At 38.4% G+C, this 121,896-nt stretch overlaps 1 protein-coding gene across 6 annotated transcripts; it reads right to left on the bottom strand.

The window, feature by feature from the left end:
* Positions 1-5,603: 5,603 nt before the first annotated feature.
* On the bottom strand, positions 5,604-64,778 carry MTDH (metadherin). 6 transcript variants are annotated; one of them, XM_014847765.3, is made up of 13 exons: positions 63,412-64,778; positions 52,451-52,552; positions 36,833-36,917; positions 35,946-36,122; positions 34,464-34,529; positions 32,870-33,106; positions 30,046-30,135; positions 27,736-27,834; positions 21,281-21,405; positions 15,556-15,663; positions 13,166-13,306; positions 10,685-10,841; positions 5,604-10,007 (listed from the first exon to the last, which is right to left on the bottom strand). In XM_014847765.3, the coding sequence occupies exons 1-13, from the start codon at positions 63,799-63,801 to the stop codon at positions 9,937-9,939; spliced, it is 1,848 nt and encodes a 615-aa protein (XP_014703251.1). In that variant the 5' UTR covers positions 63,802-64,778; the 3' UTR covers positions 5,604-9,936. The 6 variants fall into 6 exon arrangements, with proteins under 6 accessions (XP_014703251.1, XP_014703253.1, XP_070337478.1 ...); XM_014847767.3 differs by lacking the exon at positions 30,046-30,135; XM_070481377.1 differs by lacking the exon at positions 34,464-34,529.
* Positions 64,779-121,896: the final 57,118 nt, after the last annotated feature.

Below are 121,896 nucleotides of genomic sequence, written 5' to 3'. Positions count from 1 at the left end.
GGATAAGAGCAGCATAAAGTGAAAGAAACCTAGGTAAATTCTCAATAAATTCTAAAAAGAAGGGGCTGGCCCCGTGGCCAAGTGGTTAAGTTCACGCGCTTCACTGCGGCAGCCCAGGGTTTCATTGGTTCGAATCCTGGGCGCGGACATGGCAACGCTCATCTGGCCATGCTGAGGCGGCATCCCACATGGCACAACTAGAAGGACCCACAACTAAGAATATACAACTATGTACTGGGGGCCTTTGGGAAGAAAAAGGGAAAAAATAAACTCTAAAAATGAACTTTCAATTATGTTTCTTATTCTGTAAGCTCAGAATGGGCTCTCTACTTCTGCACATCCAGGCTGAAAATTTTCCCACAGGCCAGTTTCTATGTTTGGACATTAACAATTAGTTTGTCACACTTAAAAAACATCTATCCAACAAATGGCTCTTTGTTCTTACTGTGTGGAAGGCACTGTGGGGGTGCAAAGGGATGACAGGCATCGAGGGCCTCAAAGAATGTACAGAAGCCCACTGAGGAACACACGGCAGCAGGAATCGGAGTGTGATGGACACCTTTGGGTGGAGACAGATGAAGGCCAGGGCTGTGCAGAGGGGGACCAGTCTCTGTGTGTGTGTGTAGAGTTAGGGATGAGGACTGAGGAGATCAGAGAATGATTCCCAGAGATGGTATTTAGACTGATCTTGAAGTGATTGCCTATGTCACTCTTTAAATTTAAATACAACACAATTAAATTATAAATATATTTCCTTAGTTGTACTAGTGCTAGTGCAACTAGCACTAAACAAATATGGCTAGCGGCTTCCACATTTGGCAGCACAGATACAGGACATTTCTATCACTGAGAAAGTTCTGTGGGGCCATACGTGCCTAGAACTTGACTATGCCGAGCTGGGGAAGGGCACTCTGGGTGGAGCAGGCAGCAAGAACAGGCAGGAAGGGGTGTGCACGGGGCAGCAGGAGATGAATGCGAACAGCAAATTGGAATCAGATTGTGAAGGACCCGGCTGGAAGTTCAGGGGTACGAAGAGCAGCATCTTTCCTTTTTTTTCATTTAACAATATATCCTGGGGATCGGGAGGTATTAGTAGAGAGTTTCCATATTCCTTTCTGCAGCTGCATAGAACTCCATCATTGAAGGTAATGTAATTTATTCAGCCAGTCCCTCTTGATGGACACCTGGTCTGCTTCCAGTCTTTCACTATTACAAGCAATGCCTAATGTATGAGATATTTCATATTTTAAGCAAAGTCCTCTTGAACTCAGAACCCAATTCTCTAGCGCTTCCTTGTTTGAAAAATGGCAGTTAGGGGCTGGAGTAGAGGGGAGAGAATGTCCTGTGTTTAAATCGCCATCTTGTGGTGGTTTCAGATTCCTCCTTAAGGTTTTTAAACCCACCCTCTGGCTTTGCAATGGTAGGCACAGAGGCGGGGGGTCAGTAGTGGGCACTCACTTACCAGCAAAATCATTTGCTTGGAGTCAAAGATGCCCTCAGTACAACCTCAGTACCCTTGTCTTCTCCAGCTGTTACTTTGACTGTATTGTCCCACTTACCACTTAGGGTCTCAAAGAGACTTCTCATTGCTCTGGGTTTGCATCAAAGCCCAGCAAAAGGGGCCAGCCCCTTGGCCGAGTGGTTAAGTTCGTGTGCTCCACTTCGGTGGCCAGGGGTTTCGCTGGTTCAGATCCTGGGCGCCAAGCCATGCTGAGGAGGCATCCCACATGCCACAACTAGAAGGATCCACAACTAAAAATACGAAACTATGTACCGGGGGGCTTTGGGAGGAAAAGGAAAAATAAAAGCTTTAAAAAAAAAGAATAAACTATTGACACTTGCAACAACTTGGATGGATCCCAAGGACAATATGCTGAGTGAAAAAAGCCAGTCCCCAGAGGTGTATACTGTATGACTCCATTTATATAACATTCTTAAAATGACAAAACTGTAGAGACAAACAACAGATTAGTGATGGTCAGGGGATAGAGATGAGGGCAGAGTGCGGGTGAAGAGTGTGCGTGTGTAACCATAAATAGGTAGCACGAAGGAGTTCCGTTGTGACCATAGGCATTTGTATCTTGATCATGGTGGTGATCATGTGAATCCACATGCGACATTACTTAGGCTGCACATACACACATATATTAGTGAAACCTGGTGAAATCTGAATAGGATCTGTCAATTGTGCGAATGAGACCTATTACCTGGCTTGGATATTGTACTATAGTTATGTAAGACTACAATCGGGGAAATTGGGTGAAGGGTACAGAGGACCTCTCTGGACTATTTTTGCAACTTCCTGTGAGTCTATAATTATTTTGAAATGAAACATTTTAAAAGTCTAAAAAAAAGGTACTAAGTTAGATGTGGCCAACTTCTCTTTTATGGCTTCTAGGTTTCCAGTATTGGTTAAGAATATCTCCCCAACCTCTTGGTTGTAAATGTAGTTTCCTGGATTGTCTTTTAAGATTTTTAAAAATGTTTCAGCCTAATCTATCTGTAATTTATTTTCATCTAAAGTATGATGGGGCCCAACTTTATTTTCTTCCAGTTAGATAAGTTATGCTAATAACATTTATTAAGAAAATCATCCTTTTACCACTGAAGTAAAACACCACCTAAATTATATACAAAATTCCCATGTATATTGGACTGTATTATTTCTGGATTCCTTACGTTGCTCTCCTGACCTGTTTGACTATGCTTTTGTTAATAATTTATTAGATTACATCGATACAGTAGACATTAATCAGGTTTTGGCTGCTCAATAAATTAACTTTGAATGTCCTTTATGTTTGACTATCCCACATAGTCAAAATTCATTCTCCAGTATTCCTCACTGCTTGATAGACATAGATATGACCTTGCCTCTCCCAAACAAACTAGGAGAGCAGTGAGGTAAGAAGCCTGAGCAGAAACCAGTTGTGGGCACATGGGACAGTGGCCTCCAGCGGCAGAGGCAGCCGTGGTGGAGCTCACACCTTCAGTGCTGAGCGTACTCACAGGAGCTGGCAGATGGATTATTTTTGCTGGAGCAGCCTCTGAACATGGCTAGGTGTTACTCCTGGAAGGTAAGGGCCTGGATCTCCGGGGCTTCCAGACCCCTTTTCAGCTTACACTAGCCAGAGGGGATCCTGGGTTTTACAACTATGAACCCTGACAGATACAAGCTGTTTCACATTTTATTCTGTTATCTCGTAGTCGTAAGGCAGGTTCCCTGCCCCTCTCCCGATGCTGCATACTACTTTCTCTTCTCTTTTTCAAATCGTTCTCATAATCTTTGAGGTACTTTAAAAAATCTGCATTCTTATTGGAACTGAACTCAATTCATATATTAATTTTGGAAATATTGGTATTTTTGTTTTCCAAATAAAGAATAATACAGGTTTTCATGTGTTAGATTGCTTCTGTCCTTCAATAAGACTTCATAGCTTTCATCTGGTCTTGTGTCTTTCTTGAAAATCTTATTTCTAGATATAATAGCTTTAGTTGTGATGTACTCGGAATTTTTTTCCTCCATTTCCTTTTCTAGGTGCTTATTTTAGTACAGAAACTTCTTTTGGCTTTTGTATATCTGCCATTTTAGTGTATTCTCTTCCTAGTGCTCATAGCTTTTTATTAGATTCACTTGGGTTTTCAGGTATACAATCAAGAAAAAAAAGAGATAATTTCTTCTTCTCTGACACTATACAATTTTTTAAAACTTTTTATTAAGATTATGATAGTCTACAACCTTGTGAAATTTCAGTTGTACATTATTGTCAGTCATGTTGTAGGTGCACCACTTCACCCTTTGTGCCCTCCCCCCACCCCCCTTTCCCCTGGTAACCACCAATCAATTCTCTGTCTCTATGTTTAACTTCCACCTATGAGTGGAGTCATACAGGGTTCGTCTTTCTCTGTCTGGCTTATTTCACTTAACATAATACCTTTAAGGCCCATCCATGTTGTTGGGAATGGGATGATTTTATCCTTTTTTATGGCTGAGTAGTATTCCATTATATATATATACACACACCATATCTTCTTTATCCAATCATCAGTTGATGGGCATTTAGGTTGCTTCCACGACTGACATTATACAATTTTAAAATTTTATCTGTTAAGTTCTCCAAGACAATGTTGACCTACCTTGCACTGATTTTAATCGAGATGACTTTAGTATTTCATTTTTTTAAAAATCTAAATTCAGAACGACTATTGGATTTTGTAAAATATTTCAGCAGTGTCATGATCATATACTTCTTCTGCCTTAATTTTATGATGAAATATGTTAGATTTCTTGACGCTGGCCCACACTTGCATCTTTGGTAGGTGTTTTATTCTTTTGATAAACCATTGGTTTTTATTCGCTAATAAACAGAAATGCCACATTTCCTAGTTCCAGTGCTGAGACAGGTTTTCTTCCATCTTTCATTATTGTGGTCATTTCAATTTTGATGAGAAACGGGAATAGCTGCAACTTTTCCAGGTAATCCTATAAAGTTTTTAATTATTAAAGACAGTTTAGTAGGGAAAGAAATCCTTCATAATTCCACTATCTTAAATTACTAACAGCTCTTGCTGTTGTGCTATAAACCCCCTTGTGGTGCTTGTCAGCAAGCCTGCAGCCCCTTGACAACCTCACAAGGAACTCACACCCTAGACAAGGCACCTGCTGCCTTCTGACTCTGGGGGCGGCTCCCGTTTAGAAGAGAGCTTCGCTACTCCTCTTCCTCATGGAAAGGTTGCCATGCAGTGTGCACTGCAGAACTCTGGGGCACCAGTCATTGTGCCTATTTTTTTTTTTTTTGAGGAAGACTAGCCCTGAGCTGACATCTGCCACCAATTTTCCTCCTTTTGCTGAGGAAGATTGGCCCTGAGCTAACATCTGTGCCCATCTTCCTCTACTTTATATGTGGGACGCCTGCCACAGCATGGCTTGACAAGTGGTGCATAGGTCTGCATCCGGGATCCAAACTGGTGAACCCCGGGCCGCCAAAGCAGAATGTGCGAACCTAACTGCTGCGCCACCGGGCCAGCCCCATGTACCTATCTATAGCTATTAATTTCCCAACAGATGTCAGTAGAATGACTTGAGGAAGGAGTACCAGTGAGGCTGCCATGACACCGTTCTGGAACAAGGCTAGATGTTATCTGGGACCCTTAGCCAGTTCTGGCACCGAGAAACACCTGTGCCAAGTGGGGCATCTGAGAGCAGCTATTTTCATCCATGCCTTTCGCCCCTTGATCCCATTACCAAACAACAACAAAAGTCAAGCTCTCCCCACAACAGCCCCTACTGGTAATGTTTTATTTCTTAAGCAGAATGGTGGTTTCAGAGGTGTTCATTTTATTATGTTTCGTAATTTACGTACAGGTTACATATATTCATTTTGAATGCTTTGAGACAAATAAAAAAGCACATATATACAAGTAAGAATGCCATTATCATGGAGATGACCTTGAATTTGTTTACATTTTTCTTCAAATAAACCTCAGTACTCTTAGTATTACTAGCAAGCATCTTGCAATGCACCTCATATACCTGTCGATGCTAGGGTTAGAAATCAATCTTCTGTTAAAGTATTTAGAAAGAATAGTAATGCCTTTTTTTAAAAAAAAAGATTACTTTATACACCAGGTAATTCTACTGTAACTTGTTATAATCTATATTCGCAGTATTGGTGTGATAGCAGGCTACTAAGTTTCTTTCAGCCTGTCCCTAGGATTTGAGCAGTCACTGAGTGGCAGAAATTTCCACAATCTATTACATATAAGTTGGAACATTATTAGCTGCTACTCTGAGCAGCATCCAGATTTCAAAATTTCTGTTCAGTTAGAAAAGCTAAAACCTGATCTTAAAATGATGTTTGGGTGCAGGATATACACAGTGTTATGTCAACCCTGTGATAGAGACTCCCAGCTGTGCTCGACATCCAATTCTCTGCCGCTTCCTCAGTAACGAATCCTGAAATGCTAATTTGGCCCCTGACAGCCCAGAGTAAAGACTATTATTTTCCATCCCTCTTTGTAACTAGTAGGGTCAAGTGATTAAGGTTGGGTTGATTAAGACCATGTGGTGTGAATAACTTGTTAGAAGAGTTCTTAAAAGAAGGGGCAGAAATGTTGATAAATTTCTAGCTGGTGCAGCTGTGTACAATCATGACCTGAAAGCCACATGTTAAGAACAGGGAAGAGCAATATAGAAGGAACCTGGATCCCTGACCCTGCAGTGTCACAGCAGCGCTGGACTGCCTCCCCAGACTTTTACATGCAAGAAAAAGAAACTTCCACCTCATTTAAATCACTATTGTTTGGGGACACAGCCAAACTAATACGTAACACCAAGTTTAGGCCTAATTTCCTTAACCTAAAGGTTGATACAAGTGATAAATTGCACCTGATGGCAGTTCCATCTATTGCTAAGATGATGTAAGATGGAAGCTGTTTCCCACAGAGAACACTGTGTGTCACAGAGATATTTTGAGAGGGGCTTAACTCCAAATATTTGACTTCCAACTAGCCTACAAGTACACCGATGGTTTTAGAAAGAAACATCAAGAACACCAAAGAGTAAATTGCCTTAGACTAGCTTAGCATGCAAAACGACTGAGAAGTCCCTTCTCATAAGAACCATAATGAGCAATTTAAACAAATCAAAAATGGTTTGTTGTATTTACAATACTCAACGCATTTGACAAATAACATATTTGCATTCCCTAAGTCTTTTGGAAAGTAATTCCAGTTTGTGCAATGAGTTTACAGGAAAGCCTTAAGACATCTATTAGACATCTTAAACTCCAGATTTTGAAAGATGTTTCACACTATATTAATAGAGGACTGTTTTTAATTAAGAAAAGCTAAACTCTGTAGTTAAGTATTGCCTTTCAACATCTTTAACCCAAATACAAACCAGAGTAGCTTATGAAATAATATCATTAGATTTGGATGAATTATTTCCACTGCCCCCAACCCCAATCAGACGCATGCGCAGAGTAAACATGGTAAATTACAGTACTGACATTTTCCTTCAGTACTCTTTTTGGACTCTCTCAACTATTGTTCTACTCAATCCAGGGTACAGATAGGTAGGATCCAGTCTGGGGACTTCCTAAACCACTACCCCCTGCTCCCGAATAAGGAAGGATTTCTGTACGTACGTGCAGACAGGTCAGGATTACAGAGATTTTTAAGTAGTTTCTCTAGGATGCCTTGTTTGCTAATCAGAACAAGGTTCCCCTCCAGGCTTGACAAAGCCGAAAGGGAGCAGTTAACTCCCAACTAACCAACTAACCTTTTGGGGACCATCTAATCAAAGCCTCCAAAGGACAACAGGCTCCTCTCTCTTCCCTCCTCCCTGAATCCCTACCATGATTTTAGTGCCTTCCGAGTTAATGATGGAGAATAGTTCCTGGGTTCAGATTCCAGAAATTGCTTTAATAGAACATAAAGATCTTCCGCAACAGGTAGACAGCAATGAATGATACTTTAATCGTGCGAGGGTTTGCACCTCATGCATGTGAAAGAGAATGAACTTACTAATTTTATTTTTTTGAGGAAGATTAGCCCTGAGCTAACTGCTGCCAATCCTCCTCTTTTCGCTGAGAAAGACTGGCCCTGAGCTAACATCCATGCCCATCTTCCTCAACTGTATACGTGGGACGCCTACCACAGCATGGCGTGCCAAGCGGTGCCATGTCTGCACCCGGGATCTGAACCGGTGAACCCCGGGCCACGGAGAAGTGGAATGTGTAAACTTAACCACTGCACAACCAGGCTGGCCCCTGAACTTACTAATTTTATCACTCATAGCTGCCATCTCTTAAAACATAAAATCCTGTCCTAGCTCTTGAGCCAAGGGGAAGGGACAGAGATATCTCCACACTTGATTCACCCCAATTTAGCAATGCACTTCTCCATCTCCACCCTACATCTCTCCTGAAAAGACAGTGTCTCTAACACCTGGTGTAGATGGTTGAATGGGACATACTAATCTGGAGAAATAAAGTCCAACATTTGACACAACCAACAAAATTCCAAGATAAAGAAATGGTGAGGTAGAGTTGAGAGAGTTCAATTAAATTTTTTGGGCATAGATCTTTCGCCACATTCTAAAATTACAGACTCCCTATTGAATTCTCCCTTGTGATACCTTTACAAAGTGCTGGAAACTTAGGAATTCTTGCATCTATTTAGGAAACATCTATGTAAAGCTAATAAAGTCATTTGAAGAAATCCATTCCTGGCACTTTAGCTTATTTACCCAGAGATTGAAGCAAATAATAACAATGCTATCCATTTGCTGAATTTATTTAAACAAATCAATTTAGAAATATCATAAACAAAACTTCAGACATGTAAACATACTGCCATGTTCCTGAAACAGATGTTAAATCTGATAAAAGTTAATAATCATTTGTTAGGAAAGCTGTCCATTAATAAGGCCAGTCTTCAGCAAAACTAAAACCATTTTGTTTCTTTAGCTTTCCTAGTCTGACAATGCAATACTATCAAACCACAAATATAATAAAGACAACATTGGATGGATAGATCAGTACCATTGGTTACAGCTGTTAAACGGTTTCATTCTTGGTGCCACATAAAAACAATTAAGCCAATCACATCCAATAAATCATGGCTTTTTTTCTTTATCACAATTCACTAAGTGATGTTAATTATGGTCCTTGTCAAACACATTTGGTAAAGGCTATTTACAGTGTACATGGCTGAGCATGCACTATTTATAATTACAAAGATACCTGCCAGTTTATTACAATAAAATTACACAGTGCCTGAAAATGGTGAAACATCTCACACATCATTTAAATCAATACAGTTTCAAGCAGGAAACGTTCCTTATTTGATCACAATTGCAATAATTACATGAAAACTCTTATAAAAACATGAATCCCCTTCAAGAAATTGATGCATATTCTACTCACTACAGGTTAAGGCAGTAAAAAAATGTATTCCTGATAACTGGAGGTCTTGACAATGTCAATTAAAGCTGTCTGACTCTAGTTTTTCATTCTCCATCATATACTCACAATTCTGTTTGTACAACTAGTTTGTGAAAGATTTTATTTTTGAAGTCAAAAAGTATCAGTAACGAAGAAGAGTTGACACTGGAAAAAAGTAATTGCTAGGGAAAGGAAAAATGTAAGTTGGATTTTGCCTGAAAGTTCTTAAATCATAAACAAGAGCATTGTTTGTGAGTCTGAATCTTAAAAGTATAAAACAAATACATATAGTTTACCTTTCTTAATTTAAAATATACTGTACTTTGAACAATTCAAGTAATGTAAGACTATCAAAAATAAGTTCATAAGCCATACAAGTGTCTACTGCATTTTCAATGTTTTAATTAAGAACTTTTTAAAAACTGTAAACTAAACCATGACAGTTTAGTTAAACAAACATTAAATGACTTTTTATTTGCACTTGTGATTCCTTTAATACAAATTGCTACCAACAAATATGTAAAGATATGGCAGATTATGCATTTGATCAAAGCACTTTGATTTAAGCATAAAACAAATGGTATAAGTTCTGTGCATAAGATCCAAGAAGCTGCCTAGCAATTTGCAGGCAACCATCTCTCTAATCAGAATCCTTTATTCCTCGGCTGCAGATGAGATAGGGCACAATCTGTTGTAAACAGGGCACTGCTGTAAAACCAGGATAATATTCTTAAGTTAGGATCGTTCTTGTTAAATTGAAAAGACTTTCCCCAAGTGTCTTCCAGCACTGTAGTATATTCTGCTGACCTCTTAATTTCATAAATTAACTTTCCTTTGATTCCATTTTTATGGTGGTTGTGTTCACAGTTTTGTTTTAAAAATTGGTTTAAATTTATATAAAACTCTGTACATGTTCACAAATTATTGCATAAACAGCATAATCTTCAAGACAGTGTTTGCAAACACATGTCCAATTCAGGAAAAAAAATATTCACGTTTCCCGTCTGGCTTTTTTCTTCTTTTTTATTTGTTTGGGAGATTCCCAGCTAGTTTCAGACTTGGCTAATGGGGCGAAAAAAAAGAAAAAAGGGAAGGGAAGAGAAAAAAGTTAGGAAGATAGTGAATACTGTTGTCTCCACAATGTAAAAGCAGTATCAATGAAAACATGTTTGAAATCCACTAATAATGCATTAGCCTTAAATTTTAAGTTTTTAAGTTCTAGTTCCACGTTTTTTAGGTTATTCTGTCTGCCTTCCTCCTTTCAATTCCAGTGTATTATTCGGTTTAACCACATGGATGATATTTCACCAGTTTTGACCTAGAAAAACCATCATTTAATATGGCTTAATTTAAGTAACAAAAGTGAAAATAGGTAAAATGGACATAAAGGTAGTAGAGGGAGAAAAGGAGGGGGGAAAAAGGACACAGATCCATCTGCAGACTTGAGAACATGCGCACAGAGAAAGGGAGGGACCAGGTGGACAAGGGCAGGTACCAAGTCCTCTGTGTAGGTTCTTGGCCAGCCACTCTTGACTGGAGTGATTTTAGCTCCTTGGACCTTACAATGGAGGTCCACAATGTTCCAAGGAGTCGAGCCTTGGCGAGGGAAAGAAAAGGCTGATCTATTAATCCATTAGACTTCTAAGATCAGAAGTCTAAGTATCTTAGATTTCTAAGATATTAACACTTATAAACAGTACAGAGAACACACAAAAGAACCAAAAAGGAGGATTACTTACTCTGTGAAGGAGGCACACTATTTTGCTTAGTATTTGACTTGGATTTATCTGTCTCTTGTAGCATCGGTGGCACTTGGGAAGAGCTCTTGTCAGAATCGTTTTTTGACAAAGTAACAGATGGCTCGGTAGAAATAGCAGGTGGAAGAGTCTTGATAGGCTATTTTGGAATAAAATGATCTTAGATTTTTGTAAAAAATTTCAAAGAAAATTAAATATCATAGTAATACCAAGAGGTTGTAAGTAAATACTAAGCAAATAAATACTAAGATGGTTTCCAGAAGCGCTCCGACTCATGCCTGCCCTCTAGTGACATAACCTAATAGATCTTTACCTACAATAACCACAAATACAGGTTGAGATAAAAATGGATGAATTTACAAGATGTTTACTGAATCTCAAATAGGAGTGAATAATTCCATTTTTATTAACTTCCATATTTTTCTTTTCCATTACAAATCGCATGATTGTACACTTGTTAGCAATTCAGTGGTTCTGTCCACTTCCTACCAACTCTGAATTTCTGAAAATTTTTTCATGTGAAAGACAAAAAGAAAATAGCCAATTTCAGAACTACCACTAGGTGATATCCCCTTTTCTCCTTCTCAAGAGGTAGGGATATCTTAAGCAGCAGCAACAATAGCTTCAGTTTCCTACCCAAGGAAAAAGATGGCCTCATACAAAAGCAGACTAGGGCTACTAGTCCTGCCGATGAAAGCAGCTAGTAAAACTCAGGTCCAAATCTTCAGAGTTTTATCCAGTCTGGTAGTGAGACCCTAATGCTTGGGGCCCAGACTCTTTTTTTAAAGATTTTATTTTTTTCCTTTTTCTCCCCAAATTCCCCCAGTACATAGTTGTATATTCTTAGTTGTGGGTCCTTCTAGTTGTGGCATGCCACCTCAGCAAGGCCTGATGAGTGGTGCCATGTCTACGCCCAGGATCTGAACGAACGAAACCCTGGGCCGCCGCAGTGGAGCGCAGAAACTTAACCAGTCGGCCATGGGGCTGGCCCCAAGGGCCCAGACTCTTGAGCCTTGCTTTTCTCCTCTCCAACCTGAGAGCAGAAAGGGGTTTAAATGATCCAATTTGCCTCTCTGAGGCCTGTTAAGGAATGGTCAGGACCAGGTAATGACAGAGACTCCAACACCTGGAGTACCTTGAGGCTTTAAGAGATGAGTACATCATCTCACCCTTTAGCTTTACTTGTGACCAGTATTTTGAATACAGAAACAAGGGTAAATAATGTTTCTCTTGCCCCTTGTTCTTCCAAGCTCCATCGTTCAACAAAGTACAATAGGACAGGAAACAAGAGGAGAAGCTTTGTACACGCGGGAAATTACTGGGATTCCTTCTTCCTACTTCAGGTATCTGAAGCTGCATTTATGTTGCTCAGTTTAGCTTTCTTAATGTTCCCTGTATTTATTTCATACCCCAAAGTTTTATCACATATTTTAAATCTCCTTTTCCCTTCTATTCTCTCACTTATCTACATTATATCACAGAAGGACTCAAATATTCCTTAGAAGATGGCTTCTAAGAATGACTAAAGTAAAACATCCAAATGTCAAATGACCCTTTGCAGCCCTACTATTAAACCTAACCAGGTATTGAGACTGCCTCCTTTTACCACAAAACACACTTAGGGAATTAAAACATCAAATCCAAATAAGAAGTATGGTTAAGATTTTGTTTTAGTACAAGACTGTTACACATTCTTTCTCTTAGTGGTAACTAAGGTTCTTGTCTAAAGCTGTTTCAGTAAATACACAAAGTATATTTACCTTAAATATAACAAATATATTTCATTAAATACACAAAGTATATTTGTAAGCTCCACAAAGGGAGAGGTTTTTCATCTGCTTTGTTCTCTGATGTATCCCCAGAATCTCAAATAGTGTGTGGCATGTAGTAGATTCTCAAAAATTTTTTTTGAATAAGTAAATAAATGAACCATGCAACTCTAGAATTTCATATATTTCAGCATGATATAATTTATCTAATTAGAAATCACAGTTTAAAGAGGCATAGTCTTTGGGTCACTGGCCTAGACCTTTTGTAAAATGGTGCCTTCTGACACACCAAAAATTTCCACAGAAGGCATATATTTAAGAACCTGTCACCAAATTTTAAACATATCTTACATTTCAAGAGGTTGGACCAGAGTCATATTACGTGAATGCTTTGAGGAAAATGCAAGCAGTCACATTTCCTCTAAGCCATCTATCCCTTGTATGCCTAGAAATTCAATGGGAGAAAATACAGTCTATTGGCTCTGGTTTTGCTACTGATAGTTATGCGACTTTGGACAAGTTATTCAACTTCTCTAACCTCATTTATATAACACGTTCTCCCTTTCTCATGGTGGTGTAAGGACTAAATTATTTAGAGTATTTTAAATGCTTAGCACAGTGCTTCAATAAAAAATTAATTACGATACAATTCTCAAGGCATCAAAATTTTATTCCTTAAATAACAAAAAATTACCTGGCTATTTTTGATGAGTGCTTCAGCTGGATCACTAGTGCTTATGGTCTTCAAAGAAAAAGGTTTTTCTTGTTTTGGACGGACTTTAGAGGTATTCACTGGAAGCTCTTCTCTAATCTCTTTTTCCAATTCTCCTGTGTCCTAGAGACAAAAGTAGTCTATTAGATGATATAAATCACTCACTTTTACTATGTAAAATCTATTTGGTTTGCTGTACTAATGTCTAGAAGATATTCCAAGAGAACAGTTTTACTTCAGAAACTATCTAAATAGCATGAAAGAGCATATGAAACTCATCCTCAAAGATTCATGAAACGTAGGTGCCTCCGAAACATATACTCATCACCCCTCTTTGCGCGGGGGTTTAAATCAGCTGGGAATTAAAGAACGATGCACTCACATCCCCAAATGGGAACCATTCTGATTTACCAAACCAACTCAAACAGAACAAACTAAACTCATATTTTTTCTTTTAAAAAAAAGTAGAGTGAATTAGTTGATACTCAAACTAAGACTTTAGAAATAGCATTTCTCTTAATGACTTCCTCAAGGAATGAAATACTTATACATAAGTACATTTTCTAGACAAATTAAGCTTACACAATAGACAGGACAGAGACAGGAATTTCAATTGTGGCCATCCCACAGTCTAGCTGTATAATCTCAAAGACAAATCATTTAGTTTCCCTAAACCTTAGTTTCCTCAATGGTAAAATAAAATTTGCCTAATTTCTAATGTTCTGTTCAAATGTTAACATGTCCATTCTTAGGCCTTCAGATTTTTAAAAAGTTCCAGCAAAATAATTCTAAAGCACATTATATGCTTAGGTATACGAAATAAGCATGAACGAGAATACATTAAATAGGACCATCATTGTGAATTGTATTGTTCTTTACCAAACACATACATATATATGACTGTTCTTTTTAACAACTGGCTAAGATGATCCTGAAAGTTTCCTTCCAACACTGATATTCGATAAAACTTGTTCACGATGGTAGTGGGGTTAGAGAGTATTTAAAAATTTGTTATGAATTTAAGTTGAGCAAGTATTTTGGAAGTATGTATGTAGGATTTGCAATCTGTAGAAAGTTAATGAGAAGACCTCAGTTAGTTTCATCCTAAGGTGAACTCTAACAGTAAAGAATCCTGCTAACCACATACCAACAAGTAAAAAGAACTCTATTGAAAAAAAGAATAAATTTCAAAATATCCTCTTTTATGGATAGGATACTATGTGCTATGTACTTTACACAGAACTTCATGGATATCTCATTTAATTCTCAAAGCAACCTATGCAGTTAAGTAACTTGTAGGCCATAATTTAAGTCACAGAAGTCTAGGAAAAGTTTGGCTAAATGGATTTCAGATAGTATTATTAACAGAGGATAGCTGTCAATAACATTTCCCATTAGCTAGCTCAGCTAACAAGAAAAGCACATCTATTACGTAGTTTTAGTCTTAGTCTTTTCACCCACTGATCTTAGTCACGTTAACCTTAATGCTCACCAATTACTACTACTGAGAAAAAAACTTATATTGATAAATGGATTGGTATCATTTATGAAGGGTTTTGCTTCCCACAACAAAAAAGAACACATTGTCTTAAAAAGTCATGCAGAAACTTCTACAAAGAGAACAATAAGTAGGAAAATTACTATGTAGGCTATCCTCTAGAAATACTGGCAATCTCCTATATCTAAAAGAATGAAAACAATGAGCCACATGGTTGTAAGTAAGGAATAAGATTTTTATAAGTTGTAAAATAATGGTGATATAGTGTTTTCAAAAATAAATCCATGCTTATTTCTAGTAATCTAGTATGTATGAAATTAAAATATCTTTTTTCTCATCTACACTGTAATCTAAAAATTTCTCCCCAGGTAAGAAATACTAAAGAAAAGGAAAATGTAGGTATGATAGAAGGTTTCTGTTAGAAGAAAAAAACAGGAAAAGATACTAAGTGGAACAGCCAGCCAACACAGTCAAGTGAAAGACCCCATTTATTATACACATGGCTTTTCTCTAATTGTGCTAAAATTCTAAATTCTGGTTATTCCAAAGAAATTTCTGTAAGTGTGACATACTGTACCTCCGTTTCCATTTCACTATAATATAAACCAAAATCCACCAGACTAATTTAGAATTTTATTTACTTACTTTTGGATTCATACCTTTGATATGATTTTTATATAGAGCAATAAACATTTTATTACAGTATAATGTATAAAGTCTTTTAAAACATTCTGTAAGTTTCCAAATGCTTTTCAGGTAAATTTGATATCTCATTTTGTCTTTCATCTCTACATATTCTCAGTGTCTGCATATCATTCTTTTCACATTCAGCAGTAGTGCTCAGTGAACAATGTTTGCTGTTTTGATTTTCTACCTGTGCAGGAGAGTTATCGTCACCTTGCTTCTTCTTTTTCTTTTTTTTCTTTTTAGATTTCCCGGTTGGAAGAGCTCCCTCTCCCTTTTCTTTATCATCATCTGAAACCTGATGTTAAAAGCAAAAGTATTAAAGTGAACCAGCTGGTTTTCATTATTCAGAAAATTATTATGGAATAATTTCATACATTAGGTTCAGTCTTTATCTCTCAAATTCTAAATAAGACAGCAATAAGTAAGAAAACTGATCTAAAATTACATAATTAAAAAATAAAGTACAGGGAATTTCATTCTCCTGTTGTCTAAAGATAGAACACTTCTTACAACTTTCATCACTCAAGTAGAGAGCTGTGCAAACCTTGCTTTTAAAAACTCATTGGAAAGGTAATTCTGTTTTATTTCAGAGTTTAAATGTACAAGTATTTGCATTAAAATTGAATTTGACTCTGTTAAGAGAATGACAAGCTACAGAGTGGGAGAAAATATTTGTAAGTCATATATCCAACAAAGGACTTGTGTCTAGACTATATAAAGATCACTCAAAATCCAACAGTAAAAAAAAAAAAACAATCCAATTAGAAAATGTGCAAAGATATGAACAGACATGTCATGACAGAGGATAGACTGACGGTAAAGAATCACATGGAAATATGTTCACCATCATTAGCCATGAGGAAAAGCAAATTAAAACCACAATGAATCTATCAGAATGGCTAAAATAAAAAATAGTGACAACAGCAAATGCTGACAAGGATGCAGAGAAATCAGATCACTCACACACTGCCAGCGGGAACGTACAGTGATACAGCCACTCTGGAAAATAGTTTGGAGTTTCTTAAAATATTAAATATGCAACTACCATACAACCCAGGGATTGTACTCCTGGGCATTTATGCCAGAGAAATGAAAACTTATGTTCACACAAAAAGCTGTACACAAATGTACAGTAGCTTTATTCATAACAGCCCCAAACAGGAAACAACCAAGATGTACTTCAACCAGAGAATGGTTAAATAAACTGAGGTATATCCAGACCATAGACTAACTCAGAAGAGTAAAAAAGAACCAATTAATGATACACAGCAACAAACTGGATGAATTTCTAGAGAACTATGCTGAATGAAAAAAAAAACAGTACTGAAAGACTACATACTATATAATTCTATTCATATACCATTCTTGAAATGACAAAATTAGAGAGATGAAGAACAGATTACAGGTTTCCAGGAACTATAAAGGAGGTGGGGATGGGAGGGAAGAAAGTGTGGCAATAAAAAAGGGGAACATAGGCCAGTCCTTGTGGCCTAGTGGTTAAGTTCAGTGTGCTCTGCTTTGGTGGCCCAGGTTTGCTTCCTGGGTGTGGACCTACACCACTCTGCTAGTGGCCATGCTGTGCTGGTGGCCCACACACTAAAAAAGAAAAATAGAGGAAGATTGGCAAAGATGTTAGCTCAGGGTGAATCTTCTTCAGCAAAAATTAAATAAATAAATAAATAAATAAGGGCAACATGAGGGATCGTTGCAGTGAAGAAAATGTTTTGTACCTACTGCATCAATGTCAATATCCTGGTTGTGATATTGTATTATAGTTCTTCAAAATGTTACCATTAGGAGGGGCTGGCCCCATGGCCGAGTGGCTAAGTTCGTGCACTCCGCTTTGGCAGCCCAGAGTTTTGCCAGGTCGGATCCTGGGCATGGACATGGCACCACTCATCAGGCCATGCCCAGGCAGCGTCCCACACAGCACAACCAGAGGCATTTACAATCAGAATTTACAACTATGTACTGGGGGGCTTTGCGGGGGGTGGGGGGGAGGAGAGGAGGAGGAGGAGGAGGAGGGAGGAGGAGGAGGAAGAGGGAGGAGGAGGAGGAGGAGGAGGAGGAGGAGGAGGAGGAGGGAGGAGGAGGGAGGAGGAGGGAGGAGGAGGAGAAGGAGGAGGAGGAGAAGGAGGAGGAGGAGAAGGAGGAGGAGGAGGAGGGAGAGGGAGGAGGAGGAGGAGGAGGGAGGAGGAGGGAGGAGGAGGAGGAGAAGAGGAAGAAAGATTGACTACAGATGTCAACTCAGGTGCAAATCTTTAAAAAAAAAAAGTTACCATTGGGGGACACTGGGTAAAGGGTACAGACAGGGGAATCTCAGTATTATTTCTTACAAGTGCGTGTGACTGTAGAACTATCTCAAAATAAAAGCCTTAATTAAAAAAATTGAATTTCAGCAGGAATGTCACTGAAAGTAACATTCCGTATGACAAAAATAGCAAACTAACACTGTTAAATTAGTATACATGATGCTATCTTATCACATATACCATATGGTTGAATTTTCTATGGAAAAGTGTTTTTTGTTCATTCTGCACAGGTGACAGCCGAGAATCCTAGGCTATCCTTATAGGAAGAGCTGATTTTGGAGAACTGCTCTTTCTCTGCTCAGCACCATAGTCATTAGGATGATTTTGGAAGTTTCATGAACCACCAAACAGTTTACAGAAATTACTAGCAGATAGAAAAACAAAATAAAAAAAAATCTTGCACAAACTTAGCTAAGAGATTTTCAGTCCAAGTTGGCTCCCAGTTGTGAAGAAACTTCCGTAGAAGTTTTCACCATAAGCTCATAATGATTAAAGTACCGTGTGAAAAGATGTATCCTACGAAGGATATTCAGGTCACAAGGACTTTGGTCTGCTTCTCAGCCAATTATAATCCAACCATAAGATAAATGTAGTTCCTTGTGGCAAAATACTGTTTTTGTTCATAGGGAAAAGACTGTAATCAGCTCCATACCATCTTTTAACTCACATAAAAGAACTGACATTTTGACAAATTTATTTTAGATTTTTTAAAGTAAGATATTACTAAAAATTTAAAATTCCTTTATATTCCTTCCCAATCTCATTCCCATACTACCTCCCTAGGGGTAACCGTTATCATGAACTTCTTTTGTGTCCATCTAATCAAGTTTTCTATAAATTTATGAGTATCTACACATACAAAATTTACATAAATGGTATCACAGTGTATCTTTCTGTAACTTGCTCTTCATCATTCAGTATATTTTTAGATTCTAATCATATTGATATTAATGTAGCTTTATTTCATTGATTTTTAACATCTTCCTAATATGCCACTGTACAAACACATCACATTTCATTTCTCCATTTCCCAACTGATGGGCATTTAGATAGCATCTCATTTTTGCTTAGAAATGTAAAAGATGATCTTTGAATATACTCAGAAAAAGAACTTCTATGATATGTAGTAGTCTTTACTCCATTCAGTGGTTTTACTGTTTAATTCTGATGATCAGGCACAGGGAAGTTCTAGTTGAAGAAATAGACTTTGGTTGTAGATTCACTAAACATTCAACAAATCCTGGAAACTCTAGGAAGCTTTTGTAGGTCCAATCTAAAACCCACTTTTCCCCCCCAGCTTTCTTATTACCTGTTAATTGTCCCTCTCTACATTTATTTACACCCTTAGTAATGAATCCCATTAGTACCCCTCCTTTTCTCTGGTCTCTAAAGATGAGAGGCACTACATGCTATTAAAGGCCAACACACGGTCCACTTGTGCCTAAAGTTCCCCTATCCCAACTCCCAAGATCATACTCTATTAGGCACATCTCTTCCATTTATGTATAACTTTTACTTTATTCTAGATCCTTTTCCTTTTTGTCTACAGATACTTTAAAGCAGGGGTTGGCAACTACAAATCTGGTCAAATGCCAGTTTTTGTAAATAAAGTTCATTTCCACCTTGGCTATGGCCACTTTTGCACCTCTGTATGGTCCTTTAGTAGAAAGCCCACCAACCCACACACTAAAATCTCTCCTATCATTAAAATACAAACAACCTCCAACAAAACCCTTCCTGATATCACAACTTCGCTGTTATCACGCTACCTCTCCTCCATTCCTATCCAAAGTTATTTTTTTTTAAATCTTATACTTGTTATTACTAGTTTTTAGCCTTCGTTGAGAGTTCCCCAGACTTCTACGTTTGGTCCACTGATCTTTTCAACTTTAAATTTTTCCTAGGTATTTCACCCACCCTCAAAGCTTTAACAAGCATATACTAATAACCTCCAAACACAAATCTTTTCCTTAAGCTTAAACCTGTTACAACCAACTTCTCTTAGGTATATCTACAAAACACCCCACATTTAACACATCCCAAACTGAACCAACCATCTTTCACCCAACTAACTAGTTTTTGCTACTATATTCTCCAGTTGGGAGCACCACTTCCACTCTCCCAGTTATCCAAGCTACAGTCCTGGAAGTCATTTTGATAACTCTCCATTTAATTCTAATCACATGTTCTGTTGATTTTACTGCAATTAATTTTTCAACTCTGTCCCCTACTCCGCATTAACTATCCTTACCACCAACGTCACGGACTACTAAACCACCATTAAATTGGTCTTCCTGCCTTCATTCACATAGGCCTCCACTCCTTTTTCTATATGGGCTGCCACAGTAGCTGAAAAACCACTTTAACTTAAAATTCTTCCCTTATTTATAGGATAAAATCCAAGGCTTTAAGCATGACATTCAAGGACTTCTAGAATCTGGTCCCTGCCTCCCACTCCAGTCTCATTTCTGACCACTCTGATTCACTCTGCTTTTACTTCCAGGATGCCTTTGCTAAAACTCCCAAGTGCTTCCACAATACCCAACACATACTGCAACATTACTCTTACTTGTTGATATGCCTGTCTCCTTCCTCTCCTCCTTAACTAAGCTCCTTGAAGGCAATAATTGTATCTTATTTACCTTTGTTTCTCCACTAGCACAATACCTGACCCATGGTAGATGCTCAATTAATGGTTATTGAATATTGATGGTCCTATTATTTTCAGAGCCTCTTGGACTTTTCACCCTTATTCCTATAACCAACTGGTAGCAAAGTTTGATCAGTAGCTTTATGTCTCTTATAAATACCACTTCCATTTCTTTTTCAAAGCTATCAACTTAGTTCATTATCTTCTACCCTGTTCATGTACTGGCCTCTTTAATGTTTACTCCAAACAGTAAAACAGCCTCCCAAACTGGTTTTCTTGTCTTTCTGCTATAATCCAGCCTAATCCTATTGATGATTAAGTTATTCCTAGTTTAAAAGCTGTCAACCAGTTCTCATTACTTATAGAAATCCATAAAAATGTGGCAAAGTATATATTATTTCTTTCATTTACTAAATGCCAAGCATGTTGCTAGAGCTGTAAAGATAAAAACTTCGTGGCCCCTTTCTTTAAGGAATACAGCCTAGATGGGGAAGACAGATATTTAAATAATTGATCCTATCACCAACTGATTCCACACATGGGTAGTATTTAGCTCTCCACCAAAAGTGTTACCTATTTTCTGCCTTGGTGCCCTTTCTGTTGCTCTGAACCCTTCCTTAAGCTTTCTTTGGGAATTAATCTACTCTTCTCTAAACACACTAAGAGCTAGTAGGCTACTGTAATAATTCTGATAAGAGGACAGAAACTGTGTTGTTTTCTTGTCAGTGTATAAACAGTGCTTTCTACATAGCAGAATCCTCAATAATTTGTGAAAAGAATAAACAGCGATATAGAGAAGGTATACGATGATTGAAGGGAATATGATCAGAATGCCTCTCTGAAGCAATTCCACCATTGGAAAAATTTGTAATACAGAATGTAACCCTTAATAATTCTAACATAGTTGAGTGCACAGAAACATAAACATCCCCGCCAATCCCTTGACTCACTTTTTGATCATCAGGAATTGGTTCCTGGGACTTCAGAAGTGAAGCTCTTTCTTCATCTACCCAATTCCCCCACTCTTCTGCTGGCGCGTTCCAATCAGAGCTGGGATCAGCAGAAGACAGACCATCTAAAATTTAACAGTGTGAATTAGGTATCCATCATTTCTGCCAAAAAACTAAAATGCAAAAACTACAATTCCTTATCTTGAACTAAGCTGTAATTTTTAACTATTGTTCTTCTTTCTCCCAAGCACATTTTAAACTGGAAAAAACCCCATAACATGATGGTAAAAACCTTTACCCAACTTCTGCAGGGCACATCATATCGCTAATTAAGTGGAATTTCTAAAAAACTCCAGAAAACATATGAATTAACCATATAATCCACTGTCCCTACTTACTTTATCAGCAGTCTCCTGAATTTGCTCTTTTCCCTGTTTATGTCTAACTTGGTCTAGGATATGGTCATTTTTTTGCCCCGATTATTACAACACTTTTGTAATTGATTTATTTCCTAGGGTACACATTAGTCCATCTTGTAACAGTGGTGCCAAAATTATGCTTCCCACCTGTCATTTTATCTATACCTCATCCTCTTCTTATAAGCTTTTCAAGATCAGGTTCTTCTTCAAATTCACCAAGTCATGACAGAATATTTAATCTTTTCTTTTTCTCTTGCTCTTTCAATACTTAACCTGTACATTCTTACATTTTTCAGATTATTCAATGCTACATTTTTGCTGAGGAAGATTCACCTGGAGCTAACATCTGTGCCAATCTTCCTCTATTTTGTATGTGGGTCACTACCAAAACATGGCCACCGACGAGTGGTGTAGGTCTGTGACCAGGAACTGAACCTGGGCCACTGAAGCAGAGCACGCCAAATGAACTTAACCACTAGGCCACAGGGCTGGCCCCAACAATGCTACTTTCATCAGGCCAAAATATATGAGTCACTTTTAGGGCTTCTACCGTCCTATTTTCAAGAACATATATATATATATATATATATATATATTTTTTTTTTTTGGTGAGGAAGATTGGCCCTGAGTTAACATCTGTGCCAATCTTCCTCCATTCTGTATGTGGGATGCTGCCACAGCATGGCCTGATGAGAGGTGCGCAGGTCCATGCCCGGGATCCGAACCTGCAAATCCCGGGCTGCTGAAGTGGAGTGGGCAAACACAACCACTACGCCAGCCCCAAGAATAAATTTTTATTCTAGACTTCCAAATTCCTTTCTTTCACTCTAGGAGGAACTGAATTTTACCTCCCTTGGGAAGCTATCACTGGCTTATTCTAAAAGGGAAAAATATTCTTTGGCTTTACCCTAGTTAAATAAGTAGCCCTAAGTTAACCCTTCCTTCCTCTCCCTGGACATCATACACTCTTCCATATATACTTCTGTAATGACTACTGTCACGCTTTGCTTAACGACGGGCATACCTTCTGAAAAATGTGTCGTTAGGTAATTTCATCATTGTGCAAACATCATAGAGTGTACTTACAAAAACAAACCTAGATGGTACAACCTACTACACACCTAGGCTATATGGTACTAATCTTAGAGGACCGCCACTGTATAAGCGGTCCGTTACTGATGGAAATGTCATTATGCAGGGCATGACTACACTCACAGCCAGGTTTCATTCACACTGATTTAAGACGACAGAGGTTAGGCTTTATTTCCAAAAGGTTAACAAGTCATTCTAACACTGCTTTATCAAAAAATCCTACCTTTCCCACTAATGCCAAATACTACTTTTACCAAATACTAAATTCTTTCATATACATTTCAGTCTGTTTGTGGAATTTCTATTCTATTACACTGATCTATTCCTGAGATAGTGCTATACATAATGTAACTAATACGTTTTAGTACCTAGAATGACAAATCTCCCTGCATTACTCTTATTTGCTTTGCTATTCTTCTTTTTCCATGCAAACTCTTTTACTTTTGTTTAAAGGGGAGCTATTATGATACATCCTTATGAAGGCTTTGAAATGTATGTTTTAGAAGAATATATAATGATCTGGGGAAATGGTTAAAAAAAATCATAGATAAAACTGGCTATAGAGTATGATCCCAAATTTATATGAGGAAGAGATAGAAGAAAATAATACATTAATAGATATATCTTAACAGTGGAATTATAGGAATTTCATCTTATTAAGCACTTACGATGTACTAGAACTTGAGCTAGGCAGGTACGAGAGATAAAAAAATGAGGATGATATAATCTCTCCCCATGTGGAGCTCACAGTCTGTCAATTCAGGGATGGAGATAGGTAAGCACAACAGACAATTAAGTACAGTGATAGCTACAGTCACTGGGGGTGGAGAAAGGGAGAAGAGGGGCTAAACCAGTAGATGGGGAGAGACTGAAAACATATGCAAGAATTTATAAAACACAGAACAAGTGATTACAAGTGTGAAATGTGTTACAAATAAGGAAGCCTCGTCCTATATTTTTAAATTTATTACCATGAGCAGGTATTACACGAGCCAGTATTACAGAGTATTAACAAAGAGGTTACGAGCACGGTCTTCAGAGTCAAACAGATCTACATCTGAATACTGCTCTGCCACTTAATAACTATGTGATTTTGGTCAAATTTCTTAATCTCAATAGGCTATATACCAACTTCATAGGGTTTCTGGGAGGATTATGTGAGATACATGTAAAACAGTTCATAGCAATGCAGTAAGTGCTCAATAAATGGTCGCTATTGTTTTTATGTACCACTGATGACATCAACAACAGAAAGCCAGTTTCTAAGCTATCAGGCAATAAGAATTTATTTCTCATAATCTTGATAAATCTCTCAATAAGATATACTTGGTACGTCTTAATGCAGAAATCATTTTTACAAGTATAAAGGGATCTAGTAGATGTCTGGAACCAATCTTACACCAAGCATTCACATCAACCATAGTGTTAGGAGATTAGAATGCCAAAGCTGTCATTGATTTTGCTTAAACCTCACAAATCTAAGAAACTCAGATTTGGAAACCTGTGTCCATAAGCCAGGTCTCTAAAGTCTCTTGCCAGAAAAGAAACTTTATTTTCTTTTATTAAGAAAAAAAGTTTAGGCAAGTGAATGGGCAATATACTAATATATAAACTATTTTCTTAGTAAATATGGTGGGAAGGGGTGTAAGAGATAAAAATCCGGTAAAGCACTTAGTAAAATTATTTTTTAAAAGGCTTAAATGGCCACAGAGTTTGGGCAATAACTGTAGCTTATGGTTTAACTTCTATAAGAACATTAACAGAAGTGTAAATCTCTGTTGGATTTATAAAGCTTTACGGTGATTTTTCCATCTTTATTGATTTCAGACTGGTTTTTTGTTTGCTTGTTTTTAATTAACTGGGATCAAATAAAACTGCTTTAAAACAACGGTTCAATCTCCTAAACCTAAAAACTGTCATCAGGAGATTTCTCAATGCATAATTCTTAAGATTCATGGGGCTAATATGCTAAAAAACTTCTTACAGAAATCATGTAGTATAGTTTCACTCATAGTATAGTTCTATTTTTAAGTAGAGTAATTTCTCATTTCTCAAAATTCTTCCATTAGTTTGCCAGTGTCTTTTCAAAGAGTCATATTAGCTATCTTCTCAGAATGATAAGGAATTGGTCTCTCCATTCAAGTTGATTGTGGAATAATGTTTTAGGTTTGAGCATCTCATAGCCAGTCTCTATTTTATCTCAGTAAGAAAATAGCTGTTGGTGTTTCTTGTCAGAACTTAATTCAGCATTAACTTTAATAAAACAAAACAATTATGTTAGAAAGACATTCTCCAGGGTTTAAACAGACAATACTAATTAATCCCACTGAGTAGGCTAATTTTGCCCTTGGGAGAATATCAACAACAGCACTGCAGCACTTACTGAATAGTTACTATGTATCAGGCAGTGTTCTAAGTGCTCAACATGTATAATATCATCTAATTCTCTCAACAACTCTGTAGGGGAAGAACTACTATTTTTGCAGATGATGAAACTGAGGCATAGGATGATCACGTACCTGCCTAAGGGCAAAGGCAAGGAAGCTAAGATTCAAACCCAGGTAGTCCATCCTCAAAGCTCATGCTCTTAACCCCTTCACTTATGCTGCAGCCAATTCATTCACTCTGGTGTGCCAACAAAAACAAAGTTATGTTCCAAATCTGAATTTTCACAGGGGTTAAGATGATGATGTTCCTTTATGGTCAAAATAATCGATAGATTTAACATCTGCCTTTAAAAATGTTATCTTCTATACTTTGGCATCTTAACCTTATATACAAGTGCTTGGGTAGATTCAATGCCTCTTTGTCAGATAATGATGTCTAGGCCTCAAACCAGAGGGTCAATATATTAATCATATCACACTGTTTAAAACTGTAAGGCTAGTGTGTGTGTGTGTGTGTGTGTGTGTGTATATGTGGATTAGTAATCTCAAATACTAAATCATGCAGTCTATAAATTTAGAAGGAATAATTAAATTCACTCAGTACCAAAATTAGCCACATTAAAGATAACACAAAAAATGAAATTCATAGAGAAAATGAAGTTAAAGAGAAACTTTGGACTTAAAAGACAGCCAATAGAGCAAACAAACTTGAGAAAGATGGTGTTCCTGATACTTATTACTTTAAGTACAGAGTCTTGCGGATACATGTTTTTTCAGTCTTTTATTTTAGCAGCCAGTCATGTTTTTCATATTACAAGAATTCTAAGATAGAAAAAAGTGGAGCTATTCTACCCAAGCAGGGAAGCCTAGCGCCCTGTTTGCTCAGTTTTCCTCAGCCCTCAACCCACAGCTGCCCAAGACACCTTACTGCTATTTTCTTACAATCACTCCTACTATTCCTGTAATCCTCAATTCTATTCTGCACGTAGCTGATCATTCTTCCCAAAGTACAGATAGACTATTTCTTTCCAAGAACAGTGCTTTCACACCCTTGTAATATCTTGGATTTACAAGATACTTTATAATTTACAAGGAGCTTTCATGATCAGTCATTGCCTCATTAAAACCTCACAATAATCTATGGAAGTAGATATGGCAGATTATTTGTTCCATTTCACAGCTCAATTAACCTAGATTCTAAGATAAGTGACAATGTCCAAGCCATACGATGTACTACGTTTTAAAGTCAAGACTAGAACTAGGATCTACCTTCTAAACTAGCACTGCAACCCTCACCTCCCTAATCTTTAGCCAGCAAGTCAAGGCTTTTCACAACAGGGCGCTTCCTCGTCTACTGTTCTAATCTCATCTCCCTTAATCTGTAAGAATTGTGCTTTAAATAATCTATATAGAGACTAATTAGTCTATAGACTAATCTTTATATTGTGTTGCAAGTTTACCTTTGTGATTACAATCATCACCAAGGCTGTATCATGTGGCAGTTAAAAGCATGAACTCTGGAGCCAGACTAGCAAAGTTTGATACCATCTCTTTCCACTTAACTAGCTGTGTGGCTTGGGGAAAGTTAGATAGCTTTTCTTTGCCTCAGTTTCTTCATCTGGAAAGTGTGGAAAAAAATAATACCTATCTTGCAGAATTGTCAAAAGCATTAACTAACTTAATAATTATGCATAAGACTTAGACCAGTGCCTGGCACATAGTCAGGTGTTTGCTTTTATCACTATTACTTCTGAATGCCTGTGTGTAAAGTACTGCATTAGATACTGAGGATATAAAAGAGTAAGCGAGAGTTCCTATCTTCAGAGGTTTTCAACTCTACTTGAAGAAACAAAGTAAATTCTTGAAAATATTTTTTTTTTACAAAGACCAAAATGGTGGAACATTGCACAAGGTAACATTTTTGTACAAGGTAACATATAAGTGCTAAATAAATAGTAGAAAGGATGTGCTGTGAAAATTCTGAGAAAGGAGTAAATTCTAAGGTTTGAGGTTGTGGGGGAAAAAAAATCTCGGATTTTTTTTTTAAATGAAGATGGTATGAGCTTTCTGAACATAAAAACTATATTCTTTTTCCCTTCCTCTTTTTCTGACTCCTGCCTTTAACGTTCCTATGGTTCTACTGGAAATTAGGCTAAGAAAATGGTTTTCTACCAATACAAAAACTTGCACACCTCACACATTCAAAGTCATTCCTATATATTCTATTTGCTCTATTACACTAAACTAGGAAGAGAAACAGAACATTCACTTAAAACAAAAATTTTATAAACTAGAAAAACTATGGAGCAATCATAAGAAAACTTCATTTTTAAATATTGCCTCAACATGAAAAGTGAATTTAGTTTTAATTCTACAGGTATTCAACAATCAATTTTCAAGTAGTACATTTGGTATTAAATTATATTACTATGACCTAAAAGGTGAGAAATTAGAATTAGAATTAAACATAAAGCATGAATTCAGGGTGCTAGAAAGAAAACTCTGAAGAAAAATAAAATCAAAAAACAAAAAAACCATAATTTTTAAAAGGACATACTTAACCCAGACCATTCATCATCGATATAGGGTTGATTACGGCTAACATCCCACTGATAATCAGAAGTGGTAGACTGAGAAACTGGCTCAGCAGTAGACCCTTAAATGAAAACGAATGCAATAAAATTAAAAATGGAATTTTCTAATGATGTTTCATAACAATAGTTCTATATTTTGCACACGGAGACTTAATTATTTTTTATTTCTCCTAAAAGGAAAAATTCAGACATTAGAAAAAGAGTTAAGATGAAGGAAAGGTAGAACTGAGGGTAATTTTAGATTAAGCATGATAATCACTTGATCTAATTCACTGATGAGAAATCTATTTTTTCCCTATACCAATCCATTAGATTTTGTCTTTTATAATATATACTTCAAACAGGTTATTGAACAATTTCAAGAAGTCAAAAAAGTTGTTTTATTTTTCTTCTTAATGGAAAATAATAAAGCACAGAAGAAATCTTGGATGTTTCAGGGTATGTTTATACCCTCAGAACCCTGAAGGAGAGAACAAAAACATGTCTGAGTTTGCTAGAACCTTCTGCCTAAGGAAAAGTTAAAGAAATAGACAGATGATTATCTAGAGAGGTAAGGCAGAGAGAAACCTAAGAGATAAGAGAGTTGTATTGGTGGTTAAGAGACCAAGTTAAGTTCAGGTACATTTAAAGAGAAGAGAATATTATCTTCTAAGTTTTTTCTGTTTTTGTTTTCTTGGGGGGTGGTGGAGAACAGGTAGGGTGAGAGTAGGGGTCACATAGTCCTTTAGGAATCTGATGAAAGCTGTGGTGGACTACTGGCCAGAACTTACACAAATTTTGTACATAGTTTTGAAGGCATATAAAGTTCATGGATGCCAGGTTAAAAACCCTTGCTCTATGGCCATAAATTTTACACTGTAAATCTACCACAGTAGTTCTTCATCAGGGATATATATATACTCCAGACCTTCTGAACCAGAATTTCCATATGTATCAGAGTCCTTAAGTAACTCTGATACTCACTTTGGATTCAGAGCCACTGATATAAAGAAATGGTTAGAAGACTTACATACAATCACTTCCTCTCATCAAAGTCCTTACTAACTTACAAATTTTCACTTGGTTACAATGATCTTACTAGCGTTCCACTAACATAACTGCTTGATATATACTGAAAATAGTTACGTTTTTATATAAACTTTAACAAACAGAGTGACCCCTATAAAATTCATATATTATTAGCACATTAGCTGCTTAGAAGCAGTACAGTAACACAGTTGCTATTTCTTTAGCAGCCCACGCTGCTTTCTCCAAATGTATGAAGAGGATAGCATTTGTGTTGTACAAAGTCACCCCATGAAGGAAGCAATTAACTTCTACCTCTGGAACTGAAATGTAGTCAATGGGACCAGGGGTTGGCAAGCTACAACCTATAAGCCAGATCCAGCCACCCCTATTTTGTATGGCCCATTAGCCAAGAATAGTTTTTACATTTTTAAATGGTTGCAAAAAAAAATCTGAATAATAATATTTCGGAACCAGATACACTCATCTGTCCATGTATGGCTGCTTTCCTGCTACAATGGCAGAATTAAGTATTTGCAACAGAGACAGTATGGCCCACAAAGACTAAAATATTTACTATTGGGCACTTTACAGAAAAAGTCTGCTGACCTCTGTTTTAGACTAGTGACTTCAGACACTGTGGCACTACATAATCAGAACACTAAATCCATGAATTCCATGTGAACCAAGCATTACAAACTAAACATCTCCCACGTTTATGTAATATTTGTTAAGTACATACAGCTTCTATATGATTAATAAAAGGCATATCCATTTAAGTGAAGCTGAACTGATAGTAGTTTTTAAAGTAATCATGTATTTTCTAAATCAACAGATACTCAAAGTAGAGTTAATATGCGAAGGTCCACATAACCCGAAAGGCTTAGCTATAAACTCATGATAAGTAAGAGCAAATAGAAATAAAACGTCAAACTGCAAGTAGAAGTATGGTAGGAGTACACTAGTAATGGAAGAGTGTCATGACCCTGAAAGGAAGGCCTTCAAATGGCATTTGCCTGTGTGCCAACAAACTTTCAGTTACGTTAGGCCACAGAATCTTCCTATCTCCACTACAGAAAGGAACTAAGCCACTTGCAGATAAGAATTTAGGTCTTTCTTTCACCACCTTTTTTAAGGCCTCTGACACTTTATGTTATATAGCTAATATTTATGTTGATAGCAGTACTTGACACTGATTATTTTTTTAAATGGCAAGTGCTAAAATTAAACAAATTTTTTTAACTAAATGAAAGACTGTTTTCACATACCAGAAACAGCAGAGTTAAGTGTGAGAGATGCAAAAGAAGCAGAATTCTGTTCAGAGGTATTCATTCCCCTATCCACACTAGACCAAGCAGCTGTTAAAATAAAGAACGTCACTTGGAACCTTCAATTTGCAATGAAACTTGAAAGATATGTACAGATTTAAAACTACGATAACAATACTTAAAGATAATTTTAGAAATTAGAACCACTTAACACAGCAATAGCTACTATTTATTGAATGTCTAACATGTGCTGGGCTCTTTACAACCAACCACTTCTGATCCTTAGGGCAACCCTACTAGGCTACGTTTCAGAGTAAAGTGACTTGCTGACAGCTAGAAAGCAGCTGAGCCATGACTGGGACTTCAGCTGATTTCCAAAGCCTAAGCTCTTCCCACTGTAGCAGCTACCTTATTATCTACCTTAATCAAGATACTACTTTGGGCCAGGCACTGAACTTGGTACTTGACATTCATTTTAGCCAATCTTCACAACTACTTAAATATGAGGTTCATACAGGTTAAATAGCCTATTTTCCATAAAAGCTAGTATGTGTAAGAATAGGGATTCATACCAAATAGGTCTTTCTGAACTAGTCCATGCTCATTCCACTACATCGTGCCATCTTCTTAACATTTTCAAGAGATTTCTTACTTATATATGAGTATTTTAAGGAACACATACATCTATGAGACCAATCACACCTATCTTTCCTCAGTGACTCTCTGCAAACCTAATTTAATATAGTTTCCTTTCAATCTCAACAAAGGTCCAAATCCAGGTAGGCAGGAACTCTAATCTGCTGCTTAACTTTATCTGTAGCAATATTAAGCAAGTACCACCTAATTTATGTCCTAATTATGAAAATGTTACATAGCTTTTACAAGTAAACTGCAAATATCTCAAAAGGTCATAGTTCTTAACATTACTCAATAAAACTTGACAATCTTTTATTAAATGTGAAAGGATGCTTTATAGCATAGAAATTTATGCTTTCTTCACTGCTGAAAAGGAGGCTGGGAATTTAGGGGTTGTTTCTTCCTCCAAATAAAGTTTGACATTTCCACACAATTTTTGGACACTGCAGGGGGAGGAGGGAGAACAAGCTTAAGAACAATATTAGAATGATCTAGAGTTTTCTTCTTGGGGACATTAGTCAACATGAGTCTTTCTAACCTTAAAAGTGATGTGGAAAGCAAATAACATAGGAAGAAACAGTTTTTCCTACTTAAATACTAAAAACTCTGTAGCATATTGCATCTCTAAACTAAAAAAAATAAACAAAAGATATCTGCAACAAGTACAATAGAAAAAATTACATGTTTAATGCACAAAGAATTACAACTTAATAAAAAAAACCCCAAACAGTAAGAGGCCATTAGACAAATGGGCAAAGAACATGAATAGACAATTGATAAAAGAAACAGAAATGATCAAGAAAGTTGTGAAAAATATTCAACCTCATTAGTGATTTTAAAAAGTTAACCAAACAACTCATGTATTTTTATTCATGCTTATTAAATTAGAAAAGACTTTAAAAAATAAGGATATCTAGCCTTGGTAAGTACATGATAAATAGCACTCATACTGATGCTGACAGTATAAATTAGAATAACTCTCTTAGAAAACACTTTGACAATATGTCATAGAGCATTGTAAATCCATATTCCCTTTAACCCAATAATACCACTCCTGAGAATCTATCCTAAAAGCAATAACCCAGAACCAAATATATTCAACGTAATGTTCAAAACCAAATATAGTTAATGTAATGTTATTTACAGCAGATAAAAAAGGGAAAAATTATTTCTCTGATAATATGGGAATAGTTATTTACGGTATGCTTACATAATATATAATAGGGCCATTAAGTAAAAATACTACAAAAAGTAAAGAAAACGTTTATGTTACAACATTAAGTTGGAGGTGGGAACATAAAAATGCTTGTCTGATTTGGACTATGGGAAAAAAAGACCATAAAGAAATACGAAAAACAGTGGTTGTCACTGGTTGGTGTGATAACAGTGAGGTTTTCCTTCTCCTTTTGCAGTTTTCCACATTAAACATGCCTTTCTTTTCTATAATACACACATACTCGAAATTAAGTTGCTTTTAACTTGATGGTTCTCAACAGAAAAAAGCTTTTCAACTACTGGTCTTTATCATCAAAATCCAGGGGAAAAGTTAACTAGAAACAGGCATTTTGTAGACTGTCAAATAGTATAAAAATGGATGCAATAAGCTATACTTCCATTTACTATTTTTTTTTTTGAGGAAGATTAGCCCTGAGCTAACTACTGCCAATCCTCTTCTTTTCGCTGAGGAAGACTGGCCCTGAGCTAACATCCATGCCCATCGTCCTCTACTTTATACATGGGACGCCTACCACAGTATGGCTTTTGCCAAGCGGTGCCATGTCCCCACCCGGGACCTGAACCAGCGAACCCCGGGCCGCCGAGAAGCAGAATGTGTGAATTTAACCGCTGCGCCACCGGGCCAGCTCCCTACCATTTACTCTTTTTATCTAAACTCAACAGACTACTCAAATTAATCAAAAAGTCTACTCACATATTACACTTATTACATCACTAAAAATACACAATTAAGGATGTGAAAGCACTAAGTAAAGAGTAAACAATAAATGCTATTATTCACTTATTTAGTTCCCAGTGCTCCGTATAAAGGATCTGAGAGAGTTAACTATACTATTATTTCTGTATGGCCTTACTACTTTTTCTACTCATGGATCGTTTTTCGTTCCTGGAAAATTCAAAATGTACCAGACAAGCAACTTTAATGAACTTAAAATTTTCTAACAGCTCTTACCAATGCCAGAAAATATTGAACGGTCACTCCAGCTTCTTCCCCAGTCTTTTCCATTTGCATTAGCATCTCCAGTGTCTTGACCCCAAGCAGACGGCTCGGTTTTCCTCTTGCCTGAAGAAGTGGGTGAAACAGAGGTCCACTTCTCCTCACCTGGACTCATCTGTGAGGAGAGTTTTATAGGCTTTTCATTCCAGCCTCCTCCATTTACAGTGAGGTTTTCATTCAATCCTGAAGAAACTTAAAGAAAAGGAAGGAAAGATTAAAAACTAATACATGACTCCTTGTACAAATTGGGATATTTTCAAACTTCTGATTGCTTGGTTCATATTTATCACTCAGTTTTTTCCCCTACTGTCCTCTAAATAGCTTGAGCTTTAAAGATAAAAAGAAGAATTTAAAAAGCGAATGAACATCATGGATGACTTTTAATTAATTTAAAAACTAAGAGTAGGTTTGAACTTAATAACTATATATATATTAAAGATGTTTTCAACAGCAGAATGACTTGCTCAAAAGAAGTACTACAGAGCAAACAGGAAAACTCCACATGTTCTGGTATACTCAGAATACTCACCCTCTAGGAATAAGAAGACTTCTCCTTACACATTCTTTCCTCAAATATTTATATATATACTATGTATAAGACAGTGATTCTAAAACCCAGCTGCACACTAAAATCAACTGGAAAATTTAATAAAAATAGATACTGCAGCCTCAGCCCAGGCCAATTATAATCTGAATCTCTAGGGGTGGAGCCCAGGCATCAGCATCTATGTGTGTATATATTTGTACGCAGGTATATGTACATATGTGTATGTATGTGTGTGTGTGTATATACACACACAAATACACATGGGGTGTGTGTGTGTATAAGCACACATATCTTTTTTCATACACGTGTGTTTTTCTAAGCTTCCTAGATGATTGTAATGCGTAGCCAGGATTGAGAACCATGTGAATGAAGGAAGCCGACAGTGTTAAGAATAAGCCTGAAACAAGCAGCTGCTTTTTCATTCCTAAATTTATGTTTTACCACAACACTTTAGTTTTTAGGTAAGGTATACCACTCTACTTAATTCAATCTTTATCATAAACAAGTAAATAAAATATATTTTCTATTTGTGAAGCACTGCATAACGATATGTCCATTTACTGTGAAATATTTGTTAAGAAAGCAGTTAAAAATATATATTATAAGTATTAATGCTTTTTTCTTAATAAACAGTGGTAAAGTCTTTTACCCCATATATGCCTATATTAAACCCAAGTCTAAAAAAAACCCCTTCTTTTCTCTGTTGGCTTAAATGATGAAAGCAAGAAGCAAAATTGCACATAAACTATTCCTAAAAGAATATTTTTACATATAGGGGACATGGGCAAGCAACTAGAACACACCAACGACCGTTAGAAGTGGGAGTGATTTTTCTTTTATCTATTTTCCAAAATCTCTGGACTGTGTTTATGTTACTTTAGTAGTTAAAAATCACTTTTAAGTCTTTTTTCCCTTCTGTGTCATTCATGTGAGGAAAGAGACATGTACATAAGTTTCTATTTTGATGGGCCTTCAATTTAAGTTACACGTAATTTCTCTCACCCTGAAGTGTAGAATCTCCTTTTCCAGACTTAAAGTTGCTAACTTGAACATTTAGATGAGAATCACCTGGTTGAAATAGAAATAAAATTTATTTAATACTAAATAGGCCACTATGCACATTAAATTAGGAGTAATATACAAATTAATTTTTACCTACTATTTATAATAATAAATTGCTCCTTCAAGTACTAAATTCTTACACTAGAAAACAGTCAGTCTTACAACATATTTAACATGTCCTTAGGAATTGAGTTCTCTAGTTACCATATTCTTAGTCAACTAAAATGCCAATAAAGGACCTGGAAAATCGCCCAAGTATATGTAGCCTGCTGTTCTGCAATGGTTACCAAGATTCTTTTAAGTAGGAACTGGAAAACTGGGCTCTGTAATTGGATTCAACTTTGCCACCTCTCAACAATACCAGCTGCCTTTTCAATAATCCTGGAAGCAAACACATCAACTTAAGAAGAACTTTGCTAGTATTTGGGACCAGGACTTAGGAAATACGGCAAGAGGTGAGAATATATGTTATAACAAAGATACTATTTCTATGACACTAAAAAAATAACGGTAACAACATATCAAAAAACCAGAATGACAAAGGATTGTGCTAGCAAGGAAGGCATGCACAAGACAGTGAAAAAGGGTCACCAACAGAAACTCATAAAGCATGGCTAATATGTGACAGAGAAAATGGGTAAGTAGAAGTCATTGCTGTACCAAAGCAATAAATTCTACCAAGTCATCAAGCAACAAAGTAAAAAGTAACAAGGCTAAGAAAGTGATCTGGAAAGAAATGGGGGCTGGGAAGCAATTAACAAAAGGGTAAAGGAAGATAAGTCAATGCCTTGAAGCAAGTTGAACAGTATCACTCTGCAGATGGATGTCTCCAGGGTAAAAATGATGGCAATGTAAACAGCTACCTAGAAGCCATCAGTATTGGCCTAGTTTGAACATTTCAAACAGTTGGGAAGAATATTAGCTCAATAACCTGTGAAGTTCTGGTCTAGCTTTATCAAACATCTACGGCATTCTCAAAAAGCTGGGGTGGTAAGAAATCCAGATAGAACCTGCACTACTCAGAATATGACTGTTTCATCTTGGCATGAAAGCACTCAACATGCAGAATGGTGACAAATAATCTTATTTAATTATGTGTATTGTCCACCATAAGAAACAGATATAAGAGAGCTGGAGCAAAGCAATACACATGAGAAAAAACAGGCAACATCATTTTCTCATGTGACCCAAGGCAGAAAGGCAATTTTAATTTAATAAGCCATTCATTAGGCAGTATGTAACAACAGCGCTGGGATCAGCTAAAACAATATGTGGTCCACAATGCTCTCATGAAGAAGGGTATATCAGCACAATGATGTAGGCAGTTCAAAATAGTCAGATTTCGACATAATGATATTTTGTATATCTGATTAAAAGGAGTTGGATTTGATGTATCACTCTTATTATGTTCCACTAATATACCTTTATTCTTCTTGGAACCAACAGGAAATGATGCAGTTGTAAGTTGCTCGGTGGAAACTGTGATGGTATTTTCTATCCCAGGGATAGTTGAATCCAATGAACCAGAATCAGTCTGCACCTTATCACGTTTACGCTGCTGTCGTTTCTCTCTGTGACTAATTTTAGTTTCCCAGGCTCCTGACATAGCCCCAGAAAAAAAAATGTTATTCAGTAAGGGGAAGACAAAAAAGTTGTAGTTTTGAGGGGGAAAATGGGGCGGGGCACACAAAATAACATGATAAATTTAGATATTAAACTAAAAACCAAGGGTGCTGATTATAGTAATTCACCCTAAGAACGTACTCTAATTTCATTACGGTATTTTAGGCAGCTAATTGCCATTATTTATGCTGGTAATTTTTATCAAATCTGCCATCTATGGTTTAGAAAAAATGATAGATATCTTTTTACCTTGCTTGATAGAACTGATAGGAGAGTGTTATATATAATTACTAAAAAATGGGTTTATTAGGTGACAACAACAAATGGCTTATTCAGGAATTTTGTACACAGCCTTCTAGAGATGGTATATATAAGAACAATGGGGAAGAAACCCAAACCATACTTCTAGGAAACAAAAACAAATGGCTTTTCAATGGCTCAAGACATTGAGCTCTTGGGCCCTAAAGTTCAAGGTGGTTCCTTTCAGGAAAAGCACTATTAGATCTTTAAATAATTTAGATAAAAAAGTGTTTCCTAACAATGTCACAGATATGTACATTAAAATCTATAGTTATTAAAAAGAAGAGCAAGATATACGATTAAGCGAAACAAATGCAGCCTTTATATAATGCACCTTGATAAAAAAGGATTAAATTTTTCTATAGTCCTTTCACTTGCTCAAGTACCTTCATCAACTTCCTTTCCATCATGGCGTGAACTGTTTTGCACTGCTTTAGCATCTGACTTTGATTTCTTCTTATTTTTCTTTGACTGAAAGTAAAATAGAATGTTACTTAATATTTCATTATGTTTTTGAAAAGGTAGGAGTCAGTAAAATACATAATGAAATGTATGATGCTGACAATTAAAAAAAATAATGTTTGGTTAAAAAACAACATATTAAATGGCAATAATATGAGGTTACCATTTATTGAGTTGTTTCTATGTGCTAAAGTACTTTATACTCATTTTCTTATTTATTCCTTTAAAAAACTCACTGGAGAAGGTATTATTCCCATTTTAGAGACGAGGAAATGGAGACTTACAGATGTTAAATATTACATGGCTATTCTGGGTCACATTAAGTTAGTAAATTCTAGTCAAATTAGGAACTAGGTCTATCTGGCTCCAAAGTCTGTGCCCTTAGATACGCTATTCTAACTCACATCATAACTAAGGTACTATAATACGGTGTTTCCAGAGCAAGAAAACAAAAACCTATAACTAGTGTTCATAAGGAAAATGATGTACTGATTATTGGTTTTGGACTTCATAAAGCAGATTGCTGACATACCCTATGCATAACAAATTAATGAGTCAATTGTAGAAAGTAGGTAATATTTTGTGAGTTTCAAAGCACTGTGAAAATACCTAGGACTTGTATATGGTAGATGTTTAATAATTTATTAAAGAAAAATACCCACACACATATAAGATATGGACATTTTGGAATGGCCTTCCAACTTCCTTCTGCTAATATTATTTTCTCCTTTCAAAAGCTCGCTAAAAACTTCATAAAGCCATTTCTATATTTAGATAAGTGCTTCCAGAAGAGAATGTTCATAAAATAGTAATTTTATTTATACTTTGTATTCATTCATTTAACTATTTATTGAGATTGGCTATGCAAGTATTATTGTGCACTATCTTAAGGTGAACAATTAAAAAGAGATTGATCCTTACAGTAAGTCCTTCTTATGGGTAAGTAGTAAATGACAGTTTGAATAAGTAAAAAATTACAGCTAATTGCTTTTCCTATCAATAAACTACTTGCAAATATTATCAAATGGAATGACCTCTTAAAGGCAATTAAAATTATCTTTGACAATGGAAACATATTAAAAAACTACCAAAAATTTTTTTTTACGTTTCCCATGGTTGATTTGCATTTGTTTCTTTGCATGTTCTCATTATCATTAACATGTATCATGTTTAATGTACTGCTTTATTACATCTACTAAACCACGCTCATATTCACTTTAAAAAATCAGGATATCACCCATATACCATAATATTTACCCTACGAGTATAATTCAGTGGTTTTGAGTATATTCAAAATTACACAACTATCACCATTATCTAAATCCAGAACATTTCCAGCATCCCCAAAAAGAAACCCAGTACTCATTAGCAGTCACCTCCCACTACCTTTTCCCACTGGCACCCACCACTAATCTACTTTTTGTCTGTCTCTCTCTTGCTTGTATCCACTTTTAAGTAAAGATAAACATCTGTGAATTACAGTCTAAAGTAGGGGTCAGCAAACTTTTCCTATGAAGGACCAAATAGTAAATATTTTAGGCTTTACAGGCCATAAGGTTCTATGTGTAGCAACCACACAACTCTGCCGCTGTAGCATGAAAGTAGGCATACACAGTATATAACTGAATGAGCGTGACTGTTTTCCAATAAAATTTTATTTACAAAAATAGGCATCTGGCTGGATTTGGGAGCCAGAGTTTGCCAATCCCTGGTCTAGAGAAGCACTGGCCGATAGAAACACAATGTAACTCATATATGTAATTTAAAATTTCCTAGCAGACACATGTTAAAAAGTTAAAAGGAATAGGTAACATTAATAATCTATTTACCCCAATACATCCAAAATACTACCACTTCAAAATGTAATCAATTAATCAATATTAAAAACTATTAATAAGATAGTATGAAAAAGACTAGTAAAGAGCCACATGGGACGAGTGGACACCATATAGTACAGTGCAGACCTACAGAAATTAACTGAAGCAGGTACCCCCATTTTACAGATAAGGAAACTGAGGCCATAAAGAGATTATTATATAAATTGCCTACATCATAGGGTTATTAAGTGGTGAAATCAGGATTAAAATCCAGTTCTGACTCCAGAGCCTGCCCTTGCAAATACTCTGATATTCTGTCTCTCTACATTTAAGTCCAAATACAAATTTAATCTTGTATTAGCTATGTGATTTTGGGCTAAATCATACTAAACCCTTACCCCAAATGTCATATGAGACAAAAATGCCTACTAACCTCACATAAGGTTCTTTTAAGGATTAAATAAGATGTGAGAGCAGACTGCTAACTACAAAGCAGTGTACGTAAGATTTTTTAAAGGAAGGAGACTATGAAAAAGGATAGAAATTACATTCACACTGAAATATACTGTGATTTATCACTAAAATCTGTGGAAAAACAAGGAATGTTATCTAGGCTTCTGTCTTGGTTTAATTTTACTATTACCTTTAAAAGAAACTAACCAAAAAATAATGTTCACTCAGATGAGACTTCATAACATAATATACTACAAAAAGCTTTAAAATAAATATGCATACATACTGCTATTCTGAGCTGCTCCACTACAGTTAACACTTTTGAAGGAAAACTGTGAACACAAATCTCTGGGTTCCCTTGTTACTATAGTTCTTTCCCCACCCATTTGTGGTCAAGCTCCACTATGGAGCTGGATGAATTATTAAACTAGCCTCTCTTGAATGGTCTTCATGCAATCAAGATTTAGCAAATATCTACATATGTCAAACATTGTTTTAGGAGCTCAGAATATAGAACTGAATAAAAGTTTCTACTTATGGAAGCTGTGCTATAATCTAATAGGAGAATCAGACATGTAAATGAGACATCAGGAGAAATTCTTATCTTCAGTGGCTTTCCTCCAATGCTCACCTTCCAACAAATCTATACAAGTCCAATTAATATACCTTCCCATTAAAAAAATTCCCAGACACTTCCTACCATCTATAAAGTCTAATAACTTCCTTATATGACATGTAAGGTCTTCCACAAATTAATCTCAATGTTATATCCTTTTATTTATAGATAACCATTGGTTCCAACAAGACTGTCACCTCTAAACACTCCCCATCTTTGTCCAAGCTGCGCTGACTGTGAATTTTTCTCTCAAAATAAAGTGTTTCAGCCAGGGTGCTGAGGGTGATTTTCTTTGAACCATCTGCTCCCCTACTGACGTTCAATGCCTGAAATGACTTGTACTCATTAAACATTTAAAACTGCCATGAATTTGGCCATTTCTTACAAACTTCCTGGTAACATTTCCAATGCTGTTTTACTGTGCAAGTGTTCACAGTTTTTTTTAATGATAACATGAACTTCTTGAAAGCAAGAGAATAAGAGATATTTCATTATATTCCCAATAGAATCTCTATTTCACTTAATATGAATGACTCATGATAGGCACTGATATACAAAGAGGAAGGGGAAAAAAAGAATCTGCTCTTGAGGCCGGCCAGGTGGCTTAACGGTTAAGTTCACGGGCTCCGCTTCAGAGGCCCAGGTTCGCTGGTTTGGATCCCAGGCACATATCTACACACTGCTCATCAAGCCATGCTGTGTCAGGCATCTCACATATAAAGTAGAGGAAGATGGGCATGGATGTTAGCTCAGGGCCAGTCTTCCTCAGCGAAAGAGGAGGACTGGTGGCGGATGTTACCTCAGGGCTAATCTTCCTCAAAAAAAAAAAAAGAAAAGAAATCTGCTCTTGAGGAGGTCTGTCTATCATTACATATTAGCAGGGGCTCAGATGTAGCACGAAGCAAAGTACCCTTAATCAAAAACCTCCAAACATTATTTGAAACAGACATCACTTAAAGCATTAGAAGTGATCCTAAAAATTTGTTCATAAAGTAAATCCTTTCCTATTGGCTTCCATTATAGTTTCACATTTTGTCTTCTATTTCAAATGCACAGAATACAGATACTACAAAAAATTGAAACTATAATAGTCTCATTAGAAGAAATCTGTCAGTCTTATATGTTAAATATATATGTATATATGGATGTACGCACGTGTGTGTCTATAGACAAAATCTTTATACATACACACACACATATAAAAATAAACAACACTCCTAAGAGAGAATGAACAATGAAAACACACACAGTAGATACTTAGTGGCTTGGGACTCAAAATAATATTTGCATCTTGAATAGCAAATGGCTCTACTGTTCTAAATCTAGACAATGAAAAAGCTTTGATAAATAATCATTAGATCTACTATCACTACTTTTGAAAACTGCTAAAGAATATATACAAAATACAATGGATTGATAGTTCCTTAGGAAATTGTGATGCCTAAGAAATAGAGTTTAGAGATTTCTAAAATATCACTAGAAGGAGTTAACCAAATATGCAAATAAGCAGCACCAATACTCCACTGGCAATCCATGGATGGAAGACATGGTAACTCACTTAAACACCTGAGTAAGTACGCCAGGTAGAGAGGTTTGCTATTCACTCTCAAAGCAGTGGGCTAAGTAAGCTTGTTCTTACACTTCTATGAGAAGAAATTGAGCATATACTCCAAAATGCTTATTTATGAAATCTATACATACCCTACTATTGATAGTGTATACATTTGTAGAACATAAATATTTTTAGTGAGAGCAATATGACTGAATATGCTTCACTGTTTTTGATAATCTTCTAAATTCATTCATTTTAATATTTGGTATTAAAACTATCGTATCAGACAAAGGTAAAGTGATCCAAATGGAGGACATACACCATTAGCCATGCTTGCCAAATTATGACATTAATTTTTCAATCTCATCCTCTAAATATTTTTTGTGAAATTTAACTCTATTAAAATTTCATCTTCCGGGGGCCGGCCCAGTGGTGCAGTGGTTAGGGTTTGTACGTTCCACTTTGGCCGCCCGGGGTTCAGCAGTTCAGATCCTGGGTGCAGACATGGCACCTCTCAGAAAGCCATACTGTGGCAGGCGTCCCACATATAAAGTAGAGGAAGATGAGCACGGATGTTAGCTCAGGGCCAGTCTTCCTCAGCGAAAAGAGGAGTATTGGCAGCAGACGTTAGCTCAGGGCTAATCTTCCTCAAAAGAAAAAAAAAGAAAAAAATTAAATCTTCCTCAACATCACTCAGTTGTTCCTGCAATTGAATCTAAAGGTTCTACTTTCTTTTGGGTATTTTTAGCAAGTGGATTCACTAAAAACACTTAGAAAGTTTTCTTTTTTCTTTTGGTGAGGAAGATTGGCCCTGAGCTAACATCTGTGCCTATCTTCCTCTATTTTGTATGTGGGATGCCACCACAGCACGGCTTGATGAGCAGTGCATAGGTTCTCACCCATGATCTGAACCCGCGAATCCTGGCTGCTGAAATGGAGTGTGTGAACTTAACTACTACACCACCAGGCCAGTCCCTAGAAAGTTTTTAAAAACTGGTTTATTGCTATCACTTACACAACTCTTTCTAATTAAATCATTTCAGTCTCAAAATAACTCTATGGGGCATATGCTACTAACTCCACCTTACAGGTGAGAAAAGGGAGGTACACAGTGATTAACCAACCCCAAGATGACATAATTAGTAAGTGTCGGAGCTGGGATTTGATCCCATACCATATCACCATGCTCCAGAATCTGGGCTATGTTACTTTTCTGTTAGAAAACTGCTCTCAAGCTGTTAAGTTGTGCAGATATGAGAATTTTCACAATAGACACATCCTTTTTAACAATAAAAGCACCTAATGATGTAAACTTTTCAGAATACACTCCTCATTGCATAAGTTTCTTTTAAAAACCAGCTACTACTTTCTGATACCTTGTTAAACTTTCCTTAACACCCAAGGGACAAATTAAGTATAAATTTTTTCCAAAAGTACCTGCTAAGTAGACAACCATTTGTCGTTATAAACGAGATCAATATATTTAAACACTTTTTATTTAAAAAAAAGAAATCTGTGGCTTACTTTTTAAGTTGGTTGGCTTTATACAAGTATTTTGCCACAATATAATCAATGGCTCTTCTTTGCAGAATAAAAGATGATGACTACCACTTCACCCTTACTATATAATCTAAAGGTTTGGTTTTTCAATTTGCAGTCTGGCTTTAACCTCTTATGACATCATAGTTTTCTAGAAATAAAGTAGTGAATGAATTTCATGTGTGGTGCTATCTCTATAACCTTATCTCTCTACCCCCCAAATTTTATGTTTTGGGTTTAATTCCAGTCAAAGTACCCCTCCGTTAGTGGTTTTTATTCAGTTTTTCCACAAAAAATTTTTAAATCAAATAAGTGATCTACTGTTGAGAATATATCTTTGTGGGTATCATCTTTAGTTGCTCACAAAAATAGTTCTTTATACATTTCATTATTGAAAAAGAATCTAGCAAGTTCCCTAAGCTGTAATGATAGAAATATCTGTACTTTCTCCCTCCCAGACTGTGCAATTTACTCTGCTACCGATTTACTTAAATTATCAGCAACATTTTTACACTGTGTCCAACAGTACATACTGACGAAGGAATATGTTTTGGTTGACTATCATATTGGTTTTGCTAATTTTACCATGGCAGAAAGAACAAGTGTTTCCCCATGGTATGTCTTTCCCTTTAAACAAGAAACCTCAAGAGAGGCTACTAAGCATTTATATTTAGTAAGATTCTGTCATATTGACTATTGCATAAATAAACATCTCTAAAAAAACTGTAGAGGTTGGTCTTCATATTCTGAATGCTTAGACAGTGTGCTAATTGGGATAATTTCAGAATATCATTAGCTAAAATCTCAAGGCACATTATAAATGGCCAAAGTTTCTTACCAAAAGTAGAAATGCATTCTTATTTAAAAAATCTTCCTTGATGATTTTAATTTTGTGGGGACCAATTTCTTATCAGATCTGGTTAAAAATCATCTTAACCTCATGATGATGTGGAAGATAGAGTTCTTAGTAGGAATAGTAGTGTCCACTCTCTTCTTCTACCTGTTTACTTGCATTATTATCATCTGCAATCTGCAGCTTCTTTGCAGTCTGTTTACTAGAGATTAGTTTAGCTTAAACTGGGTAATACAATCAACCCACGGAATTGAACAAACATAAATAGCAATCTGTAAGAATATGCTATAAGCAAAGAATCAATTAGGTTACTTCTTCGAATGTAGCTTCCCATTCTTCTCAGGATCCTTCCTATATACTGTCTCACTACCCTCTAACATTTCAAATGAGGGTGCCAATGACTAGCCCTATGTAAAATATGAGAAAGGTTAATTGGTTGGGTTTTTTCTTTTTGGTAAAAAACTCAGTATAAAAGAAAGCCTAATATTTTATTCCTTCATCACAACGGATCTTCTTGTGTACGCCACTTGGAGACTGTGGTCTTAAAAGCACATGCTGAAGGAGTTCTAGGACTATGCATAATTTGCTCTCAAATTCATAGAACCTAAAATACGAAAAAATTATGAGTTAGTTATCAAAGAAAACACAACAATGATTTCCATAATTAAACTCATCCTTTACCTTTAACTTCTTAACATGAATGAATAGTCCTAATATTAGACAATACTCCCAAAATAAGCACTATCACTTAGAGTGGCAAAATGTACATGTTGGCAGCAAAAGTAGATCTACTCAAAGGGCTAACTGCTCTCTTGGCAGATTTTGCTATTTTAAAGAACTGTAAAGTAGGTAGAGCAGTGCCCAATTCATGCTGAGAAGATCAACTTAGGGAATATAAACTAATATTTGTATAGCATCAAAACTGTCATAAGAAGGATACTGTACAAATTTTAAATGATATTTTCATTTTAAAATTAGCTATTTACAAACAAGGAAAGTAGCCAGGTTCTGAATGTAATCCTTATTCAATTTATTCTCTATTCTGGAATGTACTGGTCCTTAAAATTCTGGTGAAATGACATCTCTAATATGTCTAGCCCTATAATCATCTAACGTCTCTGCTGGTAATGTCAGGAGTGATAAAGGAAATGGAGCATGAAAAAAAGGAATGCTGAGTATTTCTAAAGGTTAGAAATGGATACTATGATGCTTTGCAGTCTGCAGACTAATGGCTGGTATATAAGGTTTTTCACTAACTCATGGCAAAACTGATCTATTTTCTGAGATTTTTGTTCTTTCTACTTCCGTTGTGTCAAAATTCCTTTCTTTTTTTGTAATGGTAACGGTGGTTTTAAAAATGTACTTAAAATTAAAATTGTTAGTCAGTGAAATTTATTTTGAAACTTTTAGCAACTGCCACTTGAAAAGCCTGAAACCATTGTTTCAATATCAGGTTCATCCAGGTTCTGCCCAAACAAATATGGAAAGTCCCTATTTTATATTGCTCCACACTCTGGCCTTACTTATTTTTCTCATTTGTCTCAAACATACAGATGAGTTGGGCATGGTTAAATGGCAAAGGATGGATGGTTCAAAGGGCATACTAATTACAATTCTCTAACTTTATCCATTCTAGCAGTTCCTAATCTTAGTAACTTGGTGACATAATTTCAGGATGAGATTAATGAAGAAAAGTCTCACAAACCTTTTTAAAAGTAGAAAGGCTTGCAATTGATTTCCCCTGCTTTGGGGGGAGGGGTGTAATTTAAATGAGTCAAGATTATTTCACTCACTACTCTTCTGATACATTCTCCTGAATGGAAGTGACGAGTAGAGTTGCAGGTGTAGGGAAGTGAACACAACTTAACTTCAGCTCTTTCTCTTTACTTAGTTATTTTCTTCCACAGAGTTATCACTTGACATTAGAGAATATATTTGTTTGTTTTTAGTTGCTTTCCCCACTAAACTTCACGAGAATAGTGACTCTTGTATCAACCATTTTACCAACTGTTGTATTCCTAGTACCTAGAATAGTACCTTGCATATAAACGATATTTAATATTTGGTTAATAAATGAAAGAGCCTAAGGCTAGACTGTATTACATATAGCCCTGTCTATCCAACTCTCACTGTCCCCCCAGATCAAACCTCTGAGCTATCATATTTGTACACCTGATCCATCATCCAAGCCATTAAATTATTTAAATATGTTTGGTGTGAGCTCTTAAGTTATGGTACACCACAAAAGCAGCATGGCTATGAAATCACAATCTTAAAAAATTTACGAGAAACTTTTTCTAAGAACTCTTTTTATCTAGTTCTGAACTCCTTCCCAGGTATAGTTCTCACATTTCTAATAGACTAATGAATTAATTCCACTTTAAGATCCCATTCTCAGCTCAATCTTAGCATGTTTAAAACCAAATTCACCATTTCACTGTATTTCAATCTCCTCTAGCCACTTCCTGCCTAATACAATCACTGTATTGTGGAAAAATGATGGGCTAGGGCAGGAGTCTTAGTTCCACTATTTGTTAGGGGTTTAGACAAAAAAAGTCAAGGAGCAGAAATGAGGGTTCTCTGGTAAGGTATTTCCTCTTTTACAAAAAACTACTTTAAGGTAAACTTAAAGAGAACCTTGAAAACTAATTCCTTGGGTGGGAAGCCAAGAAAGCATGAAGCTATAGACTCCAACACAAGGGAGGCTGAAAAGTCGAGTTCGAGACCTAGAGAATCAAACTATATCAAAGCACTCCAGATAATGAAACATTTTAATGAATCCAAAAGACTATATTAGGAGTTTAAAATAGGAGTTCAGCAAAAAAGGATGCAGATAGTAAATAGTTTAGGCTTTGCAGACAATAAGGCCTCTGTCTCAACCACTCAGTTTTGCTGCTGTAGTGCAAAAGCAGCCATAGACAATAAATAAATGAGTAAGTGTGGCTGTGTTCCAATAAAACTTTAAAAAATAGGCAGAGAGCCAGATATGGCCAGTAGGTCTTGGTTTGCCAATCGCAGGTTTTAAACCACAGTTTCTAAGATGTATTATGAAAGTAAAACACAAATGTACATAACCTCTATGACCATGCCAGTGTTCTCTATTTTGCTAAGAGCTCCTATAGCTTAGGTTTGTTTAAAACCTATGCTGCCTCGGAATAATTTTATCTTTAGTCTTCTAAACACTGATCACTCCTAGAGCAGTGGTTCTCAAACTTCTTGGTCACAGGATACTCTTCTATACTCTTAAAACATATTGAGGATGTCAAAGAGCCTTTGTTTATGTGGGTTATATCTATTAATATCTACCATATTATAAATTTAAACTAAGAAATTGTTTAGATGTGTATTAATTTATTTCAAAATAATAAAACTAATTACATATTGTATAATTATACCTATATAAAAAACTATATTTTCAAAAAAAACACATTTTAGTGAAAAAAGTGGCATGTTTTACATTTTGGAAATATCTTTAATGTCTGGCTTCACAAAAGACAGGTGGATTCGCATATTCGCATATCTGCTTTGGTATTCAATTCTCTGTGATATGATTTGATTGAAGTATATGAAGAAAATCTAGCCACATACACATAGACAAGTAATTAGAAAAGGGAGGAGTATTTTAAAAGTCTTTTCAGATAATTGTGATACTCTTTGATATTACACCATCTTGATGAGTAGTTGCCAGGGGCTGGGGCTAAGGACAGGAGAGGAGAGGAGAATAGGGAACAATGGCTAATGGGCACAAGATGTCCTTTTGGGGACGAGGAAAATGTTCTAAAATTAAATTGCGGTGACAGCTGTACATTTCTGTAAGTATACCAAAATCATACACTTAAAAGAAGTGAATTTTATGGTATATCTCAAAATAAACAAAGAAAACCAACGTGGCTGGAGGTTAGAGAGGGTAAGAGGTAGAAGAAGAGACTTGAACCACAGGCACAGCCTTCAGAACATGTTCAAGATTATGGAGTAAGAGCAATGGGAAGTCACGAAAGATTCTAGGTGGAGGAAGGAAAACATATGACACCAAAACTTGTCAAGTGGCAGTTTCTTAAAATTGTTGCAACATGGAATCTGAGACTGCATCAATGAACCTTCTATACTCTATTGCATTAAGATTCATTGGTCTATCTTGCACTTTGAATGAATCTTTTACACTTGCCTGATTTTGTAACATGTAACCATTGGTCATTTGGAAAACACTGGTTCACTGAGTTATATAGATCTTCCAAAATGTTAAAACATTCCATTATATACAATATTAAAAATCAATATGAAACAATATAAAAAAATAACAGGGCCAGCCCCATGGCTTCATGGTTAAGTTTGGTGTGCTGTGCTTTGGCAGCCCAGGTTCACGGATTCTGATCCCAGGCACAGACCTACACCACTCATCAGCCATGCTGTGGCAGCAACCCACATATAAAGTGGAGGAAGACTGGCACAGATGTTCACTCAGGGCTAATCTTCCTCAGCAAAAAAGAAAAAAGAAAAATCACATTTGTTAATATCACGTCTGATCTCACCAGAAGTTCTCTAAACCCTGGCATGTTGTTTAGCTCATGGTGGTGGATGCAGATTTTCCAAATTTCTAATTTTCACTTGGCAACACATCACTTTATCATTTGCAACAAATATCAGTTGTTTCCCTTGAAGTGACAGGATCATCTTGATTATTTTTGAGAAAATGTCTACAAATACCCAAGTCTAAATAGCCATGGCTTGTCTAACAGTTTTCTTTCAACTAAAAATGGAGTAACATAAAATAAGTGGCTAGTCCAGCTTGCAATTCAGTTGTACAAGTGTTTTTCCTCATGACAACCACTGTTCTTCAGTACACAGCATACTTTCCATTTCATCATACAGAATAATTAAAAAGCTTGTATTCAAAGGTTAAGATTTAATAAAATTAATAATTATCATTTTTACTGCTTCATCAAAGACACTCAAATGAAAGTAGCATTTTTTTTTTTTTTTTTACTGTGAGTGGATTACAGTGAAGAATACGACTACGAGTAGTTTGATCTCACTGCCTTGAGTTGTGCTAAGGAGTCAGCAGTTTTATTCACTATTGCTTTCGCACCATTAGTGCAAGTAACAACACAGTGAAAAAGGCAAATAATGTCTTAATTATTATGAAAGTAGTTTTGTCTTCTGGGACCCAAGAAAATAGTCCCTGGGGTCCATGGACCACACTTTGAGAACTGCTGCATCAGAGAAATTGAGGGAGCATTATTTACTAGCTATGTGATGTTGGGCAATTCACTAAATTTTTTCATAATTCTTATAAAAAAAAAAAGGATTAATACCCCCCTTGGAATTGTTTATCAGGATTAAGAGATGTGAAAATATACTGTGTAGCATCACAAAACCCCAAGAGCTTATTAATACTTATACTGAATGACATCAGTATTTCTGTAAGATACCTCTGATTTCATCCTGAATGAGCTGATCATGAGCAAATTCTATACATTTTTGCTTCTGTTGTTTTTCTAACAATCTTCACACTTCTATCTTAATTCAGACCCTTACAATCACAGACGCAAGACTGACCTGTTAATCATAAATGTTGCTGCCAGCTGAACATATCTAAGTTTTTATCACATTCTCACTTCACCATGACCAGTCAAACTTGTCTAGAGTTTTCCCTTGACTATGTCTGAATATTTTCTTTTGTTTCAGCTGAATAATGTCCGACTGTGTTCATTTTTTTCTCTCCCTTGCCAAAACTGGCCTTCCTACTTCTACTTACTGAAATACTATCCCTATCCTTAACAGTCCAATTAAGTCAATCTTTTCTGGCTACCAAAATAGGATAACCTTTCTCCTCTGAATACCTGGCACTCAATGCCTTACGTTACCTGATGCCTTCTTTTGTGCTTGCCTTTCCTTAACTGGACTGTAATCTCTCTGAGGACAAGTATATCTTACATTTCTCTTTATTCCCTTCAGCATCTAGTAGCACAATGCATTCAGCCTGACTAATGGTCCTATGTGTCCTCTACTAGAGACTATCATCAATGAAACATTGACCTTCATATCCAAATAAAGACCTAAAAAATTATCGTAGTTTAACCTGCTTTATAGACCCAAGATCTATAACTCCTGTCATACACAGTTTTTAGACAAAGGTTTATCTATAAGGCTTACTCAATGACAAGGGAAGGTATTCAGTATCACAGCTTATAGTGCAATTACTCTACAGGCAAATTGGATTTCTCAAAGTGCCCAAGTGGCTGTGAGAGGAAAACGAATATACAACAACGTATATTAAGGTGCATAAGTAGATCTAAGATATGTTTGTTTACAAAGAAAGATAGTAAGTCTAAGAAAACATCACATATTTAACCCACACAAAAACACACACAAGGGGCCGGCCCTGTGACCGAGTGGTTAAGTTCGTGCGCTCCACTTCGGTGGCCCAGGGTTTCTCCAGTTCAGATCCTGGGCGTGGACATGGCACTGCTCATCAGGCAACGCTGAGGCGGCATCTCACAGAGCATAACCAGAAGGACCTACAACTAGAATATACAACTATGTACTGGGGGGGCTTTGGGGAGGAGAAGAAGAAGAAGGGAAGGGGGAAAGAAAAAGAAGAAGATTGGCAACTGATGTTAGCTCAGGTGCCAGTCTTTAAAAACACACACACACACACACACACACACACACACACACACACACAGCGCAATAGCATAGAAAATGAACTGAAATAAGTCACTTAAACTGAACCAAGCTAAAAAAGCATAAATTCAAGACGCAAGATGGCAAAAAGAAACACTAGCCATGAGTTGTAGCATTATTTTTATGCAAAAAGTCAAATCAAATAGACAACAGACCAGAGGTACAAGCTTCATACTGAAAAAGCCACAGCAACTGAAAGGAGCCGGTACTGCCAAGCGATTAAAAAGTACACGGGCTTCGGCATCAGAATGAGCTGAGTTCAAATCCTAGTTCAGAAACTGTAGGGGATTAGTGAAATTACAAAATCCCTCTATGCTTCAGAGCCCTTAGCTGTAAAATGGGGCTATTAGTCTCTGCCTGGCAGAGTTCTTAAAAGAATCAGAAATAATATAGAGCAGTAAAAAGCACAGACTTTGCAATCAGATGGGTCTGAATTAGAAGTGACTGTACTTTTAATAGCTTAGGTAACTTAAGCCACGGGTTTATCATTTGTAAGATAGGTATAACACCACCTCCTCAGTGCTCTTTTGAGGATAAAGTAACATATATATATATAAAGACTTAAAAGTACACTTAGTAAGCGCCCAATAAGTAGTCCCTACTAGATATATGTAAAGGTATTCATACTTAAACATGTACCTCACCTTGCAATGCCTGCCATATTTAAATGTCAACTATTATAATTATTTCCTATCATAAAAAAATTCAGAATGATTACAAATTTTAAACTGTGGTTTTACATCCTGATACCCCCAATCTATATATGATTAGTCAATCAGAGGTAGTTTGTTAATTATTCCAACCACAAATTTTTCAGGATAATTCAGGGAGTGGAAACAGGAGTGCCTATAAAATGCTCAGTAGTAGAGAGGAAGCTCAGAAACAAGGAAACACCATATAGGAGACGTATAAATCTGTATTATGCATATAAACTATTCATCATATAAATTCACAATCCCTAAATTATATGCATATCTGTTAATACAAGTCATTTACTATTTATTTTTCTGCCAAAGGCAAGTCAGACAGAAATTTAATTCTTTCCCATAACTATCCTTCATTTGAAGCCATCCTACCTGCAGCTGTCTTGGTCTAGACCAATTTTACTGGGTTATAGGGGGAGAATGAACTCACCAATTCCTCAAAGATATTTTGAAATTGCAAGTATTAAGAAACCGTAGCAACCATTTCACACCACTATTCTATGGGGCTGGAACTGCTGCACCCTGGTTCCTAGAAAACACTTACCTACCTGTGGTTATTTTTTATTTGTTTTTCCTGAAAAGGAGTTATACATGCATAGGGTTAAAAAAGGGTGGAGGTGGGGGAGAATAATGTACCAAAAGGAATGAAATGGAAAGTCTTTCACTCACAACAGGAGAAACTACTGTTAACAGTTTCTTGTTCATTTTGCCTACTTCCAAACTAAATTAAGTCAAGTAAAAAATGGGTCAGTTCTAACACTGGCAACTAGAAAAATGAATAAAATCCCAGGAATGTACCATTTATGGAGGATGACAGATTGTCTTATTTGAAAACTTAAGAATTCATATCCAAACCTTTTAATAATAGTATAAAACATATTCTTTTGTTAAATCAAGTCCAACAGTGTCTAATAAGTAGACAATTATGTCTCCCACAAGAGAAATCTATTTTTTTAATGCCAGAAGTGCACTACTAACAAAGGAACACAATTCTATTTTTAAATAAGTATGTTACATATCTGGAAACTTACTCACGTAAAAGATTTTCAAATCACGTATAAATTGTCTCTGGCATAATGAAGATTTAACAATGCCACAGCAATATTTAAAATACTTGGTGATATATCTTTCCTTCTAAAATAACAAAAAAACCCACCTACTTAAACCTTTATCACCCACACATCTGCTACAATAAATTCAGGTGATCAGTATTCCTTAAATGGGGGTTATATGTACAATTTCGTGAAACAGAAAAGCATCATTTTTTATATGCCACTCTCTTCATTAAGAACCTTGCATATAATTTCATATGCTCCAAACTTACCTTTTCATTTTTCTTGTCTGTCTCTAATGGCTGCTTTGCTGTTACACTTCGAGGAGTTCGGACAACTTCCTCCTCAGCCACTTCAACAGTCCGTCCATTTGGCTGTACAAGCAACAAAAAAGAATCTTGTTATCAAACTGCCTGGCAGATCAAACCAAAGATCTGTACTCAGGAAACAGAATATACTACAATCAAATGCTACCCCCTGACCTGAATTAAAAAGATTTTTGGAGAGCCATGTTATTTAAGACTTGATGGAGTACTGCCCCTAATAACTGTGATTTGTAATATAATAATATAATAAACTCATAAACAAAATTCTGTAGCATAAATGTATTTTCATATCTCACCCAGGTATCAGTCTCTCCAACAAAAAACAATGGAATGGAAGCAGGAAAAAGGAGAAGTAAACTCTCTGCACTCTGACCACCAATTAGCCATGTAATCTCAAATATTTCACTCATCATCTGAGTCTTATTTCTATATCTATAAAATGATAGGTCTGACCTATTTTAAAAGTCAGCAAACTTTTCCATTAAAGGAGAAGATAGAAAATATTTTGGGCTTTGTAGGCCACAGAGTCTCTGTTGCAACTACAAAATTCTGCTATTGCATCATAAAAGCAGCCACAGGTAATACATAAATGAATGAGTGTGGCTGTATTCTAATAAAACTTTATTTACAAACACAGGTGGAGCACCAGATTTGGTCCATGGACCATAGTTTCTCGGCCTCTGTATTAAATAATATCTAATGTCTCCTATAATTCTATAATCTAAGGGCTCTACCATTCTGGGATTAAAAAGCTTTACCAACCTACTGTCACAGCTTAAAAAGGCTACCTTAGCTTTCCTAACCTTCCTACAATAAAATGACAGTACCTAGAGGTGTTCATGAGTAGAATTAAGTCTGTGAATCTCAAATCTGGCTTTCAATCAGAATCACATTTCGGGGGTTTTCAAAAAAACATAAACTTTCTGGATCCTACTACTTCTTTTCACTTGCTTATTCTCCTCATATTCAACAGAGTAAGTTAGTAAATCAATGTACTAGTGTCAATTGCTTTATTTCCAGTTCTGCCAGAATGTGCTTCCACCAAATTGTTTACTAGTTGTAGCAGAGCTATACTCAAGAAAACAATATGAATGTTCAAAGTTTCTATAATATGACTTTACCTGCATTTATTAAAAATGATCAGGGATATGCAGTTGGAAAGAGACCATTAATATTCTAAAACCGAATTTGTAGGCTCCCCAAAGATTGATGGCAGAAAAATTAAAAACGAAAGCTGTCTTTCAGCTGATTAAATTCCTAATTAATCCAAATTTAATCTGCCATGTCTTAAGCAACTTGTTAAAGTCAGACAGCTAACGCCAAAGCCAAGACTCCTCATTCTTGACTTGGTTTTCTTTCTTCTGCGCTGTTCTGCCACTTTAATGTTGCCCCCAATCCCTCTCTGTGTGAATACATATGTGGTGGGAGAGAGGAGGCAGTGCATAAAGAAAAGGTAAGAAACTCCAGAAAGGAATTTGGACTTAGAGCCACAACCACATCAGGAAAGTAAAACTTCGTTTAATTCTACTTTCCAGTATCACCTAATTTCACTTGTCAATTCTTATATGCTATTTCTTGGTTCATATTACTTTTTCTAATTTCCTGAGTTCAGCCTCACCTCTCTATGTAAGTCTTGCACCAAGTGAATCATCTTGCAGCTCCGATCCCACAGTTTGCTATCTCTTCAACTGGCAGCTCACAAGGCTTACATCTGCGAAACTGCATTTAACCAATCCCTTGAGGAAACTCTCCATCATAGTCATGTACACAGCACCTCCATTTTACTCAAGTAAATGACTACATTGAGTCATTTAAATTTATCTAACTGCTAAAAGGTGAGGAATTAAGTGGTTAAAAAACTACGAAAAAGTTCAAGGCAATTCCTTTGAGATCAACTGGAAACACTATTGATACAGCTTTCCAAATGAAAGGTGAAACAATCTTTCCTTTCAAACAAATACAAAGTCTCAAGTCCTTAATCAGTGACCAAAAGCTGTAACACTCAGTTTCCATTTCATAGGCTCTGAAACATCAGCAAGCCAAAGGTGGTCCTACGCTCCAATCTGTGCCAATTTTACATTCTTCTTTGCAAGATCAACTTACATAACAACTATAACTGCAGCTGTTCTCTCTGGTCTATGCAGATTTCCCAATTTTCCAGTAACTCTTGGACTTTATATAGCTCTCATAACTACTGGTATTCCATAAGTCACCAACAACTCCCCATAAATGCCTGATACCATGAAACAACAAGCCTCCTATCCGAAGAGTGAAGTCAACAGAATTCTTGGGTAGCAGGGAAAAAGGATACACTATGGTGGTTGTGCCTCTCCTAGCCATCAGCTGCACTAATCTGTCCCTTTATTCTGCTAGTCAAGAAGGCTTTGTCCTGGAAAATCATTAACTATATTTAAATTAGCAAATCCCTAAATGGGAGCCTATTATGTAGATCTGTTCACATGAAAAGTAACTAATAGCAAACCAACACTTCAAATCCAATGTGACTGCCAATCTGGGTTTTATATGAAAGTATTATTTTCTCAGATCATGGAGCCTTAACATACATGGTATGTTTCTACAGATTAGCAATTACACAGGTCTCTCATTGTACCCCAGTGTAAAATTCTCTGGAGAACTGTGAGGTGTTCCCCTCTAGGGCCAACCAAAGTTAATTTCATGTATAGCAAATCAGACCACCCAAGAATGTCCTTCATATTTGGTGAAAATCAACCAGTAACAGAAATGATATAATCACTTTTAGATGGATAAATTCCTTGTAGGGAAGGCCATGTCTGCTTTATTATTATACATTCCCTGAACTCCCATCCCAGATCCTTTTTTAAAATGCATTCACAAAAGAACATGTTGTGTGTGTGTGTATGCATGTGTATTGGAAGGGGTGGTGATAAACCAGAAAGAAGACACCTAGCTGACAATCAGGAAAATAAAATGGAGGAGGGGCCACATAGCAGGAGAGTAAGGTCTTATTTAGGAACTCCTGATTTCAAGGAAATAAAATTCTTCATGTTAGTCAATCTTCAATTTATTAATTCCGTAAATATTTATTAAGTATTAAGTACCAGGCAATGGGATAGGGATCTCAGGAACAAGGACATACGAAAGGAATTTGCCCTCCAGGAATTTTAAAGTTCAGAATACAAAGATATGCTTAATAGACTTCTACTCCATTTTAGCAGCCCTTACATATTTGCTAAGCTGATTCTAAATTGCAAAGGAATCTATAGCTAAAGTAAGCGTATATAAGGTTTTACATTTGACTTCTAAAATGAAATCATTTAGAAGCCTGTTTCCATTTATTTATGTAAATTTTACTTCTAGCCACAAAATGTAAAAACCAAACTAAAAGTTATTGGAAACCTTTTAAGTTTGGAAACTAGAAGGGCAGACTACCAACTACCAAAAACTGGAATATGACAAGACCACGGGCTTTGGAGTTGGACAAACCTGAGATTAAGGCTCAACTTCTACATTTGCAAAATCTTGCTATATATCCTGAGATATTCCCTTTAGTGGTAAAGATCCTTGTACCTTGTAAACAGCTAGCCAAAAACTCAACTCTTCAGGAATTCTAAACCATCTCCTTGTTGACTGCATCAGGGATGCTCAGGGCTACTTTCATATGATAGAAGGATGACACTCAATACCTGTCACACAGCCAAATTATGCTAAGGATGATTTTTGGAAAACTAAATACAGCGCTGATTTTCAAGATTTTCCATTTGATGGGTATTGAGACTACAGGTGACAGAGAAGACACATATCCATGCACTTCTTTTCTTGGATCCTGATGGATGCCTTCTGGGATACCGGCATTCTGTGGAAGAATTTGAAAACTACTAGCATGGTTGGAAAGAAAACTGAGTAAATTTTAAAACTGGTCAAATAACACCAATTCCTCACTTAGACTTCTTGATTCTGTTTGAATAATAATAATTCAAAAATACTTTCAAGGCTTTCACAACCTTGAGAAGTAGCATATTAATCAACAATGCCAAAGCGCAACAAACAACTATTCAGAGGGTTTATTTCTGCTCTTGGCATAAAAGGTGAGCATGACTACTAAAGGTCTTTTCTGTCAGAACTATTAAAGATCTTCTTCTCTGTGTAGACCTCTGGCAGAATAAAATGATGAGATGAAAAAGTCCTGTCATATAATTAAACAAATGGAACCAAAATTCGGGAGCTTACAAAGGTCATTATAATTTTCAGCAGAAATTTCTGATTCTAAAAATAAATTTCGAAAGCAATAAAGTAAGTCATAACAAAATTGGATTTGTTCTCTGAATGCAATGTAATATTCCGGAACATGCTATCAAAACCAGAGCAATATAATGGAAATAAGTGAGTTCTTAGACTAGAAATTAGGATATTGTTTTGCCTTTGAAACGCCTTTGCTCTATGACCTAGAGTAAGTCACTTAATCTCTCAGTTTCAAGATTCCTTTCCTTTAGGAATAGTTGTTTTACCTATCACTCTGGCTTTAAAAAATTTTTTTTTTAAAGATTTTATTTCTTTTTCCTTTTTCTCCCCAAGGCCCCCCAGTACATAGCTGTATATCAGTTGTGGGTCCTTCTAGTTGCGGCATGTGGGACGCCGCCTCAGCATGGCTGGATGAGCAGTGCCATGTCTGTGCCCAGGACTCGAACTGACGAAACACTGGGCCGTCTGCAGCGGAGCGCGTGAACTTAACCACTCGACCACGGGGCTGGCCCCCTTTTTAAAATTTTTTTTTAAAGATTTTATTTTTTCCTTTTTCTCCCCAAAGCCCCCTGGTACACAGTTGTATATTCTTTGTTGTGGGTCCTCTAGTTGTGGCATGTGGGACGCCGCCTCAGCGTGGTTTGATGAGCAGTGTCATGTCCGCGCCCAGGATTCGAACCAACGAAACACTGGGCCGCCTGCAGCGGAGCGCGCGAACTTAACCGCTCGGCCACGGGGCCAGTCCCACCTTTTTAAAATTTTTAAATATTTTTTTTAGGAAGATTAGCCCTGAGCTAACATCTGCTGCCAATCCTCCTCCTTTTTTGCTGAGAAAGACTGGCCCTGAGCTAACATCCGTGCCCATCTTCCTTTCCTTTATACGTGGGACACCTGCCACAGCATGGCTTGACACGCAGTGCGTAGGTCCACATCCGGTATCAAAACTGGCGAACCCTGGGCCGCTGAAGCGGAATGTGCGAACTTAACCACTGCACTACCAGGCTGGCCCCTCACTCAGGTTTTTTTAATCAAATGATTATTTTTTTAAATTTAAAATTAAATTTTAAAAGTAGAAAGTGACTTAAAGGTAGAAAGAAAAACTCTGCAGGTGTTAAGTAATATAATTCACCGTACTAATATCTGGGATAGTACAGCAAAACTACTACCTAAGATTAAAGACATAATTCTATTGGGAATATCTTAAAAGACAAATTTGTTTAGCCCAGTAACAGATTATCCAATTACAACTGTGAGAAGTCATTTTAGCTAATTCATTTAGCATTTAGTTCAACAAATATTACCAAAGGCTCTTACATGTCAGGCACTGTTTGCCATTATGTATCAAGGCTTACAATCTAGTGGAGGGGAAAAGACTCCAAAAAAGTAAATAAATAATTTATAAACTGTGATAACTACCATAAAGGAAACATACATGAGGTTGAGACAGAAAATAGAAGGAGATGCCTATTTCAAATAGCATGATGCGGAAAGGATTTTCTGGGAAGGTGAGGTCTAAAGGCTATTAGAATAGTGGGGACAAGATTATTCCGGAAATGTTAATAATAGCTCGTGTAAAGGCACTGGGTTGTGAAAGAGTTTGAAGAACTGAAAAAGATCACTATAGTTGGAGAAAGCAAATGAAAGGAAACTAAAATCAGCTTAGAAAGAAAAGCAGGTTTTGGGCTACACAGGACAGTTTAGGTTTTAAATGCAAAAGCTACTAATGTGTTGGTTTTAGACAAGATGGTGATATGTTTTTTAAAAAGACTCCTTACTAGGGTGTTGACAAAGGATTGGAGGCAGTCAACAGAAACTACTGCTGAACAAATGAGCCAAGATGACAGCAGAATGAGAGTAATTAGACTGAATATATATTTTGGAGATAAAATTGATGGTACCTGTTGATGGATTAGATATGAGGTAAAGAAGATACGAGGAGGTGAGGAAAAGGGAAGAACCAAGAATGATTCTTAGATTGCTGGCCTGAATAACTAACTGGATGGCCGAAGTCATTACCACTTACAGAAATGGGAAAGACTGGGAGAGGGTAGGGAATTATGACTTCAGTTTTGGAGATGTTAAAGTTTGACACATATGTCAGATTTCCAATTGGAGCAATCAAGTATATACTTAGACATGAGGTTCTGGAGATAAGAGGAATGGTCCAGTATTAGATACAGACTAATATACAGTTGATCCTCATTATTTGGAGATTCCATATTGGCAAATTCACCTACTCACTAAAGTTTATTTCCAGCCCCAAAATCAATACTTGAGGTAGTTTCCTTATTATTTATGGACATGCACAGAGCTGCAAAAAAAATCTGAGTTGTCCTACAGGCAAGCTCCCAGGCAACGCTCTGCCTTCTTGTTTCAGCTCTCATAAAAAATATAAAATACACATATAAAAAAGAGAGACTAACACTAGCTTGGGAGCTCAGAAAGGCTTTACAGTAGAAGTAGCACCACAGCTGGGCCTTGAAGGATAGGTAGAAACTGGTAAAGATACAGAAAGAAGGGCCTTTTAACAGAAGAAAATAATACGAATAATGAGACACAGAAGTCTAGCTAATGGTAATGTCTTAGGGTTGATGTTAAGAGAGAAAGCTAAGAAGGGGTGAGAGCATGAAGACGCTCAAGTGCCATGTCACAGACTGAATTTTATTCAATAGGTGACGGGGAAACTACTGAAAAGATGTGAACACGAAAGTCACATGATCAGAGTTGGGCTTTAAAGATTTAACTGGCATGAGTGTGTAGGAAGGATTGGCAACAGAGAGACTGGAAGCAGGAAAACCAGTTAGGATGCTTAAGAATAGTCTAAGTAAAATGTAATAAAGTCCCAAACTAGGGCAGTGGCAGTGAAACTGGAACAGAAGTAATGACTACAAAAGACAATGTGTACTATTAGAATGATTTATTGGTTCTAGAAGGATGGATCTTACAAAATTTTAGCTAGATGAGGCAAACACAGCCATTTTCACTGCAAAAATAAAAAGGTGGCTCGTATGGCTGTTTATTAGGCATGAAAAATAGGAATAGCCATATAAATACTATATTATGCATTCAATAATTATTTATTGAGTGCCAAGTACTGTGCAAGATTATACAGTAGCGAACAAGACAAAACACTACTCTTTTATTCACTCAGTTTATAGATACTGACAATTGCATTATAGCAAATCTTTATAAAAATTCCTATACTAACATAAAAATAACTAGTACACTAAGATAAACTTTCTTTGAAGTTGATCCTGGTTATGGGCTTTCAGTTGAAATTCAAAGCAACAATTGTTAAAGATCAGTTATCTGAGATCTCACACCCATCTAAATCATTGCTTAGATTAAGTCAAGTGAAAAATATTTACTGAGTACCAATACTCAGATTGAACTATGTGTCATGGAAAATACAATAAAGATGGCAATGACTTCCAAAAATGCCAAGATCTAAGCCTAGCGAAAAGTGCCACTCTCTTCACTTTTAATAGGGGAACAAACTGCAATTCACGCTCTAAAAGACCTATGGCAAGATATTACTAGGGGATAAAAACCAAAGTGATACAAAAATTTCAAAAAATGCTTATGAATAGTTTTTGAAAAACTAAACATCACCTACTCTACAAATAAAAACAAGCTAATAGAAACAAATCTTGAAAATGTGAGTTGCAAAATTTGGAATAATTTCAGAGAAAACTAAAAATAATGGAATAAAAGGATGAAAACAAAATATTTAAGGAAATATGCAATGTCTTTTCAAAGAAACCATAGTTTACTTAACTGAATCCACTTGAATCAGATTAAGTATATCCTAAAATGTATATCAGAATGATGTAGTAATGAAGAGATGATTTATAAGATTAAACATATTCCACTGAGAAATCCCTCTTACACTATGGATCTTATGGCCCAATTCCAGTGAGTGATTTTCAAACTAACAGGCAAGGATTTACCAAGGTAGCTTATTAAAAATGCAAATTCCTGGAACTCAGTTCCAGAGATTTTGAATTTCTAACACCTGTGGTGGGGCTCAGGAATTTACAAATTTTAACAAGCATTCAAAGTAACTCTATTGTAAGTAGTCAGGGAAAACACTTTGAGAATCCTGCAGTGCTTGAACTCAAATAAGATCTTCAATTTATAAACAAGCTACACAGAGTAAAGTTAAATGTCTTACTCAAGTTTAGAGTTCCTCATTCCTGCCAGGCTGACAAGAGTGAAGTTTTCCTCCCCTGGGCCTTTGCAGTTTCTTCAGCCTCTCCCACTATCCCGCTCCTACCCATTTTCAAAGCCAAAGTCTGTGATAAGGTCTTTCGTGGCCACCTGGGCTCACATTGGGGTTGCACTGTTAATTTTCTGAATATATCTTTTTCCACAACTGCAATAAAAAGCTCCCTGGGGAGAAACTGAGCTTTTACTTTTGTATCCCCTTCAGAGAGAGACATATGAATATTGTATTCCTTTGTACTGCCTTCAATTTGCAAGCAGTATCCTGCTTTCCTCCAAGTAAACACTTAGCACAGCGCAAAGCATAGAATACTAAATAAACGGCAGCTTATACTTCTTAGTTCTATAAAACACTGTTTTTCTAACTGTGGGTCATGCCACACAATCAACTGTGAAGCTAATTTAGTGGGTCACAAAGATCATTAAAGAAAAACAAACAGAACAGTATGATATGTGTGTGGGGGGGTTGTAACGTAAAATGTATCTCTTACGGTAGGTTGTAGTCAAAATAATTTAAAAGTTACAATTTTGTAAATGTTTGTTAAACTTCTCCAACACATCTTTACCATTAGGTATGCAAAGCTATCTTCTCAACCAAATACCGTTCAACCATTCAGTTAGTCTTCCCATTCTCCACTCCCCAAAGCTAATACTAGATATTTATTCATCCCCTGCTTCCTTAACTTAAATGAAGAGTAGAAGAGATAAGCCCTAAATCTGATGAGCATTTTTCACAGTACAAGTTTCACAGTAGTCCATGTTCCCTCTTCAGATGAGTCATCTGAGTGTTATGATGCACTTCGGATGGGCTCTTGGAGCACCTGTCTCTCTACTTGAGTCTATGTGAAATTCGAGATGTCCCAAACAGGGCTTCAAAATTTTCACAACCTGCTTCATCCATAAAGGGCTTAGCGTTATTAATGTATGTGGTTTTTTCAAGATCACCTTTTTCCTTATCTTGAGCCAGATTCTTTATTTCCACCATAACATTACTTTCTGGTAATCCTTGATGCTCTTTACAAATTTAAATATAACTATATATGTTCCAAATCAGTTCTATTTTTCTCCTATCCTAACTTAAGAGAGTATTCATATTGACCAAGTTGTACCCTTTTCTAGGTTTTGTTTGTATCTTGCACCCTCTTAGTCAGCAGGGAAAATGTGAATACTTATCTAAACCTAATAATGTGGTAATTGTGATCTGTCACGTCTCTAATACAGCCTTATTCATTGTAGTGTTACCAACAATACTCTCATTACTTTAATTTGAACTCAAACCCCAGTTTCTCCAATAACTCTCCTAAATCTCTCCATTAGTGTATCATACTAACCTCATTAACACTGCTCACACCTCTAGAGCACCTATCAGTCTATGCAGTATTAGAATTATTTATGAATCTGTCTGCTAACACGGGTCTCCACAATTAACCCTAACTCCTATGTGTATACCTCCCACTGCGCACCAAACACCAGAGTGCACTTCACTTTAGCGCCCTGGTTCATCTGCTTTATGCACTGAAAAGGTGAAGAGCTTAATTCAGTGGATGTAAAAACAGGTTAGGAGCTGTTTCTAATTCTGCACACCCTCCATACTGCTTGCTCAGTTATAAGGTATTTAAAAAAAAATACAACCACGAAAGATACAATGGGAGAACCGTGGAGAAATGGCAATAAAGAATGTAGAAAATATGAAGGCATGATGAAACGGATGTAATGCTCTCTGCATTTCCACACGTGGTCCGGTAAATCGGTGCCTGAATCCCTCAGTCCGCACCATTCTGCTCTGTCATCTCCTTCCCCTCTATTTCGAAACCTCCCACACCACTTCGCTGAACCTGCCTTAGCTCGCTCTTAGGGCCAGGGACCCCAAAGCATATTAGTCAACCGACTCCCTCTCGCCTTGCTCGTGTTAAGGCCTCCATCGGCCACATTTACGGGAATAAGAGTAGGCAACCATTTCCCTTTAACAGTCTCAACTAAAATGGAAGCGCGTCTAGACCCGGCTACCTTTAATCCTCTGTAAGCCCCAGAGTTTTTAGGTCACCGTACTTCCCCCATTGGCCACCGTCTCAACGTGACTTGCTAGACATCTGTCTTCCAGGCGCAGGCTTTCCACAACTTCCCAGCACCACCTTAAGGTCTCATTACCCTCTACACACGCAGCCTAGCCACCCGTAGGCCTCAAGCAAGGTTCTACGTTATTCTGGCGGTCAAGGTTCCCGAAAATAGCTTGACCTCTGGGAGCTTTTATTTAAACATACCCCAGACCGTCTAACTTCCTTCCTCGAAACAGGGCTTCCCACCCGTCCTATACTTCCTGAGTTCCCACCCTTCCCCAAGTAACGCGTCCACCGGTCACCTCCTGCTCCCAGGGGATCGGCACCCGGCTCTCGGCCCCCCGCACGCCCAGGGTCTGGGCGCCCGCCCCTCGCCCCGACTCACCCCCGCGTCCCCCTACTCACTTTGGGCTTCTCGGGCAGTTTCTTCCGGTTCTTCTTCTTCTGCTCCTCGCTCCGGAGATTCTTCAGCTGCGCCAGATCGTCAGGGGCCGGGGCCGGCGCGGCCGCCGCCTCCTCCCGCTTGCGGGGCGGGCTCCTCCGCTTCTTGCGGGCGCCGGCGCAAGCCGCGGCCCAGCCGTAGCCGAGCAGGAGGAGCAGCAGCAGCCCGAGCGCGCCCGTGCCCACCAGGATCACCCAGCCCGGGTACCGCTTCGGCTCCAGCCCCAGGTCGAGGCCCAGCTCGGTGCGGAGAAAGCCTAGGCCGACCGAGAGCATTTCCCGCAGCCGGGCCGAGCCCTCCTCGGCCTGCCGGGCCAGCTCGTCCAGCCAGCTCGGTGAGCTCAATGCAGCCATCTTCCCTCCTGTCACAGGGACTCGCGGGATGACGCCGGGCCGCAGAGACGCCGTGGAACAGTCAAGGGAAGCGAGGAAGGGCCGAGCCGACTGCCTCAGGACGAGCGCATCGCGGCCGCCCCTCGCGCCCGAGCCGGGGATCGGCCGCTGCCGCCGCCAGAAGGAGAGGGGGCTCCCTGTTCCCCCTCGTCAGCCTCACTCCGCCGCCGGCAGGAGGAGGGGGCGGCGGGAGGGAGTGTCTCCAGTGGCGGCCGCTAAGCGGCGTCTCGGCGCCAGGCCCCGCTGTCCTCCCTTGGCGGAACAATGGCGGCCCCGGCCGCGATCCACGCCGCGCGCGCGGACGCCGGGGAGGGCCGCGGGTCACGTGGGCGTTGGCGGGCGGTGCATGGGTGTCACGTGCGGGCCAGTGGGGCGGGGCGGGAGCCGTGCGGGCGCGGGCGTGGCGGTTGCCGTTGGGGGTGACCCGTTGGGGTCTGGTGGAGGTGCCGGTCCTTTGGGCCGGTGACTCTGGACGCGAGCCTAGCAGGGGTTAACTGGAGGAAGTCTCCGCCGGGTGACTGGTGGCCCGCAGCTAGGAGACGTGGCGCTTTGAGTGAGCCAGGGGAGGGGCTCTCGAGGAAGCCCGGGAGATAGGGGGCGGGCGGGGAAGCGTGAAGAGCGGGGAACCGGGTCACGAGTCAAAGTCGCCCTAGTAGGTGCAGGTTTTCTTCATCTCTTTTCTGGAAGTGGTGTTGGGGTCGAAGGGGCTTTCTCTCCCTGGGTCACCGGTCGGCTAGATCCCTCCAGCGTGGGCTCGGTTGAATCTGAAGCCGGGCACTCTTCTTCCAGGGCCTAGGCGTAATTCGCGAATTGGGTATTTCTCTTCAGGGCCCACTGCTAACGCTTATTGCGTGCCAACCATTTGCCAGCCTGGCTAGGGCGCGTTCGCATCGTGTCGCTCATTCACTGTTGCTGTGGCTGTTGTTAGTCCCCAGAATTCAAAATTTGGGAAGCCCGTGGGCGGCGCTATTTTCCTACTAATTTGTAGCTTTAATAAGAAGTAATAAGAGAAGCACACTAGATTGTGTTGACATGTAGAGAGCTTCCTCGTTGCATTTTAAGCTTTTATCCAAGACTACAAAAGGAGTTTCGAGAAATTTTATAGGCTGTGTTGACTATCTCTGGGTAACGTTAGGAGGAAATGAATTTGCATTTTCAGCTTTTAATTACACGATGTTTGGAGGCTCCCCTAGGGTTTTAAAATTCCATTTTACTGTAAGGAAACTCTGTTTATTCTTAAATGAACTAAATCCTGCAGGCTTTCTCAAAAACTAGAAAGGGGCTAATATTAATAAGCACCGAAAGCCAAAAATGTATTAAGTATTTTGACCTATTTTGCAATAGTGTTGTAATGCATCTTGTGATCAATGGGTGGAAGGGAGTTTTGTAAATAATAATAAAAATAAACTACTACTCCTGCTAAGCGTTATACAGACTTAAATTACAAGGCCAAAAACTTAGTGTCATCGGGATCTGCTTTAACTCTAAAAGGTTCCAAATTCCATTTATATTTCTGAAATTAGGTTTATAATCCTACATTTATGTTTCGGTTCTAGAGATGTGAAGGGTGATGACTTTCCTAATAATTTGCACTGCCCATTCTAGGTTAACATCTGTGGATTTATGAATTAAACTAATATACAATAATAGTAGTGGGGTTTGCCTGTTCTTTTGGTGGCCTAGCAAGTATTGATTATGTGAAATCATATGACCTTTCTTCTTTTTTTCCATGACTGTCTTTTAACCTTAAAAAAGGTATGTTTACTGTATTTGGTAATACAGATATAATCATTTTTCATATATAACTTTCTAGTCATCTTTCCAAGTAATTTTAAAAACAAAAATGGCATTATGCAATATTTACTGTTTTGCACTTCATGTGGTCATGAACGTTCATGTCAGTTGATAAAACTCTCTGATAAAGCTCACCAGGAACACACCTGTAGTCCCACAAAGTTAGGTTTATTAACTTGCAGCGGAATGAAGTTTAGGTAAAACTTAAGCAATGCTTTGAAAAACTCAAAGTAAAGCAGGCTGTGTCTAAAAGAGTTAATATCAGGCCTGACCTGTACAATGGAATACCATTCAGAAATACAAAGGAATGAGCTGTGAATACAAGCAGCAGCATAGATGTATCTCAACATAATTCTGCTCAGTGAAAGAAGCCAGGCCAAAAAGAGTACGTACTATATGTTTGCATTTATATGAAGCTAGAAAATGCAAACTAATCTGTACTGACAGCAAATCACTGGCTACTTGGGGAGGGAGGGTAGAAGCAAAGAGAGGTGAGAGGGAGGGGTTCCAAAGGGGATTACCAGGAAACTTTGGGGAGTGATGGACATGTTCATTATCTTCATTGTTGTGATGGTTTTATGGGTATATATGTATGTCAAGACTTACAAAATTGTATACTTTAAATATTGTAGTTTAATTTATGTCAAATGTACCTCAATGAAGGAATTCAAAGTGACTCTCAAGGCTCACATCCTTACAAGAATGGGATGTTCCATTCTCACTGATGGGATTCCTAACAATCTATGATTTTAAAAAACAAGGTTTCCCAACTGTATCCATCAAGCTATATCCTTGATGTTAGTTAACAAAAGCAGTTTTTACAGATGTGCACAATAAATATTCACTTATTTTCTGGCTCTACTGTAGTTTATTTAACATACTTTATTCTTGGATAGTTAGATTATTTACGAATTTTTTGTTTTTGTTTTTTGCCCTTGAATGCAATTCTGTCATGGACATGCTTGTTAACTAGATCTTTGTGAATATCCATAATTACTTCTTGAGGATAAAATGCTGGCACTGTAATTGCCTGAGCCATAGCCCACAATATGTGATTTAACCTTTTTAATTTGAAAGTTTTAAGGGAGCTGCAGAAGTTCTACTTAGAGTCTCCCATTTCATAGACGAGAAAAAGGAAACTTCAAAGGGTTGTCAAACCCTAGAGTCAGAGTGGCTGAGCTCAGGGCAGAACGCAGTCTTCCCACTGCTCTTGACCCCTTGGTTGGTCCTTTTTCAGTATACTGTGTGATCAATTCCTGGGGTTAGCATGTGTATTTGTCTGCTCGGGCTGCCATAACAAAATGCCATAGACTAGGTAGCTAAAACAACAGAAATTTATTTTCTTGCGGTTCTGGAGGCTGGAAGTCTGAAATCACTGTGCCACCATGGTCAGGTTCTGGTGAGGGATTTCTTCCTGGCTTGCAGATGGCCACCTTCTCTCTGTGTCCTCATATGGTGGAGAGCCAGCCAGCAAGCTCTCTGGTGTCTTATAAGGGCTCTATTCTTATGACTTCATTTAACCTTAATTACTTGCTTAAAAGCCCTATCTCCAAATACAGTCACATTGGGGTTAGGGCTTCAGCTTTGGAATTTGGAGGGGAGACGCAAACATTCAGTCCTTAACAGTGCAGGAAGCTTCTGTCGAGTAGCTTATCTTTGAGGACCGATGAAAGAAAAGTGTAGGCTTGGGTTTTTAAAATGTAGACTATTTCCATTATAAACTCCTGGGTCACAGAATTATACACCTAGGAGGAAGATTTTACAGTAAGTCAGGCAACTACAGTTTGCCAAGAATTTGGAGATATGGTCAGGATAGAGTTATCCTCAGAATAAATCTAGTAAGAATTAGTAAATAAGGAAATTATCTGCAGAAGTATCCTAAGGTGAAAGATGGTTTATAAATGTGTTGCTGAAAGTGCAAAGACATTTCCAAGTCTCTTTGAAAGATCAGAAAATATGCTGAGAACCTGTATGGAACTGAAATTAGAGCATGAGGATAGAGGCCAGAGGAAGCAGAGAAAACTGAATGTAACAACAAAAGTGAAAGTTGTGATGTAGTCATTCAGTGGAATGCCTTGCAGCAATAAACATATCAAAGGATATTTACATTCTAATACTATGTATACAAAGTTCGAAAAATAAGTTTACAGATAAAAACGTAAAACCATGCATGGGAATAATGTACACCAAATTGAGGATAGTGGTTATTTCTAGGGAAAGCAAGAGAAATGGGGAGTGCAGTATACAGGGGGCTGCAAATGTATCTATAATGTTTTCTCTCTTAAACTAGGTTATGGGTACAAGACTGCTCCTTGGATGATCTCTACTTTTTGTATGCCCGAAATACTTTGTAATTAAATTTAAGTGACAAAAGTAATAGTTTGCACAGAAGCCTGACAAAATAAGAGGTTCCCTTGACTATACAATTGCTGGGTTGCTATAATCTTACAGTGGAGAAAAGTATATTAGGCCATCTTAGCTCAATAGGTATCCCCTAAGGTCATTTAACCCCCTTTGCTCTGATTTCATGTTCAGCACACCACACCCATGTGAGGCTTCATGTAGACTTTACTACATAAGAGAGAATGGGTTGAAGAGCTGACTTAAGTAATCTGATCCTCTCAGCAGTTATATTAGTATAAATCATGCATTCTCAGTGGAGCAATACTGCTCCCATAGGGGTGAAAATTATTAGTTCTTGGGGCAAAAAAACACACGCCTTTTTAATGTATAATGTATAGACAAAATACACTAGATGCACAGATACACAGTATATCTGTGGCATTAAATTTCATGGGTTGCGATTGGGAAAAAATTTCTAAAAAGGCCCTAAGAGGGGTGATATTGAAAAAATGGTTGAGAAATACTCGTGTAAAGGAAGAAATTGTCACTTGGTTTCATCAGTTAAGCTCCTGTGTTTTTGTTTAATCAGTCTCCTTGGGTCATTTATTCAATCATTTTTTCACTGGACTTTTATTAAATCCCAGCTCTTTGCTTTAAATACGTGCTGTCTATCTTAGAAATCTCAGAACCTAGTGAGGATGATGGGCCCTTTCTTAAATAGTCTTAATACAAGAGATTATTGCTATAGTAAGGGATCATACTGCATGCTGTGATGCACCTCTGAGATCCCCCATCAGTAATGAAGGACTTATTCCCCATCTTTCAGAGTATTACCAGAAGTCGTCTCTTAGGTATCAGATTTTTGGGGAGATTCCTGAGGAAAACTTTTTCAGCCAAGGTCATGTGTTCTTCCAGGGATAGCCCGCATCCAGTGATTCATCAGCCTAGGGGTATGAACTCTGGCTTTCTTGCCCCAACTTGGGACAAATTTAAAGGACCATCCTAGCCCCAGAGCACTCCCTGGGCTTGGCTGAGGACTGTCTGTACTGTATCTCAGCTCAGTTCTCCCTCTGCCCACTCCTACTTCCTTCTCTTCCTTCCACTGGCATTTGTTCCAAGAGCACTTCCTTATATGTTAATCTATCTCAAAGTCTGCTTACCAGAGGACCCAACCTGTAACAAAGATGAGGAGGTATTTACAAAGTTTTGGTATCACCAAAGAGGGAGGGATTATTTCTGCACAGGGGTAGTAGAACACTTTAAATGCAATATGTTTAGATTAAGTCTTGAAGGATGAGTAGAATGTTGCTAAGAAGAGAAGGGAAAGGGTGGGGAGGAATTTCCAAGCATGGGGACCAGCAAAAGTGAAGGCCTGTGGCATGAGAGAACATAGTATGTCTGGGTTATGGTGAACACTGTTTTGTAACCAGTGATAAAATCCTTAAGATTTTGGTGAGAGATTGAAGAGGGAATTGTCAACAATGACTCCTAGGTTTCTTACTTCCAGCTGGACAGATGGTGGTGCCATTCAATAAAGTGAGGAGTATTGGGAAAGAACTAAGTTTGGCAAGATTAGTAACTTGGTTTTATACACAATGATTTTGAGGAGTGAAAAATACCCAGATGAAGATATCAAATAGGCAGGTATCCACCTGATACATGGGTGTGGACTCCAGAGGAGAAATGAGAGTTGGAGGTACCTCTTGGTTTCTTTGTTCCAATCGTACTGTTAATTCCTCAATCCTTTGATGCTTTCTATTCATACAAGTCCCTTGAACTTACTCTTCCCTGGGCATGGAATTGATTTGCTTGCTTTTACTAGTTAATTCCTGCTCATTCTTCATGTCTCAAATGAAACATCATTTTCTACCAGAGGCTGTGCCAACCAGTAAATCAGGTCACTTCCTCGTGTTACCTATTTTCATAGTACCATGAATTTTTGTATAATTGTGAAAATTTTAATTTCATATTTATTCATATGATGTTCTCTCTCCTTCTGACTATGGGAACAGGAACTGTGTCTGGTTTTGCTCATCATTGTACTATATACCTAGTACATGGTAGATGCTCAGAACATATTTAAAAGAATAGTTGATGTTAATGTGAATAAAAAATCACAATAGGTATTTACAAATGGTGCAAAGAAATATTCCAAATTGAAGACATCAGTATATTGTGGAGGAAAGAGTCTAAGATGCCCCCCAGTTATCCTGCCTCCTGGTATTTACATCCTTGTGTAATCCTCTTCCCTTGAGCATGGGAGATATTGCTTCTAACCAATAGAATATGGAAAAGGTCAATGGGATGTCACTTCTGTGATTATGTTACATAAAATTGTAGCTTCCACCTTGCTAATAGACACTATTTTCACTTTCCCTTGCTGGTTTTGATGCAGTAAGCTTCCCTGAGGAGAGGCCCATATGCTAAGAAAATAAGGGTGGCCTCCTACCAGCAGCCAGCAAGAAAGCAACACCCTCAGTCTGACAACCCAGAAAGAACTGAATCCTGCCAACCACCATGTGAGTTTGGAAACATCTTTCTCTGGTTGAGCATCAGATGAGACCCCAGTGCTGGCTGACACCTTCTGAGAGACCCTAATGCAGAGCAGCCAGTTAAGCTGTGTCCATGTTCCTGACCCACAGAAACTGTGAGATAATAAATATGTATTGTTTTAGTCTGATAAATTTGTGGTAATATTGTTATGTACCAATAGACAATTTTGAGGTTTTAGTACCTGGTAGTGGAATGCTGCTATAATAAATACCTAAAAATGGGGGAGTGGCTTTGAAACCAAGCAGTAGTCACAGGCTGTAAGAATTTTGAGGAGGTTGATAGAGAAAGCCTAAATTGCTTTGAACAGACTGTCAGTAGACATATATATGTTAAAGACAATGCCAGTGCGGCTTAAAAGGAAATGAGGAGCATGTTTTTAGAAGGGGCATCTTTGGAGGAAGGGACATCTTTGTTATGTAATGGTAGAAAATTTAGCCAAATGTCTCCTGCAATTATATGGAAAGCAGAACATGTAGATGATGAATTTAGATATATAGTTATGGAAATTTCCAAGCAAAAGTGTTGAAGGTGCTACGAGGTTTCTTCTCAATATTTATAGTAAAATGTTAGAGGAGAGAAATAAATTCAGAGAAAGAAACTGTAAAGCAAAAGGAGCCAGGACCTGATGATTTTGAAAATTTTCAGCCTGTTCAGATGGGAAAAGATCCTAAAACTAAGAATGGCTTCCAAGCACTGACTGGACAAGTGGCATAGAGAAAAAACTGAAGATGTGACTATACGGCCTTTTGTTCAAACCTCAGAAAGATCAAAGGAACGGAATATTCGGTCAAACAAAAGGACCTTGAAAGAAATGAAGGGTGTGCCTCAAGGAACCTCTCAATTAAACCAGAGACCTTCTAGGAAATTTAAGGGCATTGTTCCTCAGTAAAATCAACAGGGCCCAAAGTAGAGAAGGTTTTACCTAGAAGAGATTTTTGGATGGGGTTTTTGTCCAATGCAATGAATCTCAGTGAAATTCATAGACAGCTGACAAAACTTTTGAGAAAATTGTATCACCAAAAACACTGCCACTTTGGACTGAAAGGGACAGAGAGTACAAAATGAAAAGAAGGTATTGGACTTCCAAACTTCTACTGGCAGAAGGCAGGCTGAGAAAACTAAGCTGCAAACTGGTACTACCTTTTGTGAAAAAGAAATGGAGACTCAGAACGTGGAACCAAGAGTCCATAGGGTGGAGCCAAGACCCACGGAGAATTATTCCTAGACTTTTAAACCTAATCAAAGAACTTCCAATATTTGCTGAATTGTATTTCAGAATTGCTGTGGTACACTGATGCCTTCGTACTTCCATTTCCCCCCTTTGGGAATGTCTATTGTTGTTTTCTTTTGCTTGTCACAGCGTTGTATGTTGGGTATCCAGGAGGAAGAAAACTTGTCTCTTCACTTTCACACTTCCCCTAAATTGTGCTCCAGGAGACATACTTAACAAAACTACACCTAAGGAGCCTCATCTTCACATGGACCTAATTTAGATGATGAGATTCTAAACTTTGAGCAGATGCTATAATGGGATGAAACTCTTGAAGACCTTAGGAGGAGATGAATGTATTTGGCATATGAAAGTGATGTGAATCACTGGGGACCAGAGGATGGTCTGTGGTAGGCATTTTCCAAGATGGCCCTTAGTGATCCCTGCCTTCTGACATTTACAGCTTTGTGTAATTCTGTCCCCTTAAGTAACTTACTTCTAAGAACGAATGGACTACCTCAGCAGTGAGGGAAGGTCATTTCCGTGATCAGAAAAAAGATTCTGATCTGGCTAACAGACTTTCTTCATTGATGGCTTTGATGGAGCAAGTTGCCATGTTGGAGAGGCACATGTGGCAAGAACTGAGGGCAGCCTCTGGCCAACAGCCAGCTGAGAACTGTTCAGTCCAAAAACCCGAAAGGAACTGAATCCTGCCAACAACCAAGTAAGTGAGATTGGAAGTGAATCATTCCTCAGTTGAGCCTTCACATGAGACCCCAGCACTGGCTCATGCCTTGATTTCAGCTTTGTGAGAAATCTTAGATAATTAAACTGTACCTGGACTCCTGATTCACAGAAACTGTGAGCTATATACATTTTAATTTGCTAAGTTTGTGGTAACTTGTGACACAGCAATGGGACTAATACACCTATTATATTGCCAGAGTTGGAAAGGATGGGCAAAACTCAGTGTTTGCAAGGCCGTGGGGGAACAGACATTCTCACACAGTGCTGGTGAGAGTAAATTGGTACAGAACTTTCTGAAGGCAATTTGGGAATATGGATTTAAAAGAAATCAAAAGTTCAAAATGTGAATTTTTTTTATCCAGCAAAGTCCATTGCTAAGAAATTGCCCCAAAGAAATAATTGGACAAATACACAAAATTGAAATCACATAGTCTTTACATTGTAGTTTACAATCTCAAAAAGTTGGAAGCAACCTAAAGAGGTGATTGTTTCAATACGTTGTGACATACACGAGGATAGGAATATTATGCAGCCATTAAAGAATATGATATATATCTATGTATACCAATTATATACTGACATGGAAAGCCACACTGATAAGTGAAAAAAATCAGGTTACAAAAATAACATACTTAGTATTGGTTCATTAAAATTTTAGAATATGTATATTGTTAGAGAGACATCTGGGAAGATATTCTCCAAAATCATAACAATAGTTTATAGTAGCCACATATAAAAACTAGGACTTTGGGGTGTTTTTTTACTTTTTTCTATACATTTTTATGAGTTGTTTGAATATTTTATATGAAAATATATTATCCTTTTTTTTTGAGGAAGATTAGCCCTCAGCTAACATCTGCTACCAATCCTCCTCTTTTTGCTGAGGAAGATTGGCCCTGAGCTAACATCTGTGCCCACCTTCCTCTACTTTATATGTGGGATGCCTACCACAGCATGGGATCTGAACCAGCAAACCCCGGGCCGCCGAAGCAGAACGTGCGCACTTAATCGCTGCACCACCAGGCCGGCCCCTATATTATCCTTTTAATCAGAATAAAATAAGGTTGGTTTTTGTCCTTCGTTGAAACTTTACCCATGGGGTGATTATGCAGCACATCATATAAACAACTTCAAATACCACAGAAAAGGAATAGTACGACTGTGCCTATATGCCCAGAGAAGCCATTGAGTCTTGGTGACATTTTAAGTCTGAACGGTGAGTAATGATGCAAGTGAGATATAAACTCTGAATCATACAAAATCACCCATTGTCTGTACCAGGTAAAGCTGAAGCAGTGGCAACTATTTTGCATGGGTTTCACACGTGAGCACGGTCACAGAAGGAATTTGTTCAGAGGCCAACTTCTGTCTTCTGAAATATTTTCTTCCTTCTCTCTAAAGTAAGTTTTTATTCATCTTTGAAAAATAGGAAAGAAGCTTATTATTGACCCATAGAAAAATTTCTCCCAAGAGGATAATCTTTTTTTGATAATTAATCGGTATAACTTAAATTTAAAATGCCTCCCTGGGAAATGCTTCCTAGGAGTTATAATATTTATTTAAGTGTTGTGTTTCATTGAGGCCCATTTTGCTGAATAATGCCACCACTAAATTTTAAGATATGCCAATCCATGTGATTTATTAATATGACCAATGGCTTCTAAGGTTCCAGTTAAATTTTAAGATGTATTTCTAAACTTGTGAAACCTTTATTACTAAAAAGAAAACTTCTTTAGAAGGTGACAAGTGGCCTCTACTGGAAGAGAGAAAAAAAATAAGACCTCAAACCTCATTTGAGACCTAGTGTCTGTAAAAATGAGTAGCTATTTTGGTAGCTGAGCAGAAAGGAAAGAAACAGGTGTCCTTGCTGGGAAAGACCAAAGTGCTCATGTAAATGAGTAACCTGAAATACTCAAAAGTTGACAAAAGAACTGATAGTGTATTCTAAAAAAAATCAACTTTAGTAGTTAGTAAATTTATTACTCCAATTTGGCCTTGCTACATCTCTTATATCCTAAATTTCATGAATTACTTGAACCCAATGGGCTTTTTTTTTGGGTTTTTTTTGCTTAGAATATGATGCAAGTGAATTGCAAGTATCAAGTATGGTTTCTATTTGGAGAAATCTCTTTTGTCTATGCTGGGATCCTTAATCTTGATGAGCCATTTTGTGAATATATGTGAGAGCTTTGATTGCTTCAGTACAAATCTATCCCCTTTACCAAAAAAGGACATTTTTGGTAGATAGAATCTTTTTCAGATAAATATGTTAAGACTTTATTTTCTTGGAAAAATAAAACCAATAAATTATAATATTGAATACTAATTACTTTAAAATAATATTTCATAGTTATATCTAGTTTTGGTCAAGAAAATTATCAGCTTCCTATTCTTCTCCTGTGAGCATCAAATGAAATCTATGTGTGTGAAAGTGCTGGACAGATGCAAATTTAGCAAGCAATTACTTTATGATTCCTGTTGGAAGAGGTTGTTTAGTTCCATGTGTGTGCTCTGTCTGCAAGAAAACCCCCATTAGTGCTTTAGTTGTAGCCTCCTCTTCCAAACAGGCTTCAATCATAGGCAGGAAGATCTGAGAGAGGGAGATTAACAAACTTTGCCTACTGTTATCCTTTAAGAAATAATGGTGTTCTTTATCAAAACAGTCAGATATAGTGATAATGAGGAGTAACATGAGCAAAAGTTTGGAATAGAAAAGAAGCGATGTGTCTTTGGAGACGTTTACTTGACTGCAGCTAAGGGCTGCTGTTAGAGCATTGTGCCTGTCGGGCAGGGACAAGAGCAACAGGATGTCTTAGTTAGCTTGGGCTGCCATTACAGAATACCACAGACTGGTGGTTTAAACAACAAAAGTTTATTTTCTCACAGCTTTGGTGACTGGAAGTCTAAGATCAAGGTACTGACAGGGTTGATTTCTCCTGAGGCCCCTCTCATTGGCTTGTAGATGGCTACTTTCTCACTGTGTCTTCACATGGCCTTTTGTCTGTGTGTTCATGGAGAGAGGGAGATCTGTGGTGGCTCTTCCTCTTCTTGTAAGGATACCAGTCCTATTGGATTAGGGCCCAGCCTTATGACCTCATTTAACCTAAATTACCTCCTTAAAGGCTGTATCTCCAAATGCAGTCACATTGCGGGTTAGGGCTTCAACATACAAATTTTGGAGGGGAAAAAATTCAGTCCATTAACACAGGATAAGATCTGGGATAGATGACTGACGTTCTGTGATTAGTTCATGTGACATGGGGATCACTATTCCATTAGTGAAAATAGCTAAGTTGAGAGAAGTTAATTTACTGCTACAAATCTTCATTTTGAAATGAGATGACTCTTAGGACTTATTCATGGTTTGTGAAACTGAAAGTCCTCATAGCCTCTCCCAGATGCTCCCTAAAGGTTCTCTGAAGGCCGTGTGATTTCTTTTTCTTTCAGCAACATTTAGGGCTTCTGTTTTCTGACTTACCACTCTCGCTCAATCTTGGTAGCCCAAAGAAAGTTAGACAGACTAGAAACACACATTTCTTCTCCTCTTCTAATGCTACTTTTTCACTGTCTTTTATATGTGGTAGCCACAGTAGAAAAGAAATTATGGTCATATTGAACATGACAGTGAAGTAAAACTTCTAGGCACTAGGGCTCTTTATTTAAAATTATTTCTCCTTTCCTGACTGCTTCCTTGTCTTTAGAATTCTAAGAGAAATGACTCAAAACTTGCTTTCTCACTTAGTTCTCTAGCTGACTTATTTATGAGTGGAAATTTGCATCTAATAGCAATCTACTTTCTAAAATTGTTCATAGTTAGAACAATCCAAGTGCATATCAGAAAGTTTTAAATGTGTCCATTATCTCTTCTGAACAAACTATTCTTAGCCAACTTTAAAACTGAGGGTCAAATGTTGTTAAATATAGATTTAGAATAATTCATTTACATCTGCTAAGAGGATTTAGCAACTGGAAATTGTTTGCTTATCATGAATTATTGGAATGCTTCTAGCTTTTGCCCTAGCTGCTCCAAAAAGAACCAAGTTCAATGTTCAGGCGCACTTCCCCTAACAGACTACATTAATGTTCTTTATGAGTAGACGGCATTGTACATAGCCTTGAGAACAGGGTTTGTTCACTGGATTTGGATTTTTATAATTAGCCAATAAAATGATCATTTTGAACTATTGCGTGATGTTAATGGCCATCAATTTTAGCAAATTTATCATTCCTCTTTATACAGAAATGTGTATATTTCTTGGAATGTTTGATTGCTCCTTGACTTACAAACTCTGTAACAACTAATGAAAATGAAATAGCAATTAGTAAGAAAAGCATAAATTCTAAATGCAATACAATTGAACTTAAAATTGTGAGGTGTTTCAATTAGGATACAGATTAAGCTGCTTTAACGAAGACGTACAGGGCTTTAAACAACATAGAATTTTATTTCTCATTTAGCAGTCTGAGTCATTTCTCACATAATTTTGATATGTTGGCTCCTTCCATCCTGTAGTTCCACCGGTGTCCCTAGAATATTAACCTCATCTGCTTGGTTCTACATGGCTTGTCACCAAGTCCAAGTTCCAGGCACCAAGATGGGTGAAGAAGGAGTAGAATAAAAGGCACACTTTCCACTTTAAGGGGCACAACCAGAAATTGCATATGCCACTTCTGCTCACATTCTATTGGCCAGAACTTAGTTATATGGCCACACTTCCCCTGGAAATACGCCCAGCTAAAACTCAGGGTTTTATTACTTGAGGGAATATGAGAAGATGGATATGGCATGCCAAAAGTTGTGACTCTTCAGTCTGAAATGGATACTCATCGGTCTAAGCTGGTTGACTGTGGATTCACTGTGAAGGAAAAAAAAAGCAAAATAATGCATCATTAGCAAAATGTTGAAAATACGTTGTCAAAAACCGAGTCTAAAAGATGAAGTATAATTAACTATTTTATATATGTTATAGGTCTCAGCAATGGAAGCTCTCCTTATAACTTGATTGTTTGAGTTTCAAAGATTTGGCCTTTGAATTTATTTAGAGTAACACTTTGTATGAAAACAACGAACAACCTATCTGTATGGAAATTTCTGGCTTGTCCTTTGTTATGAAAATTGATAGAATCAGTGTTACAGAGAAAGCTAGATGCTTTGAGTGGCCTAGCTTTCAGTTAAGAGTGTAGTGTAGTGCATTTCAGTAGATGGAGCTTCTCTGTTGAACCTTAGAAAGTGCTTTGATTTTGTGCACAGGGAAGAGTCTGTTCTCAGGCATCATCAGGTAAGTGCACCTTAACCAGAGCTGCTCTGGAGGGAAGCAACATTCTCCAGTCTCCTGGCCAGTGCTCTGCTGCAGCTCTATCAGTCTGCCTGGGAAGGGGAAAAAAATGCAGCTTGAGAGCAAGTGATGTGCCAGGAAGCGTGGAATGTCACTGCCCCAGCCTGGGTCTAAGTGGGACTGGAGAAAAAGATGATTGGAGAGTTCAGGGGTCCCAGTTCAGTATGGAGAAGAGTCACCTGATACTTCTCTGCTCTGAGCCATTTTAGAACATTAGAACCTTAACAAGGGGTGAGAGACTGACCAGGGTGGCCATCTCCTTCAACACCAGAACCACTATGGCTTGAGATGTTTAATACCAGGACTAAGTAGCCATGTTCTTGGGCTTCTTTGAGGAGTCCTCTGAGTCTCACCCAGCCATGTTATATTTCGTTTGGTAGTCTGCTATAGCCCTGAGGGACCTCTAAGAAATATGAGATGCCATAGCTTCCTTCTGGCTCCAATGACATGAGTTTTCTACCACTGAAGGCATTCCTTTAGGTTAAGCAATAAAGGTTGTAGCCGCCCCTGACGCAGGAAGGGTTAATAATCACTGGAAAAGGCTTGCCAACAAACTGTGACCCAGAGGTGAGAAGGCCAGTCACGGGTAAGACCTCCAGGGCGGGGCAACCTAACACAGGAGCGGTCACCTGGGGGCACAGATGGAGACACGATATTGATATTGGGAGCAGGAGGGGCCGTTGCCTAGGAGACCTTGCATGCTCTGAGATAAAAATATACCAGCACAGGGGCTGGCCCCATGGCCGAGTGGTTAAGTTCGCGCGCTCCGCTGCAGGCGGCCCAGTGTTTCGTTGGTTCGAATCCTGGGCGCGGACATGGTACTGCTCATCAAACCACGCTGAGGCAGCGTCCCACATGCCACAACTAGAAGGACCCACAACGAAGAATATACAACTATGTACCAGGGGGCTTTGGGGAGAAAGAGGAAAAAAATAAAATCTTTAAGAAAAAAAAAAAATATACCAGCACAGCAATAACATGATAATATCAGAACAGAGGCCGAGGGAGGGCTCCTTGAGAAATCACTAAGAATTCTTGGCATTCGCTAATTACTTCATCCAGAACACCTGAGTATGTTTAACAGATGTAAGCTATGTATATATTGAAACGCTGGTTATAATAAACTCAGAGTGGCCATCAGCCCTCTCCGCATCTATCCTGACGTGTACATTAGATTGCGACACCGACAAAGGTGAAGACCTTGTTTCTGAAAGCCACAGTCTCTTACATTTTCTGGGAGGGCCAGTGAGTGGGATGTTGTAACTCTAGTCTTCCTTAGCTCATAACCATTTCTAACTGGCCTGTTTATCTGATTAACTGGTTGGTTCCTTGTAATTCTAAAAATTCCTATTGCGTGGTCTGCATCATGGAAAGGGGAAGCCACACATAGAACTTAGAAAGTGAGTGGGTTCAGTGCCAGGCACTCTGATAAGCACTTAATGTACATTATTTTATTTAATCCCCACAATTGATGAGGTAGATATTATTATCATCCCCTTTTTACAGATGAAGGAACTGAGACCTTCCAGGCATTAGATAACGTGTTCAGTACCCTACCACTAGTGAGTGGTGGAATTGAGATTTTGAACACAGGTCTGTAGAGTTTTGGGGTTGAAGTCTGTGCCTCTTCACTGTCACACAGCAGCAGTTTTGAGGAGTGTTTAACCAAGAGCAATAAACAGTCTGATCAGTAATTTTTACTTTTTAACAAATTATGTAGCTGCAATATTTCTCTAGATGTTTTCTCTTCATACATTATTGTATTTTTTTAAAGACTTTATTTTTCCTTTTTCTCCCCAAAGCCCCCCGGTACATAGTTGTGTATTTTTAGTTATGGGTCCTTCTAGTTGTAGCATGTGGGATGCCACCTCAGCATGGCCTGATGAGTGGTGCCATGTCCACGCCCAGGATCCGAACCAGTGAAACCCTCGGCCACCCAAGCAGAGCACACGAAGTTAACTACTCGGCTACAGGGCCAGCTCCCTATTCATACATTATTATAAGTTTATAAGATTTGAAAATAGGAAGGGTAAAGAGACCTCTGAATACAAATTGCAAAATAAAGCCAGATTAAGTAATCTTCCTCCAAATCTAATGAAATGAACAGAAGTAGCAGGGAAAAATAGACAACAATTCATGAATAGCATCTGAATAAAGGAGAACAATTTTACATCGTAAACTTCAAAAAGTGACAGAAGTTTTGGTGTAACTCTTTTCTTCACACCCACTCCACAGGAACAGTATCGAGAAATCTGGTGATTTTTAACAGTCTTCCAGTTTGGACAGAAGCAGTCTGAGGGAGTAGGTAGGTAACCCTGGGAAAAGTAAAGGAAAATGCCTCAAGTGTAGCTGACCCTTCTTACCCCTATGGGGCCTTGACAGAGGCCGGAAGGCCTCCATGTCTTCCCATCTTCCAGGTCCCTATGGGGAGTAGGGTGAATGAGAGGAATACAGCCACAACTGGGTGGGGTCAGCACTCCTTGCATGTTGTTTAACTCAACTTTAAAGGAGAAATCAGAGGCTCCTCCCAACCTAGTGTGGGTCTCCCCTCACGTCCCTCCCACCATGCCCTCAGGCTAAAGATAAGTGGATTGAAAGCAACTCCAACGCAGTAAATTAGCTCCAAATGGGTCAGGCAGACTGGTCCTAAATAAAGTAGAAACGTTATATTACAGCAAATAGGAAGTCAGGGCAGAGCTATCTAATGAAAAATGAAAAGAAATGGCATGACAAGTAAGCAAATGCATTAGAACAAGAAGGAGAAGGAGAAGGAAAAGAAAGTACAAAAAAACATATTTTAAGGGGGAAAATGGGTTTTAAAATAACTAAATATACCTTCTTCAAACAAGATTTCCTCAGAGTCCTTTAAGGTATAGAATAACTTTGTGATACTATTATTCTATAAAACTAAGGCCCAAAAATGTGATAATAAAACAACAGAATGAAATGAACAGGGAAATTTCAGAGCTAAGGAAACTAATTAAGACCCCAACAAGCACCATTATAGATCTAATAAATAATTTAGGAAGAGCAAGGAACATGATAGACAATGGTTGGAAATAAAATTAGTGATGTGGAGGAAATGCTTGCAATAATCAGTGAATGCAGAGAAAAGGGACAAAGATTAAAATATGTAAAAGGCAATCAATATGGAAGACAGAGACCATCCAATATAGATAACAAATGGAATAGGCAAATTAGATAGATGATTAAAAAAACTTTCCCTAAAATTAACAAAACTGAATCCTTTGCTATAAGGGCTCATTGCATGCTAGAAAAAGTTGATACAGCACAATAAGCATTGAGACATACTTTGGTTAAGTTATTGACTTTCAAGGATAAGAAAAGAAATGTTTAACTGTTCAGGAAGAAAAAGTAAGTCATCTGTAAGGAGGAAAATTAGGCTTGCCTTAGACTTCTCAGCGGTATTCAAAACCAGAATGCAATGGAGCAATATTTACAAACTTCTGAGAACAAGATATTGTGACCCAACCAAATAATTGCTTGTTTATAAAGTCAGCAAGCAGGCTTTCTGAAACATGAAAAAATACAGGGAAGTAGTATATAGAATCTAGTGTGTAAGAGATATAAAACCTGAGAGCTCTTCTTGAAAAATATCCATTTGACGTTGAAATCCAGCCAAAGAAATGAATGAAGATCAAGAATTTAGGAGTGGTAAAAGAACCGGAAATGAGCACTGGATCCATTTTAAAAAAGAACAAGGACTAAGTTACTAGAAGTATCACAATTACAGAATACAACGTGATGTTTTATAGCCTGGCAAAGTAAATATAATATAAGCAATGAAAAATGGAATGGGGGAAAAGTACATGTAGGAGAAATAACAAGAGTGTATCATCTTTCATAGCAGAGAGTCAATTCATGCTATCTAAAATTAAGCCACATAGTTAAAAAAAAAAAAAAAGTAGCATTTCCAAGCCTTTGATGATTTTTATCATCTTTTTGCTTAACCAGAGAGCCAGCAAGGCAAGCCAGCATATGTATGCCAGATTCGGCTGCAGCTGTGTTTTGGTTTTGTAAGACCAGTTCAGAGTTTTTAAATATGTTTACATCTGAGTGTCTTTAGATGCGGGTGAACTTGTCAGTTAACCCCTATTTTCCACCTTCTAATTTCACACATTTAGGGGCCTGTGTGGCCCCACCTTTGGACAACTCTTTAGGAACTGAAGTCTCCTCTGGTGAAGAATCATTTATCTGAAGTTCAAGAATTCATAGAGTAAGATGAAATAATAATTGATCAATAGACACAGTCCTCTCATTTGTTTTGTAAGACTTTTTTTGGGAGGGGGGGAACATTAGCCCAGAGCTAACATCTGCTGCCAATCCTCTTTTTGCTGAGGAAAACTTGCCCTGAGCTAACATCCGTGCCCATCTTCCTCTCCTTTATATGTGGGATACCTGCCACAGCATGGCTTGATAAACAGTGTGTAGGTCCGCACCTGGGGTCCGAACCAGCGAACCCTGGGCCGATGAAGCGGAACATGTGAACTTAACTGCTGTGACACTGGGCTGACCCCCTGTAAGACATATTTTTTTCTGGCATAACAAATGGTATTTTCCTGTACATTAGGATGACAGAAATCTGTCTCCTGGCCAATGTAGGCACTGCTGCCCCACCTTTTTCTTAACTTGACTGCAACCAGGCCTTTGATTCCAGTGCAATCATGAGTAATACACAGAGAGTGACTTTTATGAAAGATCCCTTTACTGAGTAGGAACACTCCAGGGAAGCTACTCCTTATGCTGTGTCTTTACTCTATTTAAAGCCTTGAGGGCTTAGCTGCTGTCACCTCCTAGCTATTTCTTTGGCTCAGCTCTAACTTTCAGTCCTTTAAATAGAGTACAGATTGGGACTGAACTAGAGCCAGAAGAAACAGCTGATTGGCTGTGAAGGCCCTCTTGGGAGGTTCTGACCCTTGCTTTGGAGGCTGAGCTGGTCATTCTAAGAAAAACTGCAAGGGCAGCCCCAGGGTCTAATCTGATGGCCTTAGGAGGGACATCTGATAGACACTGGAGTAACTAGTGCTCAGCAGGAGACGAGAGATTAGGCACCGAAAAAGAACTGCAGAATTCTCATTAGTATTTCCACACACACATACTGTATTGGTTCTTCAGCAACTGCTGAAGACAAAAGGCATTACCTTAGAAAAGCAAAACTAGCCTTTTATTTAAATTAAATCCTGCAGTAATCAAGAGTGAGATCCTCTCACCCTTAAAGTTGATCTTCTAAACATTTCCATATTTAGAAAGCATTCATGGGAAAGAATAAAGGCTGGACTGTATGATGGCGGCAGTGAGAATGGGGGAGTAGGTATGAGCCCATCCATTCTCACCACCACCGTCATATGTCATTCCATGTGAAAGGAAGGACCAAAGGCTCATACCATGAGGAAGGTTCATACTATGTCAAAGGAAGAACCAAAGTCTGGTTCCTGGTTGGACATGGGAACAGAGAAGGAATCAAGCTTGACCACTTGAATGGCAAGTGATATCATTAACCATGGGCAGGTGAGGGGTTTACACACAAGGTGTTCTCACTCACACACTTTTTGCTTTTATAGGTAATACCATTACAGTCAGAGCATTTCCTCTAGTGAGATGAATTTCCTCTGTCTTAACAGTTCTCACAAGGACACTTCTCTTAGATAATCTCTCTGAAACCACCTCGACAAATTATCCAGTGTAGATGGACTTCTTGTACATAGCATTTTTGTTATGGGAAAAAAGTTCATGAATTTGTGTAAAGCCGATCACAATTAACCTTTGATTAACTTCAAAGTTCAGCACTGAGAAAGGTAAATTGCTTGCTACTAAAATACTTCAGGCATATTTAGACAATGATATATTTTTAACCCATTGGATATAGAGAAGAACTCTCAGTGGAGACTATTTCCCCCATTCTGCATGCTATTCTGTGATGTCCTTTCAGTTTATATCTGAGGGTGGCATCATGTGTGAAAGGTCTGGTCACATTTACTTGTATTTAATTAATTACCAATTGATAATAATTATAAATTGGAAAAATTTGTTTTTCTTAAATCTCTAAGTCCAACTTATTATTAATATTAATAAATCTTGTGAATTTTTGTTAAAATTAAGAAAAATTGCTTTCACTTTCCTTTTAAATCAATGTTCTATTAATTTAAAAATTCAACAGATTAAATTCCCCAAAATAAAACTAGTTTATTGAGTTTTCTTAAACATTTTAAACTACTATTTACAAGTTTAATACCATAGCATCAAATCTAAGATGCCATCAGTTGTAAGATGCACCATTATTTTATGTAGTACCAAGAAAGGAAAACACTACCAATGCTATCTTATCACATCGATTGTAAGACATACTCAGGTTGCAGATTTGTTATAATGAGAAAAAAAATGTGCATCTTGGAATTGATAAACTACTGTATATCTGAAGATCTCAAATAATATAAATGCAGCGCATTTTGCTTGTTAGGTTTGAAAAAAGCAAAATCTTTCTAAGCATTTAAGCAATTCTTGTAAATCTAAATACATTTTATTTATTTATTTAATTTTTTAAAGATTTTATTTTTTTCCTTTTTCTCCCCAAAGTCCCCCGGTACATAGTTGTATATTCTTCGTTGTGGGTCCTTCTAGTTGTGGCATGTGGGACGCTGCCTCAGCGTGGTTTGATGAGCAGTGCCATGTCTGTGCCCAGGATTCGAACCAATGAAACACTGGGCTGCCTGCAGCGGAGCCAGCGAACTTAACCATTCAGCCCCGGGGCCAGCCCCTGAATACATTTAAATTAATATCATTGGACTGAATATTTGTATCCCCCTACAATTCATCCGTTGAAATCCTAACCCCCAAGGTGATGGTATTAGGATGTAGGGCTTTTTGGAGGTGATTAGGTCATGAAGGCAGAGCCCTCATGAATAGAATTAATGCCATTATAAAGGAGGCCCAGGAGTCTCCTTGCCCCTCCCCCTATGTGAGGACACAGCAAAAAGGTGGCCATCTGTGAACCAAGAAGTGGACTCTCACCACACACCAAGTCTGCTGGCACCTTGGTCTTGGACTTCCCAGCCTCCAGGACTGTAAGAACTAGATTTCTGTTTATAAGCTACCCAGTCTGTGGTGTTTTTGTTACAGCAGCCTGAACAGACTAAGACAATACAGATTTCTCAATGTAGTATATCTGAAGTGTTTAAATACTCTTTATAAATGTAATCAAACTCTGTTATGCATTCTAAAATAGGTAGAAAAAGACACGGAAAATTTCAATAAATCATAGGGCTAATATATCAGTTTCTATAATATGGCAGATTCTCTTAAACATTTCAAACACCTTAAATTACAAACATACTGAGATTTTTTTTTTTTTTTTGATTGGCACCTGGGCTAACAATTGTTGCCAATCTTTTTTTTTTTTTTTTCTGCTTTATCTCCACAAACCCCCCCTGTACACAGTTGTATATCTTAGTTGCAGGTCCTTCTAGTTGTGGGATGTGGGATGCCGCCTCAACGTGGCTTGACGAGCGGTGGTGCCATGTCCGCGCCCAGGATCCGAACCCTGGGCCGCCGCAGTGGAGCACGCGAACTTAACCACTCGGCCACAGAGCCAGCCCAGAGATTTTCTTGATGTTTACAAAACTTATTCCTAAACTTAACACAAAAGAATTAGTAATGAGTTTGGTTACTTCACAATCATTATTCTTATTTCAATGCCTTCTTGGTATTATAGAGTCACTTATCCAATGAGCAGATATACCATCTCCATTGGGCTAAAGTTACTGGTTCTCAAAACACCCCCATTGGATCATAAATTAGATCAGCGTTTCTCAAACTTTTTTGTGTCATCACCCTTTTATATCCTTAAAAATTATTGAGAACCCCAAAGGGCTTTTATTTATACGTTATAACTATTGATATTCACTATTAACAGAAATTAAATCTGAGAAATTAAAGAAAATTTTTTGATTCATTTAAAAATAACAATACTAAACCCATTACATGTTAACATAAACAATACATTTTTATGGGACAAGAAACCTATTTTTTCTAAGGCATAAAAAATTCTTAAAAAAATTAGTGAGAAAAGTGGCATTGTTTTACATTTTTGTAAATCTTTTAAATGTCTGCCTTAATTAAAGAGAGTTGGACTCTCATATCTGCTTCTGCATTCACACAGTGGTGATATCACAGGTCGTGTAACCTCTGGAAAACTCCACTGTACACTAGTGAGGGAATGAGAGAGAAAAAGGCCAAAAATTCAATAGTATTATTATAAAAATAGTTTTGACCTCATAAATCCCTCTGAAAGGAACGGTTCAGTCACCCCCAGATCACATTTTGAGAACCACTGAGTTGGATAATAATGAGTTAAATAATCAGGCCATGACCTGGGTGCTACTTACCAGGGTAACTCTACCCGGGGTCACTCTACAAGTGACAGTGCTGAGCCGCCTTTCATAGTTGATTTGTCTGCTGTGGCAGTGGGGGCAAGTCTCCACCTTTTGTCATGTGTCCCCTAGGCATATGTTAGGTTTCATACTTAGTTAATTTTTTTCAACTTTTTATCTTATGGTTTAGGAAGATGGAAATGTTTTTACTGCATGCTTAGAACTCACTGAACTCTGCACTCTCTCATCTAGATTGTAATATTCCCCTTTGCTGTTTATTTAGACTGTATATTGTTTTTACATTTTTCTTTTCTGGCTCTTAACTGTGATTCTGCAGTCAGTTTATTGCTAGGGCCTTAAAGTCCTTCTCTCTTGCATGTAATAGTCAAGCATCCAGACACTGCTACATTGTCTGTATTCAGTAGAAGCTGGATAACCATTTGTTAGAGAAGTTGTAGAAGTGCCTCCTTCGTTAGGCAGGAAATTGGACTAGACCAATGATCTCAAAGGTGTCTTTCCATTCTAAGTTTCTGTGCTGCTTCTCCTTTCTCCTTTCAACCCTGAAAAATGGCAGGCTGCTCTGAGGACTACTGGAGATCAGGCCGTCTGCTTGCCCTTCTGATATTCAGTCAGGGTTGTTAGAAAGTTAGAATGTTACCATGTTCAGGTAAAAAGACATAATTCCCTGGATCCTTTGCAACTAGGGGTGACCTTGTGAGCTAGTTCTGACCAATGAGATGTAAGCAAAAGTCCACAGGGTGGGGGTTCTGGGAAAGTGATTTTTTCCCTTATAAAAAAGGAGCACACTTAGAAGAAATGTGTCTTTTTACTTCTTTCTGTCTGGAATGTACATGTAATACCTGGAGAAAGGTAGCCCTCTTATGACCATGAAGAAGAAAGCCACATGCTAAAGACTGATGGACAGGAAGCTAAAGGAGGCTGAGGCCTTGATGATTCCCTCCAGTAAATGCGTGAGGCTTAGTCTACCTCCTTTTGGACTTCTTGCTGCACGAGAAAAAGAATCCTTCTTTAAGACACTGTAATTGAGTTTCTGTTACGTGCAGATTAAATTTATTCTTAATTGTCTAACACATTTGCTACTAGCTAGTTGTGGCAGTTAGTGCCTTCTCGTGGTGCTTTAGCCTGTCATCTCACCGCTGGAGTATTTTTGAAGAGGTTAATACCATGGTACAGTGCAAAGAGCGGCTTCAGAATTAGCTGGAAGAATCCTGGCTCTGTGTCACTAGCTGTATGACCTCAGGCAAGTTACTTAATCTCTTTGAGCCTAAATCTTCTCATCCATGGAAATGAAACTAAGATTTAATATCTCCTGGTTGTTGTGAGGATTAAATGAGGTAACAAAATCCCAGCACAGTGCCTTAGGTGTCAAAGGAGGTACTCAACAAATGCACATTCCATTTCTCTGTTACAGAAGTTAAGCAGTTCCATTCAAAATATTCCAGACCTATCTCCTACTAGTTTGAAGTTGAATAACAAAAATGCAGCAGGATTTTGGTATGCTAATGCCTAGGGAAATATTTATACAATAAGCCAGACAAGGTGGGGTTGCCTGTGACAACTGGAAGGCTGTGCAGATGGGAAAGGTAGTGTCCTGATGCTCTATGGAAGCACTGATGCTGACCTTTGGAGGATAGGGGATTAATAAGATGATGATGATGATTGTAGTAGCTAATATTTCTTAAGCACTTACTATGTACTAGTCACTGTGGTGAGCACTTTATATTCATTATCTCATTTTTAACACTCAAGACCTATCAAGTAGCTACTGTTATTATCTCCAGTTTGCAGACAAAGAAACGGAAGCTTAGAGAGGTTAGGCAAGTTATCCAAAGTCACTCAGTGGTAGAGTTGGGACTAGTATCCAGCTCTAACACCAAGGTCATACTGGTGACCATAGCCTTTTGATGAGATGTAAATCAGTGATGAGCTGAAGTTGATTGTGAGAGCCTCTTACATATATCTCTTCTCAAATCTGTGTTCAGTGAAGTCACAGTGGTAGCTTGAAATCAGCACTACAGAAACTGGCCAATGGTACAAATCAGATCTCTCCCCCACTTTGCCCTAAAAGCTGGCTGTTTTAGAAAAGCAATGGATCTGGAAACAGTGAACCTGGTGGATAGCAGATACTAAAGTATTGAGTAAGTCAGGGCATGGAGACAGCTTGAACATTTATCCTGAGTCATTAGCCAGGCAAGATTGACTCCTATAAACAGGGGCCTAGAAGAATGATCCTTGGGGCTCCAGAGAAAAGGCAGTGAAGCTGGAGTGAAGGTCTGAGGATCTCAAACAAAAAGGATGTAATGTACATTTTCCCAGTCATTCTAAGATCCTCTTTTCGAGTCCCTTCTCTATGCCGGTACTTCTATGTGTCACATATAGAAACATAAATAGAATAGAATCCCTTCTCTTGGTTAAACAAACAAATACACAAATAATAATAATCTAATGTGGGAAAAAGTAATAAAAAGCTATGCACGTAAATTTTTAGTGAGGTTGGAATTTATCTGTCACAGCTACTGTGAGTAACCCTTTTAGTGCTTCCTGGATCTTCTGAGGAGGAGTCTCCTTTATTATGATGGACTCTGTTAAAAATTAAAAGCTTAGGTTATGCATATGCAGACACTGCTCTTGTGTTGTCTCAAGCCACAATGTAAATGTGCACAGCCGTAGAGACCAATAGTACCCCCGTTAACATCTATTTGTCCAGTAAGTTGGTAAAGACGCCCAACTTTGGCTCTCTGAGGTTGACTTTCTTCCCCCTTTCAGTAGCCATCATGTGTCTTCAGATTGTCAACTAGGAAAGGATCTGATATGTCACTTAATGTTTATTGACCCACTGTGTGCCTGTCTCTACTGTGTACTGTTTCCATCACTGTGTTACTTTGGCGCATTTTTAGTTGTTTAGCTTCAACTTTAGAATAAAAGGATTTTTCTGTTGCTAAAGGGATTTCAGCAAACTGGTAGAGAGATTTTGGAGGTAAGAAAAGGGTAGTCTTTGCAATCTATGCCATATTAAAAAACAACTTAAGTATTTTAGGGAAAATAAAAAGATGATGAGAAGAGGCTGGGAGGGAAGGATTTTGGAAATACTTTGCTGTTCATCTACACAGACAGCCTTTTCTCTATTCTGGAGGAAAAGCAAGGGAGAGGCTCATCCAGTTATTGGCAGTGATGGAGACTAATTCCTGGGAGCTACACTCAGAGTCATTGGGCTTGTGTCCCACTGTCACCAAGTTCTTCCACAATACCAAGCCCTTCTTGTCCAAGGACAGAGAAGAGCAGGATTTCTCCCTTGAGAGCCTCTTCCACCTTCAGTTTGCGCTTTCTGCAATCCTTGTGGAGTTCAGGCAATGGTATGTTCACAAGAGCCAATTGTGAAAATTTCAAGAATTTTGTGAGATGATTGTTAAATTCAGCCATTATTAAAAAATAAATTATGCTGTGGCCAGCCCGGTGGCGCAGTGGTTAAGTGAGCATGTTCTGCTTCTTGGTGGCCTGGGGTTCGCCGGTTTGGATCCTGGGTGGGGACATGGCACCGCTTAGCAAAAGCCATGCTGTGGTAGGCGTCCCACATATAAAGTAGAGGAAGATGGGCACGGATGTTAGCTCAGGGCCAGTCTTCCTCAGCAAAAAGAGGAGGATTGGCAGATGTTAGCTCAGGGCTAACCTTCCTAAAAAAAAAAAACCTAAATTATATTCACTTAAAACTAAATAAATTATATTAAAACAAAGATAATATATATTCAAAGCTCCTCACTCCCTAATTATTTTATTACATTATATTGTTACTTGTGCTCTTGAGGTTATTTATGTCTATTATGTCCATATGGTGGAAAATTATAGTATAATGGTGTGCTACCACTGCACATCTCTTTCTACCTCGGTGTTCTCCCTGTCCTATGATGTCATGTTGGTAGCTTGAAATTGGCCATGGTGCTCCCATGGAAATTTACACTGTGAAATGGTGTAAATCAGGCTACAAGTCAGGGCCTTATTTATTGTTTTGTTGATTAGTTAGACTTAAGAAAGTGACAATAATGCAGGTTAAACTTAAAAATATGTCATGTCCATAATGGTTACATTGTGAATAGCACAAAAAATTAAGGAAATACTTTTCTAGTATTCAAGAACTATTATTCAGCAAAGAATGCATTCACATCATTGATAAGTGAGTCAAATTCTGACATACAACTTCATTGTTTCACTTTCATCTCTTTTAAATGAAAATACCCACCAACACCCATATTGGAACTACAGGCTTTCCTCCATTGCAACCATACCTTGGCTACAGATACAAGAGTTCACCAAAATATCAGCAAAAGCATTCCGTGGGAATCAATTGCCTACATGGTATTTAAAATAAAGAATATTGTATATTTTATTATTATTTGTAAGGTGTGTGCTACGTATCCTTTATGTCAGTAAAATTTATAGCAAACGTATGTACCTATATATACACAAAAAGTTCTGTCTCAGAGTATGGGTTGTTAAGCATTTAGCAGCACATTGCTGTATTCAGGGCCTTGCCTTCCTTAGCACCCACTGCAATCATGGCTCAAGAACAAAATGTGTATTTTTAAAACCAACTGTCTGTCTTCCCTGCTTAGAGTATTAATTCCATGAAGGCAGAGAACACTTCTAACTTATCCATATCTAGCTCATCTCTGTTTTCTCAGGGTCTAGCCCAGTGCCTGGCAGGTGGTGGGTGCTCAATAAATATTTTCTGAATGAATGGATGGGTGCATGAGTGAATCTAAATCCTAGCCTTCATCTTCCTGCTGCCTAGGGTTCCCTTACATTTTCTCTTACATTTCATATTATTTTAATTAACGTAGAATGGCAGTTTTTACAATTTCTTTTTTTGGCATCTTAGAATGAATCCATAATGCTTCTTTTTATTTTTCTCTAATAACAAAGCTTCTGATGAATGATATTAAAACAATGCATCCACTTCATTAATATTCTTATATTGCTTTATCTAAATGACTCTCATTGAACAACTCATTGTGTGGTATAATGCAGCATTTTTCAAACTTTTTGTCTATAACACACAGTAAGAAATGCATTTACGTGGCGACTCCCTAATGCATGTGTACACATGTGTGGGTCTGCATAATGCAATGTACATGTGTGTATGTGTATTTGAAAGAAAAGTTTCCTAAAACAATACTTAATAATGGAATGCACTCTGATATTTTCTACCTGGGGCTAGTCTGTTCCATTTTATTTTTTAAAAATTCCTGGTTGTGCCCCAATAAATTGATTTTGGATTACTGTGTCTCAACCTGTTTTTGAAAAAATGCTGCTCTTTTCAATACAGCTCTCACCCAGAAGGCAAGATATCCTGTTTCATTGTTGACTAATTTCAGGCAACTTACTCTCTGTTCCGTATCTTCATTTCTCCTTTGGTAAAATGGAGAGATGTCATGAGAATGAGCATGATTTCTGCGAGCATATGGTTGAGGAAGATTAGGCCATGTTGTGGTAACAAATGAACCTCTAAACCTCAGTGCCTTAGCACCACAAACTTAATCTCTTGCTCACAGGAAGTTTGGGAAAGTTGGTAATTTTTCCGATTACCTGTCCTCCTTGTTGTGACCTACCAATCCAGGATGCTCCCATCTTGTGAACCTTCATCTCAACACATGGCCTCCATGACCTTCGAGGCAGGGGAGGAAAGACCTGCAACGTAGCATCTTAAATGCTTCCTCTTCCAAGTGACACATTTCTCCTCCCAGCCCATTGCCTAGAACCAATGACATGACCCTGCCTAATGACAGGGTAGGTTGGAAAATTTGGGAGACAGCATAGATATTCTATCAACACTAAATATCTCAGTGAGTTTTTTGGTAAAATAAATATTCAAATTTAGGTCCCACTTTTATATTCTTTCATAGCACCCTACACTTACCCTTCTAAGAGTTATCATAATTGTAATTACATTAGTTCCTAATATCTTATTATGCTCCAGTTGTCTGTTTAGTTATTTGTCTCTCCCAAAGCTTCATGTAGGCGGGGACCATCTGTGCTATTCATAGTTGTCTTCTTAACACCTAGCATAGTGCTTGGCATATAACATGGTAGTTTGTTAAGTTTACTGCTATATTTGTTAAATGAATGAATAAATATATAATCTACATTACGTTGACCTACAGTAGGGAAGAGACTTGTGTAAGTGAGTGATAAGTGTTTTAAAGAATGAAAATGAGATGACAGCACCTACAATATCAGTAACCCGATGGAGTGACTGGTGGACTTGGTTTGCAATTATAGTTATTTTCTTTTAGAAATTCATTATCGATTACTCCTCTGACTGCATACAAAATATTGACACATTGTCTTCAGTGGGAAAAACTGATAAAATAGAAAATCTACTACAAGAATTTTAGATTTCCTAATTTATCTACATTTATATTACTACATATCTTCTCAATTTTCATTGTTCTCTCTTTTTTAATCCATTTGGGTATTATTAGGGAACATTTAGGAGTTTTTTCCCCCTAAGATTTTTATTTTTTTTATTATTTTTTTATTTATTTTTTTAATTTAAATTTTTTTTTCGGATGTACATCATATTTCAAATTCTGGATACATTACGTCATGTTCACCACCCGAACACTAATTATAGTGCATCCCCTCACAAGTGACCCTAATCACCCCTTTTGCCCTCCCCGCTCCCCCCTTCCCCCTTCCCCAATGGTAACCACCAGTCCACTCTCCAATGCTATGTGTTTTTTTTGTCGTTTTTATCTTCTACTTATGAGTGAGATCATATGGTATTTGACTTTCTCCCTCTGACTTATTTCACTCAGCATAATACCCTCAAGGTCCATCCATGTTGTCACAAATGGCTGGATTTCGTCATTTCTTATGGCTGAGTAGTAGTCCATCGTGTATAAATACCACATCTTCTTTATCCATTCGTCCCTTGATGGGCACCTAGGTTGATTGCAAGTCTTGGCTATTGTGTATAATGCTGCAATGAACACAGGGGTGCAAGTATCTTTATGCCTTTGTGTTTTCAAGTTCTTTGGATAAATACGCAGCAGTGGAATAGCTGGATCATATGGTAGATCTATCCTTAATTTTCTGAGGATACTCCAAACTGCTTTCCATAGTGACTGCACCAGTTTGCACTGCCACCAGCAGTGAACAAGGGTTCCCTTCTCTCCACATCCTCTCCAACATTTGTTGTTTCCTGTGTTGTTAATTACAGCCATTCTGACCAGAGTGAGGTGATACCTCATTGTAGTTTTGGTTTGCGTTTCCCTGATAGCTAATGATGTTGAGCATCTTTTCATATGCCTGTTGGCCATCTATATTTCTTCTTTGGAGAAATCTCTGTTCAGATCTTTTGCCCATTTTCTAATTGGATTGTTGGTTCTTTTGTTGTTGAGCTGTATGAGTTCTTTGTATATTTTGGATATTAACCCCTTATCTGATATATGGTTTGCAAACATCTTCTCCCAATTGTTAGGTTGTCTTTTCATTTTGTTAATGGTTTCCTTTGCTGTGCAGAAACTTTTTAGTTTGATGTAGTCCCATTTGTTCATTTTTTCTTTTGTTTCCCTTGCCCGGTCAGACATGGGACTTGAAAATATGCTGCTCAGACCAATGTCATAGACCATACTGGCTATGTTTTCTTCTAGAAGTCTCACGGTTTCGGGTCTTATATTCAAGTCTTTAATCCATTTTGAGTTGATTTTTATGCATGGTGTAAGGGAATGGTCTACTTTCATTCTTTTGCATGTGGCTGTCCAGTTTTCCCAACACCATTTATTGAAGAGACTCTCCTTTCTCCATCGTATGCTCTTGGCTCCCTTGTCGAATATTAGCTGTCCATAAACGTGCGAGTTTACTTCTGGGCTCTCAATTTTGTTCCATTGATCTGTGTGTCTGTTTTTGTGCCAGTACCATGCTGTTTTGGTTACTATGGCTTTGTTTTATAATTTGAAATTGGGGAGTGTGATACCTCCAGCTTTGTTCTTTTTTCTCAGGAATCCTTTGGCTATTCGGGGTCTTTTGTTGTTCCATATAAATTCTAGGATTATTTGTTCTATTTCTGTAAAAAATGTTGTTGGAACTTTGATAGGGATTGCGTTGAATCTATAGATTGCTTTAGGAAGTATGGACATTTTAATAATGTTAATTCTTCCAATCCAAGAGCACGGAATATCTTTCCATTTCTTTGTGTCTTCTTCGATTTCTTTCAACAATGTTTTATAGTTTTCGGTGTAAAGATCTTTCACCTCTTTCGTTAAGTTTATTCCTAGGTATTTTATTCTTTCTGTTGCAATTATAAATGGGACTGTATTCTTAATTTCTCCTTCTGCTACTTCGTTGTTAGCGTATAGAAACGCAATGGTTTTTTGTACATTGATTTTGTATCCCGCAACTTGACTGTATCCCTTTATTATTTCTAAAAGTTTTTTAGTGGACTCTTTAGGGTTTTCTAGATATAAAATCATGTCATCTGCAAAGAGTGACAGTTTCACTTCTTCTTTTCCAATGTGGATCCCTTTTATTTCTTTTTCTTGCCTGATTGCTCTGGCTAGGACTTCCAATACTATGTTAAATAAGAGTGGTGACAGAGGGCATCCTTGTCTGGTTCCTGTTCTTAGAGGGATAGCTTTCAGTTTTTCTCCATTGAGAATGATATTTGCTGTGGGTTTGTCATATATAACCTTTATTATGTTGAGGTATTTTCCTTCTATACCCAATTTATTTAGATTTTTTATCATAAATGGATGCTGTATCTTGTCAAATGCTTTCTCTGCATCTATTGAGATGATCATGTGATTTTTATTCTTCATTTTGTTAATCTGGTGTATCACGTTGATAGATTTGTGGTAAAATTTTTATTTTTGCAAAGAGTATTTGCATTAAACAGTGATTGATTCTGAATTTTCTCTACTCTTTTAACCTTTTACCTCTTGTTGCTTTGTGACAGGCTTGAAATTCAGTAAACTTGTGATAAAACAACTCTGGTTGTATTTCTTTCAAAATGGGGAAAGTACTACTGATAATCTATTCTGTACCCACATTCTCATGAATCTAGTAAGATTTAAAAACCACCTTTTTTATGATCGAGTATTTTATCTCTGGTGTTTGAAGAATCTTTGTGAATATTGTATCTTTGTTTCTTAGAAAAGAGTAAAGAATTAGGCTCGTCCCTTGCTGTATAAAAAACAATTTCCTCCCAGAACAGAATGTTTAGGGGAGATAACAGTTTTCAACCTCAAAGCTATATATTCAAGTCAGAGACTTAATGTCTGGGTTGTTAGATACAAGCAGAATGATAAAGATAGCTTTCCTGAACTACATTCAGGGGGAAAGATAATATTGGCCTTAAATGAGACCAGAGATGCACTCCAGACCAATTTTTTAAAAACTTGGTAGTAAGTCATTCTAAGCATGATTCATTCTGTTGCTGAAAAGTCCCCTTTAATATTTCGATGAGACACTTAAATTCCTTTGAAGTCAAGGGTGATTTGGAGTTGATGTCACTCCTCTTTAACCTTACCTAGTAATTCCACAGGTACTGTAAAAATGAACGAACCATCCACTGCTGCTGTCAGCCTGACCAGTGTGTGGTTGACACTTCCCTTTCTTCCAGATGGTCTTACAGGCGGGCCAGCTGGGCCACTGCCAGCATCTTCTGATTGCTATTGGAAATGGACCAAACTTCATACATCAGGGGATCTAAGAAGCAGACTGTTCTCCATTGTTCAAATTTTTCTATTCAAATTCATATTCCCTTAAGGACCGTATGTCTTTTTGCCTGTCTACAAGTATTACACTTGCTTTTTCATTCCTTGAAAGATTCAGTCATACTTTTTTGGGGATAATGTGTTGGCTTAAATTGTCTTTTTCTTAGGAGTATAAGTAGAGATACATTTTCCTTGGCATGACTTGGACACACTATTGTTTTCCCAATTACTTTTGTTATGTATTTTGGAGATTTAAGATTTTTTGAATGACTGAAATCCAGATGCCAATTGTCCCCAAGGACAGCTTCTGTTCTCATTTCATACAAACCTAGACACAGGACTCAGCACCATTATGCAGTCTCCAGAAAACCCATGTATAGGATGGTGGTTAGTGTGGTGAATTTGAGTCTTTGTTCTGGCTGTGGGAGCTTCGATATGTTAATTAACCTCTCTAAGCCTCAGTTTCCTTATTTCTAAAATGGAGATGATGGTAATAGTACTTGCCTCACAAAGTTGTTGCCAGGATCAAATGAAATAATTTATGTTAAGTGTTCTATAAATTGTGGCTGTTTATTTGTGGGCAAGACTGATTTTTAGAAAACCTTTTATTAAGGAAAATTTCAAATGTATAAGAGGAGAGAGAAAAGTACAATGAACCTCCATGTGAAATGGGCAGAGAGTTAGCCATTGATGATTAAGTAGCTAGGAATTAAAGTTCTTTTCCTTTTTGCACTTACTGATTATAGCTTTTAGCTGTTTACCCACCCATTGTTAACTGTACTGCTTAGGCAATATGCTATCTGACTCCCACTAGGCTCCTATAGATAACATCTCCCGGGAGCCTGGGTCACCATGGTAATGGGTGTGTGAGATGTTTTTCAGGAATTAGAACTCCTTGTCCACTTCAGGCCAGTTAAGACCACCAACTCATCAACTGGGCCTGTGGAGATGTCCGATAGGTGACCTTTTGATGTCAAGAGGCTAAAAACTCCACCCTCAGATCATGCTAATTGCCACCATTTTGTGAACATCCTATGTTCACAACGTAGGATGTTGAACATAGGACCCATCCTATGAAGAGCCATGAAGTCTGACTACCCTTGGGCAGATCATCAATTACCTCACCTCTCCTCACCTCCAATCACCTCTCTCCACACTTCAGACCACCTTGCCCCCACATCCCATAAATATCCCTGAGTCCCTATTTTCAGGGAAGCGAATTTGAGGTTCATGCTCTTGCTTCCTCTCGTGGCTGCCTTTTGAGTAAACTCTCTCTCTACAGCAATCTCGTCGTCTTGTCTGGCTTTCAGGACGGCGGGCAAAAATGAACCTGGTTTGGTAACACATGTTCTCATTTCCCAGTTTCAATGATTATGACTTTGTGGCCAATCTGATTTCAACTTATTTCCCACTTCTTTCCTCAGTAGTATTCATTTGAAGCAAATCTCAGATTTCATATCTTTTTACCCATAAATATTTTAGTATATGTTTTTAAAAGACAAAAAAAAATCCTCATGTTTTAAAATAACCCCAATTCCATTATCACATGTTAAAATTAATAAAAATTCTTTAATCTCATCAACTATCAAGCCACTGTTCAAATTTCTAATTTTCTCATAAAGATCATAATTTAAAAAAATCAGTTTACTTGTTTGAATCTGGATCCAGTTAAGGTCCACACAGTGTGATTGTTGATATGTCTATTAAGACTATTTTAATCCATAATTTTCCTCACCCTTTCTTTGTTTTTCCCTCTTGCAATTTAATTGTTGAAGACACTGGTTGTCTGGGTTTTGCTAACTGCTCACCTGTGTGTAGCGTGCTCCTTTGTCTCCTCTGGTTCTTGTGAACTGGTAGTTAGATCTCAAGGCTGTGTCAGATTCAGGTTGGAGTTTTCAGCAGGACCACTTCAGAGGTCACATAGTCCCTCCCTCTAGAGGTACCTGATGTCTAGTTGTCTCTCTGCGTGATGCCAGCAGCTAATGATGGTTAATGCCTAGATCCATTAATTTGCTGGGGCTGCAGAATGGTGATACTCTAATTTAGTCATCCATTCTTCATTTCTTAGCTGGAATACTATTTGGTTACATAGTGGTATAGTTTATATGGGAAAGGGAGGATAAATGCTTGATTGTCTCCCTTTATCAGTTTTCAAAATAATAAGCTGGCTCACTGGTATCCTCCAACAGTGACCAATAGGTTTATTTTGCTTTACTACCTTCACAAACACATTAAGTAAATAAGTTTGATTATTAAATCCTTTCCTGTTCTTATTTGTATCGATGCTCAATGGTCCCATCTTTGCACAGTGGGAGCCCCTTCAAGTTGGCCCCTGAGCCCTTTTGACATGAGTCTAGTCTTTAACAGCTTCTCTGTTGTCTGGTAGGACAAGATGTTGCAAGCTCATCTTTTATTTCTCCTGCCCCTTGAATCAGTCCTTTCTAAGGAGCCCTTATTTCTTTTCTGGAAATAGTATTTCAAGCCACTGGCTGAGGGTGGAATATATATCTATTTCAACTGATTATAATATATATATTTCAAACACATTTTTTTCTGAAGTGACTAGATATTTTATTGCTGATTTTACTACCTAATTTGTTATGATTCATTCTCTCTTTTGTATTCTTTTTTTTTTCATTTTTACTTATTGAGGTCATATTGGCTTATAACATGTAAATTTCAGGTGTACATTATTGTGTATCAGTTTCTGTAAAGACTGCATCACGTTTACCACCAATAGTCAAGTTTTTATCCATCACCATACATATGTGCCCCTTTACCTCTTTCGCCCTTCCCCCACCTCCTTCCCCTCTGGTAACTACTAATCTGTTCTCCTTATCCAGGTGTCAAACACATTTTTGATCTTTAAGATATATAACAGCAAAACTCAAACTGTAATGCCCATGTAAATAACCTATAGAGATAAGCACCCCTATAATTTAAATCTTATGTATACAAACCATTGAAATCTGTGGTCTTGGCTTATATAGAGGAAATAGTGAAAAAAAATAGTCTCATTTATTGGGAAGTAGGAATATTGGTCTTTAAACAAACTCCGTAGAAAGAAACCCAGTTAAGAGTGACCACTCACACCAGCAGTTTTCAGATCTCTTGTCTGTCTTGAAACTCTTCCTCTGGCTGAGCTGATCTGGTTGCCATCCTAACCAGGAATTACTTGCTCATCTCGATTTCAGCGCCGTGCACACACGCTCCCCACGTTTGGAATGTCTTCTGGTTCTACCCACTGCTTTTGTCAAGAGTTGGCTTAAAACTCACATTCCCCAGGAAGCTTATCTGACCAACTCTACTCTATTAGGATCCATTCTATACCCCACATGCCTCAAATTTAGGGTCGCTAGATTTAGAAAATAATAATACAGGATGCCCAGTTAACTTGAATTTCAGATAAATAATGAATACTTCTTTCCTCTTCTTTTTGGCACGGGACATGCTTATACTAAAAATTATTTGTTGTTTTTGAAATTAATAGTTAACTGAGGGGGTCTTATGTTTTATCTGGCAACTCAAGTTTAAAAGTTTTGAAAAACAAATAATCTCCAAACATTGTTATCCTTGTTTATTATGTTGCTTTCAAAATTTTCCATGAGTTATTTTATGTGTATGTTTTGCTAAGTAGATTATAAACTCCTTGAAAGAGGAAACCGTCCTCCGCTTTTGTAGTGCACCCCTCCCTGACCTTGCTCCCTACACTATGCTGGTCATCGGTTCTGAGCTAATGTTTAATGAATTGAACACCTCCTCAAAGCAAGCTTTGTTTTCAATTAAAGAGAGGTCTTTGATTTAAACATAAAAGACTATAAAGCTAATTTAAAAACTTTTTAAGCCAATTTAAATTTCTAAGGCTGATTTAGAATAAAACCAGAAGTAATTTTCATTTACTGGGTTTTATCCTTACAAAATTGTACCATTATCTTACCTGCAATATATATTTATATTAATTAAATTTAGTAGCTGCTTCTGGCTTTACTTAAAAAAAAGTAGTAGTAGTTGCTTCCAATCGCTTTAATCACTAAACCAATGCAAAAACTTGCTGTGTGCTGGAATCGGCATCTGCCACGTCATGTCCTCAGTGTCAGCGAAGCCTGGGCCCTTTTGAATCCGCAGAGGGAGCCAACTGCAGTTTTGACTTCTCTCTGTGAGAATTAGCTGACTTCTCCTTGCAGAGGTTCAGATGTGGAGGCTCCTGTCTGAAGCCATTGACTTGTCCTTTGTATAGAGATGGAGGGCAGAGGTGAAACAGCTAACTGAGATAACTCAGTAAGCAGGATCGAGTTTACGTTACCAATCGAATGGGTGCAGTTAAAGCTAATACCATGAATTGCAGTTAGGAAAGCAGTTTAATTTGCTGTTAATTCTCTAAACAAGATGTTCTGGTGTACATCAGGATTTTGACATTCTGATCTAGGTTTCTGAAGGAACTGGCAAGGTGGTAAAGAGAAACCTCAGGGGAAACGGCTGAGGGGTGTTTCAACACAGGGACGTGGACACAGCCAACTGACAGAGAAAAGGAAGGGGGTTAGAGAAGTGCAGAGGGCAGAGGAAGAGAAGGAGCTGTTCCTTTTACTTAAAAGGAACAAAAAGGGAAATGGTGGTAAAAAGGGGAGAAATGGTGTGACTGGAGGGAACCTAATCAGGGGAATTCGTTTTTTCTGAAACAAGGAGTGGTTGGGGCCTGCGGTAGGAAGAGAGGAAGTGGGAAGAGACCCGAGGAACCCTTGCAGCCCCCCGGAGGGCTGGAAGGGAGCCCAGGCAGCAGGCCCAGAGCAGAGAGCAGCGTGGGCGGCCTTCAGAGCGGTCCTGGGCAGAGCGGGAGGGTAATTCCGCCAAGCAGAATTAGGGGAGGGTACAGAAACGTTGCAGACAAGCTCTGGTGAGATGGGAGGTGGAATCAAATTTTAAAGAAAAGAAAAACAAAAGGAAAATTATCAGAGAGATACATTGTAGACTTTATTTTAAGACAATGATTTTTTGTTATTAAATCGAAAAAACAAAGTCTTTTAGTTTTTCTTAGAAATTGGTATGGAAGGTCATCGTTACAGATCTCTGTGTGTTTGAGCAGATAGAGCCATATCAGAATTTTCCCCCAAAACTATTAAGAGCTTTAATTAAAATAACACTTGCAATCTCACTATCCAGATATTATAGCCGTTGCAACGTTTTGATGTGCATCCTTCTGGAAAATGCATGTGTCCACATATAGTTATACTGGATATTTAAAAAAGCAGTGGGATCACACTGTACTTAATAATGGTAGCTAACACCTGCTGAGAGCTTAGTGTATGCCAGGTACTGTCCTCAGGGTTTTCCCTATCATACTCTGTTTATTCTTCACAACAACTGAGTGAGGTAGGAATATTGTTCCCATTTTAAAGGGAGGCCCAGAGAGGTTAAGAAACTTGCTCAAGGTCACACAGCTAACGGTTGGGACTTGACCCCAGACCATGTGACCTTAGATCCTGTGATTTTTACCATTATAACAAATCATCTTCCATAGCAGTGTTCTGTGATCTGCTTTCTTTTCACTTAAAAATAACATATATGTTTATATATATATAAATATAACAAATAATGGACATCCTTCTGTGTCAGTATAGACCTTCATCATTAATAAGATGTCATAGTGCATGTACTCAATCCTCCACTGATGGACATTTAGGTTGTTTCACTTTTTTTCGCTTGAGGAAGATCTACCCCCAGCCAACATCTGTGCCAATCTTCCTCTGTTTTTTATATGTGGAACACTTCCACAGCATGGCTGGTGAATGGAGCAGGTCTGCGCCTTGGATCCAAACCCATGAACCCAGGCCGCTGAAGTGAAGCAAACGGAACCTTAACCCCTTGGCCACAGGGCCAGGCCCTCACAGTTTTTGCTATCATATACATGCATCTTTGTTCATTTATTCTATCATTTTTTAATAATTTATACTCCATTTTTATAATTCATTTCTAAAAGTGGGAATTCTAAGTTAATTTTTTTGTGATAACATTGTGAATTCAATTTGTGATTCTCAATGAACATTCCAGCAGCGCTGAGCTCTGAAGTCTGGCGAGCTAAGCTGAAGTTGGACTTCCACATCAGAGACTCCCTATTGCCACCTAGTGGCACTATCTCTAAACTGTAGAGGCAACATGTTGAGATAATTCCAGAACAATCCTGGGAAGGATCTTGAGCAAAATGTTCTCAATTTTTCACTATTACAAATAATACTGTAATGATCAAATTTGTTCATATTTAAGATCACTTCCTTAGGAGATAGAGTCATAGAAATTCTATACGTTGTCAAAAGGTATAAGCATTAAATTTTTTGTCTTATTATAGATGTAATGCATATTATAAACATAATAAAGAAGGAAAATTACATTAAATACAGGAAGAATAAAATGAACTGTAATTTCATTAGAAGCAAAACCATTTTTTAGGTAAATTTTATTTTAATAGTTTTACAAACAAAATTAGTGTAATAGGTGTACACAGTTTAGTAGCCCGCTTTTTTTTTTTCCTTGCTTGCACATTATTTTTTTTTTTTTTAATTTTTTTTTTGTTTATTAATGTTATGATGGATTACAAGCTTGTGAAATTTCAGTTGTACATTTTTGTTAGTCATATTGTGGGTACACCACTTCCCCCTCCGTACCCTCCCCCCACCCCCCCTTTTCCCTGGTAACCACCGATCAGATCTCCTTGTCAATATACTAATTTCCACCTATGAGTGGAGTCATATAGAGTTTGTCTTTCTCTGACTGACTTATTTCGCTTAACATAATGCCCTCGAGGTCCATCCACGTTGTTGTGAATGGGCCAATTTCGTCTTTTTTTATGGCTGAGTAGTATTCCATTGTGTATATATACCACATCTTCTTTATCCAATCATCAGTTTTAACTGACATCTTTTTGGTTATATTTTACTGATCTGATCTCCTCATGGGGCCCTAGGATCATGAACTTTGCCCTATTGACTGTTGTATTATTAACACCTACAACAGTGCCTGGAAAATACTGGTCGACCAACCAAAATTTTGCAAGAACTGAAATTTGCTCTTTTCTTTCCATCTTTTTCCTCTCCATTTTTATGAGGTTGTGTCCCCTAGGCTATAGAACTCTTGACTCTACCTTAAGGGGAAATAGTTTCAATATTGTAATTTGCTGATTATTTCAGCCTGTTCTTACCTCTGCTCTCCCTCTTCTGTCTTTCTTTTCCCTTACTTCCTCCTGTAGTCAGGTGGAGTAAGAGACAACAGGAACCCCCCAAATGAGTTTAATTAGAAAACTTGCTGTAAGTGGGAAGTGGGCAGCCAGGTAATTCAGTGGGGAGAGCCCTGGGCTGGTGGTCAGAAAAACAAGGTTCAGTCAGTATATCCTTGTGGTCATCCCTTAACCAGCTCACTAGTTTCCTGGTGTGTAAAACAAAGGGGCTGGGCTCTGGGGTTCTTTGCGGCTTCAACAACATAGGAGTCTATAATCCTAATGTCTGTATGGGGCAGGGTTAGGGTAAGTGTCATCTCAAAGATAGAGGCAGATGGAGGACAAATGAGGCACCAGTAGAGGAAGGGAGGGACAAACTGGCTGCATGGCTGCATGACCTGTGCAGTGGCAGAGGGTCCCACTGGACGCAGAGGGGCTCTGTGCTTGGTTTAAGGTTCTGCTTTTGCCATCTTGAAAATGTTTAATTTTTGAACAGAGGATTCCACATTTTCATTTTGCGCTGGGTCCCACAAATTATTACATGGGTAGGAAACAGGAGACAGAAGGGAAGAGAGATGTGCACAGATGGCAGAAAGAGCAGAATGAGTAAAGAAATGGGCCTGGCGCCTCTCCTGCTTCGTGGCTCCCACTCCAGGTGTCGAGTCCCCGAGTGCCCCGCCAAATGCTGCACCTGGTACCTGAATCCTGGGGTCCCTATCAGCCTCCTTTATGTATCCCAAAGTCCCAAATTATCCATACTTTCCAGTATCTACTGTTCTCTGCCTTCACAGAAAACTATTGTGTCAGGGAAACTGCTTTTAGAGTAATCTTTTTTTTTTCTGTGAATTCAGCAGAACTTTCACCTTAACACACTAAACATTTTGAGGGTTAAGCCTATGTCTAATTTGCCTGACACTTATGCATAGGCCTGCAGAGAAGAAAAGTTAGAGCACAGCTATCGAGTGTGTATGCCTGCGTGGGGTGGAGAGTGGCCGCCCTTACCCCACTCAGGTGATCTTTTCTCTTCCCAGACACAAAAAAGCCGTGAGAGGATCAAAGGCATTCTTCCAAGGCTTTGGGGCAGCTCCTTCTGTGCAGAGGGCGTGAGGCCATGGAAGCTGGGTGACAGCAGTCTAGAAGTTAAAGTAGGCCTCGAAAGAAAGAAAACAAAACCTCTAGGTTTAAGCAGTTATCTTTAACAGAATCCCAGACATTTCCCTCTCTCAGCTGAATCGACAGAGCACCTGTTGGCATCAGGACAAACCGAGGGCTTAGGTACCGCAAGGTAATTTAATAACTATTCATCGACCTTAAACCACGTGCCAGGTGCTGCGACATGAGCATTACATATATAATTTCATATAATCCTCACAACAACCCGGTGTGGTAAGTATAGTTCCTGGTCTCAGTTCACAGATGAGGAAATTCAAATACAGAGATGAAAAAATATGTCTTGAGTCTCAATAGTGGAATCAATAGGCGGAGAGGTTTTGAGGGCAGTGAAGGTGGCCTCTAAGGGAGTATGGAAATAGCGACATTCCCATTACTTGACTCATTCTTAGACATAAGAGAAATGACTTATCGAGTCTTCGATGTTCCTCTCTGTCCTTAGAGTTTCCTCCGACACTGTGTCCTGTCTGGAGGTGAGGGCCTGCGGTGGGCTTCTCTGACTTCTTATCTTAGACTTATCAGATTTCCCACATCTTAGACTTCTCATCTCTCAAAGGGACAGGTAGAGCAAGATGGTCTAAAATGGGACTTCGTGGTTGCATCTCTATCTTCACTAACTTCTAGCTGCAGTAGTAGTTCCTTCAATTACAAACCACGGTTGTGTTAGTAGCATCTGAGACTCTCTTATCAATAGAAAGCATAGACATTTTCATTTCACATAATGGTAGTTGTCAATATCTTCAATACCATTTACTCCCCTCACTGCTTTGAATTTACAGTGGTTATGAGACTCATGGCTGGATCTTATTATTTAACAGATGTTATTATATCACAAAATTTTAAATGTTTTGTTGTGGTACAAATATATGCAAGTTGCCATTTAAACCATTTTTAAGTGTACAATTCAGTGGCGTTAGTTACATCCACACTGTTGTGCAACCAGAACCAGGTTTCTAAAATATTTTGATGGCTTGTTTTAATGTAATATGTTTTGCCGTGATTCTGTTTGTTTATATTGTACATTTAATAGCATTAGTCTCACCATCAGACTTCTGAAGGGCTCTGGGACACAAAAAGATGAAGAATCTCTGATCATATAGGGTCTTTCCACTTTTGACATACTATGATTACGTGATTCTAAATCAATCAAACTTTTATTAATAAATGAGGATCATAATGTTTCTCTATTAGACCTACTCTTGGGGCCCTCCACTTAACGAGCTTTCTGTCAAGCTGCCGGATGCCCAGAAGGCAGCCGACACTGAGCGTTTCCTTCGGCACACATTCCTGTCCTGGAAAGACTCCAGCGTGTCTCGACTCCCTGCAGGCCCAGGCCCTGGGCTCACCTGGGCTCGGCTGGAGCCTCCCCCTGTGAGCCTGCTGTGGATGCTGCCGTCAGGAAGGGGCAGCGCTCCACTCTTGGTGCTCTGAATCAGCCCGGGGAACTGGAGGCCAGGAGGCAGTCTGCTTCCCCTGGGGTGCTCTCAAGATGGACCCTGCGCAACTCCCCTGCCAAACGGTATCAGACATTTGGTATAATTGGGAAGGTGTCCATTTATTCAATTCATCCATTTGTTCAGTCTTTTCATCACTATTTACTGAGGGCCTGTGTATGTGCCAGGGATACTTTCGTGAAAAAAAGACAAGTTTTTGCCCTCAGGGAGCTTACATTCTAGAGGAGGGAAGGGATAGACAATAACCAAAATAAACGAGTCCATTATATAGCGTGTGGTGATGATAAATTTTGAGAGAAATTGAAGCAGGGAAGGGAGACAGGGAGTGCTGTGAGGGGTGAGTAGGGTTGTAATAATCGCTAAGGCAGCCAGGGAGGCCTCATTGAGAGGTGACATTTGATTAAAGACTTGAATAAGGTTGAGAGAGTGAGCAGTGCAGACATTTCGGCCAGATATGTCAGGCAAAGGGACCAGTGCAAAGGCCCTGAGGCAGGAGCACACCTGGCATGTTTAAGAAACACCAAGGAGGCCAGTGTGGCTGGAGCAGAGGAGTGAGGTGGAGATGAAAGACTGGTTACAGGGGTCAGCTCCTGAAGGGTCTTTAGGGCACTGGGCTTTTACTCTGAGTAAGATGGGAAGCTATTGGAGGGTTTCAAGTACTGAATGAAAATATCTGCGTTAATTTCTTACAGGATCAGTAGGAAGATAACGTCCGAAAGGGTAGAGACCAGTGGAAGGCTGCTGCAATAATTCCAGGAGAGGGGATGGTGGCTCAGACCAGGATGGTGATGGTGAAAGGGGCAAGAAGTGGTCAGATTCTGCATATATTTAAAGGTCTAGCTGAAAGGATTTGCTAATGGATGGGATTCGGGCTGTGAAAGAAAGAGAGGAAGAAAGGATGATTGCAGGGTTTGTGACTTGAGCAATGGGAAGGATGGAGGCAGTTATTTGATGGGCGTCCACTTTATGTCAGGCAAAAGTTTAGCTCCAGGCAGACAGTAAGTGAAAGGAGCACAGTCCCTGCCTTCGAGCAGCTTCCAGTCCGGGGTGGCGGGTGGCGGGGCGGGAGCGTGGGTAGGGGAGACAAAAAAGCAGGCAGCTTTCCTATACTGTCCTAAGCTTGGAGTGGCTCCTTGTACACTCTCAACAAGTTACTGGATGTCCCTTCGTCTCTTGTCCTCATCTGTAAAATGTAGATAATAACAGTACCTATCATGGGTTGCTGTGCTGATTAAGTGAAGTAAAGCATGCGAAGTACTTGTCACGGTGTCTGGGACCCAGTAAGTGCTCAGTTGACGTTAGCCGTTATTCATCATCATCACACATTAGCAATCTCTGAGCACAAATTTTATTTGGTGCCTAAAGGGCAAATGTGTTTCCTAATTATAATCTTTTGGTTGGAAATTTATCAGCTGAACAGTAAGTTGTTTGCATCTCGTCAGTTGATGAATGTCAGTATGCTAAAACAGGAGGAGCTTGTGAAACGAGAACTGAGTTAGATTTTTATTGTGATACAAGTACATATGGGTGTGGAAGGGCAGTGGAAAAAAATCACAGGAATATGTTCTACCTTCTTGAGATTTAAAACAAACAGTAACCAGCATATGTAATTTATTTATGTATTTATTTATTTATTTTAAAAATGATCTCTATTTATTTATTTATTTTTTACAGATTGCCCCCTAGGCTAACAACTGTTGCTAACCTTCCTTTTTTTTTTTTTGTTTTAAAGGTTGGCACCTGGGGGGCTGGCCCCGTGGCCGAGTGGTTAAGTTCGCGCGCTCCGCTGCAGGCGGCCCAGTGTTTCGTTGGTTCGAATCCTGGGCGCGGACAAGGCACTGCTCGTCAGACCACGCTGAGGCGGCGTCCCACGTGCCACAACTAGAAGAACCCACAACGAAGAATACACAACTATGTACCGGGGGGCTTTGGGGAGAAAAAGGAAAAAATAAAATCTTTAAAGATTGGCACCTGGGCTAACAACTGTTGCCAATCTTTTTTTTTCTTTTTTCTGCTTTATTTCCCAAACCCCCCTGGTACATAGTTGTATATCTTAGTTGCAGGTCCTTCTAGTTGTGGGATGTGGGACGCTGCCTCAACGTGGCCTGAGGAGCGGTGCCATGTCCGCGCCCAGGCTCTGAACCCTGGGCCGCCGCAGCGGAACACACGAACTTAACCACTCGGCCACAGAGCCGGCCCGCACATGTAATTTATATTATTTAAAGATGAGTCCATGCCATCAGGTGTTCCCTTTCATCTATTCTGCTTACAGCTCTTGGGTGGTGTTATTTTGAAGGGTTCAGACTTCTGGACTAGATAGTTTAGTAAATTATCTGTTCTCTTTAGCAGAGAGGAGTTGAATTTGATACATATTAGTTTAATAAAATATAGCTTAGGATGGAAGTTCAACTGTCCTGTTACCATCTGAGAAAGACAATTGTGTGTACCCAGATACGATTGCACTAGAGCCTCATTATGTTCATAGAGCTACTGAGGAAATAGGGAGGGAAATGAGGAAGAAACTTTTACCAGATGCCCAGAGCTGTGAAGATCCTCATTTCTTACTTCTATAAAGCAAAAGATCAGCCAATAAATATCAGCGACTGGCATACTGCTTTTTTTTTTTCAGAAGTTTTCTGCTCTTTACTATGTAAATTGAAGCTAACGGCAATTGTTTATAGGCAGCTGTTGCCTTTATTATTTTTTCATTACTGTTTTCATTGAGGTAAAATTGACATATAACATTATATTAGTTTCAGATGTACAACATAATAATTTGATATTTACATACACTGCGAAGTGATCACCACAATAAGTCTAGTTACCATCTGTCACCATACAAAGTTACAACAATTTATTTTCCTTGTGATGAGTACTTTAAAGATTTACTCTCTTGGCAACTTTCAAATGTGCAATACAGTATTATTGACTATGGTTGCCATGCTGTACATTATATCCCCAAGATTTATTTATTTTATATCTGGAAGTTTGTACTTCTTGATCTTCTTCACCTATTTATCCCAGCCCCCCGACCCCCACCTCCTTCCCCTCTGGCATCCACCAGTCTGTTCTCTGTATCTGTGAGTTTTGTTTTGTTTGTTCATTTGTTTTCTTTTTTAGATTCCACATGTGAGTGAAATCATATAGTATTTGTCTTTCCCTGTCTGACTTATTTCACTTAGCATAATGCCCTCAGTCCATCCATGTTGTCCCAAATGGCAAGAATTCATTGTTTTTCATGGCTGAGTAGTATTCCATTGTACATGTTTACCACATCTTCTTTTTCCATTCATCTATCAATGGACTCTTAGGTTGCTTCCATATCTTGGCTATTGTAAATAATGCTGCAATGAACATAGGGGTGCATGTATATTTTTGAATTAGTGTTTTCATATTCTTGGGATACTTACCCAAAAGTGGAATTGCCAGATCATATGGTAGTTCTGTTTTTACTTTTTGAGGAAACTCTATGCTGTTTTCCATAGTGGCTGCACCAATTTACATTCCCACCAACTATAGATGAGGGTTCCCTTTTCTCTACCTCTTCGCCAACACTTAATTATTTCTTGTCTTTTTGATAATAGCCATCCTCAGAGGTATGAGATGTCTCATTGTGGTTTTGATTTGCATTTCCCCAAGGATTCGTGATGTTGACCATCGGCATTGTGCTTTTTACACATGGTCGGCTCCTAATTACTTCCTGGCTGAATGAGTGAGTGAGTTTGAGGGCTAACTTAGGCAGGGACAGATATAAATATGCTTTTCAGGAAAATAATGACACTATGGATTTTAAGAGCAGGTTGCTTTTTTTCAAGATCTTTCACTGACATTACACCCTGTGATCCTCACACCTATTTAGTGAGTGGCCAGATGGGTATCTTCAACTCCATTTTACAGAAAAGGCAACTGCAACCCAATCACTTGCCCAAAGTCATACTCCAAGAAAGTGGTGAGTCCCCAAATCCTCATGTGATGTCTTGCCAACCCCCTAGAGCTGCTTTATGAAAATGAGACACCAACACTTGAATTCTGAAGTTCCAACCCAACTTGAAACAAGGCTTACAAAGCTCTTGGTGACTTCTCATTCTATCAGGTGTGGCCCAAATCTTCTCTTCTAGCCATAAGCCTCTTTTTTTTTTTTTTTTTTTTTTTTTTATTAATGTTATGATGGATTACAGGCTTGTGAAATTTCAGTTGTACATTTTTGTTAGTCATGTTGTGGGTACACCACTACCCCCTCCGTGCCCTCCCCCCACCCCCCCTTTTCCCTGGTAACCACCGATCAGATCTCCTTCTCAATATACTAATTTCCACCTATGAGTGGAGTCATATAGAGTTCGTCTTTCTCTGACTGACTTATTTCGCTTAACATAATGCCCTCGAGGTCCATCCACATTGTTGTGAATGGGCCAATTTCGTCTTTTTTTTATGGCTGAGTAGTATTCCATTGTGTATATATACCACATCTTCTTTATCCAATCATCAGTTTCTGGGCATGTAGGCTGGTTCCACGTCTTGCTAGCCATAAGCCTCTTACCGCTCTCTCTTCATGCCTGAGTCTCAGCCTCGCTGCCCAGCCTGAGTCTGGTTCTCACTCTGGGAACCAGGGACAAGGACTCTTGGGCCCTGAGTTCTTGGCCTCAGCATCAAGTCACCTTGCTATTGGCTCTACCCTGACCCTGGTGGCCCTGTGTTTGAGGCCAGGTTTCTGTCCTAGGTATGTCATTGGGACCCAGATTTTTAGCAATTGGGTTCATCTCTTATTAGTTACCCACCTTCTTTGTGGCTGGTCTCTGCTCCTGATATATCGGCCTATGTGGATTGTGGTGTTTTCTGTGTTTCTCAGGACCTTGCCTCAAGTGCTCAGGATCCCTTCTCCAGGGTCTGTGGACACGTCCCATCTGTGGAGCAGATGTGAAGGACCCCTGGCACTGACCATGGCTCTGCTACTACTCTGGACTTTATGGCTTGGTCTTCTTCATAGCATAGGGCTCCCACAGTTTTGGGAAATCCTCCCTGCCTATCTGAGCACAGGCCAGGCTGCCTGGCCCCAATCACTCCGGCACAGAGCAACTTGGGCTAAAGTCAGCGCATCTGAGGTCAGTCACCAGTGCCCTGCTGAGCTGTGTTGGAGCCTGAGGCAAAAGGAGAACTGTGGGCCCCTACACACACTTATCAAAATGTCCTCCCAAATTTTGGAGAGTCTGCAAACATGACTGTATCTAAAGTCCTGAGTTGCTCAATCTCTTGGCATGCCACTGTGAACTCTCATAAGCCTGCTGGCTGGGGACTTGACATGCACAGCCTGGGAACAGTGGGCTGATTGGAAATGGCTGTCCCTATTACACAATAACACAGGGTCATAAAATCAACAGCCTGTCTTTATTTAAAATTTTGTTATTTTGCTTACCATGGATTTTTGGGCATTAATTTTGATTTTCAAAATTTTTCATTAAAATATTACTTATTTTGGTCAGTGATTTTTTTTTTTGGCACTCCCTTAAATTTTGTGCCTCAGGCAAGTGCCTCACTTGTTTCATCCCATCCCTAGCCCTGTCAGTCACTTCCAACTGGGCCTCTCCTGTGTGTGGTCCTTAACCAACAAAAAAGCTAAATCTACCTTCTCCCATGACCCCTCATCTCTCCTCTCTTGTCCTCTGTGCACCTTTTCTAGCTTATTGTTCTGTGCTGTCTCTGCCCTGGGTCCTCCCACATTGGCCCTCCTTACCACTGCACACTTTGCAATGTTTGTTCCATTGATAGCAAACTCCTTGATGTCTCATGTATTTTCAGACTCCTTTCTCCGCCTCCTAACCCTCGGTAAAATTTGGCTCAATCCCTGAAGACACCCCTTCTGCATTTCTCTTAGTCTCCTACCCAAGGACCACTGGTGGAGGAGGAGCAGAAGGAGCTAGTGGCTTCCTCCTGGCTCCCCTCTGCCGTTTCTTGGTTATAATTCTCCACTCTCATGTAAAGGAATCTTCCTCTGAGACTCAGGAATCCAGGCAGACCTCCCTCTCCTTCTCAGAGTCGCCCACTGGTAAGATGGAGCTCATCCCTCATTCACTGAACACCTGGAGATCAAGCTTACTCTTCCTGCTAAAGAGGCCTACCACAATTGAGGGTATTTTGGTGTCTTATAGATTTCCCCTTCCAAACTTGGTCTCTAAGTTCTTGAACTTCCCCTGACATTCATTTCCAATCTTGTACAGCCACGTGCTTCTGGGGCCACATCTTCAATGGTACTATCATTAGAAATAACTAGTAAAGTTTAACTTTAATTTTCTATTCTTTTGTCCCAACTTTCTGTCATTTCCTCTTTTCCATGGCCTCACTCCCACTTCACCTCCTTCTCCACATCTTCACCACTTTCTCTGACCTTTGATCGCTTTCTTCCAGTTTTCTCAGCCCTCGAGGCTTTCTTCATTTCCTGCCTGGCTATTTTATGGTTATTCACCTAAAGTACTCTACCAGTTCCTTTGCACCCTGACCCTTCTATTACACTCACCAATAGAATTCAAACCCTAAATTGATCTGTCTCCCCTCTTCCTATAGACTTAAGGCTAGATATTGCTGGAGAAAGACATAAAATGGTGCAGCCCTCTGCTCTATCATTAGCTTGGTCTTCTGCTTGGATCCACTTCTATGTAGTAATGACCAAGGCATTCCCAGGTCACCAGGGCAAGAATTGAGGTCAGATATGAGTTTGTCTTGCAGATTCCCAGGCCATGTAACAGACCACGTGGTGTCCCCTGGAACATGGCTGTGGGACATGTGCTGTCTCAAAGCTGGTTCAGGGGAGTGAATGCCCACAGGATTTGCATACTGTAAATTGCCTGTTACAAAGCTTTCATAAGCACACTCACTTCAGCATACTCCCCATCACCACAGCCGCCCACAGCTCATAGAAGCAGTGGGGTGCGGAGTATCCAAGAGGACTCAGAGGGCTTGTAAATTGTGCCTTTGCCACCATTTGCAAGGTCTTATCCTCAGGGGTCCCACTGGTGATCTTTCTTTCTTCTGGGTTCTATATATTCTTTGGTGTTTAGCATGTCGAAAATTCCTCAGATGGATCTTGGGACCAAAGCATCACTTTGAACCTTATAAATATTTAAGTCTAATAGACCAAAATTTCATAAATCTTAAACCTCTCAGCTGGGAATACCTAACTATATGCCAATTAAAAAAGAGACTAGAACACATCTAAGGCTAAAGGGGAATGTTGGACATCATTAAAGAGTGAATTACCATCACAAAAATACCATCTAAAGAAAACCAGACCAAGTTTGAAATAAGTACTGACTGAGACCTGTGTCCCTTAAGCTGAGGGCCTAGTGTAAGTCACCCCTGTTTCCCCTAGGTAGCCACACCTTCACACTGTCTCTGAATTGAGATCCAGGAGAGTTGCCCTGGGGCCTGTCACAGCAAAAGGTAAGGGAACCCCTAAGCCTGGGTGGGGAATCATTTGGAAGATGTGGAAGAGATTTGGGGGGATCTATAGGTGCCAGTGAAGGCCAAGGTGAGGCTCAAGCCACCAGGGATCCCCATCCAGCCCTGACAGAGCCGAGGGCCAGCCTAGGAACTATTCCACTTGTAGAGGTGGGAATTGGTGACATGCTGGTAAACTAGCTCTTCGGGGAAAGAAAGCCCAATTCATAGCGTTTGCTGATTTCTGTGGTGTAAATACTCCTACTATGACTGATTGCAAGTAGCAACATGATGTTATTGAACAGAGTTGAGAAAAGATGTGTGCATTCAGTTCTTGATAGCTGATGTGAGCTGACTCCACCACACCATTATCACTGGGGCAAGCAGTGACTGGAGGGACAAGGTATCCCATCACCACAGAAGCCAGGCAGAACCTGGAAGCAGCAAAAGGATCCAGAGGCTGTTCTAACACCTTCTTTCCCTGCCACTGTGAAGTTACATCATCCACAGTTAAATGAAGCCTACATATTCTCTGTATGTCTGAGTTGAACTGAGAGTAAATTTGGGGCCCTCCTACATATAGGATAAAGTCGAAGCTTATTTATATGGCATTTGGGGCTAAATGATCGCCTCCTGCCTTAGTTTCCAGATTCATTTCTTATCCTTTCCAATGTTATTATTTTTTTTTGCCTGTCCAACTCCTATGCATTTTAAAAGACTTAACTCAGACATCAAAAAGCCTTCTCTGAATTCTTCAGAGTTCAGTGCTGTCTAGTAGAACTTTCTCCAATAGTGGAAGTATTCTGTATTTACACTGTTTCGTATGGTAGCCATTAGACACGTGTGGCTACCTGAGTCCTGAATACTTGAAATGTGGCTAGTGTGATGAACGAACTGAATTTTAAATTTTAATTAATTTAAATTTAAATAGCCCCATGTGGGTAATGGCTACCATATTGGATATTGCAGCTCTAGATTGAGGTGAGTGCCCCCCCTTTTTTTTTATTGAGTTAATGATAAGTTACAATCTTGTGAAATTTCAGTTGTACATTAATGTTTGTCATTCGTGTTGCAGGTGCACAACTTCACCCTTTGTGCCCACCCCCACCCCACCTTTGCCCTGGTATCCACTAAACTGTTCTCTTAGTCCACATTTTTAAATTCCTCATATGAGTGAAGTCATACACATATTATCCTTCTCTAGCTGGCTTATTTCACTTAACATAATTCCCTCAAGGTCCATCTATGTTATTGCAAATGGGATGATTTTGTTCTGTTTTGCAGCTGAGTAGTATTCCATTGTATATATGTACCACATCTTTATCCATTCGTCTGTTGATGGGCACTTAGGTTGCTTCCATGTCTCGGCTATTGTAAATAATGCTGCAATGAACATTGGGGTACATAGGACTTTTGGGATTGCTGACTTCAAGCTCTTTGATAAATACCCAGTAGTGGGATGGCTGGATCATATGGTAGTTCTATTTTTAATTTTTTGAGGAATCTCCATACTGTTTTCCATAGAGGCTGCACCAGTTTGCGTTCCTACCAGCAGTGTATGAGGGTTCCTTTTTCTCCACAACCTCTCCAACATTTGTTACTATTAGTTTTAGATATTTTTGTCATTCTAATGGGTGTAAGGTGATATCTTAGTGTAGTTTTGATTTGCATTTCCCTGATGATCAGTGACGATGAGCATCTTTTCAGGTGCCTATTGGCCATCCATATACCTTCTTTGGAGAAATGTCTGTTCATGTCTCCAGCCCATTTTTTGATCAGGTTGTTTGATTTTTTGTTGTTGAGTTGTGAGAGTTCTTTATATATTATGGATATTAAGCCTTTGTCAGATATATGACTTGCAAATATTTTTTCCCAGTTAGTGGGTTGTTTTTTTGTTTCAATCCTGTTTTCATTTGCCTTGAAGAAGCTCTTTAGTCTGATGAAGTCCCACTTGTTTATTCTTTCTATTGTTTCCCTTCTCTGAGAAGACATGGTGTCCAAAAAGATCCTTTTAATACTGATGTCAAAGAGTGTACTGCCTACGTTTTCTTCTAGAAGCCTTATGGTTTCAGGTCTCACCTTTAGGTCTTTGATCCATTTTGAGTTTATTTTGGTGAATGGTGAGAAAGAATGGTCAATTTTCATTCTTTTACATGTGGCTTTCCAGTTTTCCCAGCACCATTTGTTGAAAAGACTTTCTTTTCTCCATCGTATGCCCTCAGCTCCTTTGTCGAAGATAAGCTGTCCAGAGATGTGTGGTTTTATCTCTGGGCTTTCAATTCTGTTCCATTGATCTGTGCATCTGTTTTTGTACCAGTACCATGCTGTTTTGATTACTGTAGCTTTGTAGTATGTTTTGAAGTCAGGGATTGTGAGCCTCCTGTTTTGTTCTTTTTTCTCAGGATTGCTTTAGCAATTAAGGGTCTTTTGTTGCCCCATATGAATTTTAGGATTCTTTGTTCTAATTCTGTAAAGAATGTCATAGGGATTCTGATTGGAATGGCGTTGAATCTGTAGATTGCTTTAGGTAGAACGGACATTTTAACTATGTTTATTCTTCCAATCCATGTACATGGAATGTCTTTCCATCTCCTTATGTCGTCATCCAATTCTCTCAGAAAGGCCTTGTAATTTTGATTATCTAGGTCCTTCACTTCCTTAGTTAAATTTACCCCGAGGTATTTTATTCTTTTTGTTGCAATTGTGAATGGTATTGTGTTCTTGAGTTCTTTTTCTGTTAGTTCGTTATTAGAGTATAGAAATTCTACTGATTTATGCAAATTGATTTTGTACCCTGCAACTTTGCTGTACTTGTTGATTACTTCTAAGAGTTTTCCAATGGATTCTTTGGGGTTTTCTATATATAAGATCATGTGGTCTGCAAACAGCGAGAGTTTCACTTCTTCCCTCCCTATTTGGATTCCTTTTGTTCCTTTTTCTTGCCTGATTGCTCTGGCCAGGACCTCCAGTACTATGTTAAATAAGAGTGGTGATAGAGGGCATCCTTGTCTCGTTCCTGTTTTCAGGGGGATGGCGCTCAGTTTTTGCCCATTGAGTATGATGTTGGATATGGGTTTGTCATATATAGCCTTTATTATGATGAGGTAGTTTCTTTCTATGCCCATTTTGTTCAGAGTTTTTATCATAAATGGCTGTTGGATCTTGTCAAATGCCTTCTCTGCATCTATTGAGAAGATCATGTGGTTTTTATTCCTCAGTTTGTTGAGGCGGTGTATCACGTTGATTGATTTGCGGATGTTGAACCATCCCTGTGTCCCTGGTATGAATCCCACTTGATCATGATATATGATCCTTTTGATGAGTTGCTGAATTCTGGTTGCCAAAATTTTGTTTAGAATTTTTGCATCTATGTTCATCAGTGATATTGGCCTGTAGTTCTCTTTTTCTGTGTGTCCTTGTCAGGCTTTGGTATCAGCGTGATGTTGGCCTCATAGAATGTGTTAGGAAGTGTTCCATCTTCCCTAACTTTTTGGAATAGCTTGAAAAGGATAGGTATTAAATCCTCTCTGAAAGTTTGGTAGAATTCCTCAGGAAAGCCATCTGGTCCTGGGGTTTTATTCTTTGGGATGTTTTTGATTGCTGTTTCAATCTCTTTCCTTGTGATTGGTCTGTTCAAATTGTCTGCCTCTTCTTGAGTGAGCTTTGGGAGATTGTAGGAGTCCAAGAATTTATCCATTTCCTCTAGGTTATCCATTCTGTTGGCATATAGATTTTAGTAGTATTCTCTTATAATCTGTTGTATTTCTGCAGAGTCTGTTGTTATTTCTCCTCTTTCATTTCTGATTTTGTTTATTTGAGCTTTCTCCCTTTTTTTCTTTGTAAGTCTGGCTAGGGGTTTGTCAATTTTATTTATCTTCTCAAAAAACCAGCTCTTTGTTTCGTTGATCCTTTCTACTGCTTTTTTTGTTCCAATAGTATTTATTTCTGCTCTGATTTTTATTATTTCTCCTTCTGCTGACTTTGGGCTTTATTTGTTCTTTTTTCTCTAGTTCTGTTAGGTGTAGTTTAAGATTGCTTATTTGGGGTTTTTCTTGTTTGCAAAGATGTGCCTGTAGTGCGATGAATTTTCCTCTTAATACAACTTTTGCTGTATCCCATATGAGTTGGTATGGCGTGTTATCATTTTCATTTGTCTCCAGGTATTTTTTCATTTCTTCTTTAATTTCTTCAATAATCCATTGCTTGTTCAGTAGTGTGTTGTTTAGTCTCCACATCTTTGTGCCTTTCTCAGCTTTTTTCTTGTAATTAATTTCTAGCCTTATAGCATTATGATCGGAGAAGATGCTTGTTATTATTTCAATTTTTTTAAATTTGTAGAGGCTTGCCTTGTTTCCCAACATACGGTCTATCCTTGAGAATGTTCCACGTGCGCTTGAGAAGAATGTGTATTCAGCTGTTTTAGGATGAAGTGATCTATATATGTCTGTTAAGTCCAATTGTTTTAGTTTTTCATTTAGCTCCACTGTTTCCTTGTTGATTTTCTGTCTGGATGATCTGTCAATTGATGTGAGTGGGGTGTTGAGGTCTCCTACTATTATTGTGTTGTTTTTAACATCTTCCTTTAGGTCTGGTAATAGTTGCTTTATGAATCTTGGTGCTCCTGTGTTAGGTGCATAGATGTTTATAAGCATTATTTCTTCTTGATGAAGTGTCCCTTTGATCATTATATATTGTCCTTCTGTGTCTCTCTTTACCTGTCTTATTTTGAAATCCACTTTATCTGATATAAGAATTGCAACACCTGCCTTTTTTTGCTTGCTATTAGCTTGAAGAATTGTCCTCCACCCCTTCACTCTGAGCCTGTGTTTGTCCTTGGGGCTGAGGTGTGTTTTCTGGAGGCAACAAATTGTTGGATCTTGTTCTTTAATCCATTTTGCCACTCTGTGTCTTTTTATTGGAGAGTTCAATCTGTTTACATTATTTATGCATGTGGACTTAATGCTGTCGATCTGTCACTCATTATCTTGTTTTCCTGCGTTTCTTTTCCTGTGTGCTTTAGCCTACCCATTTAATACTGCAATTTCTTATGCTGGGTTTCTTAGATTTTTCCTTATTTATGTTGTGTGACTCTGTTCTGTTTTTTAGTTTAGTGGCTAACCCTGAAGTTTGTATTTAGAATCTCATGTATAATATAGTCTATTCTCTGGTGGTCTCTTACTTACTTGGCCTATATTGATTTAGACCTTTGCTCTTCCCCTCCTAAATAATAATTTTCATTTCTTATTCCAACTCGCATTATGAATTTGTAGTTAGAGTGATAAGATCGTCCTTGCTTTGGTAGTTTCCTTATTTTTACCCTAATGCTATAGTTGAATATTTGCTATCCTGTTCTGGTTCTATCCATCAGTCTCCCTAGTCTGTGGTTTGTGACCCTTTTCTCCCTTTTTCCTTTTTTCAGGTATGAGAGCTTTCTTGAGGATTTCTTGTAGTGGAGGGCTTTTAGTTACAAATTCCGTTAACTTTTGTTTGTCTGGAAAAGATTTAATTTCTCCCTCATATTTGAAGGAAATTCTTGGTGGATAGAGTATTCTTGGCTGAAGATTTTTATCTTTTAAAGCTTTGAATATGTCACTCCATTCTCTCCTAGCTTGTAAGGTTTCTGTAGAGAAATCCACTGAAAGTCTGATAGGAGCTCCTTTGTAGGTTATTCTCTTCTTTTTTCTTGCTTCCCTGAGTATTCTTTCTTTATCTTCCCTTCTTGCCATTTGTACTACTATGTGCCTTGCAGTAGGTCTTTTTACATTGACAAATCTAGGAGATCTGAAAGCTTCCTCTACACACATTTCTACCTCAATTCCTAGATTTGGGAAGTTCTCTTCTATAATTTCATTAAGCACACTTTCTGCTCCATTTTCCTTTTCCACGTTCTCAGGAATTCCTATGATCCCTAAGTTCTTACTGCTCACTGAATCGACTATCTCTTGGAGATGTTCCTCGTTTTTTTAAATTCTTAATTCTCTTTCTCCCTCTGTCTGGAGCCATTCAGTCTGACTATCTTCAATTATGTTAATTTGCTCTTCTATGGTGTCTACACGGGCATTCAGGGAATCCGTATTCTGTTTTATCTGGTCCATTGTGTTTTTCATCTCTAGTAATTCTACTTGATTCTTCTTTATAATTCCAATCTCTTTTGTGAAGTACCTCCAGAGCTCATTGGCTTGTTTCTCTAACTTTCTCTCTACCTCATTGGGTTTTTTGATTATAGCTGCTCTGAACTCATTATCACTTAGTTTACCTAATTCCAAGTCCTCAGGACTTAATTCTATGTTTTTTTATTGTTTTACTCCTGGGCTGGGGGTTTTATAAATTGCTGGACGGTAGAGGAGCGGTTTTTTTGCATGGTGGTAGAATTCGGTTGCAGTTACAGCCTGTCACCACTAGATGGGGGTCTAGAGCCACGTGTTATGAGCTCTCCGCCTTCGGGCAAGATGGCGGCGCCCAGTGCGCTTTTCCGTGAGGGAGGGGCTGCTATTCTTGTGTGCCGATCTGGATTTGGATCAGTTCTGTTCTCTGGTCTCCCGAGGCCCTGGGTTTATGGGGTCCCCACGCATGGAAGCTTTCCCCCGTCAGCAGGTTTCCACTGAACCAGTGGCGGGAGTCCTGGATGATCCCCTGGTCACACGGCCCCTCCCCCGCTCCTTCCCAGATCCACACAGCAGGGATTGCAGACTCTAGGGGAGGGAGCGGCATTCTCTCCTACCCGTTCCAGCTCCTCCAAGGCTGTCAGCAAGGTCTATGTTCTCCGCCTTCTTGATATTGTAGGTCTCTAACGTGTTGGTGTTAGATTTATTCTCTGAAATTCAGTTTTTCCAATACTTTGTGGTATTTTGGAGGGGAGAGAATCCCAGGTCAGCTCACCCTGCCATTTTGCTCTGCCCCTCTCGAGTGCCCCTTTTTATGCTCATAAAATATATTTTGTGTTCTCTAACTTTGCATTTACCTTATTATGTTACATTTGCTGCTTTTCTTTGCCTGTCTCCCCTACTGGGTGTTGCTCTCACTGCGGGAAAGGAATGTACTTGCCACATGGTGGACCCTCAGTAAACGTCTGTTGAATGAGTGAATACTGCTGCATCTTCCCAACACCAGCGTCTCCCTCTTGGCTCGGCTGCTTGATTGCGCCTTTACTCTCAGGCCACAGATTAGACCTGACTCTCTTCTAAGACTCACTTTGTTCCTGTTTAATTTCCGCCATGTAGTTGGCTTTCCTGGAATAGCAATTCAGTTACCATTTGCCCTACCTCTACCTAGATAGGCATTTAAAGCTCTACTTGGATCATTACTTACAGTAGCCATCTATCCATCTCTGGACTGATACGTTGGTCTCCTTTATCTTCAGGGTCCATGCTTCTTTATGCTGGCCCTTACAGTTATACCCCATGACTTCATGTATATACAGCCCTCTCTTAACATGTATCAGGAGTTTACCTACATTTGGTCTGAGTCTTGCCCTCTCTCCATCTATTCCAACCTGCCACCTCTGAAGCATTGGTTTTAACTCACTGGTTCACAAGATACTGTATACACATTTTCTTTTACCATCATTGTCATTACTCTCAATATAGGTATGCCCATTCAAGAGGTTCCCCCAGGCTCTTTCAGACTTGATTCTGTAATTAGCGTAAGCCTCTCTTGTACCCTGGTCATTTTACCTAACTATAAGATTTAAAATAAGCCAGGCAATTAGCTGAGTGGAAATTAATATGTATTATTTATTCTTTGTTCTTTTCAAAAATAAAAATGTGTTTAACAAATATCCAAACTGAATATTAAATAACATTTTATATAGATGATCATATAATTTTCTCTTTTATTCTGTTCATGGGTGAATTATGCTGATTGACTTTCATGTATTCTTGGAATAAACTCAACTTCAGGGTGATATATATTATCCTCTTATAGCTAGACTTAGTTGGCTAATATTCTGTTTTGGATTTTTGTATCTATGTTCATAAGAGAGATTGGTCTGCAACTTTTCTTTCTTGTAGTATTGTTGTCCAGTTTTGGTATGATGGTAATGAAGGCCTGACAAAATGCTTTTGGAGTATAAATACTCCAGCTCTCTTGCTGCTTGAGTCAGATAACAGACACGAGGTATTCCAGATTTCCCCTGTGGACGCAAGCTGCACATACTTGCAGTGGCAACTCTTTTTTGACTGCCTTCCCTTCCTGTCTCACTTCCCCACTTTCCTACTAATGTTTCCTGGAATCACCTCCTTATACTCAAATCCTTCTCTTGGAATCTGCTCTGGGGGGAACGTAAACTAAGACAGGATCATAGGCTCTCAATTCCCTACTGTTTGGGCAGCTTTCGGATGCCTTCAAGCAGATGTGTGTTTTATTTTATCCAACTTTCCTAGCTGTTCTTGGTGAGAGAGTTGGTTGGGTATAATCTAGTCCATCAGGGCTAAAAGAAGAAATGCTTAATGATATTCTATTTAAACATCATATATCTAGCATAAAAAAATGAACCACCTATGTACAATTTGGAAACTTTCCTAATAGTTGGATTCAATCTTTAATATGTATGAGCTCTGATTTAAAGTAACCCTGGTAACATAGCCAGTCTCAATCTTTGTAATTCACTCTGAAGGCTTATCTTGGAGTCAGATCCCTCCTGAGGAAGGTTCACACGTCTGGGACTTCAGGTCAGTTTGGGGTTCCTCTAGCTTCTCCCA

This window comes from Equus asinus, chromosome 12 (assembly GCF_041296235.1).
Source record: "Equus asinus isolate D_3611 breed Donkey chromosome 12, EquAss-T2T_v2, whole genome shotgun sequence".
In the NCBI taxonomy this organism is placed as follows: Eukaryota; Metazoa; Chordata; class Mammalia; order Perissodactyla; family Equidae; genus Equus; species Equus asinus.
This window is presented reverse-complemented; position numbering and strand designations above follow the sequence as displayed.

Bases quoted from the DNA above. Each gene is read 5' to 3' on its own strand.
- MTDH (XM_014847765.3), bottom strand. From the start codon at position 63,801: ATGGCTGCATTGAGCTCACCGAGCTGGCTGGACGAGCTGGCCCGGCAG. The intron at 34,530-35,945 runs GTATATTAGTGG...TATTTCAACCAG, and splicing joins TGGTTCCAAGAAGAATAAAG to GTGATTCTCATCTAAATGTT. The intron at 10,842-13,165 runs GTAATTTTTTGT...ATTCCAAAATAG, and splicing joins CACTCATCAAAAATAGCCAG to CCTATCAAGACTCTTCCACC.